Source organism: Hibiscus syriacus, unplaced genomic scaffold (assembly GCF_006381635.1).
Source record: "Hibiscus syriacus cultivar Baekdansim isolate YM2019G1 unplaced genomic scaffold, ASM638163v2 tig00113337_pilon, whole genome shotgun sequence".
NCBI lineage: Eukaryota > Viridiplantae > Streptophyta > Magnoliopsida > Malvales > Malvaceae > Hibiscus > Hibiscus syriacus.
The window spans coordinates 488,175-615,805 of record NW_024063456.1 but is presented as its reverse complement, the minus strand read 5'-3'; the positions used below and the strand labels follow the sequence as shown (position 1 = coordinate 615,805).

At 34.8% G+C, this 127,631-nt stretch overlaps 12 protein-coding genes, 1 long non-coding RNA gene and 2 pseudogenes across 14 annotated transcripts; 8 read left to right on the top strand and 7 right to left on the bottom strand.

Annotated features, from left to right (window-relative positions):
• Nucleotides 1-8,005: 8,005 nt before the first annotated feature.
• On the bottom strand, nt 8,006-10,057 carry LOC120186261 (O-acyltransferase WSD1-like). Its single transcript, XM_039190246.1, has 7 exons — nt 9,776-10,057; nt 9,133-9,711; nt 8,991-9,057; nt 8,808-8,914; nt 8,503-8,712; nt 8,284-8,421; nt 8,006-8,204 (listed from the first exon to the last, which is right to left on the bottom strand). The coding sequence occupies exons 1-7, from the start codon at nt 10,055-10,057 to the stop codon at nt 8,049-8,051; spliced, it is 1,539 nt and encodes a 512-aa protein (XP_039046177.1). The 3' UTR covers nt 8,006-8,048.
• Nucleotides 10,058-11,571: 1,514 nt separating this feature from the next.
• On the bottom strand, nt 11,572-21,968 carry LOC120186190 (dynamin-related protein 1B). Its single transcript, XM_039190190.1, has 16 exons — nt 21,787-21,968; nt 21,406-21,469; nt 16,571-16,675; nt 16,305-16,406; nt 15,516-15,566; nt 15,375-15,436; nt 15,034-15,124; nt 14,322-14,386; nt 13,910-14,104; nt 13,687-13,806; nt 13,521-13,591; nt 13,217-13,442; nt 13,087-13,137; nt 12,277-12,505; nt 11,787-11,926; nt 11,572-11,707 (listed from the first exon to the last, which is right to left on the bottom strand). Exons 1-16 carry the CDS (start codon nt 21,913-21,915, stop codon nt 11,579-11,581), a joined length of 1,830 nt encoding a protein of 609 aa, XP_039046121.1. The 5' UTR covers nt 21,916-21,968; the 3' UTR covers nt 11,572-11,578.
• A 7,990-nt stretch (nt 21,969-29,958) lies between these two features.
• LOC120186279 (uncharacterized membrane protein YuiD-like) lies at nt 29,959-46,080 on the top strand. The gene is made up of 3 exons (XM_039190265.1): nt 29,959-30,692; nt 31,961-32,136; nt 46,067-46,080. Exons 1-2 carry the CDS (start codon nt 30,165-30,167, stop codon nt 32,120-32,122), a joined length of 690 nt encoding a protein of 229 aa, XP_039046196.1. The 5' UTR covers nt 29,959-30,164; the 3' UTR covers nt 32,123-32,136; nt 46,067-46,080.
• On the top strand, nt 38,662-42,537 carry LOC120186278 (annotated as a pseudogene).
• A 5,117-nt stretch (nt 46,081-51,197) lies between the features above and the next one.
• LOC120186226 (auxin response factor 9-like) lies at nt 51,198-55,623 on the top strand. Of its 2 annotated transcripts, XM_039190215.1 has the most exons (14): nt 51,198-51,632; nt 52,180-52,295; nt 52,469-52,564; nt 52,666-52,722; nt 52,857-53,009; nt 53,093-53,177; nt 53,296-53,386; nt 53,480-53,644; nt 53,739-53,852; nt 53,941-54,013; nt 54,103-54,250; nt 54,337-54,956; nt 55,045-55,232; nt 55,322-55,623. In XM_039190215.1, exons 1-14 carry the CDS (start codon nt 51,623-51,625, stop codon nt 55,455-55,457), a joined length of 2,052 nt encoding a protein of 683 aa, XP_039046146.1. In that variant the 5' UTR covers nt 51,198-51,622; the 3' UTR covers nt 55,458-55,623. The 2 variants fall into 2 exon arrangements, with proteins under 2 accessions (XP_039046146.1, XP_039046147.1); XM_039190216.1 differs by lacking the exon at nt 51,198-51,632 and having other exon boundaries at nt 52,173-52,295.
• Nucleotides 55,624-56,182: 559 nt separating this feature from the next.
• LOC120186233 (uncharacterized protein At4g00950-like) lies at nt 56,183-63,109 on the top strand. The gene is made up of 3 exons (XM_039190224.1): nt 56,183-56,806; nt 62,360-62,650; nt 62,854-63,109. Exons 1-3 carry the CDS (start codon nt 56,483-56,485, stop codon nt 62,926-62,928), a joined length of 690 nt encoding a protein of 229 aa, XP_039046155.1. The 5' UTR covers nt 56,183-56,482; the 3' UTR covers nt 62,929-63,109.
• A 698-nt stretch (nt 63,110-63,807) lies between these two features.
• LOC120186240 (protein KINESIN LIGHT CHAIN-RELATED 1-like) lies at nt 63,808-66,674 on the bottom strand. Its single transcript, XM_039190231.1, has 3 exons — nt 65,948-66,674; nt 64,328-65,233; nt 63,808-64,156 (listed from the first exon to the last, which is right to left on the bottom strand). The coding sequence occupies exons 1-3, from the start codon at nt 66,517-66,519 to the stop codon at nt 63,925-63,927; spliced, it is 1,710 nt and encodes a 569-aa protein (XP_039046162.1). The 5' UTR covers nt 66,520-66,674; the 3' UTR covers nt 63,808-63,924.
• A 2,062-nt stretch (nt 66,675-68,736) lies between these two features.
• On the bottom strand, nt 68,737-70,227 carry LOC120186202 (pyridoxine/pyridoxamine 5'-phosphate oxidase 2-like). Its single transcript, XM_039190197.1, has 7 exons — nt 70,133-70,227; nt 69,979-70,028; nt 69,845-69,902; nt 69,714-69,746; nt 69,473-69,568; nt 68,967-69,137; nt 68,737-68,867 (listed from the first exon to the last, which is right to left on the bottom strand). Exons 1-7 carry the CDS (start codon nt 70,214-70,216, stop codon nt 68,850-68,852), a joined length of 510 nt encoding a protein of 169 aa, XP_039046128.1. The 5' UTR covers nt 70,217-70,227; the 3' UTR covers nt 68,737-68,849.
• Nucleotides 70,228-73,658: 3,431 nt separating this feature from the next.
• LOC120186204 lies at nt 73,659-74,853 on the bottom strand. The gene is made up of 3 exons (XR_005522190.1): nt 74,325-74,853; nt 74,148-74,237; nt 73,659-74,056 (listed from the first exon to the last, which is right to left on the bottom strand). It is a non-coding gene; the product is annotated as an uncharacterized LOC120186204 (long non-coding RNA).
• Nucleotides 74,854-90,011: 15,158 nt separating this feature from the next.
• On the top strand, nt 90,012-94,477 carry LOC120186307 (calcium-transporting ATPase, endoplasmic reticulum-type-like). Its single transcript, XM_039190289.1, is given in 11 exon segments — nt 90,012-90,026; nt 90,401-90,724; nt 90,726-91,111; nt 91,114-91,947; nt 92,030-92,151; nt 92,245-92,523; nt 92,617-93,000; nt 93,229-93,338; nt 93,413-93,641; nt 93,744-93,966; nt 93,969-94,477. Coding segments are annotated over 10 exon segments (3,144 nt in total). The 5' UTR covers nt 90,012-90,026; nt 90,401-90,482; the 3' UTR covers nt 94,304-94,477.
• Nucleotides 94,478-95,811: 1,334 nt separating this feature from the next.
• On the bottom strand, nt 95,812-97,097 carry LOC120186227 (proteoglycan 4-like). Its single transcript, XM_039190217.1, has 2 exons — nt 96,877-97,097; nt 95,812-96,843 (listed from the first exon to the last, which is right to left on the bottom strand). Exons 1-2 carry the CDS (start codon nt 97,052-97,054, stop codon nt 96,041-96,043), a joined length of 981 nt encoding a protein of 326 aa, XP_039046148.1. The 5' UTR covers nt 97,055-97,097; the 3' UTR covers nt 95,812-96,040.
• Nucleotides 97,098-104,039: 6,942 nt separating this feature from the next.
• LOC120186322 lies at nt 104,040-105,115 on the bottom strand (annotated as a pseudogene).
• Nucleotides 105,116-112,516: 7,401 nt separating this feature from the next.
• LOC120186361 (AAA-ATPase At2g46620-like) lies at nt 112,517-114,185 on the top strand. The gene has a single exon (XM_039190315.1). It carries the CDS (start codon nt 112,717-112,719, stop codon nt 114,106-114,108), a length of 1,392 nt encoding a protein of 463 aa, XP_039046246.1. The 5' UTR covers nt 112,517-112,716; the 3' UTR covers nt 114,109-114,185.
• A 2,955-nt stretch (nt 114,186-117,140) lies between these two features.
• On the top strand, nt 117,141-119,878 carry LOC120186321 (putative pentatricopeptide repeat-containing protein At1g09680). Its single transcript, XM_039190297.1, has 2 exons — nt 117,141-117,312; nt 119,454-119,878. Exons 1-2 carry the CDS (start codon nt 117,141-117,143, stop codon nt 119,876-119,878), a joined length of 597 nt encoding a protein of 198 aa, XP_039046228.1.
• A 60-nt stretch (nt 119,879-119,938) lies between these two features.
• LOC120186319 (protein Rf1, mitochondrial-like) lies at nt 119,939-120,445 on the top strand. Its single transcript, XM_039190296.1, has 2 exons — nt 119,939-120,046; nt 120,146-120,445. Exons 1-2 carry the CDS (start codon nt 119,939-119,941, stop codon nt 120,443-120,445), a joined length of 408 nt encoding a protein of 135 aa, XP_039046227.1.
• The last annotated feature ends 7,186 nt before the right edge of the window (nt 120,446-127,631 follow it).

The following is a 127,631-nucleotide window of genomic DNA, read 5'->3' as shown; positions in this document are numbered from 1 at the left end:
TTGGTCTGTGCTTGACAAGCAATACTTTGAGCACCCGAACAACATTCCGGCGATGGAAAGTCGGAATCACTGTCGCTGTTCAGGAAGTTGAGGCATGGTATTAATTGTCCGGTGACATAGATGCACGAAGGTGCAGCTGAAATTTCTTTAATAGCCGAGGCTGATAAAGTAACTACGAGGAGCACAGCTAGAGAGGTGAATGAACGAGTCATGCTGGCCTATGAGTTTATTCCTAGATGGAAGTTTTGAGTTGTTTGAAGGACGAGGATCCAAACTGCAAATCATATATATATATATATATATATACACACACATACACACCGGATTCATGATATTGGAAGTTTGGAACTTCTGCTATGCCTTTTCACCTCTTAGAATAATAAGAAAGAAAATTCGTGAAAGTGCATGCACTTGAAACTGTCATTGTTTCAGCCTTGAGTCCCTCTTCATGCTCGAAATGCTTTTATTATGGCAAACAATAAATGGTCAATTACGACGATACTCATATAACTTATTTTTTTATACGTTTAGGTGAATACAATGTAGTATTTATTCGAAAGACTCTTAATCATTTGACAATGAATGTTTATACATCGTAGACGTCTTGCTCGAACCCAAATTCTCAGGTGATAACAGTAATCTCTTAATGATTGAGGTCGCTTAGTTCGTACCGTTAACTTCTATTATTAAGAACACTTTAGACAATTATTAACTATTTCTAATGACACCAATGAAAATGACATTTAAGAAAAAATATAATAAATATAATTAAATATGAGAAAATATCTTTTAAAACAGCAATAAAAGTAAATCTTAGCTAGCACCTATAAGTACAAACCAAACCCTATTACTAATTTCCATTAATACACAACATTTAAAATTAAGTTCCAAACAATCATCCTTTCATTACTTAACAAAATATGTTTAATGCTTGACGTTTATAAACTCACTGAAAAGTTCCAGTTCCATTATGTTTCGCCTCTTTCTGTTTTCTAGGCATACTCACGTTAAAAAAATATTTCGGGATCCGCTACTACACACAAGTATTCCAATGAATGGGGGATCAGCAGAGGTTGGAAGTTAGAATCCAATTTAAAGATGAAAACCAACCAAACCAACCCTATTCACTCTCTCCCCTCACCCTCTTGAATGTTCGTCCCACGTTAATAAATTTCTTATTAGTGTCAAAAAGTACGATATTATGTCTTTAATTTTATCGGATTAATTTTTCAATATTTTTTCATTGGTTTGGTGCTAATTCACTTGTGGTACTAAACTTAGTCAAACATTTTATAAAGTATTAATATTATTTAAATAACATTTTGTTTTAGATATAGTGGAAACTCTATTATTTTTTTTTCCATCAATGAAGAAGTTTGAGGCTTTTAGCTTAAGCTCTGCAAGGACATGGAGGAATAGAGAGTTTAGCTGTATTATGATTAAAATTTTATACAATTTCTAAAAATTCATAACGTTTCTTTTAAAAAAATTTAAAATTAATTTTTTTTAATGATAAGATATATGAGACAGAGTAATACAACATCAATGATATTTTTTAATGATGATGTATCAAAATAAAATATCATGTCATATTATTACCAATCTCATTTTTTTACCACTTTATTTATCTATCATCCCATTAGTCAAAATTATTTTTTTTTAAATATCATGACATAAACCAAATGAAGGAAATAGGTTTTCTTCGGGAACAGACGTAGGATTTTAAGTTAGAGGACGAATTTGAACTTATAAAATTTCAAGGAGGCGAACTTGAGCTTATAAAAATTTAGGGGTGAAAATATTTTCAATAGAAAAATATAGAAAAAATCTAAAATGTATGGTGATTTTAGATTTTTAAGGTAGTCAACCGTGTTGTGGAATTCGGGTTAATTTCCACCAATAATAACAAATTCACCTTGAAAACTATTATCTAGGTGACTAGTGTGAAAACGATTGTACTAAAATCACACCAAGGTAGATTCCCAGGAAAGAGGAGGGTCACAATGGTCCCTCTAAAACCCACTTTCCTTAGACAGAACTACCAAGACAAGTAATTTTAATAGGACAATAATTAACAACAACTATACCCGACAATAGCTATTAAATAGACATAAAGAGAACACCAAAATTATGCCTACCTCCTCGAACACTAAAATATTTCACTAGTAGAGGAAATATTACAAAGAGAAAGAAAGAATACAAATAACCTTTAATATAGAAGAAGACTTATATTTGTGGGATGCTAAACTAAGGAGGAATAGAGCTCTATTTATAACAAAAGAATTCTCCTTCCTTATACACAACCAATGTGGGATTTTGCCCAAAAAACTAACAAATCTCCACCTTGGCAAATTCCACACACATCTCTCAAAAATCCAATCTTCAGTAGTGTCTGCAAATTCATCTTTCAATTTGTAACAATATTGACCAAGTCTAAACAATGTTTAAACTTGACTGCAGTTACCACTTTTGTCAACATATCAACAGGATTCTCAATAGTCCGAATCTTCTGGATTATGACTCCACCTTCTTCTAGAATCTCTCGTACAAAGTGATATTGAACATCGATGTGCTTCGTCCTTGCATGGTAAACCTGGTTCTTTACTAAATGAATAGCCCTCTGATTGTCATAGTGCACTTTGATGTGCTTCTGTTCCATTCCAATTCACCAAGCAACCCTTAAAGCCAAATTGCCTCCTTCACAGCCTCTATAACTGCCATATACTCTGCCTCTGTAGTAGACAAAGCCACTGTTGACTGTAAGGTGGACTTCCAACTGACTGGTGCCTTTGCAAATGTAAACACATAACCAGTAGTTGATCGACGCTTGTCCAAATCACCTGCATAGTCTGAATCACAATACCCAACTACATACTGACCATCTTGTTTGTCCTGCTGAAAGACCAAACCAACATCTACGGTGTTTAGAATATACCGCAGAATCCATTTCACAGCTTGCCAATGCTCCTTTCCAGGATTATGCATATACCTGCTCACAACCCCAACTGCATGTGAAATATCAGGTCTCGTACACACCATTGCATACATCAAGCTACCAACAGCACTTGCATACGGAACCTTTGACATGTATTCCCGTTATGCATCATCCTTAGGTGACATGGATGCACCGAGCTTGAAATGAGGAGCAAGAGGTACTAACTGGTTTTGACTTCTCATTCATGCCAAAACGTTTTAGTACCTTCCTCAGATATTTTTTCTGAGACAAACAAAGCCTCCCCAATTTCTTATCCCTTGATATCTCCATGCCTAGAATCTTCTTTGCTTCACCAAGATCCTTAATCTCAAACTCCCTGTTCAATTGAGTCTTTAGTTTCGTAATTTCTGTCTGACTCCTGGAAGCTATCAACATATCATCAACATAAAGAAGAAGATATATAGGATCCGTCTTGTAGCTTACGTAAATACACACAATGATCATATTTGCTTCTTGTGTACTTCTGCCCTATCATAAACTTGTCAAATCGCTTGTACCACTGCCTTGGAGATTGCTTCAATCCGTACAACGATTTTTCTAATTTGCACACCATCTCTTCTTTTTCAGCAACTTTGAATCCATCTGGTTGAGTCATGTAGATTTCCTCATCCAAGTCTCCATGTAAAAATACAGTTTTTACATCCAACTGTGCTACCAAAGCCAACAAAATTCTGATGGAGGAATGTTTTACAACTGGAGAAAATACTTCATTATAATCAGCTCCCTCCGTTTGAGCGTAGCCTTTAGCCACCAATCTTGCTTGTAGCGGATGTTATTATTGTCAGGAAATCCATCTTTATTTGCATTTACCCATTTGCACCCAATTGCCTTCTTTCCATTAGGAAGACTAGCTAGTTTCCACGTCTGATTCTTTTGAAGGGATTACATTTCTTCATTCATGGCGATCCTCCACTTTTTATGTTTTGAACTTTGGACTGCTTCATTAAAAGTGGCAGGAACGTCATCAATTGTAATTGGTGATGCAAAAGAGACCATATCAGCATAACGAGCGGGTTGTCTAATGGTCCTCTTTCCCTTTCTGAGTGCAATTGATTCATGTTGTTGTGGAGGTTCTTGGGTCTGAATCTCTTCTTCATCTGACTCTTCTTCTACCATAGGAGAGTCAACATCAGTTTCTTTACTGGCTGGATCAATTCTGCTTTATCAAACTCCACCTGTTTGGTAGTTCCATATGTCTGCTCCAATTTTTCTAAAGTCACCTTTCTCAACATGGTAGATTCATCAAAGGTAACATCTCTGCTGAAGATTATTTTCTTTGTTTCTGGACACCAAAGACGATAACCTTTCACACCAGAGGTGATCCCCATAAAGATCGACTTCTTTGCTCTTGGATCCAGCTTTGACTCCTTAACATGGTAGTATGCAATGGAACCAAACATTTAAGGAATCATAATCTGTAGCAGGTACTCCAAACCATTTCTCTAATGGTGTTTACCACCAATAACAGTCGATGGTAAGTGGTTGACAAGGTGACAAGCATAGACCAAAGCCTCAGCCCAAAATTATTTGCCTAAACCAGCATTAGACAACATACACCGAACCTTCTCCACTAATGTTTGGTTCATACGCTCTGCCACCCCATTCTGTTGTGGTGTACTTCTGACAGTGAAATACTTGACAATACCTTCTTCTTCACAAACTTTCAGAAATGGATCATTTTTGTACTCTCCACCATTGTCTGTACGGAGACGTTTGATTTTTCTGCCTGTTTGAGTCTCCACCATCTTTTCTATTTAAGGAAAAATCCTAGCACCTCATCCTTTGTCTTCATTGTATACACCCAAACTCTCCGGGAAAAATCATCAACAAATGTGACATAATAGTGTGTTCCTCCCAATGAAGTTGTCTTGGAAGGCCCTCATACATCTGAATGAACATAATCCAAAATACATTTAGTATCATGGATTGCTGTTCCAAATTTCACCCTCGTCTTCTTCCCTTTGATGCAATGCTCACAAAAAACTAATTTGCAAGCCCGAGCACCCTTCAATAATCCTTGATCTATCAGTAATTTCAAAGATTTTTCACCAACATGCCCCAAGCGCATATGCCATCCTGGTTGCTTCTGACTCCTGTTCATCAGTAGAAGCTGCCACTGCTGCTGTCCCAACAATTGTACTACCCAGAAAGTAATACACATTGTTTCTTTTTCAGATTCCCTTATGGACACCTGTTAAGGTTCTGATTGATCCATCCTGATTCCTCAAGCGAATTGAACCAATCCCAAGTGTGTCAAGAGGGGAATTATTTGATGTGTAGACAATTCCACCTTTTAGTTCTTTAAAATCAAAGAACTATTCTCTATTGGGGTCATATGGTGGCTACAAGCTGAATCTAACAGCCATGAATTGGAACAGCTGGTTGATGGCGTAGTAGCAAATGCGAAATCTGAATCTGCATCATCATACTCGACCACATTTGATTCTGAGACAGCCTTTCCCCTTTCAGGTTTGCCTTTGTTCTTTAGCTTGGGACATTCTTTCTTTCAGTGCCCTTTTTCTCGACAAAAGGCACATTCATCTTTGCTCAATCTGGACTTTGACTTCGATCTCCCTCTCCTTCCTTTATTATGAATCTTCGAACGGCCTCTAACAACAAGAGCTTCTGCTTCTACACTTGTGTTTCTTGTTTGTCTTTCTTTCTCAATTCATAACTATACAAGGCAGCAGTTACTTCACTGAGAGACACATCAACTTTCCCATGAAGTAGAGTAGTTTCAAGATACTCAAACTTATCAGGAAGTGATCCCATCAACATCAGCCAGATCTTCGTCTTCAAAAGTCATGCACATATTCATCAGATCAGTCACCAGCTGATTAAAGCTAGTAATGTGATCATTCATAATGGTACCTGGTACATAGTTGAAGCGGAACAATCTCTTTTTCATGTAGAGCTTGTTCTGACCGCTTTTCTTCAAAAATTTCTTTTCCAGTGCCTTCCACAAATTACTTGCAGAAGTTTCCTTAGAAAATGCATACTTCTGCTCTCTAGAAAGACACGATCGAATAGTACCACATGTCAATCTATTGATCCTCTTCCATTCTTTCTCATCATCATCTGGTTTCTCTCCTTCAATAGCAATATCTAGACCCTGCTGAAATAGGGCATCTAGAACCTCACTTTGCCACATGCCGAAATGACCGGTGCCATCAAAAATCTCCACTGCAAATCTAACATTTGTCACAGTTGTTGACGACGATGTTGATGTTTTTATTGCATCTGCCATTTCTGCTACAAATTCTATTTAATAGTTGTCAATGTGGAATGCCAATTATCCCAAGAAAATTTTTTTTGATGTGAAGATCAGCCTAAGCCGCAACCACAGAGCATACTAAAAAAACTAAGAGCTCTGATACCAATTGTTGTGGAATTCAGGTTAATTTCCACCAATAATAACAAATTCACCTTGAAAATTATTATCTAGGTGACTTGTGTGAAAACGATTGTACTAAAAATCACACCAAGGTAGATTCCCAGGAAAGAGGAGGGGTCACAATGGTCCCTCTTAAAACCCACTTTCCTTAGACAGAACTACCAAGACAAGTAATTTTAATAGGACAATAATTAACAACAACTATACCCGACAATAGCTATTAAATAGACATAAAGAGAACACCAAAATTTAACGAGGTTAGGCCAAAATTATGTATACCTCCTCGAACACTACTAAAATAATATTTCACTAGTAGAGGAAATATTACAAAGAGAAAGAAAGAATACAAATAACCTTTAATATAGAAGAGGCTTATATTTGTGAGATGCTAAACTAAGGAGGAGGAGAGCTCTATTTATAACAAAAGAATTCTCCCTCTTCTTATACACAACCAATGTGGGATTTTGCCAAAAAACTAACAAACCGCCCCCACCCGCTCCTCTTGGTCCATCCCTGTGTAAGAGTAGAATAAATTTTTTTTTGATAAATGAATGTCATTTCTTACCTTTGGATGGTTCAAGTATCTTAAATCCTTAAAGAAAATTTCAAAAGAGAGATTGTTTTGGTTTTGAGCTCAAACTTGACTATGAAGTTTGAGAGGAGGAAAAGAGATGAAAAGATAAAAGCGTTGGAGAAAATAGTTGGATATTAAAATAGATTATAAAAATGAAAAAATTTTATTCCTTCTTATGAGTTGTGTTTGGAAAGGGTTTGTCCATCAAAATTAGGCCAATTTAAGTTGTTGGATTTTTTATTTATTTTTATTTAATGATAGTTGGCCTTCTTTTAATACAATAAGTCTTCAACACCAAGATTCAAATTGTCCCATATGCATACACCTAACTATTATCTCGTTATTATTTTTGAAATTTTGTAAATCAGTTCATTCAACTATTTAAATAATTAGTTGGTCAATAGTATAGTTTGTTTTTTTTAAATATGGAGCTTCCTTTTATCCGATAATACTGGTTGTAGTTGTATAGCAGGGAGAAGTTTTCGAGTTGAGAATGTTTGTCCACAAGCTCTGCTGCTCATACTATTGATGGAGCTTCGGAACACTGGTTTATTGACTCGGGAGCATCTCAACACATCACACCAGAACCTGTAAATGTTCACAACGTACGGAGTCTAGTACTCTAGTCCTGGTAAAATGATGTTGGTTTGAATATAAGTTCAGTTGCCAGTCTTGCTTAGTTGCTTCTACACGAATATTGCAGCTTAAAAGCCTGATGTGTGTTCCACAAGTAACTAAGAGTTTGATTTCGGTGTCTAAATTTTTTAGTGACAACCGAGTGTTTTTCCAATTTCATGCAAAACACTGTGAAGTCCAGAAAGTACGATTGGTGATTTAAATAAAGTTCAGATACTTTTTTATTAGTTTAATCTATTTTGATAACATTCATATGATTTTGACAATCCCGGTACGTTTCCTACCATGTAATAAACGCAACATCAACATAAAAACTTCGTCATAGATAATCATCAACACCATGGGAAATTGTTTGTTTCTGTGATCCATGAAACACCGAAGAAATTTGTCGCAGCATAATCCTGAAAAAACTGATTACAGTTTAAAAAGGGGCATGACGTTTCTGTTTTCTAGGCAAGCCCTCTAGTGACCACTGCATCCTTGATGAGCCTCAGTGATTCAACGATGTCAGCACACAGCTGGTGAGGGTTTGGAATTGTTCCCTCGTCCACCGATACAACAATCGCCATCTTATCTACGTAACTCTGGAAGTTGATCATCAATGCCTGCAGTTTTCAGTAATCACATCAGCAGCCGATAATTCGAACCAACAACAGTGTAGCTATTCTCAAATGAAAGACTTACATGAGGTTGACCATAAGAACTAGGAGCAAGGAAAGCCAGGGGGTGACCATAAAAACCAATTTCCTCCAAAGGTCCGACCAGATTCGAGAAGCACATCGTTGTGTGAGACAAAATTCTATGGGACAAAGCACTGGCCGTCTGTTTTCAGCATTGGAAAACATACAATCTGATAAGAAATCAGTGAAAAAACTAAGACTTATTAGAAAGATTGGAATCAACCTTGACGCCAAAAATCTTGAGTGCTAACTCAGCAATGGAGAAAGTGAATATAGCTTCAAAGGAGCGTTTCTTTCTGTCAGCTGTGGCCTTAGCATTACGGACATAATCTAATGGATCGTCCCTTAAAGCGATGGTGAAGGGGAGCAGAACATAACCAATCCAATTGCCCCACTTTGTTTCAGCATCTTTCTCCATCATATCAGATAAAGCCTGGCATGCATGCATTAACATGTTTAATTAAGATCATTTAAGAGAGATTAGGGGCAAAAATTAATTGCTAAATTATTTGAGCAAAAGCTACCAACCTGGATTCCTGCAGATGGTCTTAGGTTGATCAGCAAAGTTGTTCGGAGGCGAATTTTCTTCGGAAGGTTATCCTTTTCTATTATTCCTTCATCTTCGTTATTCCCACCTAATTAATAAGAGAAAAAAGTACTATCAACCTTTCCTGTTTCAGTCATAAACTGCATGGTAGTAAGAAATCTTACCATATATTCTGTTGATATAGCGAGACAGACCAGCCTGTGTAATCCCCAAAGCAACATCGTTTATGGTCTGCAGATTGAAAATTTATTAATTTTTTTTCTGCAATAACTGAGATTTTCTTCATAATGCAACACATGGACTTACAGTTTTCATTGCATTCTTCACCAACTTGATATCATCCAAGCTAACTGTCCTGTAAACAATTCGACGAGGATTGAACTCAGATCCAGATGGACCCTTGAGAGGATTCTGAGTATCTTTCAAGAACAAAGTCGTGGCAATGAACATGAAAACATCAACCACGGTATTCCGAAACACCTGAAAGAAAGAACAAAACATGAACATAATTCTCCAGAACCATCTCGTATTATCCTTGTTCTCTTGCTTCCTCTTGACTGGGATAGTCGGCAACGCCATAGGATCATTCGTTTGGCGGGTGCATGCAAGTAGAAGAGACATGAGAGAAGTGCCATCGCCAAGGGAGTGATGGATCCTGAAAACACCAACTGCCTCAGATTCTGGGGTTCTTAAGTTGAGCAAATGGAGGTCCCAAAGAGGCTGCGATTTGTCGATGCCGGTTTTGCTCAGGTTGTAAATGTAATCCTCCAGGAACTTTTCTGTTGAATCGATGTTCGGGTCCACCTTTGGAACGATGACATGTTTTTCCAAATCCACTTCGGTTCTAACCCATTTCATTTCTCCCTTATTTCTTTCATCCATCACCTGCCATTTTTGCCATATCAGTGAATCAAAATGAAATAAAAAAATAAAAACTTGTTTATGATACCTGCAAACTAGAGAAACGAGGGTGTCTAAGCAAAGTATGGCCCAGGTTGGCTTTGACGATGTCTGGGTAAATTCTAGTCTTGCACCCCATGATGGCTATAACATAAACGTTGAAGGTTGGTTCGTGAAAGAGACGAGATGAAGGGCTCAATGGCTCTTCTTCAGCTGTTTTTTGGCTATTCCCGTTCTCTTCTTCTGCTTCTCTTTTGCTTGCTAATGAACCCGTTGCTTTAATCGGTTTGAGAGATTGCTTCCTCCATTTGAGACCATTACTAGATTCCATTTTCACCACAAAAAAGCTTTTCCCACGAAATTCTTTTTGACAATTAACAATGAAAAGGATACAAAACTAAGTATGAGCAGCGCAGAGGTTACGAATTTATCATTTATAGCGAGAGATGCATCATATGTCAGCGTTTATTTTTAGAGTAAAAATGAAAGTAGTCCTATCATGATATATCACTCTTTTTTCTAGTTATATAATTATAAATCAATCATCAAAGATTGAGGAAGATAAAATCATCTTCATCTTCTCTTAAAAAGCTCATCATTTCTTCAAAAGGTGATACGAAGCAAAGTTGGGTTTAAGAGAAGTTTAGGCAATGAAAGCCCTATCAATTAGTATAAAACCATTTTTATGTTGTAAATCCATTGTTCTATCTTTCATCAATCTTTTATTCTTTTATATGATTCTGTTTTATGGTTGTTTGATTAGTTAAAGACGATAGAGAACCCTCCACAGCAAAAGGAAAAGAGAAGGTTTGAGGAAGTGAGCAAGATTTTTTTGGTGTTTTTGTATTAAAGTGGTACACCTCTAATTCCAAATAATAAATTACTATTACAAAATAAATTTTTGAACATTTTATGTAATCTAAACAGGGACGTACAGCGACAAGAGAACAGTGATTTGATCGCTGGAAAACTTTTATAAATGTAACAGAAAATTTATTAGTAGCAATAAATCTGGGGGAGGTTCGCTCTTGGCTTCTTCTTCTTCTTCTTGTATGAGGTCAACTTCCATTAATATGTCACTTCCTCAATTTCTAACACATGGTGGAGTTGTGCGGTGGAAACAACCCAGGTGGCTTCTTTTTGAGGCAATATGTGTTTTATGTTAAATTGGTTAATATATGATAACAACAATGAATAGACCTGTCACTGCAAAACGGTGCAAATAACTTTAATGGCATCAGCAGAACATAAATTCAACCTTATTGTTATTATACCATCCAAGCAACTTTAATTTCTTCTTTTTCAGATAAGTACACAGCAACTCAGTGCTATGTTATAGCAGTATTAGCTCATTGCAGAACATGAATGCTTACCTAACCACTGAACTGAATGGTTTGTCCCGAAACAAAATATATGTGATACTTAAGCAAGGTCAGGGGTTTGAATCCTGACGTTTGCGAATGAAGCAAACTGGATTAGAATGGTCACCCTCGCCTCTGTACTACCCGATCTGGATTAGTCGGTTAATAGATCGGATACCAGTGATTAATTAAAATAAAATAAAATAAAGAAGAAAAATGATAAATAATTTATTTTTCAAAAATTAATAAGAACTAAGTAGCTGATTCATCAACTTGATATCACTAACAATTGAAAGTGACAAAATCATTTCTTCAAATATATATTGATTATAATTCAAATTCAAGTAGGATAAATTCTTTAATTATTTATCAAACATAAAACGTTCTAATAAATAAAAAGAATTGTGGACTCGCCAAATAATTTAATTCTATGGATAATCTCAAGGGAAGGGGAGAATGAGGAAAATTAGTCCAAAAGCTCATATTCTCAACTACTTGGACCAAGCAACAGCTTCGATCTCGTGTTGAGCGCTCCTGTATAATTCAAGACGCTTTGCAAGGTTTGTACGACGCTGCACAACTGCTGGATCCTCATCCAGCAACTTACTCAATTGCCTCGCCTGCAAATATGCCAATTGATTGATTTGGCATGAAAATATCTGCAGTTTGGTCCTACATGTACCGTAAATATATACTTACCTCTTTCCTGCCCAATTCCGTGAAAAAGTAGTCAAGCAAGCTGCGTTTGGCCTCACGAACTTGACAATAAACAATTGACTTGGGAATCGAGTTTCTCAAATTTGCACAAGTCATATTCACATATTGTAGAACATTGCTACCTGTTTTTAACCATCAAATTTGTAGAATGAACATGATGAACAAACATGACAATTATAAAACTCAAAATTGACTCGATCAAAAACTAGCTATATCCCCCAATTGATAGGACTAATCGTATGACAATATGCATAAACCAACTATTACCTATATGTAGGGATGGACTGAGGGGTGTCGAGATAGACCTCCCCAACATTTTGTTATTTCATTCTCTAAAATTCTAATATAATTTTCTAAAATTCCGTACACTTAACATAAAATTTTGTGTTCGTCTCTGATCTAGTATTTACCAACTTGTCGAAGACAATATGCATGAACCAACAGTTAAGTGTTTGTGCCATCTGATACTTACCAACTCGTCGAAGATAGGAGTCGTTATATCGATCTAAGAGTGAATGTGTAGGATTTCCACCCTTCTCACCATCTTGAGGAAGCTTGCGGAAGAATTCAACCGTCAGATAACCACATTCCATATCAACTAGCTGTAGAGTTGCTCTCTTGCTTTCTTCCCTCATTCTTTCCAATGATTCAATTGCAGCATTCCCTACTTCCACTCTCAAAGTTGGGTACTGCTTTAGTTCCTACGTACAAAAAAAAAAAGGAATCTAAGATGTAAAGAGACTATTGACTTTTGTTGATGCTAAAAGGTAAGTTGTGGAGGTTTATTCCTTCTGATTTGGGAGAGTCGCAGCCAGTGATTTTGTAGATGATAAAAGAAAAAAGAAACAGGCTAAAGAAAAAAGAAACAGGCTGAAGAAAACAATGAACAATAGTCTTTGAGTATAAGAGAATGAGAGAGTATTTTTTCAATCTTGCATGAGAATTTATATTGTCATTTATTCTTGATGTAAGACCTAGGGTTATGATGATTATCCGTAAGCTGACAGAGCAAATAAATATGACCGTCTAGTGGATTTGGTCTTATCAAATCTCGTAGACTTGTTAGGAGTCTTATCAAGAAATTGTGGCGGGCTATTATATATAAAACTTCGAAGGTTTCAGTCAGCGCAAGAATTCCTTCGAAGGCTTCAATAGATGGAGGAATGGTTGCGAAGTTGTGACTTGCGGATGAGTTTCTTCGGAGTACAACAACTCTAAAATAACTAACAAGATGTTATAATGCAAGCCAAAAATCATGAAGTTAGCACGACTAGGAACTTACCTGTGTCTCAGATAAAGCCTTCTGAACAATACCTTTTAGAATAGCATGAACCTGAAATTGAATTATGAATCAAACCACACCCTAACAACAAGTTCAGAGTTGATGATTGGTATAGAAATTAATCAAGTACCCCATCAACAGCTGCTTCAGCAGGACCTCTGATAGACACCAAGCAAGATTCGATAAGACGGCGATACCCTTGCTCAGGAGCTATAAGATGTGGCTGGTATCCATCAGCCTCTGTAATTAACTTGCGTATATTTTCAATTGAAAGATGTTTATCGAAGTGCAACCTCTTCAAAGCAGCAGGGAGTTGGTTATCGAATACACCATATATTTTTTCACCTCCAGCGCGTCTGGCAACATTGACATCGCCAAAGGCACATTAAATACATTAACAAGTTGATAAAGCACACTGGTATACAGAAACATACACGCCATCAAGATGTTCTCTGAAGTTTTGATCAAAAGCCCGACAGATTTCCATTGTTGTATACAGCTTCCCCTGCAGAAATAAAGAAGAAGAAAACAACCTGTGAACAACATGCATCGTCTAAGTATCAGAAAATTTGAAAGGGAAAGAACAGGTTAAATACATACACCGGCATCAGTAGCAATAGGCTTCCCAAGGTGGTTCAATTCACCCTCCAGTTCCATAATAGTCTTGTTGATAAGAGACTGGAGGCCTGGTATTCGAGACTTTATCACAGTTTCCAAATGCTGAAAATTTAACCAAATTCAGTAGTAAGAACTACATTAATAACATTAAAACGCATCATACAAATCTATTTACACAGATTCCAAGAAAACAACATTAGCATACCTTAGAAAGCACCTTTCCTAAGTGCTCAGAACCCATCCTGTGAGCAAGGTGACTGTACTCGGGACTATTCTGAAAGTAGTCTCGTTCTCGGCGCCGAGCAGCAATCATATCAACACTCTTGTTAATGTCAGCTTGAGAGCGATTAACAACACCAATCCAAGGAAATTGTAGCTTGTATGCTTTTCCTTCTAGAATCTAAAATCCCAATACGTTACAAGCAAAAAATAGTCAGCAGTGAACAGAGTATATGATTATTGGCAACAAATCGGACAAACATATTGAAACGAATAATAAGTTCAAACACACTTTCATATAAAAGATACTCCTACTATGTTAGAGCTGCTATTAGTATTATATTGTATTATACAATGTCAGCTATATCAACCACTGGAAGAAAAAAAAAAGAACTTACATCAACAGCATCGGTACCCTGGTCCATCAGATCAATCTTCGTTAAAACACCAAATGTCCTGTCTCCTGATTTTTGACAATCGACCAACATGAATTTGATGTAAGTTAAAGGGAAAACTAGGAAGTAATCATCTTATAAATTAAAAAAAAAAAGGTTTTAATGCTGAATATGATGGATAGTTTATATCAATAAACAATCTATTTCTCCGGCCAGAAGGAAATTGTCCTCGCAGCCAATGTGAAAATTATCAAACCATCTAATGAAACCCAACAAATGCCAATTCCCCACACATTTTTTTCTTGCCTCTAAGCAGGACCCTTACCATAAAATGTGTTCTATGTAGAATAATAACTGCTAAATGCCAATTACTGCTATTCATGCTTGTTATAGCACAGACCCAGTAGTTGAAAATTCACAGGTAACAGGCAACGAAAGCAAGGAAAAGCTAAAGAAAACTGTCTGACAAGCAAAGGGAATGTAGTTCATTTCTTTAACTGGCAATGACTTCCAGCCGATTTTCCATTTCCATATTCACCTCATACAATTTCTCCCTACTAGTTGAAGGGAGGCTGTTAAGCCTATTTATTTTGTTTTACCTCCCTTCTTTCACCTATTTCTGTTCTAGCAAGTTGATTTCTTTCTACTATCTACTTTATAAAATAAAACAATGTCTGTTATATAAAACATGAAAGAATATTGACCAAATCTATACCTTTTGGGTCAACCTCACGCGCGATCTTTATTGCATCCGAAGTGGCAAGATCCTGATTAGCAGGAGATATTGCCAGTATGATACAGTTGGGCTGCAATGAGAAACAAGCATAGCATAATTTTCATTTTCTTTATCTTTTGAGAAAATATATACCTCTATACATTAAAAATTAATAAAACAATGATATTTTAGGTTGAACTCAATCAACTTCATAAACAATTGCATGTTTATGAACAAAAGTTGGACAGAAGAATCAGATGAACAATATAATTTATACCATTTTCAATTATAGGTTTAGCTACAAAGAATAAGCAGGAACCAACCCACTTCTGCCTCTTTACCTTTTCAATATATGACCGAACCATGTTCTCGATGTCCTGCACAATTGTTTCAGATTGACCCTCTACGACACAAGTCGATTACCATATAAGCTGACATGAATATGACAACATAAACAAACATGCAAAAGGTGAGACACTAACCAATAGCTACTTTTGTAAGTCCAGGGAGATCAATTAGTGTCAAGTTCACCACTGCCAAGGTGTTAAAGCAAAATAATAAGTAAAAGAAAAGATATAAGAAATGCACTGGCAGCCAACAGTTTTGAAGTTCAAAACATGGCGGTCATAATCAAGCAAATTTCAAGAGAATCTACAGATGAATTGAAGCCTCTAACTAATACCAACGATTGAAAGGCTCATTTTCAGTGTAAACAACATAGTGGTTTATTTTGAGCCTAACGGGTATTTTAGCCCCAACTTTCTCGAAAAAATTAATTAACCCTTTGAAAAACGTATCCAATTGATCTTTTAAAAGAGTTCGATGAATAATTTAATCATTAAAAATAATAATTAAGAAACTATTAAAAATTAAAAATATTTAAAATATTTAAAAATACAAAAAAAATATTCAACAATAAATTTCAAACCTTTAAAAATAAAAATCGATAAAACAATAAAAATCATGCCTGACTAAACAATTATGGAGAAACTCAAATTGGTATCATCTTGTTATGTCGATTGCTTCTAAAATTTTAAATTTGAAGTCTAAAATAATATTAATGAATACAAAATTATATATTTTAAATTATAAAAGACAATCTCATAAATCATTGTTGTTCTAATATAAGATGAAATTTATTAAAGTAATGTCAGAGTCAAGTTGTAGATGAATTGTAGAAGATACGTTAAATGAATGCATTTAATATCTTGAAATTTATAACGCCTATTTATGAAAAGGAATTAAACAAGTTGACCAGCAGTCTCTCTCACCATTAGGGGAGTAGATACTGAGATGGATTGGGACAGTAGAGATTTGTTTGCTACGACCAGTTTCTCGATCTGTCTCGTCAGAAATCTCCTGTCTAACAGCAGCTGCATGAGGTGTATATGAGCTTAGCCTTCAAGATTAAACAAACATACAAACAACTAAAAGAAACTGGACAAATTAACTCAACAACACCACATTAAAATGAATTCATAACTTAAGAAGCTGAGAATGAAAATGCTAAGTAGTTAACTCTTAACAGAAAGCATACCGAAATCGGTGAATCTCTTTTTCGGAAGATGCATAAATTCTGCATATTCTTTTCCTTCGTTGATCCTATGAAGTTGCAACACAAGAGGACGCCTTGTAACAATCCCTGCAAACATGTTTTTTTTTTCCTCGTCATATCCACGTTTTTACATTTCATAGATGTTAGGTATGGCTCATAAATATACCAGTAAAGAGGACAGGAGATGGAGCGGAGTGAGCGAAGCGAACATCAACTGTCCTTACAAAGAAAGTCTCGTTGTGGGGTTACAAAATTATGTGGGTTGGGGGTGCGGGGGCATAGCCCCGCGGTACGGTACAGGGTTGATTTTGTAATTATGTACCAGGGTTTTCTATTATAAATAGAAATGTAACCTAGACCTAAAATATCGTTGAATAAAACTTCTAGCGCCGCCTAGGCACCGAGGACGTAAGCACATTGCCGAACCTCGTAAAATTCTCGTGTTCTTTCGTTTTCTTTACCCGTTTTCGTCAACAATTGGTATCAGATGTCAGGAGCAAAATTCGAAGTCGCGAAATTCGATGGTCAGGGTAACTTCGGATTATGGCAAACGAGGGTGAAGGATCTATTGGCGCAGCAAGGGATCTTGAAGGCTTTGCGACCTACAAAGCCGGCGTCGATGGATGAGGAAGATTGGGAAGAATTGCAGCAGCGAGCAGCAGGAACCATACGATTATGCTTGGAGAACGAGGTCATGTATCACGTCATGCATCTATCGTCTCCAGACGAAATTTTGAGGAAGTTGGAAAGTCAGTTTATGTCCAAATCCTTAACGACAAAACTGTATCTGAAGCAGCGGCTGTATGGGCTGAAGATGCAGGACGATCACGATTTGGCGCAACACGTGAATGTCTTCAATCAAATCGTTTCTGATCTGGCTCGGCTTGATGTGAAAATTGAGGATGAAGACAGAGCGATGATTCTGTTGTGTTCGTTGCCTTCCTCTTACGAACACATGGTGACTACTCTTACATATGGGAAAGAGACTATCAACGTTGAGGAGATTACTGCAGCCTTGTTGGCTCACAACCAGCGGAAGCAGAATGCAGGGGAAAGCTCTCAAGTCGATAGCTTATATGTCAAGGGTAATCGAGATCGTGGACGAAAGCCAGAGAAGGCAGGGTCCGGGAAGCGGAATTCCAGATCCAAATCCAGGGATAAGAAGACGATTCACTGTTACAAGTGCAAGGAGGCGGGACATATGAAGCGAGACTGTCCGAAGTTGAAAAAGCAGACTGATGAGAAGCGTGATGGCTCATCCAAGTCTGTGAACGTGGTCGAGGATGATACTTCTGATTGCAGTGAGGGTGATATGCTTTCTATTTCAACGACACAATTGACGGATGCTTGGATTCTTGATTCTGGATGTTCTTATCACATCACGCCAAATAGGGAATGGTTTTCGACATACAGGCCGGTTAATTCTGGTTCGGTTTATTTGGGTGATGATCGATGTTGCAATATTGTTGGTATTGGTGATGTCAGAATTAAGATGCACGATGGCTCCGTTCGGACGTTGAGTGGTGTTCGACATATCCCAGACTTGAAGAAGAATTTGATTTCCTTGGGCACTTTGCACAAGAATGGTTTTATCCCTAAGGCTGACGAGGATAGGGAAACCATTCGGATTGTTAAAGGAGCATTGACTGTGATGAAAGGCAAGATGACTGCAGGGAATATCTACAGATTGTTAGGGAGTACCGTTGCAGGTGGAGTTCACTCTGTTGAGTCATGTGATGATAAGACAAACTTGTGGCATATGCGCCTTGCTCATCTTAGTGAACGTGGTATGGCAGAATTACACAAGAGAAACTTGTTGCATGGTGTCAAAAGCTGTAAGCTCGATTTTTGCAAGTATTGTGTTCTTGGTAAACAGACTAAAGTCCGTTTCAAGACTGCGAAGCACACAACTCAAGGGATTCTTGATTATGTGCATTCTGATGTATGGGGGCCTTCCACGACATCGTCTTTGGGTGGATCTAGGTACTATGTTACTTTTATTGATGATTTTTCACGGAAAGTTTGGGTGTATTTTTTGAAACAGAAATCTGAAGTTTTTGAGAAGTTCAAGCTGTGGAAAGCTGAGGTAGAAAACCAAACAAGACGAAAAATTAAGTGTTTGCGGTCTGACAATGGTACGGAGTACACAGATTCACAGTTCCTACAATTCTGTAAGGAGCATGGGATTCAGAGGCATTTTACAGTGCGCAAGACACCATAACAGAATGGTGTTGCGGAACGAATGAACAGGTCGTTGAATGAAAGAGCCAGATGTTTGCGGTTGAATGCGGGGCTTCCCAAACACTTCTGGGCTGAGGCTGTTAACATGGCGTGTTACCTTATCAACAGATCGCCAAGGGCATCGCTGGCTGGGAAAGTTGCAGAAGAGGTATGGACTGGTCATGATGTTAGTTTTGATAACTTACGGATTTTTGGTTGTCCTGCTTATGTGCATGTACCTGCTGATGAGATCCAACTTGATGCAAATCGAAGGAGTGCATTTTTCTGGGTTACAAGAAAGGTGTCAAAGGATTCAAGTTCTGGGATCCAGTTGCGAAGAAAGTTGTGATTAGTAGAGATGTCGTTTTTGATGAACAGTCTATGTTGCAGCAGAAGCAAGACACGACAGTGGTAGATTTCGAGCAGTTTCCAGTTGAGAAACCAGAAACTTCTCAACCAACTTCTGGTGGTTCCACTACGGATGATTTGCAGGATTATAGTTTCGCCAGAGACAGGGTGAGACGGACGAATATAAAGCCTCCGAACAGATTGGGTTTTGAAGACTTGGTATCTTTTGCACTTACTGTTAGCAATGATGATCCAGTTACTTTTCATGATGCCGTTACTAGTCAGGAAAACGACAAGTGGATGGCAGCCATGGTTGAGGAGATGGAGTCTTTGAATCACAATCGCACATGGGAGTTAGTTCCCCTTCCTGAGGGTAAGAAGCCGATTGGTTGCAAATGGGTGTATAAGAAGAAACCAGCAGTAACAGAAAAGAGGGGGAGAAGTTCAAGGCTCGTTTGGTAGCGAAGGGTTTTTCACAGCAGAAAGGAGTTGATTATGATGAAATCTTTTCTCCTGTGGTCAGGCACACTTCAATCCGAGCAGTACTTGCATTGGTGGCTAGTTGGGATTTGCATTTAGAGCAGATGGATGTTAAAACTGCTTTTTTGCATGGTGATTTAGAGGAGCAGATCTACATGCGGCAACCTGAAGGTTTCACTCAACCTGGAAACGAGCATTTAGTTTGCAGATTGAAGAAATCTTTGTACGGGTTAAAACAGTCTCCGAGACAGTGGTATAAACGGTTTGACTCCTATATGATCAAGATTGGCTACAACCGATGTGAGTATGATTGTTGTGTCTATGTTAAGAGCCTTGATGATGGTTCTTTTATTTTTCTATTACTGTATGTTGATGATATGTTGATTGCTGCGAAGAACATGGATGATGTTATCGTTTGAAAACTTTATTGAGTCAGGAATTTGATATGAAGATTTAGGTGCTGCAAAGAAAATTCTTGGAATGGAAATTTGCAGGGACAGAGACTCAAGGAAACTGCGGTTATCTCAACGGGGTTATGTTGAGAAAATGCTAGAAAGGCTTGCGATGAGCAGCGCGAAACCAGTTAGCACTCCATTGGCGAATCACTTTAAGCTCTCATCAGAACAGTGCCCTAAGACAGATAAGGAAGCTGAAAATATGGCAAAGGTTCCGTATTCTAATGCTGTTGGCTGCTTGATGTATGCGATGGTATGTACTCGTCCTGATTTAGCTCATGCTGTTAGTCAAGTTTGTAAGTACATGTCTAAACCTGGTAAGCAACATTGGGATGCAGTCAAGTGGATCTTTCGGTACTTAAAGGGTACTGTGGGACATGGAATTGTTTTTGGGAGTCAGCGGGATAATCCTTTGGTTGTAGGATATGTGGATTCAGATTATGCAGGTGACTTGGATAATAGAAGATCTACGACAGGGTATGTGTTTACTCTTGGTGGAGGGCCTATTTGTTGGAAGTCTACTGTTCAATATGTCGTGGCACTATCTACAACTGAAGCTGAATACATGGCAGCGGCTGAAGCTGCAAAAGAAGCTTTATGGCTTACTGGTTTAGTGAAGGAGTTGGGTGTTCAACAAGGTGGAGTTCAGTTGCTTTGTGATAATCAAAGTGCTATTTACTTGGCTAAGAATCAGGTGTATCGTGCTAGAACTAAACATATTGATGTAAGGTTCCACAAGATCAGAGAGTTGGTTGCATCTGGAGAGGTTTTGTTTCAGAAGGTACATACTGATGAGAATGCCGCTGATATGTTCACCAAGCCAGTTACGACAGACAAGTTCAAGCATTGCTTGGACTTGTTGAATGTTTCGAGTTGTTAAAGAAGCAAGGTAACCCAACCCACATTGAAGTTTCCAAGGGGCAGGATATTCGCCAAGGTGGAGATTTGTTAGGTATGGCTCATAAATATACCAGTAAAGAGGACAGGAGATGGAGCGGAGTGAGCGAACATCAACTGTCCTTACAAAGAAAGTCTCGTTGTGGGGTTACAAAATTATGTGGGTTGGGGGTGCGGGGGCGTAGCCCCCGCGGTACGGTACAGGGTTGATTTTGTAATTATGTACCAGGGTTTTCTATTATAAATAGATATGTAACCTAGACCTAAAATATCATTGAATAAAACTTTTAGCGCCGCCTAGGCACCGAGGACGTAAGCACATTGCCGAACCTCGTAAAATTCTCGTGTTCTTTCGTTTTCTTTACCCGTTTTCGTCAACAATAGATGAGGTAAAAAAATTAAGAAGAAAAATATTACCTGCACCACGAGGTAAAAAGTCTTTTCCAACAATACTTTCCAGCACAGATGACTTTCCAGAACTCTACATGCATTGGTATTAAATCAAAATCTTGTCACGAACACACACAAAAAGTGAATCATTGATATATCATATTAATGGGACTAATTTCAATAAATTCAAACTTCAAATTGGGAAATGAAAGCACAACCAAGAAGATCATAGTTGCATTTTGAGGAGAGAAATTATAATTGTTGGTCAAAATAACAAAAAAATCAAACGGCAAATCAAATGCAGCAAATCGGTGAAACACAAAAGAAAATAATTATTCAAAAAAGAAGAAGAAAAGGAACATTGAAATGATAAACATATTAGTAGAGTTATAAGGATGAAGACCGTACTTGGCCACCGACGACGGCGATCGCAGGCAAGGAATCCCAAAGGGTAGGCAATGCGCTTTCGTCGCCATGGTCACCAAGTGCCGTACATGCTCTCTGTAGCTTATTCACCAACGATATCAAATTCTCCATGTTGTAGAAACCGGATCAAAAGAAAAAAGACGAGTTAAGGTGTCGACTTGGAAGTTAGCTCTCTTTTTTTAGGAGAGAAAGAATTTGTTTTCTTTGATTTAGAAATTTTTTTTAAATGAAAGACGCAGGCAATCGAGAACTTGGGTTGGCGAAGGAACCGGGAAAAATTCGGACAGAGTCGTTAATTAAATTTTTAAGGCTAAATTATAGGGGTGACCACCAAACTATGGTCATAAACTATTTTGACCACCAACGTTTGAAAGAGATCAAAAAGACAACCCAACTATTAAAATGATTCATTCTAGCCACTGGCTGTTAATTTGTAATGGACGTGAGTTAATAAAATTAGAATAATTGTATATTTGATCCTTAATATTTTCACATTTTATCAATTAGTAACTATTTTAATTCAATTAAATAAATTTAACCCTCCAATCCAGATGTACCACGTGTTACTATATGATTGGAAGGTTAATTTAATTACTTTTAATATTTTTATTAAATAAATTTTATCTCCAATCAAGTGGTGACAGGTGTTACCACCGCCTTAAGGGTACCTAAGGCAAGCCTTTGCCATTGAGTCAGGCCATCTTTCTAGTTTTAAAGTGTACAATCTTTTATATATTGTGTTTGAGATTATTTCACACAAACATATATACACACATATAATATTTTATATATAATATATATTAATTTATTAAAAAAAATCTAATACATATTTTACATATATTTAAATTATAGTCAATGTAAGACTTAAAAATAAAAATGAGTTTAATATTTTTATTTTAGGATTTGGATTCTCTAAATAATTTTAATATATTATTTGCTTACTATAATTTATATATTATTATTTAAAAATAATTGTAAAAAATAATTTAAATAAAAAATATTAAACTTATTTTTATTTTGTGATTTGGATTCTCTAACTAATTTTAACATAATTTTATTTTTAATATAATTTGTATATTATATTTTTAAAATATTTGTAAAAAATAATTTAAATAAAAAATATTAAATTCATTTTATTTTTTAAGTCTTACATTAACTATAATGTAATATATATATTTATGAAATATAATTTATTTATTAGATTTGTTTTAATAATTTAATATGTGTGTATATATGCTTGTGTGAAATAATTTCAAAACACAATATAAAAAAAATTGTGTACTTTAGAACCAAAAAGACGGCTTGGCTCAATGGCAAAGACTTACTTATCCGGTGATCTTTCGAAACCCCCAAGTTCCCTTCATTTCAGTTACTGTTTGGAGCTCCTGTCTTATTTTACTTTCTTCATTATTAAACTTGTTTTCTTCATTTCATATAAGCACTTTAACTCAACATAACATTATGGTAATTAAACTCCATGTTATAGTAAATTGTTTTCTTTTCTTATTTTATTTGATTTCTGCAGCATATTGTGAACTGCACACCATCCTTCCACTTTTACACCAAAAGAATAGCACGTGAGTGGTGGATTCAGAAATTTAGAAATAGGGTTAAAAAATATTTAATGTTTTTTTCAATGAATATGTTAAAACTTCTTCTTTTTTCTTCCTACAATATATTAAATTATATTTAATATCTAATATAAAATAATGAGTATACATTTGACCTCTATAAAGCTCATATACATCCGCTCCTGTAGGAGAGCCTATCATAACTTATGTTCCTTTTCTCATTGCAGTGCAGTTTGTCTATGCTAGCTCGTTGCTACTCTTTTCTCTGATAAGCAAGATTCCATATATGTTAACAAAAAGTAAACTTGCATTATAGTTTTTGAGGAAATTACGGACGCACGCAAGATTTTATGTTTGGGACAAAGTTAAACTTAGAGGGAGAATTTAAATTTATAAAATTTCAAGAGAACAAAAATATATTTTAAGTAGAGAATACATAAAAATAATAATAAAATTTATGGTAATTTTAAATTTTTAGGAGGTGAATGTCCCCACCCACCCCCTCGATACATCCGTGAAACCTCTTATAGGTGTTTAACACATCCATAAACTTCTAGCGTAAAGATATTTGAACGTCAAACCCACATTCGTTACCATAAAAAATGATCCACATGATTGCATCATCCTCAGTCGGAAATCAGTGTTTCTTGAGGATTGAGGATTTCTTTAAAGACGAGGGTCTATTATGGACGCTTACAATACAAAGATCAATGGGACAAGCTGCTTTTTCAAGACATTATTGCGTATTCTTGCTGCTACATCTATTGACTTTGATTTTTAGTGGGAGCATTGCTAAAATTCTTGATGAGCGAAGGGAAATTAGAGAGATGCTCGAGGAATTTGAACCTCCTTCCACTTTCTCAATGAAACGAGATAGGGTGGGAGATGAAAGAATATCCGCAAGGAAGTCATCATGTTTTGAAATTTCTTCCACCAATCGTTATCAAGTTAATTGGTCAAACGACGGATCAAAAAGTATCTTATATGCTCAAACGATACCAAGTGAGGTCATTTATCTTGTCACATCAACATTTTATTACCGTAGTAATAGTTGTTAATGATAAGTTACCGATTTATTATAAATCGATAATTCTATACTATATACTTATTGAAATAAATTTTAAAATACTCAAACATTAGTTAGTAAGCTTACCCAATTTTAAAATACAATGATATTAAATATTTAACTAAAATGTGTATTATTTTTATAATCCTATACTATATACTTATTGAAATAAATTTTTATTTAAATTATTAATATTGTATAATTCATTAAAATAAAGATAAACCACTTGTTTAATTATCTACCTATTACTCAGTTTTTGTTTCGGTCAATAAACTATTGAGTGATAGTTGAGTGACAGAAACTAAAAAATAGGCGGCTGCTTCTGTGACCTCTTGTAACCGCTTTATTTGTAATTCTTATTGGGACGAAGCTTATTCTGACTCTAAAGTTCAGCATCTACTTCGTATGCGGTCTGACCGCCGACCTTTGCTTCTTCTTGTGGGCAATCTTGGTGGTAAAAGATCCTCTCCTCTATTCTGTTACTTCTTCGGTTGGCGTCTTCATGATGATTTTCGTCGGTTGGTTTCGAACAACTAGGTTTCCTCTGGTAACATCACTGATTCTATTAAATCTTTCTCGTTGGCTGCAACTAATTGGAATAAAAACGTTTTTGGTTTCATTGGTTCCAAAAACTCAAAAAGCATAATATCATGGCTCATCTTCGGGGTGTTCAAAGAGTTTTGGGTATCCGGCCCTCTCCTTTCCTCAAAAATCTTGAAGAGGAACTGCTAACGGATATTGAAAACCTCTTGATCAAGAAGCTTTTGTGGCGCCAAAAATCTTGCTCGGATTGGATCCACCTGGGTGATCGCAGCACTGCTTATTTCCATAGGAAAGCTATTCTCCGTAAGCAGCGCAACCGTATTAATGCTCTCAAACTTGCTAATGGAATTTGGTGTTCTGGTGATACTATTCTAAAGGAAGAAGATGGCAATTACAACTTGTACAATTTCTAGGGAATTTTTAAAATTGACTTGAAACGGTTTTGAGCATAAATTGTTGCCCTGTTTTTTTTATCTCTCCTTAATTAAAATTTTATATCTTTTTGTATACACCTCGAAATCATTAACCGTTTGTTTTAAATGAAACTAAGCTGATATACAAATCCAACGGTATAGAGATCATCGTCTAATCACCTATGCATAATTTATAGTGATTTTCTAAATTATTGTTCAAATCATAATTTATAGACAACTTTTCCTAGTTAACATCCTTAGCTTATTTCATAATTCTATTAGCTTACGAAATGAACATTTATACATGAATCACAAATCTCATAATATTTAAGAGTCACTTATTACCATAGTAACTTCGTCACTGGTTCATCGCAAGCCAAAATTCGTTTGAAAACATAAACACAAATTAAATATGCACTCACATTGGCCTCAATATCGAACATTTTTCTACAATAATCTTCTCAATCCCGCACTTTTTCCTTCCTTTTTGAGTCAATTGGATCGCTAGATTTATTATCGTCTGACAACATCATTTAATAACATAAAATATTCAAAATATATGTTAGTATCTTACTAACATAATTTAAACTTAATAATATAAAAGTCTATAGAAATAAAATTGATATAAAACTAAATCATAAATCCATAATAATTTCAACTTCCCAAAATCTTCCTTGAATCCATTTTCATCATCTTTCCTTCAACTTTTGCAAATTTCACAATTAAACCACTAATTATGAATTCCCTTTTAGAATTCATATTAACCTTTCCATTTAATTCATAATGATCCTTCACCATTATGATCTTCACATAATTTACTAAAATTTTCAACACGGTAATTTTCTTAACAAATAATACCATCACTTTCAAAAACTCAAAATTAAGTCCTAACTTAAAATTCCATATTTTTCCATCAAATTCCATCATCGTACTTATCCAAATTTGCACTTTGATCCTTAATCATTAGTCTAACTTAAAATTCCAGCATTTCAAAATTAAAATTCAACATTGTAACACATTTATGCAATAATGTCCTACAATTTTCAAATCTTGTAAAATAGTATTTTTTTTTCTATTTCAAGCTTCCAAATTGATCACCAAAGCTTGTAGGACACATCTAATATCAATACTAAATCATAGGAAATTTTTCAATATTTTTCCCTAAATTTTCCCCCTATGGCCGAATGTCCCAAGTCATCTAGGGCTTGATTTCCATTTAATTAAAAGCATGAATTCAACTTCCTTACATCAAATTCATGCTATTTCAATCATCACAACATCAAATTAAATCAAAATTCAACCATTCTTAACAAACCCTAGTATGACCGAATGTATTATTTAACTCTACACTCGATTTTCATCATCACACATACTTGAAAATTAATCTACAGCATCAAAAGCATAATAATCTTCCATTACATCTTCAAAATCAAACATGTTCTTCATAAACCTAATCACCAAACTCATCATACAAGCATGATTTCCATGAAATTTTTATATCAATTAATAGAATTTCAAGAAGATTAATTCTCTATCTAATAGCTTAATCCAAAAAGCAATCGAATAAGTTTAAAAATGAGCTTGAAAATTTTTACATCTTTTAGCTATGGTATTCACGGTTTGTTGGAGAAGAACAATTTCTTGAATTTTCCGTATTAATTAACTAATACACATGTCTTTATAAGAATATAAATGAATTTAAAATTCATTATAATTAGTTTACCATTTTGTCATTAATAAAACTTGATAATTTCAACCATGTCATTGCAATATCATCTATTAAAATATTTCTTAGTTAAATATGAACCAATTTGGCTTTGATTTTTTACTTTGACCATACACTTTTTGAAAATTGCATTTTGGTCACCAAATTCCCACTACTCTCGGCCAAATTTGTCCAACTGACTTCGATTCCACTAATTTATGCTAAATTTCACTAATCTAAAGTATGTAAATAATATTTCCAACCTTTATCTAGCATCCTTCAAATTTTCGTGAAATTTCGATTCGATCCAATTACCCAATTTCTATATCAAACTTTATCGTTTTATAGCTTTTAATACAAATATCGTACCAAAAATTTGATTCCTACGAAAATTCTTGTTTTAGGCCACACTGTTTATTTACATACTAAAATATATAATTTTTCAAAATTATATTTTTTGTCCTTACACTTTTACAAAGTTTATACTTTAGCTACCAAACTTTGAAAACTTACATTTTAGTCACTAACCAAAATTTGGGGTATTACACGGCTAGAGAGAGAAGGTCTGATCGCACTTCTTCTTTCTTGTTTTCTTTTTCATTCATGTTTGGGAGTTTCTTTTATCTTGTATTTCTTTTGCACCCAACCATCAACTAAATTTAATTGGCTTGGGTGGTTGGGATTTTTTGTGGTTGTGAAAGCTATTTGGATTAGTTTGAATTCTTGATTCTCTTTTTTATTCAAAGTTTGTTCATTATTAGTTCTTTAATTGATTTCGAGTGAATTGGCAGAGGATCTCGAGAGTTTATCCATTTATCTAATATCATGAGAGTTAGATCCAATAAACGAATGAGCATGGTCTTCATTTAAATGAAAGTTGGTGAAAATTAATCCATCTTAGGAATAAGATTCAGATTTCAACGGCCAGAAGGAGTGCAAGATCGATTGTTATTCACCCTTGGTTAACGCAAGAATGTGTCATCAAGGCATGCACTATTAACCAATTCTTTGAAAGGAATAACAAGAAGACATTGAAGAACGCTCTGTCGATCTTTGAAGGAAGGAACCCAGTTGCTAAGGCAATTGAATTATTTTCAGTTGCCTTGACAATCAACTACTCGGACTTTCCAAACAGTTGTCACACCACTAATCACAATAACCTAGCCTGCTCCCTTATTCAATTTGAGTCTATACCTTTATTTACTTGATCATTTATTCTAATTGTTATTTCACACTCCTACGATCACCAATTTATTTCTTTTTTACGGTGCAAGAAGTTAGAATACAGAGTTTCACCAATCCTAGTGGAGTTTATATATTTTTATACTATAACTTGCGATGTGTACACTTGCACCAATTGAGGTATCGTGGAATATCCCGCTCTTTTTTTCTCTGCTCCCTCGGGAGATTGTATCGAATATCATTCGTGTCCGCTACCCTTGCACCAACGATGTACCTGATGCTTGCCATTGGAGATTGAGCACGGAATTTTCAGTTAGCAAAGCTTACTCTTGTCTTATGCAATCTAGGTGGGACCCTCGTTCACCCTCATGGCACCGAATTTAGAGTTTTCGTGTCCCTGAAAGAGTCCGCCTCTTTATTTGGCTTGCTTTTGAAGAGAGGCTGTTAACGAATGTTAAGAGACATAGAAGATCCCTCTCCAGCTATAATTCTTGTCCATCTTGTAAAGCTGCCCGGGAATCGGTTATCCATGTTCTTCGAGATTGTCAAGCTGCTCGTCGTGTTTGGGATTCTGTTCTGCGACACTCCCCGCTGTTCTCTTTTTTACAACATGAATCTCAAGTCTTGGCTCCTGTAGAACATTTCCACTTTAACGGCTAATTCCAACTCGTCTAGCATCCCATGGAACCTCTTTTTCGCCGCTGTTATCTGGTACATCTGGAAGTCCCGAAACAACTTGGTTTTTGCTGGCTGTCCCCAAGACCACGAGTTCATTGTTCAACATAGTTCCATTTGGGCGAGACATTATGATTCCCCTCTAGCTATTCAACATCAATTTTGAACGGTGAATGATGTTGCTGTTTTCGTCAAATGGTCCTCCCCTTCCTCGATGGATATCCTTAAATGTCGATGGGGCTGTATGTTCCGTTACAGGTAAAGCAGCCATTGGCGGTGTCTTTGAGATCACACTGGGTCGTGGATTCACGACTTTGATCGCTCTATTGGATCCTCGGACGCTCTTCAAGCTGAACATTGGGCTATTTATGACGGCCTTACTCTGTCTTGGCGCCATGGTTTTGAATTTGTGCAAGTTCAATTTGATTGCCTCCGTGTAACCTCGATGCTCAACGCTGCTGATGCCCCCACAAGTCAGTTGGCCCTCGTTCGATCCATTTCAGCTCTCACGAATCGCGCTTGGGTAGTAGACATTGTTTGGGTTCGACGTTAAGCCAATCACCTTGCTGATCTTATGGCAAAATCCGCCCTTTACAGCTTACATTTTGATTTGTCTGTTCATAACCCCCCCCCCCCGGGTTTTATGTAACAGCCCTCCTTCGCAGAGATGTTGAGGGTCCTCTCTATTCTAAAGCTAGTGCTCCTTAGACTAGCCCTTTAAGCTCTCCTACGTTCAAAAAAAAAAACTAGACTACCATTAATCTTTTTAATAATATGTGATCAAAATATATATATATAAAGCTTAACCTCCTATCATATTCCTTGCGTCGTGGCCGGGAACAAACGTAAGAGCATAGAGTTGCATATTCGTTGAAATAAACCAAAACCAAGGGCCCTTTCTCCGCCACACGTTTTCATCTATCTAGTAGCATCTTGTAGAAACAGAAAAAAAAAGTTAATTCATTTCATTCTCAGATCTCCAAGTCTCTCTCGAGTGAAGCATCCATGAAAATCTCTCCTCTGTTCCCTTTCTCTCTCCCTCTCAAATGCGCATTGAATAAAACTAGTTTTCTAATGGACTCTGTCAATTTAAAACCCTCATTAAATACTTTCTGTTTCACTCCAGACAGCCCCAAGACAAAATCCAGAGCTTCCCCTGATTCTCTCTCTTTTAAATCTCCTAATACCATAAACCCATCTCCCAGATGTTTCTTCCGAAGCGTTCGGTTAATCCTTTATTGGTTTTAGTCCCGGTTTTGAAAAGCATCAGAGGCTTGGCCTTTTCGCATACGCAAAAATGGGCTTCAAGTTTAGACGATTGCGTGGCAGAATCGGAGGAAATTTTAGACCAATACAACGGGAATTACTTGCAAAGTGGAGGTTTTGGGGTGGCTTTATTAAGTGTCACGGCCAGCGCTAGAGTTCGGATTAGTCCGTTTGTGGCGACATTGGCGGCGAATCCCACTTTTGTTTCCGGTTTGTTTGCATGGTTTATTGCACAATCGATGAAGGTGTTTTTAAATTTCTTTGTTGAGCGGAAATGGGATTTACGTATACTGTTTGCTTCTGGTGGGATGCCGTCTTCGCATTCGGCTTTGTGTACTGCTTTGACGACGTCGGTGGCCATTTGTCATGGAATATCCGACTCGCTGTTTCCTGTTTGTTTGGGGTTTAGTTTGATTGTTATGTACGACGCGATTGGTGTTCGAAGGCATGCCGGGATGCAAGCTGCGGTAAGAACTTAGAAAGCAACATCTTTCTCTTTTGTTCTGTTTCTTACATTGAAGATAATAAGTTTTGGATGAATGTTCCTAGTGCTTGTAAAATTGAGCGGTGTTTGTTAATAATGTTGCATTGTTTAAGATATTGTATTTTGGATGGATCTTCCTCGTGCTTGTAAAATTGAGTTAGTTGTGTTAAGGGATGGACAGATGATTTTATGTTAAAAGGTGTTAGTTTTTAAGAAGTTATACTATAGATTTAGTTATGTGAAATTAGGTCATAATAAATGCTTGTAAATTCATTGAATAGCTTCAGTGATAAAAAGGAATGTTGTTCTCTATGGAGTATCTGGGTTCGAGCAACTACTTTTGCAAGATATGTAAATTGTCAATAGTTAATGTCATACCTCTAAGGAGACCTTAGACTTGGGTTGTTTAGAGTAAGGAAAAGAGGACTTGGAGGGTGAGTAGGCTTTGGACATAGATAATGAAACCAGAAAAGTTGGAGGCTAGGATTTAATTTCATTGATTTCAAAATTAACAGAGGCTTAAAGAGTAATCGACCCAAAAAAGTTGGTAGGCCCTCCCATCATCAACTTAGTTAGGTTCAAACTGAATGTATTGGTTTTCTTTGGCATTAAAGAATTAATTTCAAATAATGAGGTTTCATTCTCATTTAAGTAAATCACAGGACAAGGGATGCGGCATATTATCAATGACGCATTCAACATTTTAACAACTTTTTTCTCCTGCCAATTGAATCCGAATCAATGAAATAAATATGGTGGACATCACTATCCTTCTTCAACTGAAAGTGGTCATAACCTATCTTCCAAATATTAGTATCCAATGAACAATATGAATGTGTTTCCATTTCTTCTGCCATGAAAAAGTAGGGTAAGCTTGTTTTTCACAGGTCTGTATCTGCAGTTTCTTTGTTGCCTACATTTGTCTGCCTAAATTCCACCTTTTTTCTTTGTTCCTTGGACACAAATATGACATTGACTTGAATGTTACTTCATGCTCCAATAATTATGTGCAACATCCCAAAAATTAATATTAGTAGCTTGCCTTGAGAGTTGCCATTTAACTTGTATCGGAATCGTTGAATGGTTGTCTTCCCAGTTGTAGTATGTTCTTAATATGACATTAACATGAATGTTACTTCATGTTCCAATCATTATATGCAACATCCCAAAAATTATAGCAGTAGCTTGCCTTGAGAGATGCCATTTAAATTGTATCGGAATCGTTGAATGGTTTGGTCTTCCCATTTGTAGGTTCTTAATATGATCCTTGAGGACCTATTTCAAGGGCATCCGATCAGTCAAAGAAAGCTCAAGGAACTTCTCGGCCACACGCCATCACAGGTATTTGCTGGAGCTATGCTTGGTATTTTTGTAGCTTGTGTATGCTGTCAAGGTTGCTTGGTTGCAACCTAGAAATGCTTCTGCAGGTAATCTTCGGTCATCTTATAGCGGACAGCGTTTTGGTATTTTGTAAAAACCTGGCTCAATTTTTATGGCTTGATGAGTCTATTGTTCTATATAAAACCCAAATTGTGATTCTAGTTCGGGTATCATCTCTAACATCCATTTCTTTAAGAGAATAAGAACAAGAATGATAGAAATCAAAGCCTAAACCAAAAGATATGCTCTTTTTTAGTGTTAAATTGTAAGGTGTAGTGCTATGGCTTTGCAAATAGTGGTTTTGGCTACCCTTATATCTCCTTCAGAAGGCATAACTCCCATTCTAGTTGGTTCAACATGCTCTTTTCTATTTAAACTCTCTCTCAAGTTTAGCCTTCATCTGCATAACATTAGGCTTTTAATGCATCAGATGGTCAAATAGCTCTGCAACGACTGCAAGCTTTGCAGCATGGTGGGGGCAGAATAAGAATACGATGAAGAAGGCAAACTTTTTCCACTAATTTTGTGAGAGTTTATTAAGAAAAAATAACATGAAAATAATTTTATGCGACGTTACTTGTTTAGATGAGACCATGATTTATGCGGTCAAAAATGTCTAATTAAAATTATCTGACTATCATTTTTATAAAATTTAAAGGAGTAATTCAAATGTCAAATTGCAACTCCTTGATGAATTATAATATTAGAAATATCAGAACAAAACCTGACCTGGATATCAGAACAAAATTCAGGAGGAAAAAACCATCTCTGCAATAAAATTTTCCATTCTCAAATTTCAACATCGAACGTGTATAAACTGTACTTTTCTAGCATCATGAGAAATTAAATAAAAAAAACTATCAAATGGTGAAAAAAATTATATTTATTCTTGTAAGACGGGTTAGTAAATCAAACAATTAAACTGCTAAAAGTTTTCAGAATCAAGTTTAGGTAAATTGATTTTTAATTATTATGTTATTTATCAGACTAATACAGAGAAATTTATCGAATAATATTAACCGGTAATTATACGAAGGGAATTGACAGATAAGATAACAAGACTCGGAAGCTACTCCAAGAATATAAGCCCAAATTACGAGAAATTCCAAAAGCCGTATTGCCTTGTACCAAAAAAAAATAAAAAATAGGAGAATTTTCCGAAAAATCACCCTAACATTTTTTATGCCCTGTCAGACATCGTTCAGGCTTTATTTTTTGATCTAACATCCTTGGTATAAAGACGTGCCCCTGCAACGTGCCTTACGTAACCTGGGGGTAAGGCGCGCCCCTGAACCGTGCCTTGTGAAACGTGTAAAAAATTTGGTGTTAATTTTATAAATATTTTTGAAATAATGTCTAATATGTAATTAATTTTTGTTGGGATGATATTTGTGTAAAAACGTAAACTTAATTTATTTATTTTTTTGTGTGTGAAAACAAAAAATTCTACAATAAAATCTTTAAATATTCTTTTACAAATTATTTTATAACTCGATAAATTTTGATTTTTTGCATGAAATTACACAGTACGTATAATATAGTATAGAAAAACTTTGAGAGTAAATATTTTAAAATATGAATAATTTTATAAAAGTTTTATAACTAGTATTTCTTTTTCAAAATGATGATGATGATGATAATAATAAATATTTTATAATTTAAAAAATTATAAATTTTATATATTTTTAAAAAAAATTTGACTTTATATTCTTTTTGTATTGAATTTCATTTACTTTTAATTCTTTTTTATTGTATTTTTATTGATTTTAAAAAAATTAATAATAATTCATTTGATCTTACAATTGCAATTAAAATTTATTTTTATATTTTTATATTTTTAAACAATTAATATTAAAAGTCAATAAACATTATTAAATGTTAAAAAATAATATCACACAAAAAATAAATCAATAAAGTTGACGTTTTTATTGAATTTTATTCACTTTTAATTATTTTTTATTACATTTTATTTATTTTAAAAGTTTAAAAATGTAATAAAAAGAATTAAAAGTGAATAAAATTCAATACAAAAAGAATATAAAGTCAATTTTTTTTCAAAAATATATATAATTTATAATTTTTTAAATTATAAAATATTTATCATCATCATCATTTTAAAAAAGAAATACAAGTTATAAAATTTTTATAAAATTATCATATTTTAAAATATTTACCCTCAAAATTTTCTTATACTAGATTATACGTATTGTTTAATTTTATGCAAAAATCAAAATTTATTTAGTTATAAAATAATTTTAAAAATAAAGTTTTTTTCACGCACAAAAAAAATAAATAAAGTTGACGTTTTTACACAAATATCACCATAACAGAAATTAATTATATATTAGGTATCATTTTAAAAATATTTACAAAATTAACACCTGGGTTTTTTACACATTTCACAAGACGCGCTTCAAAGGTGCGTATTACCCCACGTGACGCCAAATCAGCATAAAATACGCCTCTAAAACACGACTTTCTAGAAAAAAATGTGTTATATCAAAAAATAAAATCTGAACGATGTCTAATGGAGAATAAAAAAAGTTAAAGTGATTTTTCGGGAAATTCACCCAAAAATAAATCTAAACGTATAAAATGGTCAAAAGTAGTACAAGTTTTTACGCGTTAACTATAAAACAACGACGGCTATACACGTGTCTCTCTTCTCCAATCCCATTTTCCTCTCTCACTCTTCGGCTCAGAAGAAATTTCCTGAATTTGACCTTTGATTCAATACATTCAATCTCTGTTCTCTAGTTGTTCTCTATAATATCATTATAATAACTGAGTATATATCAATATAATATTAAAATATTATATTATTATAATTATATTATATATATACATAAAATATTTTAGTTAAAATATAATATTTTTAATTAAACTAATATTTTTATTTATTTTATATATATATATATATATTAAATATTTTAGTGTAAACTACACCATTCACACTAAATTTTACTCTCTCTCCTAATTCACTCAATATACTTTAATTTTTTTAATTTACTCATTAAACTTTTGAATTGCTCTTATTTTGGTCACTCTGAATTTTTTTATTTTTATTTTGATATGACATGACTTTTTTATTATTATTTTGTCACACCCCACAAATTGCAATATAATATAAAAAAATTAATAGCACTATAAATAAAATATTAGCACTAAGAATAAAATAAAATGAAGTGAGAGACAATGGCATGTCCACCAAGCCATGTTTTGTTTTTTTTGTTAGAAACATTAAATAGTGGATATATTTTATATATTGAGTGATAACTCATTTTACCTGCAAAACCCCCTCCCCGTGTAGTGAACCCAAACTATATTTTTCATAAACTCATTTTTCCTCATTTAAGTTAGCTTCCTCCTCCTCCTCCTCCTTGTTCCGACCGGCGGTGAACAGCACCGCCACCTCCATCAGGTGTGCCTGACCTTCGCGAATCGATCTCGACCAACCTCGCTCGGAAATCGGTCACAGTTAGGCCGAACCAAGAACGAAAATAGACACCCAAAATCCCGATCGTCGTTTTAATTTTGTCGATTCCGACTATTTCAACGACCGTCTTGTTTCGTCCGTCCATCGTAGGTAAAGTCAGATCGTTTAATTTTGATAATATTTCAGTGTTTTAGCTTGAAAACATGTTATAGTTGTTGTTAGTTTAGATTGTTGATAAATAGTTTTAAAAGAGTGACTAATATGTAATTAATTTTGATTATAGTGGTATTTTTGTAAATATTGTTAAAAAATGTTAGTTTCGTAAATATTATTAAACAAATGTTAGTTTCGTAAATACTGTTAAGAAGGTGTTAGTTTCGTAAATATTTCAAAAAATGATATTTTTGTAATTATTTCGAAAAAAATGATATTTTGATAATTATTTCGAAAAAGTAATATTTTGGTAATTATTTCAAAAAAATGATATTTTGGTAATTATTTCAAAAGTGATAATTTGGTAATTATTTCGAAAAAGTGATAATTTGGTAATTATTTCGAAAAAGTGATATTTTGGTAATTATTTCGAAAAAGTGCTATTTTCGTAATTATTTCGAAAAAGGTGATATTTTCGTAATTATAAAAAATGTTATTTTCGTAATAGTTGACTATGGACTTTTGAGTACCTTTGACCATAACTTTGACCGGCTTTAAACGGCCATTAAACGACCTTTGCTTTTGTTCGAGTATACTTATTCTGACATTTTTTGACATCCCGAATATGTTTCCGAAGTCCGTTTCTCCAAATTCGAACCCGAAGGTCTCCAAATCATCAGTAAAACCCGTTGAATTTAACTTTGACCAAGAATTCGAATTTTCAAAAAGTCATATTTTATGTTTTTCGTTATACTGATTCCGATTCCGCAATCGGTTTGGTCAAATTTAGACTCGAAAGCCTCCAAATTAGCCCGTAACCTAAAAAATCATATTTATCTAAGTGTTTTAATTTAGTTAATTGAATAGAATGGTGAAAGACTAATTATAGTTATGTTAAATGTACTCGGGGATCTCCAGACTGTTTCACTACTCGATCCGGTTCCTCTCGATCCGCTCGTCCACGAGAAGCTGTGAAGCTGTGAATACTCTTATTTCTGAAACCCTGTTAGTTATTCTGTTTAGAATATTGTTCCGAATATAACACTATTCTGATATGGCTTAGGTTCCCGTTCAGTCGAAGAGCCTAGTGAAGCTGATACTCGATAGACCTTTCGGACTGACCCTATTATCGAGGTGTGTTCCTTATGTGCATAATAAATGTTTTAAATATATGTTTGAAATCTTTTGTGCACATGATTGTTTTCTCTTATTTGAAATACAAGGTTTGATCTGATTTGTCTACTGAATGATTTATCTGATTCTGGATTTACTGAAATGAAAAGCATGATTGCCCGATTTCTGATTTCTGAACACTGGATTACTGAACTGATAATCTTTCTGAACTCTGACTTACTGTTACTACTGGTTACCGTCTGAAAAATGTTTTCTACGGGGTACTCTGGGTTCTGGTATGAAGACTCTGGCAGGTTCAATCGTTGTTGGTAATTCCTCGGATAGGTTCAGCACCGATTGATAATTCTTTATGGACCTAAGTCGAGCCTTGGGTAGGTTCTGCGATCCTGAGATTTTCTTGGGTAAGCCTTTGTGGCCCCGGGAATTGTCTTGGGTAGGCTCGCAGGCCCCAAGGTACTCCCTTAGGTTGTGCATTTATGGGGATCTGCACATGGCGTTCGGTTGGAGGACGATGCAGAGTTTTTAAATTAAAAACTCCTATGATGTTTAATGATTGTGATCTGCACTGGTTTTGAAAATCATAACTGTATGTTTTTATTTATGCATTGTTGTGACACACTGAGCCTCTAGCTCACTTTTCAAATTGTTTTACCCCTTTCAGATACATTCAGATAGACACTCTGTATCAGGCACTTGGAGGATTGGTACATTTAGTTCAGAGTGTTATTGTAATATTCAGTTTCTCGAACTGTTTTTTTAATTATGGTAATATGTACCTTATTTCTGAAGTATTCATCGTTTTATGACGTTTTCTGTTGTTGTTACTGATATTTGATGTTTGATGCTCCGGATTTATTTTATGTAATATTTTACCTGGTATCTTTCATGTTTCATATTTACGAATTTAGTTTTTATCGTTAATTATAATATAATTTTATATAAAGATCATTTGTAACATGATTTTAAATTATCGAATAATGTTTTTGGAAAAATGTCTTTCAGAATCATTAATGTAATCTGCTATACTTAGCTGAAACGAATAGGCCGGGTCTAGGGCGTTAAATATTTAATCTAGATGGTAATTATTTAAATCATTTAAATTTAATAATAGTAAAATTATTTTTTATTTCATATATATATATCATGTCATAGAATAATAATTAATAAAATAATTCGTAGTAACCTAAACAGAAACAATTTAAAAGTTCATGAATAAAAAAATTGAAAGTATAGTGGGTGAAATAGGAGAGAGAGTAATGTTCAATAATGAATGGTGTCACCCAATATTTTATACATATTACTAATCAAATATAATATAAGTAAAATTATATTATTAAAATGTAATATTAAAAATATAATATTATTAAAATATTTAAATATTTCATTAAAATTATACCAAAATATTATATTAGTATTAAATAAAAAATTAATAATATTTTCAGTTGTTACGATTTAAAGTAAAAAGTTAGGAAAATGTTTTATGAAAAAACATATGACAACATTTTATATAAAATACAAGGAATTAGAAAAATGAATTACATTAAGGAAAACAAATTAAAACTATCAAAAACTGAAATTTTCTTTTTATAAAATTAATTACAACTATCAAACACTGATAAACATTTTATATTTTTCGGCTATTAAACACATGAAATGGGGAAAACATTTCCAACTATCAAACACACCCAAATTTTAATGCAAAAGGTTTAATGAAATTTTGAAAGTTTTATAGTTAAGTGACAAAAACAAAATACACTAAATTTTAATAGCTAATGGTGTAGTATGCCCAAATGTTAAAATACCTAAAATTTCCCTCTTTGTGACTCATTTAAGCCCTCACTGCTCACTCCAATCTCTCCTCGGATTCTAAACCCTAGAATTATTTCTCTATGCTTCCAGAAAATTTCTTCTTAATAAAGTTTCTGGGATTGTTCTTTTTTCTCTTTTAATTTGAAAATGGAGTTGAATACCGAAACCCTTCAGTTCCTCTCACAATGTTTCCTCCACACACTCTCGCACGAGCCTGAACCCCGACGTGCCGCCGAATCTTCCCTAGCCGAAGCTGCGGATCGTCCAAACTACGGTCTCGCTGTTCTCCGTCTCGTGGCGGAGCCTTCTGTTGACGAGCAGATCCGTCAAGCTGCCGCTGTTAACTTCAAGAACCACCTGAAGACCCGTTGGGTTCCCTCTAACGATTCCAACGCCGGCGCCACATTTTCACCGATCCTCGACCCTGAGAAGGATCAAATCAAAACCCTAATCGTCTCGCTCATGCTATCTTCTACCCCTCGCATTCAGAGCCAGCTCAGTGAAGCCCTTGCAGTTATCGGTAAGCATGATTTCCCCAAATCGTGGCCGACTTTGCTTCCCGAGCTCATCTCCAATCTCCAAAAGGCTGCACAGTCCTCTGATTATGCTTCCATCAACGGTATTCTCGGAACTGCTAATTCAATTTTCAAAAAATTTAGGTATCAGTATAAAACGAACGACCTTTTGCTTGATCTAAAGTACTGTTTGGATAATTTCGCCGCTCCGTTATTAGAAATATTTCTTAAAACTGCTTCATTAATTGACTCAACGGCTGCTGTTTCTGGCGGTGGTTCCCCTGCGACCCTCCGGCCTCTCTTTGAATCTCAGAGGTTATGTTGTAGGATATTCTTTTCATTGAACTTCCAAGAACTGCCTGAATTCTTCGAGGATCATGAGGGAGTGGATGGGTGAGTTTAAGAAGTATTTGACCACAAATTATCCTTCTCTTGAAAGTAGCAGTGATGGGCTAGCATTAGTGGATGAACATAGGGCTGCAGTATGTGAAAATATTAGTCTTTACATGGAAAAGAATGAGGAGGAATTTCAAGGTTATTTAAATGAATTTGCATCAGCAGTTTGGAGTTTGCTTACAATTGTGTCTCAATCTTCTAGCCGTGATAAACTGGCTGTTACAGCAATGAAGTTTTTGACCACAGTTAGTACAAGTGTGCATCATGCTTTGTTTGCAACTGAAGGGGTACTACCACAGATTTGTCAGAGTATTGTGATTCCAAACGTGCGGTTGAGGGATGAGGATGAAGAGCTTTTCGAGATGAATTATGTCGAGTTCATCAGGAGGGATATGGAAGGGAGTGATCTTGATACAAGGAGAAGGATAGCTTGTGAATTGCTTAAAGGGATCGCAACTAACTACAAGAAACAAGTGACTGATATCGTTTCTGTTCAGATTCAAAATTTGTTGAGCTCGTTTGCGACAAACCCCTCTTCCAATTGGAAGGACAAGGACTGTGCCATATATTTGGTTGTCTCTCTTGCAACTAAGAAGGCCGGGGGTGCTTCTGTTTCAACTGATCTCGTGGATGTTCAGTCCTTCTTCTTGTCAGTCATAGTCCCCGAGTTACAAAGCCAAGATGTTAATGTGTTTCCAATGCTCAAAGCAGGTTCTCTTAAATTTTTCACAATGTTTCGAGGACTGATACAAAAGCCTGTTGCGTTTCAATTGTTCCCAGATTTGGTTCGATTTTTGGGTGCAGAATCAAATGTGGTTCACTCTTATGCTGCAAGCTGTATCGAAAAACTCTTGCTTGTCAAGGATGAAGGGGGAAAAGCTAGATATACTTCAGCAGATATAACTCCTTTTGTGCCCGTGCTGATGAACAACCTTTTTAATTCATTGAAGTTTCCAGAGTCCGAGGAGAATCAATATATAATGAAATGTATCTTGCGTGTGCTAGCGGCCTCAGAGATTTCACGTGAGATTGCTGGACCTTGCATTGTTGGGTTAACTTCTATTCTCAATGAAGTTTGCAAAAATCCAAAAAACCCAATTTTTAACCATTATCTTTTTGAGTCCGTGGCTATTCTTGTCAGACGGGCATGTGAGAGGGATGCATCCCTTATATCAGCTTTTGAATCAAGCCTCTTTCCGAGTCTCCAAACCATCTTGGCCACTGATGTGACTGAGTTCTTGCCTTATGCATTCCAGCTGTTGGCCCAGCTTGTTGAACTGAACAAACCACCCATCTCTCCAAGCTACATGCAAATTTTTGTGCTTCTCCTCTCCCCTGAATCATGGAGGAGATCTTCTAATGTTCCAGCTCTTGTGCGTCTGCTTCAGGCTTTCCTGCAGAAGTCACCCCATGAGCTCAATCAAGAGGGGAGACTGAACCAGGTGCTTGGTATTTTCAACATGCTTGTCTCATCTGCTGGCACAGATGAACAGGGCTTCTATGTTCTTAATACTGTGATTGAGAATCTTGAATATGGTGTCCTAACTCCATACATGAGTAATATTTGGAATGTCCTTTTTATACGCCTCCAAAACAACCGTACTGTGAAATTCCAGAAGTCTCTTGTGATTTTCATGTCACTCTTTTTAGTCAAGCATGGGACTCAAAATCTAGTGGACACAATGAATGCAGTTCAGGCCAACATATTCTTGGTAATTTTGGAGCAGTTTTGGATTCCCAATCTTAAGCTGATTACTGGAGCAATTGAGCTTAAGTTAACGGCAGTTGCTTCTACAAGACTGATATGCGAAACTCCGGTGCTTTTGGATGCCGCAGCTGCAAGAGTCTGGGGCAAGATGCTGGATAGTATTGTTACCCTTCTTTCACAGCCCGAGCAGGACAGAGTTGAGGAAGAGCCAGAAATGCCAGATATCGCAGAAAATGTAGGATATACAGCCACTTTTGTCAAACTTTACAATGCTGGGAAGAAAGAGGATGATCCTTTGACTGATGTGAAGGATCCAAAGCAATTCTTAGTAGCTTCATTGGCAAAACTTTCTGCAGTTACCCCAGGGAGATACCCCCAGATCATCAATGAAAGTTTTGATCCAGCGAATCAAACAGCATTACTTCAGCTTTGCACCACTTATAATTGCCAAATAGTTTGAGTAAGTTACTTTCTGCACTTGTGATTACTTCAGCTTTGCATGGGATTTGGTTTCAGTGAGTGAAACTGCATGCATATGCAATGGTGTGCAAGCTACTATTTACCTAAACATCTAATTGCAGGGTGTTTTGACCTTCAGAAAGTTGCCTAATTGTGATTTCTGGAGTCATATAAGGTTCAATAATAATCGTGCTCATTTACCCAACAAAGCTCTTGATTTTCTCTTTGTATCTACTGAAACTAGTTTCTTCTGCTCTCAGTCTAAACCAACCACGAATATGCTCCATCTTCATACTCCAAATGAATGAATTCTCTACTTTTTTTTATAAGAGAATTCTCTATTTTTTATGTTTAAATTTCAATAGCAGTATGTTGTTTGGGGTGTGCATTCTCATCGCTTGGTTTATTGCTAGATTGCAGGGATATTGTTTCTTCTTTATTTTGGTGTCTTACATTGAACATGCATTTGTCAGCAGCAGTTGGTGCATTTTGACATAAAGTTGAAGGATCTTATGTGCTGGTGGATTTTGCAATTATGGTTGCTCTTTTTTCTTTTGGTCTGGTTTTGTTGTCATAAAGTTGTAAGATCCTGTAGTGTCCTGGTGAAAAAGAGTTGTGTAAAACTTCTTCAATTTTCCTGAATTTGAAATATAGCTCAGTGCTAAACCCAAGTCGTTACCGAAGAATGGTACCTTCCAGTGCCTTGGGATCATATTTGTTTTTAATACTGTTGTAGCATTCAGAACATAAACAACTCATGTTTCTGGGTTTACAATTTCAAAAGCAAAATTCAGCTAATCCGCGTGCAATATGAAAGGCTCACTTTTCTTTTGTTTAATTTTAATTAGGAAGTGTATGAAATATGTACATATTCATGACCGCCAGATGTTAGCAGATGGGGACGAGCACTTTTGTATTTATTTGGTTGTTAATTATTAATAATATGAAATATGTATTTATTTTCTTTTATCTTAAATCACATTTTCTCACCATTATATCATATGCCCATCAAATCCCATTCCTCCTTGTCTCCATTTCTACTCATCATTCTTCTTTTGAAGTTATCGACAAGGGAGTGTTATAAAAAAAAAATCTCACTATTATTATTATAATTATTATTTTGTTGAATTTATCTTAAACTAGTTGCCCACCCTAAATCTAAAGATTTAGATTTAAGATTCTAAAATCTCTAAATTATCAGTGAACCAAAATCCCATTAGCGGAACTAATTAATACTCCTTAAAAACAGAGTATCCAAATTGAGAGATTAAACTTTAACCATTGATTACAGAAATGTTACGACGGTGGTGAAAAGGCGAAAAATAATGAGAATAAAGGAGAGGTCGAATGGATCTCTACATTCCATAGCACAAGAATAAATGAAATTGGAATCCAAGGTAATCAAAATGGGTCAAAAAGTTCGGCTTCATTGTACGGACAATGGTACAATGATAAGAAAATAAAAATCCCAAAATGCCATTCCCATCCCAACTTGCTAAAAAATGAATTATTTCTCATAAACACCTTGAATTCTGTTTTATTTTATTTATGTTTCTTTATTTTAATTATGAAATAAAATCATAGTAATGTATTTTAAAATTAAATTCTATTTAAATTATATTCAATATCATAAAAATAACATATTTCATTTGTACTTAATAGTAGGGCACACATGTATTTAGTATCTAAACTATCAGTTTTGGTCCGTTTTAATACCTAAACTTTCAATTTTATCAAAACCATGTCTAACATTTAGTTTTTATTTCATTTTAGTATCTCGTTATTAAAAACTTAACACGTATGGTACTTAAACTATCAATTTTGGTCCGTTTTAATACCTAAACTTTCAAAATTTTTAAAACTTAACAAATTTTGAACAGGATACTAAAAAAACAAAAACTAAAGTTGTTAAGGGTGGAATACTAAAATGAAATAAAAACTAAAGTTTTTAAGGGTGGGGTTCTAAAATGAAACAAAAACTAAACTTTAGGTATGGTTTTGAGCAAATTGAAAGTTTAGTTACTAAACCATACCAAAATCGATAATTTAGGTGTTAAACGTGTAATTTATTCTTAATTGTATATTGATCATTGATGAATTTATTCAATTACTTTTATTTAAAATTAATTAATTACTATTTACTATCATTAAGAAATTTGTAATAGAAAATAAATAAATTAAAAGTCAAGTACCTAATTACATCAAAAAAATTATGCCTAATGCCTTTAGAAAAAAATAACTAAATTTCTTATTTCACTATTAAAAAGTTAAATACCTAATCATATTATTAAAAAAATAAATATATGATTACACAAAAAAATATTAAGTGCCACATTTTAGATTCCAAAACTTATATTTACCTTTTTTTTATATTTTATATTTACCTTTCTTGTTAGCCTGGCTTTGACTAAAACAAAGAAAAGTTGTTGGTTATTAACCGAAAGTCAATAAGATTGTGTTTGATGAAATATACAAAGGTCTACCCTTCTTTTCTGTTATAAAGCCCAAATAGGTGTTGAAATAAATAATTCAAATTTATAAATAAAATTGTGAAATTCAAAGACAAAAAAGAATTCTAGTAAGCATCGGAGCTGATGATTGAAGAAGCAACGTAAGCTGACCCATGGCCATCAATTGAAATTCCCGAGAAAATAAAAAAGCATAAGATTAACTTTTTTATTAAAGAATTTGTGGGGTATCCCTTACCTATATAAAATATCCTAAACGCCTAGGGGTTTGCCCAAATATTCGTAGTGAATGGTGGAGCCACATGTGTCATAAATTGAAGCCCAAAACGTTATTGGTCTTCACATGGGTGTGCAATGGCAATGCATTCACAAATAATCCAAATGATTGGTGTGAAATGTGAATAGATATAGTGCTAAGAAAAATTATTTTTTAATCAAAGTATTTGTTATATTATTTAAAAAATAGGTTTGGGTCACTCGGTGATTTTTGGAAGATGTTTGGCCTATTTAGTAATTTTGAGAAATCACGTGAAGTGTAAGGCATTTTGTTGAAGTTTCATGCATGTACGATAATGAGGAGGTTCCCAAAGTCGTTGTGTGACGGCTACTTCATAAGTCGTCGTGTGGTATGAACGACTTTCACCAAGTACAATAATAAATATTTTAATTAAAGAAATAATTTTCTTTGCACCCTATATGAACAATTTTTTTCTAGCACAATATTCAAACAATTTTACCAAATTATAATATATAGTTTAGTATATTAAGTATAACAAAAAATAGTAATTATAATATATAACTTGCAATGTCAAATAATACATTAACTATTGTATTGTCCAAACATCCCTAATAAATTTTTATGGTTGATCGAGTCTTATATCGGTTGATATTACTACACTAACCAAACAATATGAGTCCGAGCATGCATAAATGCCCGTTATCCTTCAATTGTGGGTGAAAAGTCATCAAATATTTTGCTAGGCTCATCCTTAAGTTTAACCTACTTTATATTTATCTTAAATTTTCATTTTAATAAAATTTTAGTACATTACTTCTCTGTTTGATTTCAATTTTCATCATGGTACCAAAGTGATCGACAACAATCTCTAATACTGAGTATCGTTTCTACAAGAACCAAGCCAATATTTTGGTCTTATGGTGGTTGGGAAATAGACTGCTACAAAACGAGGCGTTAGCACTGACTGGATAATAAAAAATAAATAAAATGGAATCGTTCAACCGTATTGTGGTATTAATCATTGTCCTAAAAGTGAATTCGTCCCGATATGTGTAATCGATGCAATGGACGAAAGACCCTCTGAGGTTAACACGACTCTCCAAGTTTCGTACACCCAAAAAAATAAAGATTAGAGAGCGTTTGAAAGTGAAATATTTGAGATAAATCATTTTTTAGTATATCTCAAAAGCTAAAAATGAGTTATCTTTTTATATAGGCTTAAAGTAGGGTAAAGTGATAAAAGATGTAATAACATTTACAAAAAATTAATTGTCATAAATACAATTTTAATGACCATAAACATTATTTTGTAACACCTAAATGTGATAAAATATAAACTCTTGTAAATAATATTTTACCGAAAGAATCTATAAAAAAACACACACACAAACCGAATCGAACCCTATCAAACAATTCTTACCCAAATTAGAATTCTTTGTGTTACCAACAATGGTTACTTGTTTCGATCAGTCCTTGTGTATACCAAATCCTTTTCGTTGTAGAACTTCTTTTGAAACATGGTAAAAATCACTACAACTATATTTGGCATACTCGCCTACTCGAATCATGAATCTCCGGTGTGAGAAAACAAGACCAATATGTACGCAAGTATCTTGCTCAAATCTAATCCATCTATGATAAGCCTACCAAACCGTGGGTAGCTTTATAACTGAAACTACCCCTACCCCTAGTTTATTTTTAGCAATAATTAACATTAACATGTTCCGTAAACCCTTCCCATAAGTTATTTTCTTTTTTAAATGACGTACAAGTCGATAACATATTGGAATTTACAAATGGAAATTACATTTTTGCTCCCCGGGAAGAGAATTTTTTGTCATTTTTGCATTACCAGCTTGGTCAATTCAACCTAATTTACACCAAAAAAATGTTAGATCTTTTCAATAATGTTTAAATTTTGAATTTTGATATAACATATAAAATTAAATTAGAAATATCATCAGACTGTGTAATATTTGATCTAAATTAATCAAGTAATAAATTAGATATTAATAATTATAAAAAATATAATTTATTAATTTTTTCCCTTATATATATAGTTTATTTGTGTACAAGTTTTTAAATTTATTTTTTTGAATTTTTTTATTTAATATAGTCAAAAAGGGGTTGCTTAAAATCTTGAAAAGATGCGACTTGGGAATAAAATCTTAATCTTCAACTTAATTAAAAGTTTTGTTCTTCAAACATGCTCTCTCTCTCTCTCTCTCTCTAACTCCAATTCTTTCTTCAGAAAAGAATGAAAAAGAAATGCTTGACTAATTGTGATTAGTGTAAAGGTTAACGCAATCGATGGTTACTAATTGTGATTAGTGACGCATATTGGGTTAACAGTGAACGTTGGCACATTTAACCCTAGTTAATGTAATTTATATGATCTGGATTCCACCACTACCATTAAGCTCTTTTCATTTTATTTTATTCTTATTGTTGTTTGCAAAGAATATTCCGATCCGCATGTAATAGAATAATGATTTGGGTATAGCTGTTTGTTTTGATCGGTAAGACCAATCAGAATAAATTGTTAGTGCAACTAGTTAGTAACCTTTTTAACAAATGTATTAAATTAAATGATACTATGTAGAGAGTATGTCTATAAAGTTTTCATTAAATCCCTATAAAGTTTTTAATTTTTTTATCAAATCTCTATAAATTTCGAAAATTTTAATTAGGTCATCTCAAACTATATTGTCAATATCTGTCACTGCATAAGATATAAGTTTTTTTTATTAACAAGCAGTGATTACAAGATGAAATATGTTTGAAATCTCTAAACTAATTGACAATGAACGCACAAACACCGTTGCTTACATTTGAGACTTCTAAAAATAACAACATCCCTTTCAATCACTGAGATCATTTAACGGGTACATGCAAGACGTAAATTTAAATCACTTCAAAAGTAAATTTTTCATTTTTTTAATAAATTTTTAAATAGAAATGAAATAAAAAGTTCTTTAGAAGAGTGTAATTTAGATTTTTTTTAAATTTAATCAGCAATTGCATTTTTATAAAAGAAATGATATCGTTGACTTCTTCTTTTACAATTTTTGTGTAATCCAGTGCTCCCTTATTAGGGAAAAGGAAATGTCACAATGATGAGATGAGGTCCAATATATGCTTCATAAAATCGAAGTTAAATGCATTATTTTTTTCCCTTTCATAGAAAAACAAAAAACCAGCATCAAATTAAAAGTCTGATATCTCAAGGCAATTATGATATGTGATTATTTTATACATATACTTTTTACAATTCGATAATCGACGTTCTAACTTATTTGAAAATAATTTTTGAAGTATCATTCATTTGATATTAATCAATTAAACTTCTAACAATATAAGTATTGTTTCGAGTCAAAATTTTATTTCTATAATTTTATTAAAAAATTGTTTGAAGATTTACAAAATCAAAAGCATCACAAATACCATAAGAGCTTGGTCTGATGAGAAATTTGAATATTTACGCTTAGGGAGCGACTTAGGCACTGATAGATCCAGGAATTTAAATTTAAAAATGAGGTTAACAAATTGTAATACTCTTTTTTCTAATAAATGGGTATACAAAATTGTTTATCTTCTTCTCATCCTCTTAATATATTAAATTATATTTAATAACTTATCCAAAATAATGAGTATACACTTGGTCCGGAGACAAATACATCAGCCTAGGTGGTATCATTTTTACAAATTAATGATTTATATTCCATATGTTTGGGGTTCAAGTCTCGTGTGTGTAAATACTCACATTTTTTAGAGGTTAAAATTTAAGAAATTAAATCATAATTCATCATTCGACATAGTTTATTTTGTAAAATTTAGACTTTAATATCTTTATATTTCAATCTTATTTATCTTGATATATATTTTTTATTATAACCAAAAGGTAAAATCATTCTTGTAAAATAAAAATGAAAGATGAAAAAACACTTAATTTTAAATTATATTTGGTTGAATTCCAACCACGAAGATTTGCATATCTATATTGAAATCTTAATATCATTTTCGTACAGTAATAATTTATAAACCCAACATTAATTAATACTAAAATTAAGGGAATATTATATTATGATGGTATGAATTTGTTGGCATCACATCAAATGTTGCTTCAACCAGAGAGAAAAACATATGCATAGATTAGATATACATAGTGTTTGTTTCTTGGTTTATATAATTTTTAGAGAAAATAAAAGGGATGTGAAGTTTCAGTCAGATTGTTTAAAAGATGGGAAGCAGAATGTCCTGCATCGGAGAAGCGAGACAAGTCGGGTTGTGACACGTTGGTAGCTGAGCGACCGAACACTTGCTGGACCATACCTACCATGTCGGCTTCCTCGCAAAACGTGACTCATTAATTGAACGTACCCAACACTCGCTGTTTTACGTTTCACTTTTTTTTTTGTGGCGATCTTTTTAGTGCTTCCTTGGTTCTCGTCATCGTTTCTTAAGCGATTGTGGTTTTTTTTTTTTTACAATTTATTTTTATTGTAACCAATAATCATTAATTGAGTTTTGACCCATGCTTCCGGTGGGTTCTCCTAAGCGGCAGTGGCAAACTGAGTAATTACACGGATCTACAATGCCAAAATAGAAAGGAAAAAATTGCTTCTCTTCTCATCAGTCATTATATTTGATTTTATTTGAGAAATAATCCGAATAACTCGAATCTTAGTAAGTAAATAAGATACCCGGAGGTTCTCCGTCGGTTTTAGAGTACCAACACGGTTGCCTGCCACGATTCAGACAAAGAAAGAAACGGCGATAGCCCAACAGTATTTGTTCCCAGTGAAAATACCTATTAATCCCATTATTACAGGGAGGGGATTAAATCGATCTGGTTAAATTATTAAAGGGCGTATAAATGATCTCATGAATATACGGTATTGTTTTATTAAGTCTCATACTATTAAAAGTTATAGAGTTCTTTGATTTTAAGGAGTTGTTTTGTTAAGTCTCTTAACTATTAATAGTTACAAAATGATCATCAACTATTAATTATACTCCAAAATCATCATTTTCCGTTAAATTTTTTATCGAATTTTGAGTTGTACGGTAACTTACTTACTGAGTTATGATAAAATTTGATCACATAATCTCAAACGATTATTATATATCAATCAGCATGTTAACGTACAACTCATAACATTTTATAACTTTTAATATTCGATGGACTTAATAGAGCAAATCCCTACAGCCGAGAGACCATTTTGCAATCTTTCCTCAATCAACATTTTGTAACTTTTACTAATCGATTGACTTAACAGAGCAACTCTCTATAGTTGAGGGATCATTTTGTAACTTTTAATATTCGATGGACTCAATAAAATAACTCCCTATAATTAATGAATCATTTTGCAACTTTTAATAGTCGCTATTTTTTTAACGGAAAGTGATGAATATGGAACTTATAAATAATCTAATGATCATTTGTAACTTTTAATTTTCAGGGGATTCAACAAAACAATGTCTTATAATTGATAAATTTAAAACATATAAATAATCTAATAGCCACATCAACAACTTCATGGCTCACGTTTGTCATGTCATCGTCTCGTTAAGTCATTAACGATAGAATGACATAATTGTATTTAAAAATAAACGTTAACTTTAAAATTAATAAAATTAAAAGTTTAATGATATAAACGAATAAACACTTAAAATTAAGTGATATCTGGTGTAGCATACCTCGATTATAATTATTATAACATTTTTTTTATAATAATTATTATAACATGATCAAATGCAATATAGAAAACAAGAATCCCCAAGGCTAATTTTATCAATGAGGGTAAGTTTGGGTTTTCATTTCGAGGGAGTGGTTATTTTTAAAGAGTAGTAGTTTTAAATTTAAATAATAATTTTTTTTTATTAAATAATGAAAAATAATTTCCATTATATCATTCAAGCATAAAAATATGATAACATTTAGAAGTATAAATAAATAAAATGTACGATGAATTGTTAGTTGGTCGTATAATATTTATTTATGTTTATTTATTAAACTAATTAAAAGAGTACGAAAAAACTTTTGTTATTTAATAAATGAACAAACACGAATAAATGTGTATTTGATTTATTTATGTCAATGAACAAATTAGTTAGTTGACTTATTTATAAGCTCGTTTACCTGATTTTTATTTTTCTTTTAATTTTTTATATTTTAAATATCGGTGAATATAGAAACTAAATTAAATATAAGACAAATTTTAGAGTTAAAATTGTGAAAACTAAGGAGCTTACATATTAGTGATGTAATTTTACCAATTTTCATTTTATTATTATTTGTTTAGTAATCATTTATGAGCATATAAAGGAATATATTGAGACCAACGTTAAGCGAATAGGCTAGTGAACATATAAATAAATATGTCCACCAATTTTTTTTTTAAATTAATTATTGGTATCCGATTTATTAATCGATTAATTCAAATCGGATATTGCAGAGGTGAGGGCGACCCTCCCAACCCAGTTTGCTCCATTCTTAAACGCTATAATTCAAACATCTAACATTACTTAAGGGACCTAATGCCTCATCTTACTAGATCAACTGATTGTTAATAATATATCCACAAATATTAAATAAATATGATCACAAACGCTAAATAAACGAAATATCTTAAAAATAAATAAATGAATCTGAATATGATATTAAAATTTCAAATAAACAAGAATAAAAAATAAACGTTGTTAAAAATAAATAAATGAATATATACACAATCTATTGGTTCTAATTTACACCTTCAATGGCAGTATTTTACAAAAATATGAGTAAAACATGTTACTATTGGAAAAGAAAAGGAAATTAAGGTGGGGAAGTGAGGAGTGGTGAGATAAAAGAAGTGCAGAGCAAATCACATGATGCGAGGGAAAACAAAGGACTAAAATCTCAACTACGACACAAGCTTAAAACAAGTAGTCAAAAAAAGAAAAACAAAAGAAAGCTGAAGATAGAGACACGAGAGAGAAAACAAAGTGAGCGGTTTTGGGGATTTGGTAACGCCGATTCAATTCTCTTTCAGCTGGAGAAGGAAGACAAGCAGCAACAGCCTCCGTCTTACACTAGAGCTGCGTGCTTCACCAGAAAAAACAAAAGTGGTTTCAAGCTGAAAGCGGTTTTGTAACTGAAAGAGAGCAGCAGCCCAAAGATTATTTATAAGAAAAAAGATTAATTCTTCGTAGTCGTTACAGAGAAACTACCAACAATGAATTCATGTATAATCGTCGCTCTCTCTCTCTTGTTTGTTTTTAATATTCTACAATTTTCTTCATCGTTTCAAGTCTTCCCGGGGTTTTGTTTTTGCTTCTTTGGTCTTTGCTTTCATTTAATGGGGTAGACTCTGCCTGCTTCACGAACACATTTTTTTCTTCTTTAGTGATTTACTTTCTCTGCATCGTCCGTGCGTCCTAGTTTTGATGGTTAAAGTAGAAGTTAATCCATGGGGTTCTTCGTTTGCTCACGCGGTGTCGGGTCAGTGTTAAGTTATAGAAATTGGGTTTGTCTTATTATTTATGGGTGTTCGGAAACTGAACCTGCTTGGCTGCTGAGAAACTAGAAGAACAAAAGTTTTCTTTAGGTTGTACTACGGTATGTACGGACATTGGTGCTTTGAACTTCAGCTTAACTGGGTATTAGTTTAGCAGCTTAATTATGAAAAATCCTTTGATGGGTATATCAAAATTCTAGTGTACCGGTTTGACTGTTCTGTTTTCCTCTACTGAACTTATGACTCGAATTTTCTTTTAAATTTTTGTATGATAGGTTTGGGTGGTGATGATCTGTACCAAGAGCTATGGAAGTTATGCGCAGGCCCGTTGGTGGACATTCCTCGGGATCACGAGAGAGTCTTTTACTTCCCTCAGGGTCACATGGAACAAGTAATTGCCTTTTTTTTTAAATTGCTTTTGGCCTATTCCTTATGTTTAAATTGCATCTATATTTAGATTAAAACTTTGAAATCCGCCATTTGCTTTTCTCTTTTCCTGTCTTTGTTTTTTGCAAGATTTTTGCTTTGTTTTTTCTATTGAATTTTCTCTGATGTGTTCTGCAGTTAGAAGCATCAACTAATCAGGAACTTAAGAATCAACCCCCACTGTTTAATCTTCCTTCTAAGATCCTATGTCGTGTTCTTCACGTCCAGTTACTGGTATTTTATCTCTCATTATTTTTTTCTCCCATCATTTCTTTAATTTTCGAGCTTGACAAGATTATCTTATTATTGTAATTATTTTTTTGTTAATGAAATAGGCCGAACATGAGACGGACGAGGCTTATGCTCAGATCACTTTGCAGCCTGAAGCAGATGTAAGCAAACATAGTCCCATCCAAATTTTCTTTTTAGTATTCCTTTTTTCGTACTCTTTGGGTTGACAGATTTTATTAGGAAATGTGAATGAAAACATAATATAATTAAATTCAGTTCATGTTTGTCATTATAGCAAAGTGAACCTACAAGTCCTGATCCTTGCCCAACTGAGGCTCCCAAGCAGACAGTTCATTCCTTTTGTAAGGTTTTAACTGCATCCGACACGAGCACTCATGGAGGGTTCTCTGTTCTCCGAAAGCATGCTACTGAGTGCCTGCCTCCTCTGGTGCTAAGTTTGATTTATCGTGTTAATAATTCTTGTTAGACTTCCAGAATGGTATTGGCTTAAACTGTGTTTATTTTAAATAGGATATGAATCAAACAACCCCTACTCAGGAGTTGGCTGCCAAAGACCTTCATGGATACGAGTGGCGGTTCAAGCATATATTTAGGGGTAATGGTTTCTTTCCATTTCAGATTTACTTTACATGTCATCATTAGGCAAATGTAAATGGTAGCTCTATCATTTTTCCTTTCTTGATCTGCTTTAATTCGCAATTCCAACTACACAGGGCAACCACGGAGACATTTGCTTACGACAGGATGGAGCACCTTTGTCACTTCCAAGAGATTGGTTGCCGGAGATACATTTGTGTTTCTCAGGTACTCATACTTCTGCAGCTCTTTTTTGGTTATGTGTCAAACTGTCAATGTTGTATTTTTGTAGTCTCTAATTGTATTGGCTTGTTTTATTAGAGGTGATAACAACGAACTAAGGGTTGGGGTTCGGCGGCTTGCTTGCCCACAGAGCAAAATGCCTTCATCTGTGATTTCCAGCCAGAGCATGCATTTAGGAGTGCTCGCTACTGCTGCTCATGCTGTTACAACACAAACCCTCTTTGTTGTGTACTACAAGCCAAGGTTAATGTTCTTTCTTGATGCAGACACGGTTGGCAATATTAGTTTTTATTCTAGTTACCTATGGGCTGAGTTTCTTTCCGTTTGCTCTTGTTAGGACGAGCCAATTCATAATAGGAGTAAATAAGTATTTAGACGCCATGAAAAATGGATTCTCCGTTGGTATGCGTTTTAAGATGAGATTTGAGGGAGAAGACTTTCCTGAGAGAAGGTATGGTCGTTTCTGTAGGTAGTTCTCTAATGTTTGTCTTTTTTTTTCTCATCCTTTTTACCTGTTGTCATTTCCTTTTCAAAATCAGGTTCACGGGTACCATAGTTGGAGTTGGAGATTTCTCCCCACATTGGTCAGAATCTAAATGGCGGTCCTTGAAGGTTGAATATAATTTAAATTATTGATATGAAATACTAACTTAGTTGTTCGTTTTTTTATAGTAGTTCTACCCGACTGTTTCTGCTTTTAGGTTCAATGGGATGAACCTGCAATGATACAAAAGCCAGATAGAGTTTCTCCATGGGAAATAGAGCCATTTGTGGCTTCTGCTTCTATAAATCTTGTACAACCAGCTGTAAAGAGCAAAAGACCGCGACCTGTTGATGTTCCAGTTTCAGGTGTGGGAACATTGTTCTTTAAAGTATTTTCAGTGGACTATTGGATGCCGACTTGATTAACTTTGATATATTAATTGAACTTGTAGAAATTACTACAAATTCAGCTGGTTTAGCCTTTTGGGGCCATGGTTCAACCAAATTTCAGGAGCTAACTCAAGTAGGAAGCACACTCGAAGTCCAAAGAAGTGAAAGCCAAGTTATGTGGCCTATGAGGCAGAAAGAAGCGGATTACGGTCTTATCAATAGTAATAGAGGTTATAACTCGAGGATTCGCCCTGAAAATGCCTGGCCATGTTCACCTCTTCTGAATGTGTCTCTAAATTCATTGGGGGACAAAAACAAAACTAGAATACCACAGGCTGTTGTCACGGATCATGCTTTTTCTTTTCAATCCGGACCTAGCCATGGCCAGAAGCAGGAGCAAGTTGAGAAAGGGAAAAAATCTGAGACTTCCACAGGTTGCCGGTTGTTTGGGTTTAATTTGACAGATAGCACTAGTGCAGCTGCCCCCACGGACAAGGAACAAGCAACCACAACGGTCGGTCACAATTGTGTTAGAGAATCTCTTCCAGATGTGTCTCATACTGATCAGAACCCTGAAACAGTGAAGTCTTTGAAGGAACTGAAGCAAGTTGCATCAGAGACCTCTACCAAGGAGATGCAAGCTAAGCAGGGTGCCTTTACTTCAATGAGAACTTGTACCAAGGTAAATACGGGCAGCTGCATGCTTATTCTTATATTTCTTTTTCATCATTTATGTTCCATGATTGAATCAATATTTATGGATACCAAAGGTACACATGCAAGGGATTGCAGTTGGTCGAGCTTTTGACTTAACTGTATTGAAAGGATACGATGATCTCATTAATGAGCTGGAAAAGATGTTTGATATCAGTGGAGAGCTTTGCCCCAATGGTAAATGGTCTGTTTTTTTTACTGACGACGAGGGTGATATGATGCTCGTGGGCGATGATCCATGGCTGTAAGTAACTTTGAAGAAGCACACCTGCTTTGTTTATTTTTCACAACAAGTTTTAGAAAATTAAAGTTTTCCCTTTATTTTATTTGTAGGGATTTTTGCAAGATGGTGAGAAAGATCTTCGTATATTCACGCGAAGAGGTGAAGAATATTAGTGCAAGATGTAAAATTGCGGCTTCATCTTTGGTGGGTGAAGACATTGATTCATATCATAGGTCTGAAACATGAAAGACAGTTTGAAAACCCCTTTTTATATATATATATATATATATATATATATATATATATGGTTTTATTTTGTTTTTGCTTATTTTGATTCGAGTAGTGAATGAAAAGTTGCATTAGGGAAAAGTGCAGGAAGTAGGAATATTTGTAGGTTTGGAAATGGGAGGACTGCCATTTGTGAATACCCTTTTCTTTGTTGGGTGGTTTCAGTGAATAATCAGCCTGTAAAATATATTACATATATAAATGTTTGCATTTAGTTAGCACTTAGTTCATTGTTGGGGATGTGGCCCAATTGTATGGTGCTGATCCTTATTGAACATCTTCATCCACATTCTTTGTCCTCGATGATATTGCGGTGATCATAAACCAGGAATGAAGATGAAACTCACGTGGGGAAATTGGATTGGCAAGTGAATAAGGGAAAGTTTCAATCCATAGAAAGTGGACGAAGTATAGTCCAAAACAAGCACACTTTTGAAAAAGGGTGCCATGATTCTCCCTTTGGATCATGTCAGGTCACTCAAAATTGGCATCCAATGAGCCTCCAGCTACAATCCTATGAGCTTATGATTACCCTTGTTGCTTGCACCCAAGCCTTCACACCGGTCAATATATTCCACTAACTTTCTCCACGCTGCCACATTTCTTCATTTGACTTAAACCCAAACTATGAACAGTTGTATAAAGCTGAGGTCACCAGAAGAGGTGCAAAGTATATTTTTTTTTTGAAAGGAGAAGAGGTGCAAAGTAGATGATTGATTTTAGGTGCTTTCACTGTTTAACCTTGACTTTCTCTGGGGATATGCAATGCAATCATTTTTGCTTTATGATTAAGGCCAATCTGATTAATTTATAAGTATTACTTTCAACCTATCATTTTTTTAGATTGGTACAAGTTTTGTTTAGTCTTTGCTTGGTGGTGGGGAAGATAGCGACGAGATTAACTTAAAAGGCCGACTCTTCTTACCGGGACCAAAAAAAACCAGAGCTCACCCCATTCTTGGCGGTAGACAGAGGAAGAAATCATGGGATCCGAAGCAGAAAAACAATGGAGCTACACACCAAAGCTACTGCTGTTCTCATCTCCACAAGCGCACAAGCAGTCGCCAGAAAGATCAGGGACGTTAACCCCACCATTACACGCCTCAACCACGGTTCCGTTTCGGTGGGAAGAGGAACCGGGAAAGCCTAAACCTTGTACCACACTAACCATTTTCTCTGACCTCAATGACTTGGCCCAAAAGTGCCTGGAACTGCCTCCCAGACTGCTACACGATGCCAAGAATACCCCAGCCTTGGAAGGTGCTAGGTTTCAGTCATCTTCTTCTTTCAGAATGGGAAGTGCGTGTTACGGTGTCATGATGGAAACTGAGTTAGGGTTGAAAAAGGGAGATTTGGGAATGAAATTGAATCAATTAGGGATTGCATAGGATTTGGAAATTGGAACGGGAAGAAGAGTGAAATTGGGAGAATTGGAAGTAAAAATGAAGAAGTTACTGTTAGGGCTAAAGTGGATGAAGTAAAGGGGTTACCTGATGGAAATAACGGGCCAGGATGATTGGGCTCCAGTATTATCCTTTATGGAATCAGCCTGCATGAGTCAGCATATCAATTTGTTATCTTTGTTAGATTTATAGTACTTGCCAGCTGTAAGGTACTTGTGCATATATAATATTGTACCTGATTCTATGGAATCATGCTGAATGAATGAATGACAAGTTTCTTCTGAATCCTTTTCTAATTCTCTTCTGAAATCCCCAAAATTCACCCCTAATTCGTAACAAATTGGTAATCAGAGCTAAGTTTTGTAATCCAAAACCATTTTTCACGCTGGGAAAGACAAGAAAAATGCAGAAAACTGGAACCAGTGAGGTACCAGAACAAACCACGGAGGTGAAAGAGGATACTTTACCATCGTGGTGGAATGAGCAGAAAGTCGAGTTGGAAGGAAGATTACAAACCTTAGAGGAAGGAATGACGGAAAACAGAGGGTATTTACAGAGGATCTTACAGCTGGTCAATCAAGCAGCTGAGGAAAAAGATTTACCTCAGTCAGTGAAGAATCAAGCCACAGCAGCTGAAAAACAGAACCAAAATGGAGGTAAGCAACCATGCTTGATTAAGGTTCTTAGTGAGCATGAGAAGTATACTTTTCAACCTAATGAACCGGGGATATTAGCTTCTAAACTTGTGGGGTTTACTGGTCCTATACCTTTTAATCAGAAACTGCAAGAAGAAAATATTATGGGCAATTCTAGTGAGGTGAAAGTGGACAGTAAGGGTTTGTTTGGGAGTTCAGGGCCTATTTTACCTCGACCCAAATTAGAACTAAAGATGTTTGATGGCAGTAATCCCAGAGGATGGGTTAGAAAATGCCATAAATATTTTAATCTTTTGGGAGTTCCTGAGGAGCAGAAATTAGATGTGGCTGCAATGTATTTAATGGGAAAGGCTGAGACTTGGTTTGATGGCTATATTATGCAGAAACATAGAGTGACTTGGCATGAATTTGAGGCAGACTTGTGCCATAGGTTCTGTGACAGAAATTATTCAGACATTATTGAAGAGTTTAACAAGTTAATGCAGAAAGGAAGTGTGGAAGAATACCAAGAAAGTTTTGAGGAGCTGAAACCTTATTTGCTACAACAGAATATGCATTTGGGGGAAGCTTATTTTGTTTCCAGCTTTATTAGTGGCCTCAAGGAAGACCTTAAGCACAAGGTTAAGGTGTTAGAGCCTAAAACTCTATCTGATGCATATAGGCAGGCCAAACTTTATGAGTTGGCAAGTGAGATTGAGACAAAAAAGTATAAAGTTCATACCAGAAATTTTGCTTACATACCTCAGAATACTCAGCCAAATAACTTGAACTTTGGTGTGTTAACTAAAACAAGTTCCCTGAATACTAATGCTAAGCAAAGTTTGTTGGAGTACAGGAGGTCTAATAATTTGTGCTTCAAATGTGGGGAGAAGTTTTCCCCTGGACATCAATGCAAGGTCAGACAACTGAACTGCATGGAAGAAGAAGAAGAGTCGGCTGGAATTGAAAAGATTGAAGAAGAATCTGAAGAAAAGGAAGAAGCAGAGAAGGAAGCTCTGGAAATATCCATTAATGCCATCACAGGAAATGTGGGTCACACCACTCTGAGAATAGAAGGGTTTTGTCAGGGGAAAACCAGTGAATATACTGATAGACAGTGGAAGCACTCATAGTTTTGTAACTCCTAAATGGGCTAAGGAGGGAGTGGAGTTGGTAAATACTCCACCTTTAGTAATTACAATAGCCAATGGAGAGAAACTGTACAGCAATGCTAGGAGTAATAAGGTGAGCTGGAGAATGCAAGGATATGAATTCCAACATGATTTTAGAGTTCTGTCCTTAGGAGGCAGTGACATGGTGCTTGGTGTGGATTGGATTGAGGAATTCAGTCCCATTTTGATGGACTTTAAGTCCAGAACTATCAGTTTTGTGAAAGAAGGAAAAACTGTTGTTATTAAGGGAACTCAGAAATTACCCCTACTCAGAGCCATCACAGGGGAGAAATTTCAGAAATTAGCAGAAAAGGATACTGAATTGAGTGGGGAAATTTTTTGGTTGAGTGCAGAAGTTACTGAAAGTAAAACTCCTACAGCACTTCAGAATTTACTAGAAGAATTTCAGGAAATTTTTGAAGAACCTAAAGGAATGCCTCCAAGAAGGAAACATGATCATGCTATTGTCCTAAAACAAGATATACAGCCAGTAAATCTAAGGCCCTACAGATTTACACACTCCCATAAGACTGAAGTAAAGAAACAGATTGTTGAAATGCTAACAGCTTCTATCATTCAAGTTAGTCAAAGCCCTTTTGCTTCTCCTTGCCTGTTAATCAAGAAGAAGGATGGAACTTGGAGATTCTGTGTAGATTACAGACAGCTTAATTCTGCTACCATAAAAAATAAATTCCCTATTCCTATAGTGGAGGATTTACTAGATGAACTTAATGGAGCTGCATTCTTCTCGAAAATTGATCTAAGGTCTGGATATTGGCAAATCAGAATCAAGGAAGAAGACATTCACAAGACTGCTTTCAGAACTCACCAAGGACATTATGAGTTTAAGGTAATGCCCTTTGGGCTTACTAATGCCCCAGCTACTTTTCAAGCACTGATGAATGATTTATTTGGGGAATATTAAGAAAATTTGTTCTAGTGTTTTTTGATGATATTTTAGTTTACAGCTCTAGCTTAACAGAACATGAACATCATTTAAGAATTGTTTTAAGGATTCTGCTGGTAAACAAGTTATATGCTAAAAGGAGCAAATGCTTTTTTGGTCAACAAAAAGTAGAGTATTTGGGGCATGTGATTTCAGCACAGGGAGTGGCTACTGATCCTGCTAAGATTGGAGCTATGCAGAATTGGCCTTTACTTAAGAATTTGAAAGCTCTGAGAGGGTTCTTAGGTTTGACAGGTTACTACAGAAAGTTCATTAAAGGATATGGCGAACTGAGCAAACCTTTGACTAATATGCTCAAGAAAGAGGGCTTTTCTTGGACTCAGGAAGCAATGGTAGCATTTGAGAAACTGAAACAAGTTATGTGTAAAGCACCAGTGCTGGCTTTACCTAATTTTGAGCATAAATTTTTTTTGGAAACAGATGCTAGCTCAAAAGGCATTGGAGCAGTACTATCTCAGGATGGAATGCCTATAGCTTATCTCAGTAAGGCTCTTGGACCAAAACATGCAGACCTATCAATCTATGAAAAGGAATATCTAGCCATTTTAATGGCAGTTTCCCATTGGAGACACTATTTAGAAAGTGGACCATTTGTTATCAAGACAGATCATGAGCCCCTCAAACATTTACTGGAGCAGAAACTAACGACAGTAATTCAGAAAAAGGGACTTACTAAGTTGTTGGGGCTGGATTATACAATCCAGTATAGAAAAGGCAAGCATAATAAAGTGGCAGATGCTCTTTCTAGACAACAAGCAGATTCTGGAGAATTTTTACAAATGGGCATAACAGTTATTACTCCTACTTGGATTCAGGACATTCAACAGAGTTATGAGGAGGATGAAATTGCACATAAGAAACTACCTATTTTGGTTCTTCAATCAGATGCTATAGAAGACTGGAAGTTGGTTCAAGGGGTTCTGTATTTTAAAGATAAAGTATATGTGGGCAGCAAAGGGGATCTAAGAGAAAAGATTATTCGGGCTTTGCATGATTCAGCACTAGGAGGACATTCCGGCATTCAAGCTACATATCAAAGAATCAAGTCCTATTTTTTTTGGCCTAAAATGAAAACTATGATACAATGGCATGTGCAAGAATGTGAAGTTTGTCAACGGACGAAAATTGAACACATTGCTAAACCAGGGTTGTTACAGCCTATTCCAGTCCCAAACAATGTTTGGGAAGTCATTACCATGGATTTTATTGAAGGTTTACCAGCTTCTATGAAACACACATGCATCCTAGTGGTGATTGATAAGTTTACAAAGTATGCTCACTTCTTACCCTTATCTCACCCATTTACAGTGGTAGAAGTTGCCAGATTATACTTAGACGAAGTTTACAAATTACATGGTCCCCCTAAGGTTGCTATCTCAGATAGAGACAAAATTTTCACCAGTCTATTTTGGCAGGAGTTATTGAAACAATTGGGAACGACTACATTCTTTAGCACTGCTTATCATCCTGAAACGGATGGACAGACTGAACGGCTCAATCAATGCTTAGAACAATACCTTAGATGTATGTGTTTGCTTAAACCATCATCATGGTCAAAGTTCTTAGCTCAAGCAGAGTGGTGGTACAATACTAATTACCACACTGCTTTGAGAATGACTCCATTTGAGGCACTATATGGATATAAACCTCCTACCTTAAGTTGGTCAGATGAGTCTAAGGTAGGGGCAGTTCAGGACATGATGCAACATCGTGTTCAATTAAATACATTGCTACGAGAACAACTACTAAAAGCCAGCAATCGTATGAAACAGATAACAGATCGTAATCGCACTGATAGAGAGTTTCAAGTGGGAGACGAGGTTTACCTGAAGCTTCAGCCTTATCGACAGACATCACTTGCTTTGCAAAAAAATCTGAAACTTGCTGCCAGATACTTTGGTCCCTACAAAATTCAGCAAAGAATTGGTAAGGTTGCTTACAGATTACAGTTACCGTCCGATTCTAAATTACATCCCGTGTTCCATATCAGTTTACTCAAAAAGAAAGTAGGGCACGGTAGAGTACCTTCCATAGATCCTCCTGCTCTCACGACTGATGGCCAGATGAAAGTTTACCCAGCAATAGTTTTGAATAAAAGGATGATTAAACGCCAAAATCGAGCAGTTACCCAATTATTGATTCAATGGACGAATATGGGACCAGCTGAGGCGACGTGGGAAGATTATACGGTGTTAAAGGCTCAGTTCCCCGATTTTGATCCTTGGGGACAAGGATCCTCTGGTGGAGGGGGTATTGTCATGATGGAAACTGAGTTAGGGTTGAAAAAGGGAGATTTGGGAATGAAATTGAATCAATTAGGGATTGCATAGGATTTGGAAATTGGAACGGGAAGAAGAGTGAAATTGGGAGAATTGGAAGTAAAAATGAAGAAGTTACTGTTAGGGCTAAAGTGGATGAAGTAAAGGGGTTACCTTATGGAAATAACGGGCCAGGATGATTGGGCTCCAGTATTATCCTTTATGGAATCAGCCTACATGAGTCACCATATCAATTTGTTATCTTTGTTAGATTTATAGTACTTGCCAGCTGTAAGGTACTTGTGCATATATAATATTGTACCTGATTCTATGGAATCATGCTGAATGAATGAATGACAAGTTTCTTCTGAATCCTTTTCTAATTCTCTTCTGAAATCCCCAAAATTCACCCCTAATTCGTAACATACGGATCCTTTCGTAGTGGCTGTCGTAGTCCCGAGAGGGTGCACCTTGGCACCATGGTTCTTAGCAAGAGAGGAACGCACAAAGCAAAATGGTTTCTTGGTCCTTGGAGAAGAAGGGCTAGTAGAGAAGTTGACGGGACTGGGAATAGCCATGTCTTCCCGTCTTCTGGGGACAGAGACAGTGAATGCAGTGCCGAAGAAGAAAGCAACTGTGCCACAAGTGTTAAGATCACCAGAATTAAAAGGGTTGGAAGCTTTCGTAGCCTGTTACACTCCAACTTCAAATTCTTGGTAAGTTTTAATTCCCATTTTCTTTACAATTCAGTCTGTTCTGCAATCTGACTTGCATAGTTATCATAAATACTGAATTACTCCTTGGGATAATTTGTTATTATTACTGATAATTCACCTTTATTAATGGGAGAGCTAAAAACACAGTTTTTAAAGCATGAACTTGGTAGATCTTGTTTGATATTGTTGTTTGGATACGACAGGCAACTATGCAGGAAGGTTTCAGGCTCTCAGTTCCATGGAGTAAGAGGGAAAAGAAGGGTGGATTTGTGGGATGACCCCTGTTTTCTTTTAGTTGATATTTTGGTGTGAATGAAAATGACTAATCTAATGTAAAATAGGTAAAGTCCATTACTATTCTGTCTCTTCTATACTCTAGCTGTTGTTGTGGGGCTGTATGGAACTCAGGATTTGTTTGTATTCAGCTAAGATTTTGTCGGCATGGATATGTAATATTAGTAAATTGCAGTTTAGAGGTAAAAATTTCACGTTGTGCAGCAACAATGAGTTTTCAAATTGTTGCATGCTCAAACATTTGGTATAGTAGTTAGTTCATGCATTCTTGAATCAAAAACAACATTTCCATCTTTTGGCTGAAATTCTGATTGAAATTCTTGAATCAAATCAATTAAATTGAAATTCTGATTGGATAGTTCATAATAATAAAATGATAAATAACCGACTCAAAAATTCAACTTAATCTTTAATTTCTTTTTTTTTTTATTAAGCTAAGGTGATTATAAGGTAGTATCTGTTCTAAATACTCTCAATCATTTGACAATGAACGCTCAATCACCCTGCTGCAGTCGCTGGTTATCAAATCCATAACTTAATCTTTAATTTCTTCAATCTTCTTCAAATGCTTCATGATGATGATAGTATTACAATATTTAAATTAATTTTAAACAATGTCAATAATATCACTAGTCAAGTTTATTTGAATGTCAGATTGATAATATATATCTTTCAACTTTTTTAATTTTTTATCCTCTAATTTATTTTCACCAATGCAAGCAAGTCCTTAGACTTTCCACACTCAACTTTTCTTGATTTTGCCTTGAATAATACTGTTGGACAAATGAAAAACTACAACTCAATCATCCAATTCCAATCCAAATATGAATCCACAAACATGAAAAAGGGAAAAAATATTGGAACACATATATATGCACGAAGGGTCCATATAATTGAGCGGATGTAGCTGATTTTCAATGTTAAATACTTATAAGTGCAGAGTATGGAGAGCAACTTCCATGCTTGCTTGCTTGATTCATTCAAGACCTAAAACCAAAAGTTGACCACTTCTTTGCACTCTCCTTCTTGGTACCACCTCTGGCATCAAGAAGATTTTCAAGTGATTTCCCTTTTCCGCTCCTCATCCTTCCCGCTTCTTTCTGGAGCTCGGCTAGCCTTTTCCTTTCGTCGTCGACCTCCAAATTTGATGTTCCATGCTTTTCTTCTCTCATTTTAAGGATGTACTCCAATATCGCAATTGCATCTTCCACCCTTCGTTTAACACAACTCCCATGTTCAATGGACTCCAATATTTCAGTTGTCATTAATTAAGGTTTTTTTCTATCACTAATTTGCCTATGTAACCAGAGCAGTTAAGCTAAATACATTAAGCACGATGATTTGAACAAGAACATGGAATGAATGTTGAATATTAATGCTTACCTTCCAATGGCATCGTAGGTGGCAGCAAGGTTGCTATAAACTCCAAGAGTCTCTAAGTGACATGGGCCGCATTCCTGTTCCAATATCTTTCTTGCCTCTTCGAATAACTCGACTGCCTCGTCTATTCTGTAGAGTTGCACACTTGCTAGTCCCACTTGGTTCAATAAAATTCCGAAGAAAGCTGATTTACTCTCCCCACTTGCACGGAGCTTTGCCACGGCATTCTCAAAAGAGATTCGAGCCCCGTATCTCCCGACCATGTAGAACATCAAGCCCATCTGTGCTTCGATTCCTGCAATGGTGCTTCTGTTGCCTGGGGTGTCTGCAAGTAACTTGACAGCCTTCTGAAGGAGCCTCAAAGCCTCTTCAGTCTCTTCCAAAGATTCATAGATGGCTGAGACTTCAGTCAATCCACTGGCAATCTCCTCTGATGTAGTACCGGGGACAGGCTTTGCATATATTCTCAAAGCATTCTCACAGTAAGATTTGGATTCCCTTAGCTTGCCGGTCTTGTAGTATAGATCGGCAAGCCGAACAAAGACGGATGCCACGGAAGGGTGGCTTTCTCCTTTTGTGGACTTGAATACCGTGAGTGCCTTCTGATAGGCAAAGATTGCCTCGTCATATCTGCAAATGGAGAGATAAATGTTGCCGATGCTAACATCGATAGCGGCCACTTCGTTTTCTTGACCATTAGCAATCATGGACATGCTAGCCAGGACAAGGTGCTCGAGGGCAGAATCATAGTCTCCCTTGGCCTCACATACAAGGGCCATTAGCCTGCGGTCAGCTGCTTCTTCAAGGGAAGCTGGTGCACTGTGCTCCTTGTGGATTTCAAGGGTTTTCTTGCAGAGCTTTTCTGCCTCGTCAAGTTGCATAGATTGAACATGGGCCTCAGCTAAATATCTGCCATTTTCAATCCAGCTATGCTACTTAACTTTAACACCATTATTAGTTATGAAGAAAGCATGAGCTAGTAAGCTATAGGTTGGGAGTAGGGTGCATAATTAATCTTCAATTGGAATCCTCAAGCAACAAGTTATAGCTACCTTCTTTCCAAGAAACAAATCAGTTAGACGCACATGGACCGAGAAGGGTGAGCAGGTGTGATTATACCACATTCTTGAAATTTGAAGTTTTTATATAATTTAAGTATTTTTTTATATTTATTATTGGCCAAATTTCTAAAATAACTTTCTAAGTTCGTGCTGTTACAAGAATCTTATGTCTCATCTATACACATACATGCTTTGCTGGTTTAAACATATAATAGTTCTTCTACCACACGAAACTATTTAAATTAAAAATAAAAGTATTAGAAATTAATGATTAAAAAATGGTATGCAAAAAAACTTATTAATTGTCATTTTCACCCTCCAAAAAGACAAGCACGCACGGCGTGCAATGAGATAAATATAGAATTTTATATTAACGGAATAAACTTTTAAAATTTTAAAAAATGATTAATTTAAAAAATTTCAAATAAACTAAAATTGATTTTTAATAAAAAAAATATAGAAATTTAAAATATATAATAATTTTTAATTTTTAGAGTATGATTCATCCTACGTCTATCCCTGAAGATTCATGATGCAACTCAGCAACTTGGAGTTATTTTACCTGCAAGTCTCGGCAAATCTAGGATCCGAATCCCCGAGAGCTTCAATCTGGATCCTCAATCCTGATTCATAGCAGTGAATGGACCGGTCCAATCGACCCATCATCGAGTACGTGTCCCCTAACTGCATACACCCGGAAAACCTCGCCAGTGCATCATCCGTCACTTCAATCGACCGCTCCAAAACCGGAACCGCTTCCTCAAACCTCCCCAAGCTGCTATAAATCGCCGCCACCACGTGCAAGCTCATCGCCAGCTCCACCCCAGGACCCGAGCACCTTTCGAATGATTTCGAGGCTCGGATGGCGTAATCCAAAGCCTTGTTCGGGTTATCCCCGGAAGCGATTGTGTCTCGAGCGACCTTGAGGAGAAAAGGACCCAGATCCCGGTTTTCCAGAGAGGACTCATCGATTCCGAGTTTATCCGGGGTTCTTTTCATTAGCTTGGTACGTGAAACGGAAAGTGATGGAGATGGAGTTCGCCTGGAGCCGCCGCCATTTTCAGTTGCGGCTAGGAGAACTCGCAATGGCGTCGCGTTGGGTGGAGGAGTTTGAACGGAAACCAGAGCAGGCATTGGGAAACTGTTGGTTTGGACTTTGGAATAGAAGCAGTACGTGGGATTAAAAGAAAAGGAATTGGGAAGGTGAAGGAAATGATTAATGGGGATGGTGGTGGAGGTTTGCTTAGAGGGAACGCCTCATGATACGATCTTTAGAGAATTTGGCTACTTTAAAAAAAAGATAGAACAAGAGAGACTTACGCGTTCATGAGTCTTCTTGTTTACTCATGCTTGGAGAAAGATTATGACTTGGTTTGTAAGGAATAAATAAAGAAAAGGGGGTTTTCTTTCATTTCACCGCCGGTGGCTACTAGTGTTTGGTGAGAGTAGAAGAAAGGTTGTTGTGCCACATTATTTGCTGTCAGTTGAAGTTGAATGGCATTCATCATCCATTCCAAACTCATCTGCTCCACTGCACTGCACTACTTTTCAATTTATGATCCAAAATACACACCTCTATGAAAATATTACCTCACCTCAACATGACTCTACTACTATAGGGTTTTGCACTACATGAATCTGCCACCGTAGGAGCACACCAACAAGGTGGCAGATTCATAATAAAAAACCATCGGTTAATCAAGTAGATGACCTATGAACGAAGTAATTAAGTAAATTAAATGATGACCTTAAACCACCTATTGGTAGTCGCCACCATAAACCCTCTTAGTCATACTTGCCACGTAGCGCCGGGAATAGTAACAAGAAGAAATATAAAAAGAGAATAGATCCTCTCGAGTCACCTTAAAAAACACTTACAACTCCAAACAAACAAAAGTTGCATCTATAGGATATCTGCCTCAACTAGGAAAAAGGATCGAAAAATAGAAGAAAGCAGAACAAGGGACTAAGGTGAGTTAAGTGCAAACATTTTGATATAAATATTACAATTACATAGCAAGGCGAAGTTGAGTGAGTACCTCGAGTTTGAGATATTGAATCCATAGCTAGGAAAGGTGGTAATATTATTTATCCTTGGGGTCTCGCCAGCAAAGCAGCATCAACACACAACGCTTAATTATCCACAGCTTAGCTCGTTTCTCCTCCAGGATCTTAGTCCTTGGAAACTCAACTTTGGTTCGTTTCCACGGGGGAAAACCCAGACATCCTATTGCCATGATTTTTGCTTCTTCAATTGCCAAAGAAATATAAATGAAAGCGCACTGTTGATTTTCTTTGTTAATAAAACGCGTTGGAGTTACAGAGGTTGGTTACAAATTTTATCCCCGGACGCTGCATGCCTATTGAGTAAGAGTTGGAGATTGTGATTGTCCTCGGAAGCTCCGCAAAGGCACCCGACAGCCGGATTTTTGCATTGAATTGCAGAATTTTGTTACGTTGGCATCAGTTTTCTTTTACGTAGGAATTTCTAGATATCTGTTCCCTGGCAAACCAAGGCAGGTGTTTTACTCCAGATAGGGGGTTACCTTGACAAGTAGATTAGATTTGACAGATGGATATTTGGGTGCAATTATCGTTATTGTTGATAGTAACAAATGAATCGTGTCTGAAGTTGGCTTTTTTTTTATTTAAGTTGTTATTTTTTATTTGGGTAGAGAGTTATAATCGATGTTATTCAACCGTTGGCCGATATTTGAGTACTTTATCTTTATAAGAAGACACGGGAATAAGAAAAGAGTTCTAAATCTTTGCTCTCAGTCTTAATCGAGAGATTTTATAATAAATCTTAGTATTAATGTTAAATGCAAGATCATAATTGATATTCGGATGGATAAACCCAATTAAAGTGGTAGGTTGTCAGTTAATTTTGGCCATGCCAAAATTACGTGAAACATGCAAGAGATCAAGTCGAAGGATTATGACTTTTCGAGAGATGCAAGGTTCCAAAGACCTTATTTAGAAGATATTACCATGAGCCCTCAACTACTACGAAGTTCTTCGGAGGTCTTGTTATGCATAGATGGTACGACAGTTTTCATTGGAGTGGAAACAATAAAAATAGATTAGTGCAAGAAGATTTGAGATCAATAGATGACTGGAAATGAGCTGAAACTCGATAATAAAAATCAATTGTAATAATGAGCCTTATTACATGATCTATTAACTGTACTTTTTGAAAGGGTTCTCAAGAAGAATATATTATTCATGGAATCTAATATCCATTTGGTGTGGGGGGGGGGGGGGTTAAATTAATCCATAACATTCTAATACGGTTCTTCAACATCAACCTTACCATACATACCAGATATGTTTAGAAGATGCAATGTGTGCCCACGTTATGGTTTTAGAAACTGAAAACAAATCATGGGTTCATTCTCTCTGAATCCAGCTTTTAACTCCATTTGTTTCGAGTTTGGATATAAACTTAAGCCTCTGATTGTTCTTCAATCCAAATAATCAACCTGCAAATAATCAAAATGAAGCAATAGATATAGCACCCCTTCCATTGCCCATTTCTACCTCGGACTTTTTTGTAAAGAAACTGTTAGACAAGGGGTGACCTGATCCGGATCTAGAACCAACAGACAAAATGCAGCAAAAGGGCCAATCGAAGGATCAAAAAGAGCTTCCTCCTCACTTTGGTGCTCGGTTATGCGCGGCAGACCAGGATGAGGTCCTGAGTATTGTAGCCTTGATTTAATAGAACTTGCAAACCAAGATTTCTCCCTTCGCTGCATAAGTCACAGCATGCTTAATTTTTTTGAAGGGGATTGAGAAAACTGGTGTTTAAATATTGTCATGCATAATTATAATCTTAACTAATTGTAAAAGCGAATGGTGATATAGCTTATAAATTAAACATCAGAAGTACAACGATCCTATAGAGTGGAAATACATTTGGTAATTATGCTCTACAATATTAACTATGCCTATGGCACCATCATCAGTTGATCAGTTCTATAAGGCTTTCTGGTAGCTTCAGAAAAGAAAACCCTAATCCTAAGACATTAATATCAGCCATTGAAATAAGTATCATGCACTCAAATGGGGGTAGATCTTGCCTAACCTGAAGTTTGAGGGTGTCAGGATTGGATCCATCAATAACATCAACTCTCCCGCTGATCCGAAACTGCTCCCATGAATCAGTAAAGTACCAACATACCTGCAGAATTACACAATCAATAAGGGGGGATAACAAAAGATTAATAAAAGAAAGCTTTAACAGTAAACCCTAAGTAAAATGCACAAGAAAATCAGTTTATTGAAAATAATTGGGGTGGGGTATGTATACCTCAAATAAAAATTACCTCGGCTAAAGGGCAATGCTTCAGCTCTTCTATCTGCAAAAGCAACAAACAATTCAGTACCCATTTCACAGAACATTCAATAGGAAAAAGGGGGGGATCATGAAATAGAGGAAGATTAAATATAAAGAAACCTTTTGTGTCCTGTAATCTGTGTTGATATGGAGCTTGTCGCTGTTCTCTTGAAATCCTCTGTAAATTAACCAAGAAACAGTTAGAATTCCAAACAAACAAGATCAGAATTTCACAAGAATATGCAATTGGGTACCTAAAAACTACGGTGCGATTGGAGGGTCTTCCATTACATCCAACAGTTGCCTAAAACAATAAGAAAATGTACCAACAACTCAATAAGAAGAGATCACAAACAAAGGAAGAATAAGAAGAAGAAGAAGAGAACAGTGGTAAGGAGAAAGGCTAACGAATTGAAAGTAGGAAGAGTGCTTGAGATGGGAATTGGATTCCAAAGCGTTGAGAAGAAGCTGCTTCCATGGCGCTGTTGTCATATTTTACGAATGCGATAGGTCCTAGTGTGAAGTATGGACTGTTGTCATTGGAATATATTGATTTCCAAAACCAAGTGAAGCCCCCATTGTTGTCCCAGTTCTTGGACCGTAGTTGGGCCCAATGTTAACATTCATTTAGAATAAGTAAATATATAGTTTTTTTATGTTAAATAATCTTTATTTCTACTTTTTTTAGTCGAAATTAATATTAGAATTAAAATATAAATTTTAAAATATTATAAACTATCGATGAGTTTAAACTTAAAATTTAAGATATTAAAATATTGGTTATTTCAAACTGAATTAACTGAACTATTCTCTAATTGTTTCTGTATCTGGACAAACTACAATGACCACTCCTATCTAATCACATTCACCTTTAAAAATTGAAATTTAATAAATTTAATTTCTCTTTCTATTTTAAATAGGCATAAAATTTACGCACACGTGTAAATAAAATGTTGAATCAATTAAAAAGAACAGCATTTCATTTGCCATTAGGACCACTCCTGAGTTCATATTTGAATTCATTTCCTTAATAAAACATTTAAAATGTAAAACAAATACTCCATCCATCTCATTAAATCTATCTAGTATTAACTTTTTTTTTAAAAAAAAATTAAACTTTGACCATTATTATTTTATAAATATATATCTGAAACTATTGATTGAGAGTTTTTAAATATTTTTAATATTTTTATCAATAATAAAATTTAAATAATAATAATAAGTCAAAATTTTAAAAAAAATTGACAAAAAATCAACGATGGACATATTTACCGGGTCATAGGGAATAATGAATTTAGATATAAAAATTAAAGCAGATTTCAGATATGGATATTCTATAAACAAGCCAGATTTCCTATTAATCCATTGCAAACAGTTGCTTGCAATTAGGATATCCGAGTTCAAAGAAACAAAAACGAGTCATGTATCTGTACTATCCATTTATTTTCAGTAAAACTAATTATATACTTTAATAGCTAAGGTGTTCACCAGAAATAAAAACATTTCAAAGTACAATTTTCATTCAAATGTGATGCATTTGCATGTAATCTAAAATTCTGGCACCTACAAGCTCATCTTCAAAATTTTCTGTTCTTACTGTAGTACAACACATCAGATCCTTTTTCACCCCCCAAGAAAAAAGAGCAAATCCTCTATATGCGCCAATGATCAACCTTGGCAATTGATTCCAAAGGGTAATAACAAATTAAATACAAGCTTTATGAATGACTCTATATTGCTAACTACATAAGAATTACCTTGGCACCACGTGGGGTTGAGACTAACATTCACAGCCAATGTTTTGTAGACTAAATACGCCCTCCCCAAGGTTTACGACACAACGTAAAGCTTGACTTGGTATGGCACTGGTTGAACGATCCAAATGTACCATATCACTCTAAAAATGTGGCAATGGACCAACCAGTCAGTTGACAATGACACCTTCCACTTAAACAGAATGCAAAGCAGCCTCCAGAATCATCCAAAATCAGTTAACCCACCATCACGGCCAGGCCAATTATTCAGCCATTCTATAAATCACTCCGAGGAAAAGCCAGCCCCACTAGTTTTTTCACAAGTAACTCCTGTCCACCGGATATATAATTCTCATCCTGTGTTTTAAAAGATGTCTCTCCAAAAGACCCCACCCAAAACATCTACAGTTGTAGAGCATACACAAAGCTTGAAATGGGACTCCTTGGCATGACCCTGTCAATTGGGTTTTCACGTTTAACAAGTCAAATAAATAATATCATTAAACTGGATATTTGATCCAGTTAAATTCAACCGGCCATATCTGGACATCAGGAAAAAATGTAGACTAGAACTAAGATTTGAATCCACTGTGAAGACCTGTCAACTTTGGTTGGCCTGCTAAAGTGTCTTGACATCAGATACAGTCCGCATTCATATGTTTGCTCGACACTAATCCTGATATCACTGTGGATATAACTTGCACACAATCAATCACAAATGGTCATTTTAGCCACGAATCCAGACGACAAAAGCTTCCAATACAAGTGATGTAATGTAATTGTTTCTTGGATGGGTAATCCATAATTTTGGAACGATCTAATTCGTCCATCATAGCCAGCTGTTACAATTACGAGGCCCCGTGTGTGAGAAGAAACCAAGAGCACTCTGGTAAGATGTCTTGCACAACTTGTACTGAGATTTACAAATTGCAGAAGACAAAACCAAGGAGTTTGGAAGGAGGAGCTTTTCCTCTGGCCAAGTTGCAGTACCCTTGGGTAAAGACAGTGAGAAAAATCCATGGCCCGGTGAAAAACGTTCAGAAGAGAATGCGAATTTGTGTTCGGAGATCTCACCCAACTCAGATTGCAAATCCCCAGTATTCCCATTACACCTCCATCGCTAGACAATCTTTGGGTGATTGTGAAGTTCCTGACATATTTGGAAAAATATAGTTTCTACATGTTATCCCACACCAAGGAATCGCGACAGATGCATTTTCGAGAAAAAACATTCACAAGACCAATTGTTCTTTGCGCGGGGCACTGGCCCATCCTGTTTAACATAGTTCCACACATAGACATTAGAATCTTCGCTTGCTGAAACAATCCTCATTCCATCTGAGGTGAATGCCGCAGATATCTGACTCCCTGCGTTCTGCAAACCTGTAGTAGAGAAGATAGGGGTGTTAATAGAGTCATCAAATAATAAGGTGTTAAAAACTTGGTCGTTCAAATTTTGATCCATCTCCATGTTGCACAACTGTTTTCAGCCCAATGTTTCATTACCACATTTCTAATTAATTATGAAACTACCAAAGTCACAACAAACTTAGGATCTGACTAAAAATAAAGAAAATCAGCCAAACAACTACCTACCTCTAAATTTGCATACCATCTCAATACCATTGAAGATTAAAACTTGTGAATCAGAAGAAGAGACCATTAATATATCTGGGTCCGCTGGAGAAAACTGCAAGATAATTCCTCAATTCATTTTGAATGCTGGGAAGCTTACTTGAAGGCACAGATATGTTTCACAAAGAGAATGAGGAAAACAGATGGTAGGGGACAATACCTGAAGTCCAGTTATTCTACTGCATGGTGGCTTCTTCTTACTGTATATACATAATTGAGCATGAAGTTGCAGACGGTTATCTGTCATGTAAACAGAGCGGTTAGTGTATTCCAAACAAATTAACTTTAGAAAAGGTCTCTAGTATAGGTCTGGTAAAGAACATTCAGAGGTTGAACATAAATAATGTAAATCACCTGTCAATACTATAAAGCAGAAAAGGTATTGACAAGGGGAGTTATCCAACATTTCCATTCAAATTGCAAAAGTAATAATCCGTTTTATAAATAACAAATATTGTGATTGATTTTTAGCAGAGGGTTATTTCATTCATCAAAAGCAAACCAAGAGACAGCAGAAAGTTTTTCATAAACTGCTAAACAAAGAGTAGAAGTCGCAAGACCCTAGAATACCATTACAGAGATGTGAACAAAAAAAATGCTTTTCGAAAGTAACAATAAAACAAATTTTCAAAACACACCTGGAAAACAAATACATACCTGAAGCATCATAGAAGCGGCAATTGCCATTCATTCTGCCAAAAACTGCACCTGTAGAAGGAAAAAGATTAATGAACTGAAAATCCTGAAACTGATCGCTAATAAAATGATTAAGAAGAGCTCCATCAAACCTTTCCATCAGGACGGTAACACAGCCGTAACAATATCTGTGACATCAATCCAATCAGCAACTTGACAATCAGGAATTGCCCATGTACGCACTTTCCATCTATGGAACCACTTATGAAGTAATCATCATCCACTGGATTAAACTGAACGCATGTTACTGCATCACAGAGCAATAAGATCATATATAACAATTATAATGGCACAAATTAGGCAGAATAAAAACTCAAGCACGGATTAAACTTTATTACCATAATTATTATGGGAAAATACTTTTTGGCATTTGTCATAACCGACTTGCCACAGGCGAACTGTCTTATCAACTGAGGATGATAAATATGCTGCAAATAAATAACCTTAATTACATACCTGAATAATTTTTAGCAAATAATAGAAAGTTGTTTAAAATTTCAGAGCAAATTAGTAACCTTATTCTTTGACCAGGAGAGGTCCAGGACCTCACCACGATGCCCACGGAACTCATGGATAGGTTTATCCAAGATTTGAAAAACTTTCTGAGGGAAAATGACACAGATCGAGTCTGAATTTTTCTTCACACTTGATGATTTTCTTTTTTCTCTTGGTCCGCATGTAGAGGAACTAACTCAGAAAAACTATTTACTCGGAAGTAGACATGAAGGATTTACATCATGAATGTCAGAATTCCCTGATCTTTCAGACTCCACAACTTGCCACACCCGCACAATACCATCTTCACCCGCACTTGCTAGGTACTGACCATCAGGGCTAAATTTCATCGTTAAGATTGCCCCCTCGTGGGCTTGGATATCTTGTCTCATGCAAAGAGCTGAGAATTCCTCTGACCACTTCTTGCGAGTTCTTACTTGAACCATTTGAAACCCCGCCTCTGCATTTGGATAACAACTGTTGAATATCATTCGAGCAGCTTCAGACTGCCAATCCACATGCAAGAACAGCACCTAATCGCCTAAGCCATCCTTTTCTTCTCCGCTTTCTTTCTGGGCCTAAATTGGAAATTTCTTTGACCTCCCGACCACGGCTTTTTTACTAGGGGGGATAAGCCAATCTTCCTTTCAAATTCATCAATGGTAAGCAAATTTAGAACCTACTTCCCTCAATCCCTTGAACATACCATCTTGACTAAGTTCATCCACAACAAACTCTGTTCCATCATCCAAATTCTTAATCCTACACACGAAATCATCATCAAACGCCCCATCCAATAACTCCAGACATCACTTGACAACATGGCATGGAAGACTGACTTGATGAAAAGCCATCCGATGATCCTAAAACCGCTCCACTCTCTCCATAATTCTACCAGTCTCCACTTCAATTTCATCACAACTCATGTTAGCGTGGCTTTCCCAGAGAGTCTGGTCTCCACTTAAACCCATCCATTTTTAGAAATTTATTACGTCGTTCGCGAATGCTGCTGAAGTTTTTAATCCAAACTTCAACTCCGAAGTCAGTCGGCTCGGAATTAGCTGATGCAGGCTGATCGGTATCAGAATTACCGGGGCAATCGGATCCAAAATCAAAACAGAAGTGATGTCTTCACGGGTATCAAAAAATTGATCTTCCTCTTCACTTAAACTCTCCATCATTAAGTCCCAAAGTTCAACCCATGAAAACTCACCCTCCTCACCAAAAAATTTGCCTTCTCAAAAAAACCGTAGGATATGTTCTAAATTCCCTACAAGAATATGAGAAACAACCATTAAAACCCAAAACAAAAAATTCATCATAAAACTATTATAAAACCCAGATCCCAATTAAAACCCCGAAAACAACAAGTCACATAAAGGCGAACAGCTTTAAGACGAAGCTACAATTTAAAAACAATTGTTGACAAGCAGATCAGTGCAAAGTGAAACAAAACAATTGAGAGGGATTGCATATTTTCAGAATCGGACCGATTAGCGAGCCTCATATTATCGGTTTATTGGTTTAACCGATCGAACTGATCCGATCCAGAATCGGACCGATTAGCGAGCCGATCATATTATCGGTTATTGGTTTAACCGATCGAACTGATCCGATCGATCGAAAAAATCAGACGACGTCATAATTATTTAAAAAATTAAATAAAAATATCAAAAATATTTAATAAAAAATAATTTTTTTATATCACAAGTCATATTCAAAACAAGTCATAACATATATAAGTGAAATCATAAAATCAAGTGAAATAAAATGATTTAAATTAACTACAACACTATATTTAAGGTAAACATATTATAATAATATATTATATAACTATAATTAAAAAATAAATTTGGGGTTAAAAAAATCATAACAAAATGATATTGTTTGGTTTAAATTTTTTTAAAAAAAAAAACAATCCCACATGGTTAAGAAATATAGAAGAGCATCCCAAAAGTCTAAAGAGTAAAAATATGAAAACAAAACAATCTCACATTGCTAAGAAACATAGAAACGCATCACAACTAACTTATGTAAATAATAGAGGTAATTTAACATTCAAAATCATGGAGCCTTTTGGTGAGCATTGAGTGAACTATTCTTTCACTTCAATCAAGTTCGAATTTTAGGTTTCAATCGAGCTTCTAATTTTTTTTTGAGTTCAAGCTTTTTTGAGTTCAAGTTTCAATATTATATTTTCGAGTTTGAGTTGAACTTGATAATTTTTAGCTTGTGAGTTTAAGTTGAGTTGGGTTTACTTTTAAAGTTTTCAAGTTCGAGTCGAGTTCAACAATACTCGAGTTCTACTTGGCTCGTTTAACAAACGACGTTGTTTGGTTTAATTTTTTTTTTAAAAAAATAAAAATTCTGATTTTTTTCGGTCTGGTTCGAACGGTTCAGTGATTATGGCCGGTTCACTAATAGCGGTTCAATCGGTTTAGATTGAACCAGACTAAACAATAATTTTCGATTGAACCGGGATTTTCGGTTGAACTGGTCAATCCAATCCGATTTTTAAAACAGAGAGGGATAGAGAAGAAAAAAAAAAGATATGAGGAGTAGATACACAATATAATTATAAATAAAATAAAGAAATGGAAGTGACCGAGTGGGTAGGGATTGGCACCTTGGTTTTTGATGAAAACACCGTCAAACCCAAGATAACGCTTAATCGTATCTCATCAACAACTCGACAGCTTCCAGTTTCCACCATGGGATTTCCAGTTCTTTCTCTCTCTTTTCCTCGATGGAGAGGACGAAGTGCAAAAGGCAGGGAAAATGAAAATCTCGAAAGAAGTGAAAACGGATGGACCGTGTCCCGAGAACCGAGGCTTGGAGAGGCGAGTAATGTCGCATCGCTGGGTATTATTTCAACGGCTCAGTCTTCGTTACCGCCATTTCCCTTTTTTACTGTTATTTACAAAATTAACCAAACTAACCGATTATTCATTACTTTCGAAATATTTTAAAATATAATAATACAAAAAATATCAAATTTTGGATTTGACTTTATATATATTGAATTTGACTTCATATATTTTTAATTATTGTTTCGAAATAAATCTTTTTGCACGGATTCTATAATCAATTTTCGGTTTTTTTTTAAATAAGTTTGGACGATACACGTGTGGCAAGTGCTATTGAAGCAATTAATAATATGGTAAATTATACATTTAGTATCTGAATTGTCAATTTGTTTTCGTTTTAGTATCTACACTTTCATTTGTTTCAAACTATACTTAATGTTTTATTTAGTTGAAATGTCAAAGTTTGGAAAATTGGTTTAAGTTAGGCACCTAATATTGCAATGTCAAAATTAGGTGCAACAATGTCAAATTAGGTGCATAAGTTTGAAAATTAAATGGGTAATTATAAACTTTAGTCACTAAACTTTAGGGTATTATAAGATTAGTCCTTAAGTTCAACCTATAAATACCCTAGCTCATTTAGCTTCAAAACCATCCCAAAATCATTCTAGCTTTCTTCCAATACTAGAGACTTTAGAGAGTTTCTTGAGAGTTGTTTCTCCTTTTTTATCAAGAGAGAATTATCATTGTTTTCTCCTTGGTAGATCGAGAGAGGTTGTAATTCCTATTTTCTCATAGTGAAATTCTTCTACCGTTGCCCGTGGTTTTTACCCTAAATTTTAGGGTTTTTCCACGTAAATTTTGTGTCACTTTTATCTTCATTTTTATTTTCTCAAATTATCAGTTGCGATTTTGCTCTATCCGATAGCCATCTTCTGCAACAATTGGTATCCGAGCTAGATAGTGTGTAATATCTGCTTATTATCTTTGTGGTTGCCACCAAAAGGTGGATCCTCCAACATAAGAAATAAGAATTATTACCCATTCTTTGAAGGTTCCAGAACTATTCACGATAGTGAAATAGGGGAGCTATCCGTAAACGAAGCAATGGCAACGAAATTTGATATTGAAAAGTTCAATGGGAGAAATTTCTCATTGTGGAAATTGAAGATGAAGGCCATCCTGAGGAAAGACGGTTGTCTAGCAACTATCAGCGAAAGGCCAGTAGATTTCACAGACGATAACAAATGGATCGAAATGGACGGAAATGCTATGTCAAACTTTCATCTAGCATTAGCATGAAGTATTGTCAAGTATCGAGGAGAAGAAGACAGCTAAGGAGATATGGGATCATCTCACCAAATTGTACGAGGCCACATCGCTGCAAAATAAAATTTTCCTTAAGAGAAAATTGTACACTCTCCGTATGCCAAAATCTACTTCAGTGACGGAGCACTTAAATACACTGAAACCTTATTTTCTCAGCTTACATCCTTAAGCTGTAAAATAGGAGAACAAGAACGTGCTGAACTTCTACTTCAAAGTCTACCGGATTCGTACGATCAACTCATCATCAACTTGACAAACAGTAATGTCACCAGTAGTCTTCGATGACGTTGCAGCTGCTGTTCTACAAGAAGAAATCGGTGCAAGAACAAGGAAGACAGACAAGTAAATCTGCAACAAGCAGAAGCATTGACAACGATGACAACGATGAGAGGGAGATCAACAGAACGTGGCCAAAGCAGCAGTCACAAACATGGTAGATCGAAGTCGAAAAGCAAGAAGAATTTAAAGTGTTACAACGTGTGGAAAGAAGTGTCACTTGAAGAAGGATTGTTGGAGTCTAAATAAAAACTCCAATCCACAAGGCAATACCGCAAACACTTCAGATGATGGAGATGCTCTATGCTGTGAAGCGTCAACCACCGTGGAAGGAAGAAAACGATTTGCAGATATATGGCTCATTGATTCGGGAGCAACATATCACATGACCTCAAGAAGAGAATGGTTACATCATTATGAACCTGTCTCAGGAGGATCTGTGTATAGTTGCAATGATCATGCCTTAGAGATCGTTGGCGTGGGAACCATCAAATTGAAGATGTATGATTGAACAATTAAAGTTGTTCGAGATGTGCGGCACGTGAAAGGTCTGAAGAAAAATTTATTATCCTACGGATTGTTGGATAATAATGCTAACAAGATTGAAACACGTAAAGGAATCATGAAGGTGTTCCGTGGAGCGCTTGTGGTGCTAAAAGGCGAAAAGATAGAAGCAAACTTGTACATGCTGAAGGGAGAGACTTGCTAGAAGCAGAAGCCTCTGTTGCCTCATGTAGTTCAGATTCGGCAATGTTATGGCATCAGAAACTTGGATACATGTCAGAACAAGGATGAAAGTCCTTGTGGAGCAAAAGCTACTTCCATGCTTAACAAAGGTATCACTTTCTTTGTGTGAGCATTGCATAACAAGTAAGCAGCACCGGTTGAAATTCAACACATCAAATTCTAGAGGCAAAAGTGTTATAGAATTGGTTCACTGACGTATGGCAAACACCAGTAACGTCCCTAGGTGGAGCAAAATACTTTGTCTCATTTATTGATGACTATTCCAGGAGATGGGTGCACCATATTAAGAAGAAGTCAGACGTGTTTTCAACTTTCAAAAACTTCAAAGCGCGGGTGGAACTTGATTCTGGAAATAATATCAAGTGTTTCAGAACAGATAATGGAGGAGAATACACAAGCGAAGAATTTGATGACTTTTGCAGGAAAGAAGGCATCAAAAGACAGTTCACAGTGGTGAACACTCCTCAACAAAATGGAGTGGCAGAGCGGATGAACAGAACCTTGTTAGAAAGAACAAGAGCAATGTTGAGGGACGCAGGCCTAGAAAAATCATTCTGGGCAGAAGCAGTTAATACCGCCTGTTATTTGGTGAATCGAGCTCCATCAACTGCAATAGAGCTGAAGACACCAATGGAGATGTGGACTGGTAAACCAGTTGATTATTCAAACCTCCATATATTTGGAAGTATAGTGTACGTGATGTACAACTCCCAAGAAATTTCAAAGTTGGATCCAAAATTCAGGAAATGCAAATTCTTGGGGTATGCTGATGGAGTAAAGGGGTATCGTTTGTGGGATCCCACTGCCCGCAAAGTGATCATTAGTAGAGATGTTATCTTTGTACAAGATAAACTACAAAGAAAAGAAGACGATGATAGCGCTGAAAAGTCAGATACTACTCAGATACATGTGGAAAAAGAGTTTGAATAAGGAGATTCTTCTGAAGCAGAACCAGCACATGATGAACAAGAACCAGAGAATTCTGAAGCTCCAACAACTCATCAATCAGATCGTGTGACAAGACGTCCCAATTGGCACTCAGATTATGTTATAGAAGGTATTGCATACTGCCTTTTAACAGAGGACGGTGAGCCATCAACATACCAGGAGGCAATAAACAGCTCAGATGCTTCACTGTGGATGATGGCGATGCAAGAAGAAATCGAAGCCCTTCATAAAAATAATACATGGGACCTTGTGCCACTACCACAATGAAGGAAGCCAATTGGTAACAAATGGGTTTTCAAAATCAAGCGAAATGGTGACGATCAAGTTGAGAGATATCGTGCAAGACTGGTGGTCAAAGGATATGCTCAAAAAGAAGGTATTGATTTCAATGAAATATTTTCTCCTGTGGTTCGACTGACAACATTTCGTGTAGTTTTGGCAATGTGTGCTACATTGAACTTACATCTAGAGCAGCTAGATGTTAAAACAGCTTTTCTTCATGGAAATCTTGAAGAAGAAATTTATATGCTCCAGCCTGAAGGTTTTGAAGAAAAAGAAAAGAAGAACTTGGTTTGCAGGTTGAACAAATCTCTGTACAGTCTAAAGCGCCGAGGTGTTGGTATAAGAGATTTGATTCTTTCATTATGTGCCTTGGATACAACAGACTTAAGAAGACCCTTGTGCTTATTTCAAGAGGTCTGGTGATAACGATTTTGTTATTTTGCTGTTGTATGTGGATGACATGTTGGTTGCAGGACCCAACAAAGATCATATTGAAGAATTGAAGGCACAATTGGCTAGGGAATTTGAAATGAAGGACTTGGGATCAGCAAACAAGATTATAGGGATGCAAATTCACCGAGACAGAAGCAATAGGAAGATTTGGCTTTCACAAAAGAATTACTTGAAGAAAATCTTGTCACGATTTAGCATGCAAAATTGTAAGCCAATTTCTACCCCTCTTCCTATTAACTTCAAATTATCCTCCAGTATGAGTCCTAGCAGTGAAGAAGAGAGGATGGAGATGTCTCGAGTACCGTATTCATCAGCAGTGGGAAGTTTAATGTTCGCTATGATATTCACAAGACCAGACATTGCACAAGCAGTGTGAGTGGTTAGTCGATACATGGCGAATCCAGGCAAAGAGCATTGAAATACAGTAAAGAGGATCCTGAGATACATCAAAGGGACCTCAAATGTTGCATTATGTTATGGATGATCAAACTTACTAATCAATGGGTATGTAGATTCTAACTATGCAAGGGATTTGGATAAAAGCAAATCTACTACAGGATATGTGTTCAAAGTTGCTGGTGGAGCTGTAAGCTGGGTTTTAAAATTACAGTCAATTGTGGCTACATCCACAACAGAGGCAGAATATGTAGCAGCTACACAAGCCAGTAAAGAAGCAATTTGGTTGAAGATGCTATTGGAGGAGCTTGGGCACAATCAATAGTATGTCTCTCTGTTTTGTGACAGTCAAAGCGCCTTGCATCTAGCAATGAATCCAACATTTCATTCAAGGACTAAGCACATACGAGTTCAGTACCATTTCATTCGTGAAAAGGTGGAAGAAGGAACGGTAGATACAGAAGATCCATACCAAGACAACATAGCAGATTTCATGACGAAGGCGATCAACGCTGATAAATTTACCTGGTGTCGATCCTCTTGTGTGAGAGACGTAAGCAACATGATGGTACAAAGGTAGAAGAATGGTGTGAAGATATGATTGTTCCAATCAAGTCTTCAAGTGGGAGATTGTTGAAATGTCAAAGCTTGGAAAATTGGTTCAAGTTAGGAACCTAATATTGCAACGTCAAAATTAGTGCAACAATGTCAAAATTAGGTGCAATAATGTTTGAAAAAAATGGGTAAATTATAAACTTTAGTCACTAAACTTTAGGGTATTTATAAGATTAGTCCTTAAGTTTCAACTATAAATGCCCTAGCTCATTTAGCTTCAAAACCCCAAATACTAGAGAATTAGAGAGTTTCTTGAGAGTTGTTTTCTCCTTTTTATCAAGAGAGAATTATCATTGTTTTCCTTGGTAGATCGAGAGAGGTTGTAATTCCTATTTTCATAGTGAATTCTTCTACCGTTGCCCGTGGTTTACCTAAATTTTTAGGGGTTTTTCACGTAAATTTTGGTCTTTTATCTTCATTTTATTTCTCAAATTATCAGTTTCGATTTGCTCTATCCGATAGCCGTCTTCCGCAACAGTTTGGTATCTAATCATTAAAAATTATCGGAATTATTGTATGTGGCACATTTTTTATGGGTAATTTGCATCATTCATCGGGAAATTATCTTCTCATTCCTATTTTGCTCACTAATTTTTTTTTTAATTTAATTAATTAAATTTCAAATTACTCCTAATTTAATCTCTCTAGTTTCAAATACAATTTAGTTTATTTAATTATATATTAATAAAAAAACTATAGTGGTTAAAACATGAGCAATTTTAAAGTTGAGTAGTTAAATTAAAAACTTTAAATTTTAGTGGTCAAAATAGAAGTGAGAAGATAATTGAGTAATGAATGATTCAATTTACTACTAAAAAAATGTTAGTGTCGATAAATTTTTAATGATGAAATATTAAAATGAAACAAAAAATAAATGTTATGTATAATTTTAAAATAGAAAATATTTAATTACTAAAATAAAATAAAATTGATAATTTAAATATTATATGTGAAGTTTACCAGTGATAATAATGGGTTGCTCATTTCTCGCGGTAATTTAGGGAAATATTAAAACAATATAAATTACAAGAAAATAAGGATGTCAGAAAATTAATTAAAAAGTAAATTATTTTAAATAATAATTATCAAAATCGACTTTCATTATGGTGACGTTAACAAAACTTTCTTCTGTTGGAAATATAGGCTACAATTGAGATTTCGTTAAAATCGTGAATAGATGAAGGCGATTTTATACCGTTGACCAAAATGAAAAATTGAGAAATTAAATAGGCCAATCGAAAAATAAAAATAATTGAAAAAAACGTTCAATTATAATAAAAAAAAGTAGACACTAATAAAATACATGAATCAATCAAAGAAATAAAAAAAATACATGAATAACGATTAAAAAAGGAAACACACATGCGTACATATCACACACACATATATATATATATATGATAAATATAAACACGAACTAGACGATGTCAATAATATGTATGTTTGATTATTAACTCCAATTGTTAACTGTAGAAAAATATAAATGTTATATTTAAGCACTTATAAAAGTCAATATCTAACATATACGAGATTTAATTCTTCTCAGACTAGGGACGGGTTTTACAATTAATATCTAAAATGATTTATTTTCCCAATTAGTTTATTGAGATCCCTATTTAAAAAAAAAAAACTATATCGAATGTTATTAATTTGTCGCGTTTATTTTATTTTGAACATTAAAATAAATTTTGCAATGAAATCAACGGTGGCATTCGCTTATCTATAAATCTTCATGTTATTTTATTCATTGATCCTTAACTTTTAATAAAATAATAAAAAATATCTACGTCACGAGGCTATATAATTATTTTCATAATTCATTTGGAAATAAAAGAATGGAATGATCATATTATTTGAGAACAATGGTATTAATTGGGATGAACAGAAGCGAGGAATTCAAGACAGTGTAGGAGGCATTGGACAGATTTGTACGGAGATTAGATGCGGAATTGACTAACTGAATCTCAATGCAAGTAAAACAGACAAGCACGGCTGGTGGAGTTTGACAACAATCTAGGCTCCGATTTTCGACAGCCCTCTCATATGGCGGCTGTTTGTTTTTGTCAATTGTCTATTTTTTGTATGAATAATGAGTTTTCATTAAAGAAAGTTGGGAGAATTACGGCGAAAGAGGGTCAAGAATTTAAATAATGAAAGGGCCAACATTAAAACTATTATAAACAAAACCCCTAAAAATAAAAAGGAGAAATAAGTAGGGGCGGCGACAACCCTAAAGCTTCACCGGTAGAGTCGGGGCCAATGAACCCGGACTAAAATAACATAACTTAAAAAATATAAAAATTTAAAACATCGCACCTCGTGCAACAGTTTTAATATACGGTTAAAAAAAGTATTATTAGTTTTATTATTATTTAAATAATAAAATCGGTAAAAAATGACCGGAAATATTATTATTTCTACCGGTTTTGTTATTATTGGGCTTTTTGCCGAATTTGATAAAGCGCTACCGGTTTTGTTATTTTTTCTACCGATTTTGTTATTGTTGAGCACTTTTACCGAAAATGTTAAAAAATTGATGTTTTAGGTACAAATAATAATAGTTTAGGTAATTTTTTACTGATTTTGTTATTTAAATAATAACAAAACCGGTAGAACCTTATTTTAGCCTTATATTAATGTGTTGCACTATAGAACTTTCCCCCAATTCTAAGGTTAAAAAATTTAGAATTAAAATATTTTTTTTGGAATAACCATCGGTATCTGATCTATTGATTAATTAATCCGGATCGGGTACTACAGAGGTAAAGAAGACCCTCCCAACCAAGTTTGTAATCGTCAGGATTGGAACCCCTCACCTTACTTAGGGATTTACTTCTTTAGTCCATTAGATCAACTGGTTGTTGGTAACTATAATTATTTAAATGAAACCACTTAATATATATTTTTTTATTTGAAAGAAAAAAAATGAAATATCGTTAGAAATTTCATTCATAATCGACATTAAACCATGAAATAGATTTCTCTTTAAATATATTTGAATCACCCATCCACCATAAACAGCTCAAGACATCTCATGTGAACAATCCATAACCTCCGACCTTACATCTTTTATGCCCTAAAAATTAAACTCTTAACATTTCCAGATGCTTCTTTGAGGGAGTTTCGTGGACCCCTTTAACAGTCCTTCATGCTAAATGGATGCCATAGATTTTCTTCTCAGCCGAAAAAAATCAGGCCGACCAATGTTATCGTTATTCCAATCTCTGCTGTTGAATTATCATGAATTACTTTTGATATGCCAGGTGTCTCGTGTCTAGTCAAACATAAAGCAGTCAACTAACTATTCGACCCCCTCTTATTGGCTATTATTACCGTTATTATTAGTTTAGTGACGGTTGCCATCGTAATGCATGGTATTATTAGAGGCCACATGTTAAAAAAGGTGATGCGATCGTGTGGAACCACAACACGCGAACAACTAATTTCTTACAACAGCAAGAAGTGATGATATTGCCCTACATTTCCTTTTCAAATGACTTATTATTGAGTCAATTCGGGTTGGAGAATGATCAAACTCGTGTCATCCTCTTCATTTACAAAGCCTTTGAATATCATTTTTTGTGGTCCCCCATACTTCCTCCTCAAACCACATCTTCATTAGTATTTTTTATTCATTAAAGTTCTTAGAGTTTTATATATTGCGAAATACTACAATCTTTTATCTCATTATTTCAATTTCATTATCGATTAAATCTATTATATAATGTTCAAGACTATTTATTTTGTCAACCTACAAATAGACATAATCACTTTAGATATGACAATAATACTAAAGATAAATATATAAACCGCCATGCAAATTAAAAATTAAACTCTATATCTCTCTTATTTGAAAATCTTAACTTTTTTTACTGTTAACTTTTTGGTTCATGTTATCATTTTACTTCCCATCTCTATTATCATTTTTTTTTGGCTTATTGAAGCTTTTGAGATTTTATGCCATATGGAATGTTATAGTTTTTTATTTGACCGTTGTTAATTTAATCATTTATTAGATTTATTATATGATAGTCAAATATAATCATCATTGTTATCTATAAATAGTAATAATCTCCCTCCTCTAACACTAAAGAGATATAAAATAGAAAAGGATTCTCTCTCTCTTCTTTCAAAATCTAAAGCCTTTTTATTGTTCAACTTCTTTGTAACACCCCAAATTTCAAGCTAGTAGTTTCAGATTTACCATGAAATTCGTAATTAAAGTCGTTGGGTCAAATGTGGGCTTGATTGAGTTTGGATCGAGCCCAATTGTTAATAAAAAAATATATTTGATTAGTGAAAGATAAAGAAGGACCAAATGAGCAATTTCACCTTTCTACAAAGATGAGAGCTTTTATCTCATTTCATCTTCTTCTTCCATTCATTTTTCTTCATTCTCATTTCCTCCTTTTTCCTATCCAAGTTCCATAGCTCAAAGGTAAGTTCTTGAGGCTTTTTCATACTTCCGATGGATCTATATAAATATTTCAAAGACTTGGCTTTTCTGGGTATTTGTTGGATTTAGGAATCTAGACAGCAAAATTCCGAGCCCTCCCCTTCAAAGAGTTGCCTTTATCTGTAAAAAAAGGATGGGTCTTTATTTGTTCGTTTGAATGGAAAACTGGAAAGCTCTGTCAAAAAAAGCGTTTAGATTAGTTATCGAAACCGACCATTATTACAACAACAACAACCAACTATCTAATCCAAACCAACAGGACACCGTTCAAGTTCCGTCTAGGACCGTGAGTATACTAAGACTAGAAACTTGTCGTGTTGTTTTCTTTGGAAAGGGGAAAGCTCCATTAGAGGTCCACTGGAATGTAATCTGCCTAATCCCCTGTTTTATTATAGATTTTTAATTATCTGTATTTATTGCTACTTGTCATTCAAAAACTGCCTTTTAATCATACGGATTCTTTTAAGTAATGTCACTGTAATTACATTTACTAATCATCTTGTTAATATCTAAATTAAAAAATCATAAATATTTTTTTAAATTCAATAAATATATCATGTTTAAAGAAATTTTAATTCAGTTATTAAATTTATTAATGAATTCATCACTTTTTTTTTCTTCAAACAGCTAAAACATATTGCTTTTGAATTTACTAACATAAACAATAAAGAAAATGACACTCAGCTAAAATGGCGATCGATTTTTTTAAGGCCCATTCTCTCAATCCTTTAATTTAAAGACAAAGGACCAAAAGAACTGGCCAGTGCTTTTCAGTTTGACAATGTTGTTTAGTCCATAAGAGTGCAGCCAATTGTACGAAACAAAGAAAGTGAAGAGGTTCATAGCAGCTCTCCTTCCTCTGTAGAATCCAAAACCCACACCAGGAAAATTTCGACATGGAAAACAAAGCTTCTAACAGGCTGGAATGGAGGACTGTGGTTCCTTCGCATGAATCATTATCGATTACGATTTTCTGTTCAAATCAAAAGAAATGAAGCACTAACAATCAATATAATCCATTTACTCCCATCAACGTCTCTAAATGTATCTTTCAACACATACTTCCCCCTCCACGCCAAAATTATAGAAATGCATGTAATACCCTCGGTCCAGCGCATGTTAAGTAAGATACACGCGTGTTTAGTACTAACTAAAAAATAAATAAAATGTATATATGCTATCAAATATCAATTGCTCCTTCTTAATAGAAAGCTAAACCAACCAGAAAGGAAAGTCTTTGAACACAGCATCCCTTTATTGTCTGTGGAGTCAAACACGCTACAGATATTTGAAAAAAAAGGGCTAAGGTATAGTGAGCGATTAGACCTCAACGTAGAGATACATTTGATCGAGTCGAATAAAAATAATTCGAGTTATTCGAGTTGATGAGTTGTATTTTTCAACTCAAACTTAACTTAAATTTTTTTCGAGTGAGTTATTCGAGTTTCTATACTAATTTTATTATAATTATTTAATAATTTGTTCTAATCTTTTTTATTTTCTTTCACCATTTATATATATTTTTACATTATAATGTTATTAAAAATGTCAAATACAATCTAAATTATAAAAATATGTTCATAATATTATATTTTAAAGAAAATACTTTGAGAGTAACATATTGATGAAAGTATAAAGGATAATGAGAAGAAAAAATGTACAAACAATCGTAGTCAAAAGATTTAGTAAAATACAAAGTTAATGGATTAAAAAAAGAGTACATTTTTTGTAAAAAAAAATTGAAGTTACATAGGTATTCTATTGTGGTATATGTGTATGTGGTTCAAATTTGATAAAAAAGACTTAAAATAAAGGATGAATTGTAGAAATAAATAAATTATGAAAAAAGGAAGGACTAAATTGAAAAATAGAAAATTTGGTATCAAAAAGAGGAATTAAATATACATATTTATTATACGATGATTTAAGAGCATATGGTTCAAATTTAATAAAAAAATAAACTTAAAATAAAGAAGAAATTGAAAAAAAAATGAAATTAAGAATTAAATTATTAAAATACTTGATCAAAATTTTGATTTTTCGTGTATTTCGAAAATGCTTAGTCAAAGTGGCACGTCAATTGAACCTTCCGTATTCTCCTCTGCTCATGATTATTTTTATCCCTGATTTTGAAATGGATAAATTAAGATTTTGTTAGGGATTGGGGGTCCTCTTTGAGAAGGAAAGTCAAATGCCAGTCAAAATTATTAGCATGCATAGTCAAAGTGTGTTAGGCCAATCGGTTTAATACGTCGCATCAACATTAGTCTGTTATCATAGTAACAATTGTTAAGGATGATAAATCAATAATAACAATGATCAAATTATTACTTTTAGATATTAATGGAGAAAAAGGAAAATTCATTCGAAGTTTGGGCAGTTGACATCAAAATAAACACAAGAACATGCGTGGTGAGTGTGATGAAGAGAAACCATGCACTGGCATTTTCTTTATCCATTCTTTTGATAAAGCAAGTGTCTGTTCTTTGAGGTACAATATAATGTGTTGGGATCTTAGGGAAACTTAATGTAGACATGAGGTGAGACAGAGACAATATCTGTATCACGCTAGCAGCTGTTGGCACTCCTTGAACCATAACAGAAGTGTGAATTTATTATAAATGAAACTGAACTCTTGAGTTAACAGAAGAAGAATGATGGAAAAGGAAAAGGAAAAGGAAAAGGAAAAGGCCCCATTTATTAGGTGACGTTGGGATTTGATGATTGTGAGATTAAATTAAATCCCATTGACCACAGTAATCATGGTGTGCTTACCAATGGATTCTGGAGGCTGAAGGTAGGAAGCTTCCTGGAATGTTGCTTCCCATTTCCCAATTCAAAAAACCAACCTTACCGACCCCCACTTTTGTTCTTTATATTATATTCTCGGCGGACTTTTTTCTCTGTATATTTGTTGTTTTACTCTTTCCGTCAACTAATATAATTTAATAAAAATTTTAAATTTGAAAATTAAATTTGTCAAAAAAAAAAGAATTAAATGAATTTTCTCAAAAGGAAATTGAAGGCTTAAAATATGATTAGGCCAATAAAATTTGAGCTTTGAACTTCCTATAAGAGTAACTGACAAAATAAAGGAATCCCAAACATGGAGCGAGTCACGTTCCCATAACAATTAGAACCACAAAAGTTCAAAGGATCGGTTGAGACTGACCAAGAACAATTTCCTTTTTCTTCCCTCTCTTTTCTTATGTGACGAGTTCTTGCATATATATATATATATATATATATAAAGAGATGCACAGAATTTTTTCAACTTTGCTTTGTCCCCAAGCCATGTTTTTGTCTTGGTCTGATTAATATTCAAAGTTTTATTCTTTTATTTATTGCATTTTTCTTCTTTTAAGTTGTCAGGCACACTGAAGTTTCCTGTAACAACATTTCAGTCATTTGAGGTATGTTTTGTTTTTGAGGTGAAGTTTTCATTTTTTTGGGGTCATATGATTAACTAAAGTTACAGTTTTTAAAGTCTTGCTAGCAGACTAGCAGTTATCTGCCACTATAAGCAGTTTTCCCCATATCTTTCCTTCTTCTGGGTTGATGGGTCTTTGTTGCAATTCAGTTTGGAGTAATTGTTCTAGTGACTAGTTGGTTCATGCGGTAATTCGACATAATTTCATGGATTCTGCTTTTGTTCTGTTTTGTACCTTTGTTTTAACCGTTATTATTCTTTTCTTAGCTCTTTTCACTGTTCAATTATGATGCTAGTGGTGGAAAATTTCGGATTCTTTTCTCTCTTTCTTATCACTTGATTGTAGTTTTTGATCAGTTTTGCAGGAAAATTACACGGTTTTAAGCAAAAATTAAAGTAGCTCTTTTACTTGGGGGAAATAACCAACGTCGAGAATTCAATGGAGGAAAGATCTTTCCCTGCTTGGTCGTGGTCTGTTGAACAGTGTCTGAAAGAGTACAATGTTAAACTAGACAAGGGTTTGAGTAGTTACGAGGTGGAAAAGCAGCGTGACAAGTATGGTTGGAATGAGCTTGCGAAAGAGAAAGGGAAGCCCTTATGGCGGCTCGTGCTGGAACAATTTGACGACATGCTCGTAAAGATCCTTCTAGTTGCAGCTTTTATATCTTTCATTCTAGCATATGCATGGGAGTGAATCCGAGGAGTCTGGTTTTGAGGCCTATGTGGAGCCATTTGTTATAGTTTTGATTTTAGTCCTCAATGCCATTGTTGGAGTATGGCAAGAGACCAACGCCGAGAAGGCGCTTGAGGCCCTTAAGGAGATGCAATGTGAATCCGGGAAGGTTTTAAGAAACGGGTACCTTGTGCCAGACCTGCCGGCCCGGGAGCTTGTGCCTGGTGACATAGTTGAATTGCAGGTTGGCGACAGGGTTCCTGCTGATATGAGAATAGCAGCTTTGAAAACGACAACTTTGAGATTGGAGCAGAGTGCACTAACCGGAGAGGCAATGCCTGTTTTGAAAGGTACTGCTCCTATATTCCCAGAGGAATGCGAGCTGCAGGAGAAAGAAATATGGTTTTCGCAGGCACTACTGTGGTGAATGGTAACTGTGTTTGTATCGTTGTTTCCACCGGAATGAACACTGAGATTGGGAAAATACAGAAGCAAATACACGAGGCCTCTTTGGAAGAGAGCGACACACCTTTGAAAAAGAAGTTGGATGAATTTGGGAGCAGACTTACAACTGCAATTGGACTTGTTTGTCTTCTTGTGTGGCTTATCAATTACAAAAACTTCCTCGCTTGGGATATGGTGGATGGATGGCCTGTGAATCTCCGCTTCTCGTTCGAGAAATGTACGTACTATTTCAAAATAGCTGTTGCCCTTGCTGTAGCTGCAATTCCAGAAGGCCTCCCTGCTGTGATCTCCACATCTTTAGCTCTTGGAACAAGAAAGATGGCTCAGAAGAATGCGATTGTACGGAAGCTTCCTAGTGTTGAAACCTTGGGATGCACCACCGTGATTTGTTCAGATAAAACCGGGACTCTTACCACGAATCAAATGTCCGTCGCAGAATTCTTCACCCTGGGTGGGAAAACCACTACTTCTCGAATCTTCCATGTTGAAGGAACAACCTATGATCCTAAGGATGGTGGAATTGTTGATTGGACTTGTTACAATATGGATGCTAACTTACAAGTCATGGCAGAAATATGTGCAGTTTGCAATGATGCTGGGATTTTCTGCGATGGTCGTCTCTACCGAGCTACAGGATTGCCTACAGAAGCGGCTTTGAAGGTTTTGGTTGAAAAGATGGGAGTTCCAGATGCCAAGATGCGGAACAAAATCCGTGATTCACAACTTGTTGCGAACTATTTGATTGACCGAAGCACGGTTAAACTAGGTGAGCTGGAAATCTTTCTAGTTTTAGTATATTCATGCATTATGTTGCACTTCTTTGATTTATGATATTTTGCAAACCTTAGGCTGCTGTGAGTGGTGGACCAAAAGATCAAAAAGGCTTGCAACGTTGGAGTTCGATCGTGTTCGAAAGTCTATGAGCATTATTGTCAGAGAGCCTACTGGGCACATCCGACTGCTTGTCAAGGTGCCTATCAATCTTTTTTCTGTTATTTTTATTACAAATGAGTCATTATGCCATTGCTTCTTTGATCTTTAAATCAATGTACATGATCTGCAGGGTGCTGTTGAGAGTTTACTGGAACGTAGTACACATGTGCAACTTGCAGATGGATCTCCTGTTCCAATGGATGAATCTTGTAGGCAACTATTGCTTTCTAGAAATTCCGAGATGAGTTCGAAGGGATTGCGATGCTTGGGATTAGCATATAAGGATGAACTTGGAGAATTTTCAGACTACTGCTCTGAGAGTCATCCTTCTCATAAGAAGTTGCTTGATCCATCTTGCTATTCTTCCATTGAAAGTGACTTGGTTTTTGTAGGGGTTGTTGGTCTCAGGGTAAAGTATATATGAACCACTTTTTTGTTTATATCGGTTAATAGATTGTCAAGTTAAATATTTTCAGAGATGTAATTTTCGGTATCCGTATAGGACCCTCCTCGAGATGAAGTTCACAAAGCAATTGAAGACTGCAAAGCAGCAGGAATTAGAGTTATGGTGATAACAGGAGATAATAAATCCACAGCTGAGGCTATTTGTCGTGAAATTAAGTTGTTATCTGACGGAGAGGATATTAGAGAAAAAAGTTTTACTGGTAAAGAATTCATGGCTCTTTCCCCTTCACAACAAATCGAGACCTTGTCAAAGCCAGGGGGGAAGGTCTTCTCTCGTGCGGAGCCTAGGCATAAGCAAGAAATTGTTAGGATGCTAAAAGAGATGGGAGAAATTGTTGCTATGACCGGAGATGGTGTGAATGATGCTCCTGCCCTCAAACTGGCTGATATCGGAATTGCTATGGGCATAACCGGAACTGAGGTAAGTATATCACCTTTGTTCTTTTGCCTGAAAATCTTGTAGCCTGCATATGACTTTTGCCTAGAGCAAACTCTACGGTTTAGGCAAACGTATTCATGTTCATCCCTACTAATGATCCTTAAATAAATCTTTTCTACTTCAAAAGGAAAATGAGAAGGATAATAAGATTTCAGTTCTATGTAAAACCTTTTGGACTCTGACATGCATGCTCATTGTTTAATTTTCCAGGTAGCAAAAGAAGCTTCTGATATGGTTTTGGCAGATGACAACTTCAGCACCATCGTTTCAGCCGTTGCAGAGGGTCGTTCAATTTATAATAACATGAAAGCTTTCATAAGGTATGTTTAATTGCTTTTACTACTTTGCTGAGCAATTAAGATATGCCTTATTTATTCTATTCCTAAATCCACAGATACATGATATCATCCAATGTTGGAGAAGTAATCTCCATATTCTTGACTGCTGCTCTGGGATTACCAGAGTGTATGATACCTGTTCAACTTTTATGGGTGAATTTGGTTACCGATGGTTTGCCTGCGACAGCTCTTGGATTTAATCCTCCAGACGTTGGCATAATGCAGAAACCGCCCCGTAAAAGTGATGATGCTCTCATTAACTCCTGGGTCCTGTTTCGTTACTTGGTTAGTATTGATCTACACCGATAGTTTCTGCCTACTAATTTATAAGGTAAGGCATGGTTCAGGGATTTTAAAACTGAAAGATTCGACATTTATGTTTTGCAGATAATAGGTTCTTATGTGGGCATAGCAACTGTTGGCATCTTCATCTTGTGGTACACTCAGGCTTCTTTTATGGGTATCAACCTTGTGAGTGATGGTCACACACTAGTTGAACTGTCTCGGCTTCAAAACTGGGGAGAGTGCCCGACATGGTCAAATTTCTCGGTGGCGCCATATATGATCAGTGATGGTCACCTCATCACTTTCTCGAACCCGTGCGACTACTTCACCATGGCAAAGTGAAGGCAATGACTCTGTCACTATCTGTATTAGTAGCGATCGAAATGTTCAATTCATTGAATGCGCTTTCCGAAGACAGCAGCCTGCTAACGTTGCCACCTTGGAGGAACCCTTGGCTTTTGGTTGCCATGTCAGTCTCATTTGGACTCCATTGCCTTATACTCTACGTTCCATTCCTGGCAAATATGTTTGCTGTCGTTCCCTTGAGCCTGAATGAATGGTTCTTGGTAATTCTGGTCTCACTACCGGTCATACTTATTGATGAGATCCTTAAATTTTTCGGAAGGAGTCGACGATACAGAATGAAAGAGAAGACAGCATAAAAAAAAGCAGCACCAGGTCTTACATTTGTCTCGTGACAGATAAAAAAAAAGTTACTAGGAGTACCTTAATTTATATTCTTAGTTCTCCTTTTTGTTGTTGTTGACGATTCCTTTGTTATAATCTAAAAGAAACAGAGTTCATTTATAAAAACTTAACGAAAATATGCATTTTGTCAATTCCCCTGAATGTATCTTCATTTTTTAAGAAGTTGGACTCGATATTTTGTCCGACAGTAGATCTGATAATTTGTATATTAACATAGTTAATGCTATTGAGATTCGATATTTAGATTTGAGCTGACAGATACGAAACCATCTCGTTCTGCATTTTCTTGATTATTTAATACAGGAGAATCACAGAAGCTATAGATAAAGTATTTACTTGACTGTGAAAGAATGGAAAAAAAGAACCACAGAGCTTAAAAGGAAAGAATTCAATTCCAAGCTATATCACTAATGGTGTGCTTTTAAATGTCGGCAACCCCATAAAATTTCTTCCGTGCAGCCGTTCCTTAACAGCAAAAGCTTAAATTTGATGTGTATCATCAATCATGGTGCTGCAACAGTGCTACTCGAGCAATGACAAGCAACAGCTACACTGATACATCCGCCCACTGACGATGGAGTGGGTTCGTAGTTCTTGTTTAGCTTTCAAGGTGAATTCGTTAACGGGCCTTGAGCATGCGCACTGGTGTTACGTGCTTACAAAACAAAACATCAAGGCGAATAATGTGGTCGGTCCTTTCTCCTCGGATCTGATTTGAGAAAGTAAAAAGCCATTGAATTGTAATGTTTAGAAATAAGAAGACTGGTCATGAAGAACATTCAAGTGAGCAAGTATTCTAGCTGAAAGAGACTTCATACTACTGTTGCCTCGCTGTGTTAAATCTACTAAAGGCATCTGAGCAGATGGACCATACTTCTGCTTGATCTCAGGCAGCCGGAAAATCCTTTCTAGAGCACGTAGAGCTTTTTCTTGCAGTTTGAGGGAAGGTGAACTAGGACATTTTATTATAGGAGGAATCGCATTTGCCTGGGCTAGTACCTTAAAATTCATATGTGAGAATATATGAATAATGTCATTGCCAAAAATTTCTTAGGTAATGTAAAATTCTCATAGAAATGTTAGTTTCTTATAATTTTTTTATTTTTATTAATATGGATAAGTACAGGACAATATTTGTTTAAAGTTAACTATTAACATTTTGACATTGAACGCTCACACCTCTGACATCTATGGTGCTCGAACCCGAGTTCTCAAATAATAACAACAATTCATTTAATACGGAGACCACTTGATTCGTGCTTTTTTTTATAATTTTATATATTGATTATTTATCCGCTGAATATTTCTAAATTAGATTGGGTGGCCACTCAGCTTAGTCTAAATATAATTTTAGGAGTGTCATAAAGGTAAAACTAAAATATGCAAGGCAAAATTAAAAATAAAATTGGTGTTATAAAAAACAGTTGGTGAAATGCAAACACAAGGGTTTTATCCGCCATTTTTATTACATTCTTTAGTCTAGCTCATAATTTTAAACTCTAAAGGGGATGGGCTTGGATCCTCTTCAATTAGACGCCACGAAAAAGTGGTACCGAAGAATCCGAACCCATCTGCCCTACAGGCAACAACTCGAAAGTAGTAATAGCCTAAATTTATTCAAACCAAAATGACTTTAAAACCTTTAAATTTAATGTTTTGCTTTCTCCGTAGCTGTTGTAGCCATTGCTACTTTACTCGACATGGAATCCTCCAACAGTTGGTTTTGTGTAGAGAGTAAGGTGGACACCAGGGTCATGACAAACGCATGAAGAATTGTACATGATTGAGTTATTAATGCCTTGAACATTGCTGTTAATGAATGCGTTCATAGGCATTGTCTTGGATGAGTTGCTCTTGGCCTTCATCTTCCGATCACCTGCCTCGATGCTGTTGCTGTTTTCGAGACGAAAAGGAGTTCCCTGAGACCCATTTTTATGGTGGGATGATTGGTTTATCTCCATGAAAGCGCCTTTATTATCACCAGTAATTGTTAAGATCCTCATTCCTGCATCCTCGGAATCAGAAGAATACTTCTTGCCCTTTGCCTCACTTTCCTTGGATGCTGCTTTGCGAGTGCCACCAAATAGCCATCCCTTGGGCTTCTCGGTCGTCTTTTGCTCTGTCTCAGCATGAATCTTCTTGGGATCAATCTCAGCTTGAGCTTTCAACTGGAAAGGTGGGATAGTAAAAGGAGAAGGTGGACTACCGGTTGGCGGTTTGGTCATTGATGATTTAGGGCTAGGCATACGGGTCGTGGTGGTCACATAGGAGGCAGGCTTTTGGGTAGGGAAACTTGCCACTGATGTTGCAGTTGGAGCTCTCTTGGCAGGTGAAACTTTCTCCGTGTTATTAGTAACCACTGGCTTCGCTGCTGGAGAAGATGGCAAGGACGAAGTTGCTGCTGTTTTCGCGGGAGTAGTAGTTGGCACGGTCTTCACGGGGGAATTGGGGACCGAAGAAGTATCTGCATTGACCGGAACCGTAGGTTTTTTATCTGTAGGTGATGGAGGAACCGAAGAAACACTACCTGCAGGTGGTGGTGGAGCAGCGGCATTTGGTTGAGCTCGAGTTGGTGGCCTGAATGCAAGTCGAATAGTGTCTGATCGAGGCAGAGCTGGAGCTGGTTCAGGAGTTGAGGTTGGTGCTGGCCTTGTAATGGATACTAATCGAAACCAGGGCCGAGTTGGTGCCGGTTGGTTCGACATATCGCGGAGTGGTTCCAAACAATTTGAAGATCAAAAGCTGAAAACTAAATGCGCAAGAAACGATGGAATTAATGTCTAACCATGACATAGTTTATATAGTAGAAAGAAAATAAACTGATGCTGCACATTAACAGCTCAAAAGTAAACGCCTTACGATAGGAATCGAATGGTGTAATATACAAGATTAACTCTTCCTTTTTCCACCCAGGTCTGTATACAAGGTTCAGAATCCGCATGTTTGTCAACGTGCAATAAGGATTTTTGTACAGTCGTTTCAATGAACATTTAGCCACAGCCCAGAACAAAAGAAGCATTTCTTTTCGTTTTTGAATCCTCGGCCGACTGAAGTCGTTCTTTACAGAAATGGAAATCTTTCTTAATTTATTGTGCAAATTTCGAAGTAAAACCGACAGCGCACCACTTTCTCCAAACCACCGTTCCTTTTTCGTGGAACTTGTTCTTATGACGGCTTCGTACAAAAACTTGTTCAACGATTCACGTATTCCCTTAAATTTCATAAAGCAAACGGTGATATAGATTCTTACGAGAGAAACTTGATGCCGTTGCTGTCTGTTTCTTCTTTCTTAATTTGCCTGCTGATTTTGATGCTATCTGCTACGACTGGTTTACCTTTCTTTTGAAAAAATTATTATTTTTTTGATTCAAAAACTTCATAGTACATACATTTTTTTTTAATTAATCACTGATATCTGACTATTGATCGACTAATCCAGATTGAATACTGTAGAGGTAAGGATGACCCTCTCAACCTAATTTGCTCCATTCACAAACTCCAAGTTCGATAACCCATACATCTTTAATCCTATATTTTTATATAAACAAGTGAAGAATATTACTCTATGAAGTGGTTTGAGTTTAGCTCATAAAAACATTTACTTTCGAAACATCACGATCTTAACTTTGTTCCCTTTTGTCACAAAAGAGAAGAACCGAATTAACAGGTGGGACCCTAGAATATTGATCTCGTTTTCTTTTTATTAATTACCCCTCAAAGATTAATAGTTAATTTATTAGAGTTAACCAGTAATTTCACATGAAAAAGTTTGAAATAAGAAAATTGGTATCTGTAATCAGTACATAATTAATCCATGATGTGTTAGAGAAAAAAATAGTAATGGTGGACTAGTAGCATAGCATTGCTATTATGATGTCAAAATTCATAGTGTTATCGAGTAGAATAAAATTAAATTATATTTAAATTTATTATATATATAAAAGTTATTGGATTTAAATAAGAATGAACCGGTATAACTCTGTTTTGCTTTTGTTTGGCTCCAATAATTTACCTTTTCAGCAAGGAAAGTAGTACGATCTGAATTATATAAAGATGTAGGGGTACGTCGTGTGCGTGTACAATAGTACTCTTTTTATATTCCTCTCGTGTTCATCCCGACTGATGGCTATGAAAGCAGCCGATATGCTTTCCACGTTGTACAAATTCCGCTGTATTTGTGTCCATAGCATCAATCTAACCAGCAATTTATTATTACAATTAATAATAGGGACGAATCCATACGAGGAACGGTTGCTCCTTAAAATTGTTAAATATTATACATTTAAATATTTTTTACGTTTTTAATAATAATTTATTTTTACTTTTTTAAAAATTTATCTTTTAAAACATAATTTTACATTCGACTCTTATTGATAACCGAGGGTTTAAACCGTACATATCGTTTGAAGCTATTAGGGCCGCCTAACTAGGAATGGACATGAGATTTGAATCCGATCGGGTTGATTTTTTTTATAAAAAATTGGGTTCGGGTCGTTTTTTTTAAGATGATGTTTGGGTCGGGTCGGGTTGGGGTTTAGGGTGAAAATACCCGACCCGACTCGAAAAATATATAATTTTACCTTATATATTTAGTAATAATTACAATAATACCCCTCTATATATTATTTTTTTCAATTAAGTCATTATTTTTATTGAATAAAAATATTTTTTATTATTTCGGTCTGGTCGGTCGGATTTTTAAATTTATATATCGTTTCGGGTGAAAACTTATTTTGGTCGGATCGAGTCGGGTCTCGGGTGGAGGACTCCTTGTTCTCGAGTCAGGTCGGATGGACTAAAAAACTGACCCAACCCGACCCATGCCCAACCCTACGCCTAACCGATCAGTAAAATCTCGGAAGCACTAGGCCGTTTTCCATAATTCAAATCTGAAAGGGCCAAATGGATGGAGGATGAACTAAAGTAGGCAGTGGCAGGTCAAGAAACGGCCTATTTAGGCAAGCACGCGACACTAATTAAAATAATCTATGCTCCAATTAGTTGGTTCGTATTCGACATTTGTAATATTTACTCTAATTCGGCTTTTGTTTGGGTAAAACTTCAAGATATTGCCACATTACAAAACGATGTTCATCTCCTTTTACGTCTCATCTTATTTGGTCAATATATATATATATATATCTAAACTCTCGACTTAATTGACGTTATCAATCAATTGAGTGCTAATTCAGGTTAAAAATATTTTGTTTTAAAAAAAGGTATGTTGGTTAAAAAAACATGAGTGATTTTTGTTTTTCCAAAAAGAGAGAGAGGAAAAACTATGAAAAAATGTTGTTTAATTGAAGTTTATAAAAACGATCTTTTAAAAAATGGAAATGAAATTTTATAAGAAAATAAAAATGATTTTATTGTTTTCTCTAAGAAAATGTTTTAATAATTGAAATAAGTTGAAAACTAGTGTTATCTTAATTTAACAAATTAAGCATAATTCAAATCTACATAACGCAAAATGAAATCAATATTTTCTAAATATCAAATCTTTCACTTTCGTTTAAATCCTTAAAAAATAATAACTTTTATTTTTTATTACAAAAAATGGGTACAGAGATATTATTTGATTATTTAAAAAAACTTTTATTTTTATTTATCAAACATATGTTGTAGAACGTATTATTGAAAACAAAAATATTTTTTAAAAACAAAACAAAAAATATTAAAAAAAACTAAACATGTATTTCTTTATTGTTAAGGTATCAAGTAAAACGTTGACCTATTAAAATGAGGAAAAAGAAAAGAAAAACTAAACGAGTCTTAGTTTTTTTTTTAATTATTAATTTGCCAAGTAAAAGTTTGACCCATTACAATCGTAAATACAAATAGAATTTAGAGAGAATTTATTTACACAATGATTTAAAATAATTTATTTCTTTATGGAATGCAACTCAATAAAGAATGGGATGAAATTCGAATAATTTAAAATGTAAAATCTATATTAATAATCTCTTTATCAAATAATTAAATATTGTTTACCTTTTTTATATAGGTTACAATTAAATACTTATTAAAAACAAAATTCTTACTTTTTCCTCACTTAAACAAAAGTTACTAAAAAAGATAGAATTATGACATCCAATTTCATGAATCGGGCTTATATAATATGAGAACACAAAGTCATCAAGTTAATCCTTAAAATTTATGGCCTCAATTGGTTTGCTATTTTCTTATGGGAAAAATGGACCGTTACCTAAATAGACTAACTATTACGTATATTAAATATAGTTGTAGACGCACTTTTGACCGAAGCCTACATATACATGTATATATATATATATATGTAGTATTATTATTTTATTAACAAATATTTTTTTTATTTACAGGCCCAATACATCAAATAAAACGATCTAATAGTGGCTCATTTTCAGAAAAGCCCAAGACCCGTGACACCCCTAACCCAGATCAGCTAGGGTTTCCCAAACCCTAGTAGCTTCTCACCAACGCCGCATCTCCAAGCCTCACGTCTTTCTCTCCGAGTTTCACGGCCATACGTCTCGTCTCCATCAGCCCCGAAATATCCAACGCAAGGAACACCAACAACTCGCAATAAACAAGAGTCACAATTCGATTAGAACTCAAACTTTTCGGAACTAAAAATAGCTTTGTTTAGTATTATAAATAAGTTTGTAATCTCAGTCAACGGGGTACGAATTTCACACGATTTACACACAGAGATTACACACAAAAAGCACGCATAGAGAAATCAAAGTAAGAATACTCAAAGCTATTGTAAACGATTCGAAGCAATACAAGGTGAAAGCTTTTACCTTTCATGTTTTTCTTCACTTGCACGCGTCGTTACTCGCTTTTTTTTCTTTAAACCACAAAATACCATTTTGGCCGATGACAAAGGGGGGTGTTTTTCGAACTTTCATTCTTAGATCTACTCACCCCCGAGGTTTATTTGCAAAAATCACTCGATTTTTAAGCAATGGATGGAAAAAGCTCTCGAAAAAAAAATGTTTTGCTGGCGAGGCGACGCCACCACCGGATTCTGGAAACCCAAGCCCTCGTTCTTCATTATGAAGAACAATTGGGAGCAAATTGAAAAAGGGGCGCTTCGTGTGGAGAAGAAGAGAAAAGAAGGTTAAAAAAAATTGTTGGGCTTTATACCCAGCCCGTGCGGTGACCCGCGTGTCAACTCGACCCGAGGAAGGATCCACGTGTTTCTGTTAGTTAAAGGGTAAACCGCGATTTTGGTCCTCCATTGTTTTAATTCTCTCGTTTCGCCCCCTAAATCTATTTTAAGCCTCAATTTTCTTTGAAATTTACTCCGTAATTTTGTTTTTATTTTAATTTAATCCCCTATATATATATACATGTTTAATTATATTTTTTTGGTTTTATTCATTACTATTATTTTCATTAGTTTTATTACATATATATATTTCACCTTTTTTATATTAGTCTTATTATCGTTATTACTATTATATATATATATATATATATTTCATTCATATTTTTTTATTTATTTATTTTAGATATTGTATTTTATTATTTTGCATATATATATATATATATATTCTTTCCCTTTATCTATTTTATTAATATTAGTATATATATATATATATTATTTTGTTTATCTTATATCTATTTTTTTGTATACTTATCTTATATCTAATTTTTTTCTCTTGCATTTATTTATTTATTTACTATGTATATATTATTTTCACTATTATTTTCATGTATTTTATTTATTTTATTTATTTTTCTTGACTCTATTTATTTTTTTATGTTTTTTTATTTTATTTATTTATTTTTCTTTTTGTTTCTTTATTTTTATTTTGTTTATTTTATTTACTTGTTATCTTTATTTTATTATTATTATTTTCTTTGTCTTTATTTTATTCGTTTTATTTTATCTTTTTTATTTCATCTGTTTTCTATTTTGTTAGTTTTTATTACCTTTTTTTAATCTAAAACATTTCCTGACTTTTTAAGAGTACGTTTTTAAATCAATCAATTGTAAGTAATTGGGATCGATATTTTACCTTTTAATTTAAATTTACAACTTTCTTAATCTAAGATAACTGGAAATTACATAGTACTGAAAGGGAAGTTAAAGGGTGCTAACCCTTCCTTGACTGTAACCGACTCCCGAATCCGACATATCACTGGCAAGATGCAGATCATGTAAGAAATAAGGTACCCAATCTACCCATATATTTTAAAATAAAAGATCAATGACGACTCCAAATCATTTTCCCTAAAGTCGAAGCTCAATTTCGGGTTCACCCGAAAGACGGTTCCGACAATAATTTTTCCTTTTAATCTTCTACTTAGTTGACTTTATTGTATTTTAATGAGTTTGAATTAACGCAAATCATTAATGTAGGTCATGAAATCACTTTTTTTCATCCTCCTCTCTCTTTTTCTTCTTATTCTTTACCACTTATGATAATTTTATTTATTAATCCAATTTTTATTCTTTAATTTTATTGAACCGGCGACGACACTGATTTTTATGCTAGTTGCTGCCCGTCAGTTGTCTTTTGTTTTGTTTTTAGTTTTTTAATAAGAATATTTATGTCTTTGTGATATGTTCTCTGCCTTTATGATATGTTTATCTATGAATTTGTGACACATTTTTTTTTGTAACTTATGATTTTTTTGCCATTTTTTCTCTTTTTTCTCGGGGTTGGATTTGAAATCGCCACAACTGATCAAGACGGTGCTTATTTGTTATCATGTTGATCTTCTCTGCTTTGGAACATCGGATTGATTTGGATACACATTTTGCTTTTGTAGAAAGTTTTTTCACGTCGTTTGACTAAGATTTGCGATTTGTCGCTTGTCTTCAATAACTTCATCCCTTTTGGTGTTCGTTGTCGATGCAATCAAATTTATTTGTATATTTATTTTGTTCAAACATTGGTTAGAATTTTTTTAATCTTTTCTTTTTTGGTCATTGTGTGATCGAGGTGATTAATTTTGTGTCAATAGTTATAGGAAAATGTCTTAATTATAATTTAGTTTATGTTTATGCTTATAAATCTTCATTGTAATTCTGAATATTTTATTTTTTTAATAAAATTAACGGATTACTATAAAAAAGAATTATTGTAGGTCATGTTAATTAAAAATCTAATGTCGGTCTAGTCAATCCCCGACTAGCTAGCTCCAACCACAAACCTAAACATTTATCGTACACAAGTATAATAACCTTGTTCTTTTTACAGTTCAATTATACAAAAAAAAAATTGTAATTACGTCATATTACTTTAAAATAAAATAAATTATATGTAAAATGACTTCCATGAATAAATAGATAGAATATAGGTAGGATTGTTTTATTTACTCCCTGTGATATCACTACACTCTATTTTTTCCATTTTTAGTGAATATATGAAATTAAATTTTGTTATTAATTATTGCATTCTGAATAAGTTATAGATTTAGTTTATTTTATCCAATTTTACCCTTTTAAATTTTATAATTTAAGGGTAAACCATAAAAATAGTCCCCAAACTTTTAGGGTACTTGCATTTTGGTCACCCAACTTTTAATACTTACAATACATTCACTGAACTTTTAGTTCGTTTTTAGTAAGGTCTCTGTCGTTACCTTCCGTTAGTTAGGGCTGACGTGGAACTTAACCCCGTTAACTTTTATGACGTGGCAATAACAACTCTTTCTTATTCTTTTTCTTCTTTTTCCTCCTCCTCATTCATTCCTTCACTTCTTCTTCTTCTTCTTAGTTAGAAGAGACTTGTCCCTGTCGAACTCAAACAAAAGCCCTTGTTGCATAATATTCTGCATCACCAAAAACCCCATTTCTTTGCCAACCGGCTGCACCGCCAAGCACTTGATCCCTTCCTCTGTGTCGATGAAATAATTCCTCAGCGGTAGCTTTAACATGGACCCTCCATTAAGTTCCAAACTCAGCCTCGACAGCTTCGACCTTGGTTCACTTTTTACATTGAAACACAAGTCGAAACCCGGTGTTGCCCCTCTCGGACTCGGTAGCTTCACTCTTCGTTTAATCACTACTAATATCTTAACATAGGCTGCTCCTGGCACAAATGTTAAAGTGCCCGAGTCCACGATGTTGTCGCTGTTTCCCAGCTCGTCGATGGACCAAACGGAAGAATCGATCCGCAGTTTGGCCCTGTTGATTTCCACGCTTTTGATCTCAATGTAGTAAAATGTGGGAGACAAGGAGTTGGTGAGTTATGGGGTGAAGCTCATTTTGGGTTACTTGAAACTATGTTTTGTTCATCACCGATGATGAGATAACTCGTCGAAGGTGGAGATAAGGTGTAGTCCATGAGGCAATACGAGAACTTGTCGTTGAAACAATGGCTAAGTTGAGAAGCGAAGAAAATAAAGCCACAACCTAATCCCATCACTCCATGAGCGACATTGAATCTGGTGCCAGAGATAATTGGACCGGAGATCTAGAACCCACACCCAAATGAGAGCTGCTCAAGCTTGGCTTCTTTACTGCAACTAGTGTTTAATGTGGTCGTGTCCTTAGAGAAGAAGCAGCTGGTCATGGTGTCATCGGAGTAAGAATATTGGTAACGATAGTGGCTGAGGAGTCGGGAATGATTGCAGGGGTTAGGGTCGGGGTGGGGGACGAGGCGACACGTGAAGTTAGTGAGGGAGAAAGAAAAGGAGTGACTGACCAAAAATATCGAACCCAGAGAATGGATGGAGGAGGAAGAGGAGGAAGAAGAAAGAATGAAGAAAAATAAGTAAGATAAAGCTGTTATTGCCACATCAGAAAAGTTAACGAGGTTAAGTGCCATGTCAGCCCTAATTAATGAAAGGTAACGGCAGTGATCTTATTGAAAATAAATTAAAAGTTTGATTACTGAGTTGTAAATTTTAAATGTTGAGTGACCAAAATGCAAGCGCCCTAAAAGTGTGGGGACTATTTTGAAGTTTACCCATAATTTAATTGTATTATATAATTTATTCTTGATTTTTAATGTATCAAATACAGAAAAATGAGACGTCTAATTTATAAATTGATTAATAAAATCGTTGTCCTATTTATAGGGATGTATTCGATATGATTTGGTTATTTTTTAATAAAATATGAATCGAATTGCATTTTACGGATTTTTAAAAACTTGGAAACAAAAAATGAAACCAAATAGAATAAAAACTGTGATTTTCGGTTCGATTTGATTTTGCGATTTTTGATTATTCACAATTTTCAAACTCAACATCCTAAAAATCAAATTTAAATTTTAAATCAAATATATATATATATATAAAGTATTATTAATTTTAAAATTTTATTTATTTAAATTTCATGTAAATAAATGAATAAGTAATTAATTGTATGTTAGAGATAGTATTCACGCATAAAAATGCTGTCCGCATGTGGCAAAACAGTAACCAAAAACAGCCAAATTAAAGTAGGAAAATTGAGGTTGACATTTCATCCCAAATTTTCAATAAAGGCAGAAGTTTGAAATTGAAGCTTTCTTGGACTAAAAGAAAGAAATAATTTGCTTACTTTAAACTTTTATTTTTAATCATCAAAGTTACTCTTTTCTAAAGCTGTCTTTTTTTCTACTAGAATGATGATTTTCCCATTCCACTTAAAAATAATACCATTTTTCCTCGTAAAATATTAGATGCAATGATTAGGGATGGCAAACGGGCGAATTGAATGTGGATATCTCCTCCCACATCCCTATACCTACTTAATATTTTTTAATCCACCATCCGCCCACCACCCATGATAGGTACAAATTTTCAAATCCACACCCGCCCACGTGGGTACATTTTCAAATCTATCCCCACACCCACAGGCGACATACCCATCTAGACGCGCCTGACAGCAAACTAATGGGATGTTGGAGTTGGTTCCCAGACAGTTCGTGATGGGTAGCAGCGCATGCTTCAATTTGTCAGAGGAGTGACTCTACGAATGTTATGGAGACAGATTGTAGGGAGCATGTAGTCGCAGAGTTGGATTGTTGTGTTGCTTTCGATGTTAATGCTCATAGTGTGCCTAATATGGATTTTGAGGGGCTAAAGAACATGGAAACGACTACTTTTGATGTTAATGCTTATAGTACGGCTAATTTGTATTTGGATGGGCAACATAGGCTAAAGAACATGGAAAGTGACGTGGTTAGTGAGATTATGAGTTTAATCAAATAGCCGAATATTTCCCTAATTAAATACCAGATTGAAGACTAAATATCCTTAATATTTGGTTAAATTATATGTTATATATTATATAATATTAAAATTTATAAATTAGTCTCTAAAATTACACCTAAATTCATAATGGTCCAAAATTTAATAGATATTTAGTTGGGCGGGCGGATGCGGGGCGGGTAATATCTCAAACCCATTACCCGCCCACCACCCACGACGAGTACCACTTTATAAATCCACACCCGCCCACTACCCGCTAAAATTATACCCATCCCCGCTCCAATTAGAGCGGATGCGATGCGGAATCCATGAAATTGTACCCGTTTGCCATCCCTAGCTTTGTTCCTTAAAATTTATATAGTTTATCGATTTGATTCTTATCTCAAACGATTCAATAAATGGAACCCTTAATATTTAAAAAATTACATCATTTTAATCTTTATTATTCTCTTAAATTGTTTGTTCTTCAAAAAAATGATATAATAGCAATTTAACGATAACCTTAGTTATAAAAAAACATTGATTTCCCTAGAGGTCTTTGGTTCAAGCATCGACATCTACATGATGCGAGTACAAAATGTTATTATACCAAATTATATTAGGTGTTTATTTTAATTTGAACGATTGAGTAACTTAATTGTAATAATATTTTAATTAAGTATCATGTTTATAACTTTTAGAAAAAGATGATATAATTGTTACTAGATCCATAATTAAATGACCTTAAATATAATTTACCCTTATTCTTATTCCGCGTAATAGGGAAGTTGATCTAAAATTAGGATGAAATAAAAATATAAAGTATGATTAATTGATTATGGCCGACGTAACAAGCCTTTGAAAATATAGAAGGAATAATTAAAAGACTCAATTGGCCACTTGTCTCATCCACGTTTCAAAGTCATTGCTCTTCAACCGTGGAAATTCAACGGCACAGCGCTTGCCATTTTGTTTACAGTTCAAGCTTTTGCTCAAGTATATGGTCTAATTAGTGACATTCAAAAATAATATTTAATCTATTTACGTTTGTCTTGTTTTGTTTTTTATTCAATTAATCTAACAAAAATTAATTTAATTTAAACTAATAATAAAATAAAATTTTAAGAGATTAAATCCTATTTTTTTATTATTTTAACATGTCACATTATCTCTTTAATATACTAATGATATTGTACTCAATTTTATGTTAACAATGTTTAGACGGTTCGTCTCTATTTCGACTTTGTTAGATTGTCCGTTTAAAATAATCATTTTAATATAATTTAACAACTATTCATAAATTTTACCTATAAAATTAATGATAAATATTAATGTATAACGTTATTTTTTAATACAAATATTTAAATTTAAATTTTATAAGTATAAAAATTAAATCTCAAATTCCATTCAACTACAAACACTGACTATATATATTCTGATCAATATTTTAATCAGTCATGTGGTATAATTCGCAAATATATATATATATATAATTGCAAATAAAATATTATTTTATTTAACTTTGATATATATTTTTTATTTATTTGGTCAAGAACAAATACCAACTTTGTAAGTCATACATATTGACTTATGAAATATAATGATTTACTTCGATGGTTGGAAATCTCGAAAGATAAAATGAAAAAGAGAAAGAGTAAGAGTAAGCATATTTGGTTGACTGATTAAATTATTTAATTTAATTTCTTTACAATTTTTAGATTATAAATTCTAGATTTATTATGAATATTTTTCTTTATTTTTAGAATCTTCTTTTTATATCTTCTCTAGATAAAATTAAAATAAAATTTAAACTTTTTAAAAAGAAGAAAAAAGGTATAAAAAAAAGAAAGAAAATGAATTTAAGATACATTTATCATTCTCTCAGATCAGCTACTAATCATCGCCTTGGTAAGCTATTGCCTCATCAACTAGTTAATAAGATGCGAGCCCCGCCTCATCAACTTGTTCATGTTCGTTCATTTAATAAATAAATGAACATAAACGTTGGAGACCCTACCTTCCATTTTTCTTTCATGAAAAATAGTCGACAATGCAAATCAACCAAATCTACAGTGATAAATAGCGTAAGAGCTGATTAGCAGTGATAAAATGTTTGAAGATATTAGATATTTCGATCGATCTTTTAAAGATATTAAATGATTCACACGACTTTAATTTAACGCTATAACATTTATCTTAGTGGTCCATGATTACATATGAACAATCATTTTCCACTACGTTATTCTAATAAATTCGCCGGCTAAAAGTTTTGTGACATCAATGTCAGACTTTAGTGAGATTTGTTAATAATGATCCTTTCCATTGGCAGAGTAGAAAATTTAACAGCATGAAGATTTCGAACGGTACAAATTAGACTACAAGACACATAAATCCAAAATCCCTCTGATGCTACATATCTAACTGATATTATTGCTAAACCACCATTCAAAATTTTAACGTACCTAAAGTCTACTCCACAACTAAAGGTCACACAAGAACCATGAAAATAAAAATTCATTGTCATAGTGTATTTTCTACTTATTAATGGGTTCTTCCTGAAAAATCCATTACTTCCGCTATTACACTCTTTTTCAAAAATTGCATAGAAACCTTTGTTTTGTTTTTTTGGCAAATTTTATATATTTTTCTCTTTACTGATGCTCATATACTTCCGATTGTTACCTTTATCTTCCCAATCTATTTCTGGAAATAAGTATGATGTTTTCTTGAGTTTTAGATATGAAGATACAGTAACTTTACATATCAACTATTAAGCTAAATAAAACAGAGAAAGATGAAAACATACTTGTAAAATTTTAGATTGCACTATAATATAACTTGTTATGAAGCTTTCACCGATCGTCTTCACTCTCCAATGAACACTAGAGTTTGGGAAAAAAGGGGGAAAATGATTATAAGTGCGAGGTGCCTCATGAGTTAACATATTGGATTTAATCTCTAAATAAAATTGGGTTAATTATGGAGTTGATTATCAGAATATCAGATTAATTAATATTTTTAAGATACTTAAAAATTGGTCACCAAAATTGATTTAAGAAGATTGGGTTAAACATAAATGAACGAACATAACCGAACGAACATAAACGAACATAACCGAACGTTCACGAATGTAAATGAACGAACGAGACATATGTTCATGTTCGTTCATTTAATTAAATGAACATAAAATCTTGTTCATGTTCGTTCATTTAATAAATAAACGCATATAAACGAACTTCCTGCCGCACGGTTCATGAACGGTTCGTTGAACGTTCAGTTCATTTATAGGCCTAGTCAGGTTGTTACTCCTTACTCACCCACTTTGATCATAGTTTTCCAATTGGGATTCTTTCAGAAATTCTGTATTGAAAGTAGTCCCCTATGGCTTAATCGGGGAAGTTTCAATGCTTTTTTCTTGATCCTTTGTAAGCATAACTATCAATTAGCCTCGTGCCTACCCTCACTTTAACCCTAAGTCGATGTGGTCTAAGAGTTGCTATTATTGTTGTATTTTATATATTGTAAATATGCATGTATATGCTTACTTTATTTCCAATATATAATGAATAAATAGAGATACAAGAGGTTTGAGAAATCAATCATTTTAAATTAAATGAGAAAAATGAGAAATTTTAAATTAATAAATAAGTTAAATCTAATCAAAAGAAAAAGAAAAATATATTAATCCTTATTTATTAATTTCAGTAATTATAACCTCGCATATAAACAACAATAACATAGCTACTCAAATTCAAAAAATTCAAAAAGTAATGAATCTGTATTTTTTTATTTAGAAAAATAAAAATAAAACCATGTTCTTATATTAAACTCATATCAATTTTATCATTATCTAAAAGGCGAAAGAGAACAGTCTGAGTTCTTGAAGATAATTTTGTGATGAGAGGATTAGCCAGTTTTGGTATGGCACTCACAAGAATGTTACCTTGATGAGGAGTTCATTAGATGGTTGTTACCCTAGTTTTTCGATGAGCTTTATTAATAAAACTCTTTTTTTATCATTAATATCTTTCAATAGATATCAGGGTTACCTTGGGGTTCCCTTGCTGAACAGCAGAGTTACCAAGGCTACCTATTCTTATCTTCTTGAGCAAATGAATAAAAGATTATCAGGGTGGGCGGCGAAGACTCTTTCTCTTGCAGGACGCATTACGCTTGCGAAAGCTGTTTTGTGAGCTATTACGGGGTATGTTATGCAGTCTGCTTGGGTTCCTAAAGGCTTATGCGAGGAGATAGAAAAATTAATTCGTCGTTTTATTTGGGGAACAAGTAGCGGTAATAATCATATCTCCCTTGTGAATTGGATTTAATGAGAAAGTCGACCAAGGAAGGAGGTATGGGAATTTCTAATTTATTCTATCAGAATAAGGCTTATTTAATGAAGATTGGGTTCCAATCGGTGACCAGACCAGAAAAATTATGGGTGAAAATTATGCGTAACAAGTACAAATGGGAGGGTTCTTTGCCTATCACCCTTAACGTTTCAAATGGGTCTAGGTTGTGGAAGGGTCTCAAGTCTATTTGGTATGACTTCAACGAGTGTATTTCGTGGAATATTCGAGATGGGCAGATCACGGACTTTTGGTATGATCACTGGCTTGCTAAGGAGGAACGTCTGGTATTCTCCCATAAAGGTAACACCTCTCCAGCCCCAACCCCTGTCATCGCCATGGTTACTCCCTCTGGGTCGTGGAATTGGTCAATTCTTATATTCTAACCGATCACATCCTCCAGAGTATTGCTGCTGTTCGCCCCCTTGTGCTTGATATGGAAATTAGAAGTACCCCAAAGAGTGAGATTGTTTCTTTGGACGGTAGTTCATGATCGCCTCCTCACTAATGTTGAGTGAATGAGGAGACATTTAAATGTTTGCCAGATTTGTAATGGAGGAGCTGAAGATCTTGATCACGTTTTACGTCGTTGCAAACTAGCAAAATCAGTTTGGCCGAAATTGGTTAGAGATGGTATGATTGATGATTTCCTCGCACTCCCGTTTCATGCTTGGTTGGAGTAGAACTTGAGGAATCGCTCAGGTTTTATTAATCCTGACAATGCAGGACCAATTTACTTTGCTGTAGCCTGCTGGTTTTTATGGAAGCACAGATGCAGCGTGCTTTTGGGCCCGGATTATGTGGAAAGAAAATATTTTTCTGGTTCGCTGTAACCAGTTTGCAGCCGATATTCTGAGTGCTAACGAGATGAGGAGAAGTTTGATCAAGGTAGACACTGAACTGCCTCCTCGGTGCCGTAAATCAGGGAGATGGCTCGGCTGCTGCAGGTGGAGTTCTTCGAAACCATAATGGTGATTGGATTGTTGAATTTTCCCGAAGCTTAGGGAAGTGTTCGGTTCTCATAGCTGAATTATTGGGAGCTCATCATGCCCTTGTTCATGCTTGGAGACTTGGGTTCAAATTGGTGGTAATTGAAACGGATAATACAAAGGTTGCTGATATTTATAATAACCTTTTCGATGCTCTCACCGGTAATACTCTGGTGGATGCATTGAAGGAGCTACGGGATCGGGATTGGATCAGAAGAATGGTTCGGGTTAAGCGTGGCGTCGCAGACAAGCTGGCTTCAATCAGCAGAGGGCATCCCATTGGATCTATAGTACTTACCGAGCCCCCCATGGAAGTTACCGACTTGCTGATGAAGGACCTAGGCATTTCCAGCTAATCCTCACTGCTGCTTTGTTTTAAATCAAAAAAATTATCTTTCAATAGATTCAAAAACATAAAATTATTTAGTATTAATATATATTTTTAAAATTCTCTAACAAGATTAAAATAAAGACACCTATTCTTCTAAAATATTATATAAATTAAAAATAAATTAAAAATGTATAGAAAATATGACAACAATATAAAAAAAAACCTCAAATAGGAAAGAAATATTTTATCGCTTAAACACCGTCTCTCTCCAATTGCTGCGGTTTTGGATTTTGACCCATCAAACTTGCCGGTTAGTGGCCGCTTCTTGCCCAATTTTTTATATTTAATTCATCCGTCACACAGACACTATATCTACCTAATCTTTAATCTTTTATTCCATTCCTTCACGGTTCTTCCACCCAAACAAGAATTTCTCTCAATTCTTCATATTTCCTTATTCTCTATTTTTTTTCATTACCCAGGAAAAATGTTTTACTTTCCAGTTGCAAGAAAAGTCGCCTTTAAAAGTCTATTCCTTTAGTGTTAATTTTTCTCTCTTTCTATCTGGATTCTGACAAACCATGACAATTCTTTATAACCCATTTTTCCTCTTGTTTATAACTTTCATTGTCATGTTCCTTTTCCGGGTTGTTTTGATCAAGACCGGACTGATTTATATTGTCAAGAAAAAATGGCGTTTACTCGAAGATTGCTTCCATGTCTACCAGTTGTTCAAAGTCCCCAGATTCAGCGAAAGCATGCAAATGAACCATCTCTATCACAAAGTTTGGGTTTATCTTAATTCTCTCACTTCCGTTGAAGATTCCGATTTCACTAACCTCTTCACCGGCAAAAAACCAAATGAAATCGTTCTCCGCCTCGACCCCAACCAAATCATCGAAGACGATTTTCTGGGTGCCAAGATTTTTTGGATTAACGAAGACAACAATTTGGTGTTGAAGATTCGAAAAGCCGATAAACAAAGAGTTCTACGGCCGTACCTTCAACATATCCACTCAGTTTCCGATGATTTGGAAGACCAGAAACGAGATTTGAAGCTTTACATGAACGTCGTCGACAATCAAAAGGGATGGTGGAGATCCGTTCTGTTCACGCATCCTTCAACGTTTGAAACGATAGTCATGGAATCCGACCTTAAGAACAAAGTCAAATCCGATCTCGAGTCTTTCCTCAAAGCAAAACAGTATTATCATAGACTGGGTCGTGTTTGGAAACGGAGCTATCTTCTTTACGGCCCTTCAGGTACCGGAAAATCAAGTTTTATAGCAGCTTTGGCTAATTTCTTGAGTTACGATGTTTACGACATCGATTTGTCCAAAGTTCCCGATGACTCCGTCCTTAAACTTCTTTTGTTGCAAAGCACGGCCAAATCCGTGATCGTCATCGAGGACCTTGACCGGTACTTGTCCGAAAAGCCAACGGCGGTGAGTTTGACGGGACTTTTAAATTTCATGGACGGGATTTTAACATCCAGCTGCGGCGAAGAAAGAGTCATGGTGTTCACAATGAACGGCAAAGATCACGTTGACCCGGCAATTCTCCGACCCGGAAGGATTGATGTTCATATACGTTTTCCTTTATGCGATTTCACGGCATTTAAAACGCTGGCCAATAATTATCTGGGCCTCAAGGATCACAAGCTATTCCCGCAGGTAGAGGAGATTTTCCAAAAGGGGTCGAGTTTAAGCCCGGCCGAGATAGGCGAGTTAATGATAGCGAACAGGAATTCGCCGAGCCGGGCTTTGAAATCCGTAATCAGTGCTTTACAAACGGAGGGCGATGGACGGTCGAGTAAAGCGTTAGATGAAGGTGGCGAACCGAGCGGAGTATTTGGCAAGGAAGGAGCAATTGCGGTTAAGGAATTTAAGAAATTGTATGGGTTGTTGAGGGTGAAAAGCAGTAGAAAATCTCAGTCGTTGGATCTAAGCAGTGATCCAAAGGAGGGTGAATAATGATGAATCCTCATCAGCTTTGTTGTTCTACTTTTATTTGATTTCGTTTTTTTAATAGCAAAATTAGAATTCGAAAACATTTTCAACTTAGGTTGTTACTGTTCATCATAGTATTAGATTGATGATTGTTTTATGTTTGATTTAGTTATATATATGTCGAATCATTGTAATAGTATTAGGGTGTTGAAGCAGTGGCCGATCAAAACCTACTTTTGAGAATGTTCCCATATATATTATTAATACAAAATTAATCGAATTTTTTTTTTTTGAAAAAAGTAGAAATAAAATTTTAGATTAAACACTAATAATAAAATAAATAATTGATGGGAAAATTTTTGAATTTTATGGTATACAGAAACTCGCACTCAACCTTCGACGGACTGTGTTGAAGCTTGGGGTAATGATAAGAGCGGTGTGAATGAGTAATCAACGGTGGGAAAGAAGCACATGAAACAAGAAAACAAAAGCATGGAATTAATGGTCTGAATGGCCGGTTGGAGTGTTGTACTCCAACATAACGTACGCAATTCTAATCAAAGCATTTTGCATCCATTTTTTTTAGTTTAGTATCGTACGAGGAGTTGGAGAGTGAGAACGGTAGGGAAATGGGTGCAAGAGATTTGGTCTGGAGTTGTGCATTGTGGGTCTGAAAAAGAGAAATCCTCAACTTCACCTTGTTTGACCTTCATAATACGGGTATCTGGTACAGTACTATTTACTAGCGTGACCATTGATTTCAATATAAAAGACTAAATTATATACATATTAAACTTTTAATTATTTAAATTTTAATTTTTAATTATATCATTATATCGTTAAATTTTAATTGTACAATAACATGAACGGAACTTTTTGTCATTGTGATGGCACGACAAAATAAAAAAAATTTAATGTGACATTTAATATTAAGACGATATAATTTTAGATACTTAACATTTAAGGGTTTTGAAAGTTTAGATGAATCCATCAAAATCTACACTCAAATCAAAGTTTAATAATAGGATTAGAGCAATTAAAAGTTCAACCGTAAGAGTAATACACCGCCTAAAATCTAGTAATTTCCGGTATAAATAGGGGTTAATTGTATTTAAAGTTTTTTATTAAGTTAAGTTGATTACAAATTAATATCTATTTTAAATAAATACTCTTAATTATTTGATAATGAAAGCTCAATCACCTATCTTATTGTAGTTGCTAGTTCTCGAATTTGTGATCTCTAGAAACAATAATGATTCTTTTAATCACTGTGATAAGTTGGTCCGTACATATTTAAAGTCTTTTAACTTATAAAAATAATGATTTGTTTTATATTTAATGTGATATTTGAAGTGAGAAGAAAAATAATACTGCACTGTCGTTCTTTCAAGTTGGTGTCGCCCTTATCCTTCGTAGGTATATTGTTAGAGTTACTTAAGCGCGTGTTCTTATTGCTTGAATTGTTTTGCGCGTGCTCTTATTTCTACTCGTCGAGGATTGGATTCTTGTAGCCCTACATCATCTTTGATTCTTCTGGAATGGAGTAGTGTGTCTCAAATATTTATTTAATGTTATAAACAAATATTAGATAAAATCACAAGAAATATTGTATTCTGTTATGAATATTTGACTGTGTTAATATTTAATGGTTTGATTATGATAAAATATCAAATTTATTTTTTTATGGTTAACATTAAAATGTAGGATCATATTTTTTTTTTTATTAATTTGGGATAAATATAAGTAAGTATATGTTTTAATATAACTTTTAATCTCTTAACATTGAACGTTCACCTCTCTGATTTTCTCGATGCTCGAATTCGAATTTCAAAAAACGATAACCATTATTTTAACACGGAGACTACTCGGTTCGTACTAGGATAATATCTTTTAATCAGAAGAGAAGAAAAGAAACGCTACTCAAGTTTAAATGCGAAAGATTTGTTTCATCCAAAATGTCAAACCTTCCTCGATAAGGAAGTAGTTGGATTCCTACGTGGTTAATGCAGTTTTGAATAGTGAGTTGGATTCAGATTTTTTAGCTATTAAACAACTGTCAAGGGTTCCAACTGCACAATCAACTGTCCAAAAGATAATTACAGATTATTTTTATTTGTTGAAGGGGGGGGGGAACCCCAATTTGGAGAATCTTCCTGTTCAACGCATCAATTCCAGGCTGCGTTAGACACCGAAAATAATTGATAAAGCTCGCAGAAGTAAAATGCCGAAAGGAATTGTTCTCTGGGCTGATGATTGTGCCCTTAAATCCCTCCTCTCCTTTGTCTGTCATTCATTTGCTTACTTTATTTATGATAATATTATGATATTGTCAAACATACTTTGATATTTAGTGGAATTATAAATTAATTGATACGTTTTAATTAAGCCCATAGTATTTGTGTGATTGCACGGTGTGTGTTGCGGATGTGGTTACTATATCACAATTACATGGAAACTACAAACACAATGGTGATGGAGTCACTTGGAAACTGAAGTGCTAAAAACACAGTGCAACTTCTGGCCTTATATCCTTCAATTTATTACATGGAAACGGCTAATATAAACTGCAAACATTGGTGATTTGAGCTGTGGATGTGATGGCAGCAGCAAACAAGTCTGAGAGCCCATTAAACATGGTGGAGTTACATCCTAAATTGCAGCAGCAGTGGAGGACTGAATCCAAACTCCATGACCTTCTGACAAAGTATGGCACACAGGGCATTCCAGGTTTTGTCCCAAGCAAGCTAAACGCTGCATGTTTAGGGCTCCAAGTGGAAGTATCCAAATGGCAAACAATGAGAGTATCCACTTTGTCCCCATTTTCACCAACGAGTGCAACCTTGAAGATCTTGGTCTCAAAGGCATCGTAATGGCACATGTAGACCGCGTAAAGGTAAGGGAGGGGATGACATGCAACTTTCTCTGGAGATTCGATCTCTCGAGGAGGTTCCATGATTGTGTAACTCTGTAGTGTTTGGGTAGTCATCGTGGGGTGGCTTGTGCTTACTAGCTCGAAATCGACATCTGCCCCGAAAGCATTTCTCACAAATTCAAGCATGGATTCTGAAGATGTAGCGCAGATTTTGGTCTCCCCTATGGCAGGTTCGATTTCACATGTCCTGACTGTGTCTTTAACAGCTTTGGCTTTGGGTGAGAGTGATGAAATTGAAAAGAATTGGAGAATTTTGGGAACTTCTGATGACGAAAATGGGAAGGAATCGGCTATAGGTAAAAAACCAATTTACTCCATTTATCACATCATCAACCACATCATTAGTCACCATAGACCGCCACGTTAACATTAGTAGACCACCATGTCAATACCGTGAAGTATCACATCAGCATCGTAATGGTCAACAAACAAAAACTGTTGGTTAAATAACCGCATTGGATTATTTTTCTATGTTTGATGGTCACATTGAGTGCAAAATTAATCGGAGTTTTTTTAAAAAAAAAAAATATGTAAGAGCTTTAGGTACTTTTTGCCTAAGATTTATTATTGATAAAAAATTTTAAAAATATTTTTAAAACTTCAACTCAATAGTTTTGATTATCTAAAAAAAGTGTACGTTTGACTTAAAAAGAAATAATATTTTCTTTTAGTGATATGTTTTGTATATTTATTATTCTTACGCATATCAAAAATTCAAAACCCGATCTTATTATTTTTCCCTACCAAAGACTCAAATTGATATTTTTAAATTAGTAAAACAAAACAACATAAGAGTAACTTTGTCAAATTATCAATATTATTGTTGTTGTTATAACAAGAACAATGATTATTGTTAAACTATAACATTTTAATTTTCTAGCCCAATTCAAGTTTTGAACTTTTTTCATAAAAAAATATTTTAAAAAAAATCACCACGAGAAATTACTTGAAAATATAATCTATCATCTATTATTTTTGTTATAATAAAAACAATAATTATTACGATGATTAACCTGCAAAACAACAGGTGATATAATTTTTTAAAATATCTAAACAATTAATTTAGCTAATCCGTCACCACAGCCCATTACAACCGATCTGAATACCTAAATAAATATGACCCAACATCCTAAACGATCTTTACGTTCGAGGCCAATTACCCAAGTCGACAAAACTATCTAAATCGGCCCAAAAAAAAGGGCTATAGTGCCTATTGAAGGGGGCATGCGAGCGGACATATTTATTTAGGTGACTGAGGGCCTAGGGTTCTAGACGTGAGCACGGTGACTCGTGACTGATGTTAGATGGAGTTTTAGTCTTCGAACTAACGGGAGTTAAAGATCCGATGACCAAAATGTAAGCGACGAAAATGTGATTTTTTAAAAACTGGTGATCAAAATAAGACAGAGCAAAAACAAAATGGATCGTTAGTGTAGTTTATCAAAATAATACTGCACTGTCGTTCTTTCAAGTTGGTGAGCGCCCTTATCCTTCGTAGGTATATTGTTAGAGTTACTTAAGCGCGTGTTCTTATTGCTTGAATTGTTTTGCGCGTGCTCTTATTTCTACTCGTCGAGGATTGGATTCTTGTAGCCCTCAATCATCTTTGATTCTTCTGGAATGGAATAGTGTGTCTCAAATATTTATTTAATGTTGTAAACAATATTAGATAAAATTACAAGAAATATTGTATTCTTTTATGAATATTTGACTGTGTTAATATTTAATGGTTTGATTATGATAAAATATCAAATTTATTTTTTTATGGTTAACATTAAAATGTAGGATCATACTTTTTTATGGATTAATTTGGGATAAGTATAAGTAAGTATATGTTTTAATATAACTTTTTTTTGCTCTTAATTTGGGATCATTCCATGTTGTTAATGCTCGAATGAACCTTTCAATTTTCTGCTCTCTTTTTCTTCCATTGCTATCGTATCCGATGTTTTAACTATGAATCCCGTGTGTGTGCGGGGAAAGTACAACGAAGATGATGCTTTCACCTTGTTTGGTAAGAGGATTGACAAGTACCCTAAGCCTTCCATCATGAAATTCAACAGATCATTAAGCGACATGGTTAGAATGAAACATTATGCCGATGATGTTTCTATGTGTAGCCAGATGGAATTCGTAGATGCTTATTCTCTCAACATCTTTATTCACTGCTTCTGTCAATTAAGCCAAACTGATTTTGTGTTTTCTGTTTTGGGGAAAATGCTCAAGTTAGGTGTTGAACCTGATGTTGTAACCTCATCCACTTTGATTAGTGGACTTTGTATGCACCTAATATTTTTCAAGCCGAGAGGTTGTTTCATGAAATGATTGAAGGAGGGGATCCACCTAGTTTAAATGTTATAGTTTTACTACTTTGCGGGTTGGGTAAGACCATAAAAGCCAAAAGAGCTGTTAGTTTTCTAAGGATGGTAAGAAACAGGCATTGAACATGATATTGCAGCATATACCTCTTTCATCGACTCTTATTGCAAGGTGGGGCTGTTACAGGAGGAGGTACGCCAGCTCGCGTCCCAAATAGGGGACAAGGGTACTAGGCCAATTGTCGATACTTACACATTCTTAATGCATGCGATGTATAAGTCGTCCCGGCCGGAGGGGGCGGCAACTAGGCTTTTGACTGACATGATGGATTACAATATTTCTCTAAACATCTCCCTCTTTAACATATTGATTCATGCACACTGCAAGGAGGGGATGATTTTCAAAGTTATGAATATCATTGACACAATGAGAAAGCAAGGGATTGAGCCTCACGTAGTCGCGTATAATATCCTGATTGCTTCACTTTGTGATAAGGGGATGGTTTCCGAAGCTGAAGGGATTGTTGACACGATGGAAAAGTGAGGCATTAAGCTTGGTTTCGACACGTATAGTATATTGGTGGGTGCACATTGTGAAGACGGGATGGTTCCCAAAGCCGATGGTATTGCTGTCACAATGAGAAAGCTAGGCATCGAGCCTGATATTGTCAAGTATAGCATATTCATCGATGCGCTTTGCAAGAAGGGGATTGTATCCATAGCTGAAGATACCGTTGCCACGATGGAATAGCAAGGCGTCGCGCCTGATCTTGTCACGTATCGTACATTGATCGGTGCACTTTGCAACAAGGGGATGGTTTCCGGAGCTGAATATATGCTTGACACAATGGAAAAGCAAGGCATTGGGCCTGATGGTGTCATGTATGATATGTTGATCCCCGCACTTTCCAAAGCTAAAGATATTGTTGACAAGATGAGAAAGAAAGGCATTGAGCCTTGTGATGGCACGTATAATACATTGGTGGATGCCTATTGGAAGGAGGGAATGCCAACCGGAGCTGTAGGTATCATTTCCACAATGAGAAAGCAAGGCATTGAGCCTGATCATGCAACCTGCAACGCTCTTATGGAAGTCATGAGGTGCCAATGAGGGAGAGTTTCTGCTGCATATGAATTTTGGAGAAAGATGCTTGCTAGTATCTAATTACAGGTATTCTTATTATATTGAGCACTACAAATATTGCTTGGAACGTATTTTTCAATTTTTTTGTTGAATGGCTTAGGAGGTTTATATATGCTTTTCGAAGTAATTTTGTATAAAATTCTTATCGAAAACTGCAGATACAATGTAATACCCAATATTGGGTTAGGACGGTCTGCCTCACATATCAAGTATTGTATTGATCATCGAAGTGATCTGAATCTGAACGAATTGAAATAATCCTACAATTTTATTATTTTTTAATCAACATTCTCATTCAGACAACGTAGGACGAATCCGTAAATTGTAAATCATTATTTCACCACCCCATGCTTCGCCCGAAATGGTTCTTTGTTTTTCATTCACCTCTGCCCAAGGCATCCATACGCTTACCATTAAGTTTTACCCGAAGTGGCTCGAATTTAGGATTGTTTTTGGACTATTAAAAGATATGGCTGAAGCTTATGGACCCAACTGGTATCTGTTTTTCATGTAACGGGTCTTTTCACAAATAAATAAATGTGTAGTGGGCTTTTGGGTTTCATAGGTTACAATTGTAATATGTTTTGGGTTAGAAAAGTATGAGAATTGCATGAATGAATTCAACTTTCCTTCAATATGCCTTCTCTTTTCTTCTTCTTTACTGTTTTTATTCTGTTTTCTTCTCTAAATCTGCAGTTCTTCCTACATCTTTTTTTTAGTCTCTTACATTTCTGCGTAACATAACAATGAGTAGTGTTGAGTAAATTTACTTCGATCTAATTTTTTTTAAAATTTAAAGTAATTTAAGTTGAATTGTTCAAATTGTTTGTGTTACTTAAGTCAACACAAATTTCTAATTTAAATTTTAAATTGAGTTTGAATTTTTAAAATTCTAATAACTAGAAAAAACAAAAATTAAAACAATATCGTCTTGGGTTTTAAGCTAAGTAATTTGATTATTTTATGATTTGGTCTCTATTTTTTTTATTTCCTCAATTCCATTTTTCTTTTTATGTTAATTTTGATCAAATTTGAGCCACATACTCCTCTAATGCTATATATAACTATACAACTTCAATTCTTATTGTTAATAATATATTTATTTGTTTTTAGTTTAATTCATTAATTTCATTTTATTAAATATGACCCTTTGACTACAATTTTTTTACAGATTTTTTCTATTAGTTTTTCTACTCCTTTATACTCTCTTCAAAACTTTATTTTCAAAAAATCATTTAAGAAATAACATTATAAATAATATCTTATATATCGAGAGAAATTCGTTTAAACTGAAACTAGATTATACTATGATAAAGGTTGAATGTATAATATTATAAATCATTAAATTTAATTTTGAATAGAAACACGAAAATTTTGACTCAAATTTTATAAATTTGACTTAATAAATTTAAAATAAAATCTAAATCATAAAATAAGACTCGTTAACTAGACTAACCCGAAAAATTTTAACTTAATTTGATTATACACGACCCAAACAATGAGTTGTGAACTAGTGGTTTCATTGACTATATGGAAATGGAATCAGTAGTCCTTCACCTTTAATCTAATTTATATATTTCATATTGATTAGATTGTTATTAATCTTTGTTTCTTTTAACTGGAAAAGAAGGATGAGGGTGGAAAGCAGGGAACCAATGGGATAAACACAAAGGATCATGACTTCTTGAGCTGGAAGGATGCCGGAAAGTTTAGAATAGCAGAGCACAGCACAGAGGGCAGTCAAACGAAAATTGAAGAAAACAAAACAAGCAGAGTGGTTTTTAATGTACTTACAACTTTCACTAATTACAATACTAATGCCCTGTATGTGAACCAGTTTAATTAAAAAGCTGCAGAGATTGTGACTTTAAAAAACAATTTCTTCGAACAATCATTTATTAATTAATTTCGTTTTATTTTATTATAAATATCTCCCGAACTTAAAAATATCTTTGAAAAGTAAAACTCTCTTTCATCACTAAATTGAAGAAAACAGAAACTTAATAAATTTCTTTTTGAAGTTTAAAACTTTGAACCTCCTTTTGAACTGCTCTCTCAAATGGCCTAGACCTTTGAAAGAGAAACAGAGGGGAATAGCACGTGACGGTGCATATGGAGAAGAGTGAAGATGTTAAGCCTAAGCCTAAGGCCACTGAAAAATGTGTCACTTTTAAATACCCATTTTTAAATTATGGAACTTTAAGCTCTTGATTGATTAATAGGTATTATTATACAAGTGCAGAGGTGGACAACCTGGGGTGGAAGATGCAGGATTTGACATTTACGTGTTGTTTCTTTATCTGACACAATTCTCAAGACTTGTGAAAGCGTTGAAATCTGGAGCCAGTCTCTCTCTCTCTCTCTCTCTCTCTAAATGCACAGTTTGAGAAAGAGCGGCAATGGTGGAGCCATTGCTGTGCAAGATTCACGGCATGCCACCATACCTTCCGGCCAACTCCTTTAGGCCTTTCAGTATATACAATTTACATACAATTTGTCTAAACTCACATAATCACATTAGATAGGTTATACCTCCTGAAGCGATTCTCAGCCTTTTAAAATTTATGTACAAGCATCTTCTTTTATCAAAATTTCTAATAATTTCACACTTTTCGAACGCAAACTCTATACACAATTTTTTATAGGTTAGGTTCATTTATTAAAGTGAAATAACTATCTTTCCAAAAGTCGTCAGGGATTTTTTATTCAAGTTAAAAACATATAAATCATTGACAATTAAATTTGTTCCCACTTAAACACATTTCTTATTGGTGTTGTTTTCTCTCCATAGATTTGTTGAATTTATAATAGTATCACTGAGTAGTGCATGGAGTTTGCAGTATATGTAATGACGATTAACTTTCTATGTTCACCACCACCGTAAGGCCCTGAACCGGGGCGGCAATGTTTCCCTCTCTGTCTCAGCTCTAACTTTTAAATTTTTATAAATTGGCTCGCCTGTGTGTGTGCAAAACAATGCCTGGAACGTCCCCATTAATATTTTTTTGGATGTGTCAGAGATTGTAATTTATTTATTTTGTTTACCGATTTATTTTATTTTACAATTTTATATGTAAAATATATAATATATGGTGACGTACCAGTGTTTATAGGAGGGATAGACGAAGAGATTGATGAAATGGGGTGGCATGGGAAAAGCAATGACAAAAAAAAGTTTGTTTTTTCTAGTCTCTTTCCTGACAGTCACACTTTAATGTACCCTTTCAAAGAATCCAAAGATATCATAATCCCATGAAAACTATTGTTTCTTACCACAGCAACAAAATCCAGCAGTAGTAAAAGGAGAGGGATATATTGTTTTTTTCTTTCTTTCTAAAGTTAATAATTTTTAGACCATGTTCGTTTGGGGAAAACGAGTACTTGTCGAAACGTCAAAACTTCCTTCTAAAAGGTTAATGGGAACTTCTCTCGTGTTATATCATTGTATACCTTTTGACATAGAAAAGTCATTTGCACCACTTATATTTCGGTTCGATCGTAAACTGGAACGGTAACGTCATTAATTGTTCGAAATTATGTTGATAACATCATTAGTTTTAATTCGGTAGGTCCAAAATGATAACAATATTAGTTGTAAATGTTAACTAAAGAGGTTTTCAGATATACTAAAAATAATACCCCACTCTATTTCATTAAATATATTTCTTTTGAATTTTGAAATTATTTTATTTTAAAAAACAATAAATAACCATACTTATATTTTTTATACTTAAATAGCAAAGTTGGATAAAGAATAAAAAAAACAATATGGGGGTGCCTTTAGTAAATGGCCAAAAGTGCCAATATAATGCTACATGGAGTGTTTAATTCCCATACTAACGTGTTCATCTGATTAATTCCTCAAATGTGGTGTTTTTTACAGTAGATTTGGGATCTCTCGGCGTCTTCAGGGTTGAATTAGATTTTTTTGGCGTCTTGCTTGGGATCTTCTGGCATCTTTCAGGTGTCTTGTTTGGGATCTCCTGGCGTTTTGAGGGTGTTGGATTGTTTAAGGGGATCTCTAGGCGTCTTTAAGTTATCAATGATAAAATTTGGCCTTTTTACACAAATATCACCTTAACATAAATTAATTACTTATTAGGTACTGTTTAAGAATATTTTACGGATCTAGCAAAATTTTAAATACTTTCCATAATTTTTTTATAAATTTTATATAAGTTTACTCAGTATATAATTCACCTAAAATACCAGTGGCACATCACTTAATGATGTTTCCATTGTAGCTCATTCTCTCTTCCTTTTACAATAATATTTTAACACCAAAAAGTATTAGTTAAAAATATATCGGAACTTTAGTATAATGCATGATAAAATATATAAGTTTTTAGTTTCGTACAACTTAATATTAAATTTCAATTTAATTTAATATTTATAAATCATTAAATCGTTATTGACGTGCTATTATTTTATGGGTGTTTAGGAAAAAAGAAAAAATATCTCAAAATTATATACAACTTAAATTAAAATTAAATAAAAAATAGTTAACATATATTTACATATAATATATCGAGAAGTGTATTTTACAAAAAATTAATAAAAAAGAAAGTGTCTTTTATCATGAATCTCGTACGTTATAATATCGAAGTTTATAAGTCCATCAAAAAATATGTGTATGTCTTGTGTTATATTTTAAAATAATTTTTTTTAAAATATTTTATAATTAAATAAATTTATAAAATTTCAAAACTTTTCATATTTTTTTAAAATGATATTCTTAAAATTTTGTTAGATCCGTAAAATATTCTTAAACAGTGCATAACAAGTAATTACTTTATTTTAAGGTGATATTTGTGTAAAAACCCACATTTTTTCTTGATTTCACTGAAAGATGCCTAGAGATCCCATAAACAATCTAACACCCACGTCGAAAATTCTAAACAAGACGTCGAGAGATCCCGAACAAGACCTAAAAAAATCTGATTTAACCCTAAAAACGCTAATAGATCAAAAATTTACTGTAGAAAACACCACATTTAAAAAATTAATCAAATAAACACGTTAATTTATAAATTAAACACTCGTTGTAGCGTTATCCGACACTTTTGCCTCGGTAAATGTCAGCCTAAGGAAATAATGAAGAAATTAAGAAGGCAAAGTGAAAACGGAGTCGCATTGACCTTAGGGATTGGCCAAATAGTTGGCGGGGTCGGTTAAAAAAGACGAGAACCGAGGAAAGGAGGGAACGTGGACCCTGAACCCTTATCTCTGGTCATATCGCCTCGAATAATTCGCCATTTCCAAAAGTGACACGCCAGACGAGGGTCCATCTCCCATGAGAAAACAAAATTATAAATTTTTTAAAATTCCCCAATTTTATTATAACCTCATTTTCAATTCTAAAAAAGTAAGAGATATTAAATGTGTATGCCATTATCGGGCAGCTCAATTACTCAACAACTCCTCTGACTTACTTTTAGCTCATCCTTTACTTTGATTCCGTTTCTATTCAATTATTTATGCATCATTGTATTTTTTGCCAGTACACACACTCTCTCTCTTTTACTACGAAAATCTTATTAAATCCTACGGTTCTTAAAGGCTCCCGAGAGACAGTATGATTCTCAGTAGGGTTTTTCGTTTTTTTTTCTTAGTATATTTGATGACTCCATCCACCATCATCTCCCCTTAAATTTAAATCTCAGGGTGTGTTTGCTTGTACGTAGAGTGTAAGGTTACATCGACGATAGATGGTAATTTTGTTAGCCACAATCAAACTTAAGGTTGTTAATCCAAGGTGAGTTGCAATTTAAAATATTATCTTATTCGTCTTAAAAGATTATGTAATCGATAATGATTATATATATATATATATATTGCAGTAGATTTTAACCTTAAATGTTATTTATCTATTCCAAAAAATTACACGATTAATATTAATTTCGTTTACTATCGATAATATTACAAGATCTACCATTAAAATTTGAAAATAATGGTTTCCTTCTTTTGCAGGAGAAGTGTATCACCAGTGGTAAAAGATATTTATGTTGCACAACAACTTAAAATAAGTCAAAATATTAGATTTCTAATTAAAAAAAAAGTTATATAATTGATAATAATTCGTGACACCAACCCATCGTTCCCTAAGCTTTAAATTTAATTGTATTTGCTTGTATAAGAAGTGTAACACCATTGATAAAAGGATAATTCCGTTGTGCGATGACCTAACCTTAGATTAATTTAAGACAAGTTTTAACTTAAAATATTATATTATCGAGCTTAAAATAATTATATGATTGATAATAATTTTGATTATAACTGAGAATGTTATATTGTAGCGGGGTTTAACCTAAAATGTCTACTCTAAAAAGTTACACAATTTACAATAATTTCAATTAGAATCGAGAATATTTTGACGACTTTTATATCTTACAACCAAAATAGTTATGTAATTTAGCTTATTTATTATGGATAACATTTTTTTGCGATTTAAGCCTAAAATATTATTCATATTACTCAAAAAAGTTAAGCTCTTAATAATTTTTTTATTACAATTAAAATTTATCATTTTTTAACCTTATGTTAGCTTGGTGTATTTTAGACTCATCCATCCATAAAAGTTATCTATACATACGTATAAGACCCAAAGTACTGAGAGATGTAGATGAGAATGCTTGCGGTCGTGCTTATTTCTGGAACTGAGAGAACACCTGGTAGGGTCGTGTCTCTACAGCTATGTTTTGTCTTTTTTTTTTTTTTGAACGTTGGCTTTTCACCTCTTTCTACTCTTCTTAAAGCCCCCCTCTTCACCATCTCATGATCATCTCTCTCTCTCTCCACCCCCCTTGAACACAGGCGATACTCTTGGGGGGTAAATAGAAAACTACATACGTAAATTCATTTGAAGATGGTTTCAATGTCCAGAGTGGAGTGACAAAATTGAGGGGAATGTTGTCTGTTTCGAGGATAGCTTCTTTTAATCCATTAGAGAATTCATTTATGGAATCTGATTATTTTGCTGCAATGGATTGAAGTTGTAGCAGTTCGTCGGACCAGGCTTCATTCCCCCTAATTATTGCTTCCTCCCATATGGATCTACACCCAAAGGTTTGGCTTGTTCTAGATCTTCTGGTGTTTTGTTTCTAGAGCAATTAACGTTGTTAGTTATGTGCAGATTGGTGTAATGATGAAGGGT

Coding starts and splice junctions, on each gene's coding strand:
- LOC120186202 (XM_039190197.1), bottom strand. CDS start 70,216: ATGACAACAGCGCCATGGAAGCAGCTTCTTCTCAACGCTTTGGAATCC. Junction 70,029..70,132: donor ACTCTTCCTACTTTCAATTC/GTTAGCCTTTCT, acceptor TTATTGTTTTAG/GCAACTGTTGGATGTAATGG. Junction 69,138..69,472: donor CTGACACCCTCAAACTTCAG/GTTAGGCAAGAT, acceptor TGACTTATGCAG/CGAAGGGAGAAATCTTGGTT.
- LOC120186319 (XM_039190296.1), top strand. CDS start 119,939: ATGGTTCCCAAAGCCGATGGTATTGCTGTCACAATGAGAAAGCTAGGC. Junction 120,047..120,145: donor CGCTTTGCAAGAAGGGGATT/GTATCCATAGCT, acceptor CTTTGCAACAAG/GGGATGGTTTCCGGAGCTGA.
- LOC120186279 (XM_039190265.1), top strand. CDS start 30,165: ATGTTTCTTCCGAAGCGTTCGGTTAATCCTTTATTGGTTTTAGTCCCG. Junction 30,693..31,960: donor ATGCCGGGATGCAAGCTGCG/GTAAGAACTTAG, acceptor TCCCATTTGTAG/GTTCTTAATATGATCCTTGA.
- LOC120186240 (XM_039190231.1), bottom strand. CDS start 66,519: ATGCCTGCTCTGGTTTCCGTTCAAACTCCTCCACCCAACGCGACGCCA. Junction 65,234..65,947: donor AGATTTGCCGAGACTTGCAG/GTAAAATAACTC, acceptor TGAAAATGGCAG/ATATTTAGCTGAGGCCCATG. Junction 64,157..64,327: donor ACCTACGATGCCATTGGAAG/GTAAGCATTAAT, acceptor TGTTAAACGAAG/GGTGGAAGATGCAATTGCGA.
- LOC120186261 (XM_039190246.1), bottom strand. CDS start 10,057: ATGGAATCTAGTAATGGTCTCAAATGGAGGAAGCAATCTCTCAAACCG. Junction 9,712..9,775: donor CTCGTTTCTCTAGTTTGCAG/GTATCATAAACA, acceptor CAAAAATGGCAG/GTGATGGATGAAAGAAATAA. Junction 8,422..8,502: donor TCAAGATTTTTGGCGTCAAG/GTTGATTCCAAT, acceptor TGCTGAAAACAG/ACGGCCAGTGCTTTGTCCCA.
- LOC120186190 (XM_039190190.1), bottom strand. CDS start 21,915: ATGGAGAATTTGATATCGTTGGTGAATAAGCTACAGAGAGCATGTACG. Junction 16,407..16,570: donor AAAGAGATTCACCGATTTCG/GTATGCTTTCTG, acceptor CACCTCATGCAG/CTGCTGTTAGACAGGAGATT. Junction 14,105..14,321: donor AGGGTACCGATGCTGTTGAT/GTAAGTTCTTTT, acceptor TTGGGATTTTAG/ATTCTAGAAGGAAAAGCATA.
- LOC120186226 (XM_039190215.1), top strand. Junction 53,853..53,940: donor GAAGACTTTCCTGAGAGAAG/GTATGGTCGTTT, acceptor TTTCAAAATCAG/GTTCACGGGTACCATAGTTG. Junction 54,251..54,336: donor TGTTGATGTTCCAGTTTCAG/GTGTGGGAACAT, acceptor TTGAACTTGTAG/AAATTACTACAAATTCAGCT.
- LOC120186321 (XM_039190297.1), top strand. CDS start 117,141: ATGGATTCTGAAGATGTAGCGCAGATTTTGGTCTCCCCTATGGCAGGT. Junction 117,313..119,453: donor TGGGAAGGAATCGGCTATAG/GTAAAAAACCAA, acceptor GGTAAGAAACAG/GCATTGAACATGATATTGCA.
- LOC120186361 (XM_039190315.1), top strand. CDS start 112,717: ATGACAATTCTTTATAACCCATTTTTCCTCTTGTTTATAACTTTCATT.
- LOC120186233 (XM_039190224.1), top strand. CDS start 56,483: ATGGGATCCGAAGCAGAAAAACAATGGAGCTACACACCAAAGCTACTG. Junction 56,807..62,359: donor TCAGAATGGGAAGTGCGTGT/TACGGTGTCATG, acceptor TAATTCGTAACA/TACGGATCCTTTCGTAGTGG. Junction 62,651..62,853: donor ACTCCAACTTCAAATTCTTG/GTAAGTTTTAAT, acceptor TGGATACGACAG/GCAACTATGCAGGAAGGTTT.
- LOC120186227 (XM_039190217.1), bottom strand. CDS start 97,054: ATGTCGAACCAACCGGCACCAACTCGGCCCTGGTTTCGATTAGTATCC. Junction 96,844..96,876: donor TGCTCCACCACCACCTGCAG/GTAGTGTTTCTT, acceptor CATCACCTACAG/ATAAAAAACCTACGGTTCCG.